At 37.2% G+C, this 144,179-nt stretch overlaps 1 protein-coding gene across 1 annotated transcript; it reads left to right on the top strand.

The window, feature by feature from the left end:
• The first annotated feature begins 43,944 nt into the window (after positions 1 to 43,944).
• LOC149772791 (sodium- and chloride-dependent neutral and basic amino acid transporter B(0+)-like) lies at positions 43,945 to 85,758 on the top strand. The gene is made up of 15 exons (XM_089947277.1): positions 43,945 to 44,098; positions 60,055 to 60,256; positions 61,334 to 61,465; positions 62,162 to 62,289; positions 63,919 to 64,103; positions 65,425 to 65,563; positions 65,882 to 66,016; positions 66,733 to 66,836; positions 66,960 to 67,084; positions 68,000 to 68,112; positions 69,280 to 69,408; positions 77,004 to 77,103; positions 83,390 to 83,496; positions 84,926 to 85,099; positions 85,597 to 85,758. Exons 1-15 carry the CDS (start codon positions 44,069 to 44,071, stop codon positions 85,750 to 85,752), a joined length of 1,959 nt encoding a protein of 652 aa, XP_089803403.1. The 5' UTR covers positions 43,945 to 44,068; the 3' UTR covers positions 85,753 to 85,758.
• Positions 85,759 to 144,179: the final 58,421 nt, after the last annotated feature.

Below are 144,179 nucleotides of genomic sequence, written 5' to 3'. Positions count from 1 at the left end.
TTCAAATTACTGTTAGCAAAATTTGTTTGCAGTTTGCATGGAAAAGTACTTTGCTACAAATTGTATTAATCTTGAATAGATGGCTATCAGATTCTGTTTTATCCATTTTATCCAGATGTTTACAGTGAAGAAAAAAACGATTTTTACTTTTCTGTTGTTATTTTGTATGGTAAATAAACATGCTGATAAGAAATAGGTACAGTGGTGTAAGCAGTGGAAGAGAAATTATCTTTTCAACCTGCAACTTTGCAATAAAATGGTAGATTTGTAATGAACTGAGAAAATTGATTTTTCATCAGGTATCAATAATTTTTTTTCTCAGATTGGCAAGATAAATTTATTGTAAAGAAAAGTTGCATCGAATGCTGCTTTCATTGTCATTATTATTATTTCATGTAAAACATAGTGTACTGTACAGATTCACTTATAAGTTGAGTCACAACACAAACTGCAGAGACCCAGATTCACAGTCATATAATGCACTAGCAGATCTGGGTCTGTGCAGTTTGTTAGGAGTTATCAGTAGAACAAACAACATAGACCATAATTGACCAGCACATTATACAATAGCAGATCAGGATCTATGTTGTTTGTGGTTGGACTTGACTTATAACTGAGTATATATGGTAACTGCTAGGAAAGTTTGGCCCTATGGCCTTTCATAGCAAATCTATGTACATGTATTTACCTAAGAAACAATCAGTAAATTGAGTATATTAACTATAAAATGCATTATAATGATGATAGAGAACAAGGAGCCCCAAGAAGTAAAATAAAATATAAAACTGGTATGAATTTGTCATATCTTTGTGTGACTTTGTACACATTTTTGATTTACTCTAACAAAGAGTTAGCATTCTTCATGAGAAATTAACTTTAGTTGTCAAGCGTGATACTTATCTAGTGAGAAGAAATATTATATGACAAACCTCTATATTGCTTTCTCATTGATGAATTACAAGACATGGTTGGGGAGTGTTAATGATGGTATATGATGAATGCACACACAATAGAACATAGACAATTCTTTATTTTCACATTGAAAGGAAGCAAGTGCAAGTGTTCACTGCTTGTTTGTAAAAAAAATTTATTTGGAAGGGTTACATCAGTCTTGCACAAACTACTAAGGTAGATTTTAAATGAAATGAATTGTGATAAATGAACTGTTTATTAACTAACTTACAACATATTTTCTTTAGCAGGATAAATTAATTTGCTTTGAAACATTCTGCTAAGTTATATAGTAGTCATATTAACTTTAAAAGATTTGCTTTCACTCTAATTAATTTGCTTTGAAATAAACTTTATGCACAGTGATCAGTCTTGTGTTATTGGTTTTTGTTTCAGAAAAAAATATGTGTATCAACAAAGCTGCCTCGTTTGACATAATTCTTCAAAAAATCCTTGAAAAGATCCCATGTAAATTAAAGTCTGTAACACAAGATGAATTTCATGCTCAGCAGAATTGAAACTTAACACTTCAGAATTTAAACTTCAAAACAATTGCTTAGGATAATCTAAAATTTATTTGATATGTATAAAATTTTAGATTGGACTGGATGATCCAGCGTTCTGCCAGACCTTGTAATACTTGTACTTATGGACAGTGTTTACTTCTTATTGACGATTATTATTATTATTATTATTATTATTATTATCATTATTATCATCATCATCATCATTATTATTATTATTATTATTATTATCATGCTCAGCCATTTAACAATGTCATGTCGGGGCCCCGAGTGGCCGAGTGGTCTAAAGCGCTCTCCGTCACGGATCACTGCCATCTCACCTCTGTCTGCGTAGGTTCGAGTCTTGGGCTCGGCCAATGTGGATATGTGAGAAAGCTTGCCGGTAGCTTCTCGTGGGTCGGTGGTTCTTTCCGGGGTTTTCCCGGGTTCTTCCTCCACCATTAATACTGGCCGCCATGTATAGCCTATCTTGTGCTGAAAAATGGCGTTAAACCCTATAACAACAACAACAACAACAACAACAATGTCATGTCAGCATCAGCAAGGTGCAGAGCCTGCAGTCCACCGGGCAACTTTGTCAGTGGACAATTGTCCACAATGTATGACATGGTCTAAAAAGCTCCACAGCAACAGAAAGAGTTAGTGAGTGGCCTGGCTCCATCAGACAAGGTTGACTGCACAACGACCCTTTCCTGTCTGAAAGCAGTTCAGTGTGGTCCACAGATGATGTGGAAGGTTGAAGCCAGGAAGGCAGACAGATGGCTCATCTACAAGGGAGCAGTTTGCAACATCTGTTGAAGACCACTTGATACTCCATGCCAAAATAACTGTCATATCCTCCAGCTACGGACCTAATCAGATTAGGTGTCTCGAAGCCAAGCTGACTGCTGGATGTGAGGTGATGTCCATGTACAGTGGAAGTGTCTCACTGGCATAGACCTTAGCCAACACTTTCATGGTTGCTTCATGGCAATGCAATTGTGGAGGAGGAATGTTGCTGAGTACCGGCAGCCATGGTAAAGGAATAGGATGTAGTCTTCCAGAGATTAACGGTATGTGCATTGTTGTGTTGAGCTGGACATCAGTTAACTTAGCATGGGATGATCGAGCCCAGACATGTCGTAGTTGGGATCCCTCCAACAGTGAGATGCATGTGACAGGGAATATGCATTCTTTCTTTAGGTGGTAATAAGAATGGAAATAAATATACTTACATTTATGCATTTTGAATTTCCTCAAGTTGTACTTTTTTAGTTGGTTCTTCAGATCTAACTGACATGTTCTGTAAAACCTGATACACACAGAAGCTGTACTGGAATTTCGAGTAGCCTACATTTCCAGCTGAAATCCATTCACTTTATTGCACTGAATTGACCCAATAATCCAGCTCTTCATAATCAGAAACACAAAATTGAGTTGGATAAACATAGAAACAAAATCCATGTGCATTCATTCACAACATGACTCCAAATTTTAATTTTAAGTAGAATAAAACGACAATTCGTCTTGAAGCTGATGTAGAGCGCGCGACTAAGGTAAAAGGTCAATGGTCGGAGCTATGTGCGCATGAATACTGTTTTTTTTTCTTCTTGTTGGAAAAAGACCCAGAATTCAATTTATAAAAAATAACACCCACAACACAGATATGGAAGGGTTGTGTACGTATGTTTTTGTGTGAGGACACATAAAAACCTCTAACTTTAGAAAGAGGAGGTGGGGGCTTATAGACCTGCTAGTTTATTATAGCTAGAGGTCTCGAGATGTCTACACAAGTAACAATGAGCACTAATAACTTTACTTCTCATCAAAAGTATTAAAATATCAGAAGTATTTGTTGTTTTATGTTATAACACGCCTATCCACAATTTTCTGAATTTCACTCTTTCAGCGCGCTTTTCTATGAACAACTTCAAGATTTAATCACCAGTTTTCCGAACACATCCCAAGAAATTTGCTGAACATTTAAGACAATTGAAAGACAAAAAGAAAAAATTTCCGAATGTTGTGACCAGACCACATTTCATTTTGTTCATAGGTAACACTGTTAAACATAAGGTGCATGTACTTGTTTACTCTTTTTAATATGTCTTTTAGTGCCTACTAGCCAAACTAGAAAGCAAGTTACATCAGACTAAAGCAAGTTAGATAAGTAATTATACAAAGGGCATATATCTAACTAAGTCATGCAACTGCGATAGAGTTTTCGTGAAAAAGGAAATGAGTTTTAAAATCTTATTCTGACCAGCCAATCCACTTTTTTTACCATGAAACTGAAGAAAGAAAACAAAAACACATTTTGTAAATAGACAATAAGGCAACTACGTGTTCAATATTGTTCTTTCCACTATCTTTTTACCACATTTTGCTAGTTGATCGTACTGCAGATTGTCTTGCAGCTATTAGTACCCTAAATGAAGCGTATGTATGGTATGTATGTTGTTGTTGTTGCTGTTGTAGCGTTTAACGCTATTTTTCAGCACAAGGTAGGCTATACATGGCGGCTAGTATAACTGGTGGAGGAAGAACCCTGGAAAACGCCGGGAAGAACCACCGAATCACGAGAAGCTACTGGTAGGCTTCCTCACATACCCATGTTTGCCGAGCATGAGACTCGAACCCATGCAGACAGGTGAGATGGCAGCGATCCGGAACGGTGAGCACTATAGCCCACTCGGCTATTCGGGGTCCCCATGTATGTATGTATGTATGTATGTATGTATGTATGTATGTATGTATGTATGTATGTATGTATGCATGTATATATGTATGTATGTATGTATGTGTGTGTGTGTATTTATGTTTGTATGTATGCATGTATGTATCTATGTATCTATGCATGTATGTAATTATGTATGTATGTATGCATGTATGTATTTATGTATGTATGTATGTATGTACGTATGTATGCATGTATGTATGTATGTATGTATGTACGTATGTATGCATGTATGTATCTATGTATGTATGTATGTGTGTATGTATGTATGTATGTATGTACGTATGTATGTATGTATGTATGCATGTATGTATCTGTTTTTATGTATGTATGCATGCATGCATGTATCCATGTATGCATGTATGTATGTACGTATATATGTATTTATGTATGTATGTATGTATTTATGCATATTTATGCATATGTAAGTATATATGTACGTACGTATGTATGTATTTATTTATGTATTTATGCATATGTATTTATATATATATATATATATATATATATATATATATGTATGTATGTATGTATGTATGTACGTACGTACGTATGTATATTTATTTTTTTATGTACGTATGCATTTATGCATGTCTATATGTCTATGTATGTATGCATTTATGCATGTGTATGTCTATGTATGTATGTATGTATGCATGTATGTATCTGTATTTATGTATGTATGTATTTATGTATGTATCTATGTATGTATGCATGTATCCATGTATGTATGATCTATGTATGTATATGTATGTATGTATATATGTATGTACGTACGTAAGTATGTATATTTATTTATGTATGTATGCATGCATGTGTGTGTATGTATGTATGTAAGTATTTATGTATGAATGAATGATTTTATGTCACTCTCTCTTTATATATATGTATGTATGTATATATATATATATATATATATATATATATATATATATATATATATATATATATATATATATATATACATACATATATATATATATATATATATATATATATATATATATATATATATATATATATATATATGCAACTTTCTATTACTCTTCTACATATGCACTAAGCGTGTATGTGCGCATTCTGTGCAGTCTTGTGCGAATGCCTTGCTCTTTCATAGCCTATCTTGCGCTGAGAAAGGCGTTGAATCCTAAGACGATATTAAATATTGCAATGCGTATCAAACGTTATCATAAATTTGTACTGGCTTGCCATTTTGCATGTACAATTTAACGTTGCTTGTAATTTTAGAGTGAAATATATTTGACTAAATTATATTTCTCTGCTTCGAATTTTTAAGGGAATTGTAAATACCTTTTTTGTGGGGGTGTTGGAGATGGAGGGGCATGAACGTTTATTATAGAAACAACAGCTAGTTACATAATTGCATTATTGTGTAGGTGTGGTTTTCTTCTTTCTTTCTTCGTATGTGCAGTGGAGTACGTATGCATTTCTATTGTTTGTTGTCCCTTCTGTAAGATGACTGCTGGAGCTCACTGTCTGTGGAATCTGCTTTTAATTCTAATACTGTACAGAACTGCCGTTATGGCATCTCTGTGTCTTTTTATTCTGGCGTTTGTCCCCAGGCCAAGAACAGTATTCCCTCCTCCAACTAATAACCGAGGTCCATGGCAAAATACCAACACTCCCCCTCCCCTACACACACACACAAGAAAACATGATCCAGGTCGGATACATTAGTCCACTTCCGACAATCGGAATATCTCTTTATTTTCCTTGGATTCTTTAAATTAATGAATGTGTTCCTTGAACACACTTCTTTTGTCAATTTAATCGTATTACTTTTTGCTATTTCTGCTGTCAATCGTATCGTCTTTGATATTGTATTTGTTTATTTGTTACATTGCTTTTTGTTTTTGTACACCCGCGTCTATTTTCTTTGATATTGAGTGTTTTAAGTTCGTCGATAGAGAAATGGTGCTTATTGTAATTCAGCCCTCTAACCGAAACCAGTTTACGGGTAAACATTTCCCACCGTTTCATTGTTCCTGTTCATAAACAATTTTACACATTTTTATTTCAGCCTGCATAATGTCTCAAAGTATTCGCAATTGTGAGCATAGAAATGATGCGTGGGCCACTTGCACCACCTGTCTCACGTCCAAGGCAATATGCATCTGTTGGTTATTAGCGGCCCGACGAGGTTTGGGACCTGGCAAAAAGTCGCCAGGCACATAGGGTCAGAAAGAAGGATCCCACTTCATCATCTTCTACTTAATTGAGGTTTACGCCACTTTCAAATGTTTGAAAGTCGTATGACTCAATGAAGGAGGTGTTCGATGTTAGGCAGGCACCATCTTTCACTTAAAGAAATCTCCGAATAAGGATCCTTGATCTTTTCTAGTGTAAAAAAAAATTCGTTAGCACCATTTAGCAAGCCCCGGCTTCACGATTCAAGAAGGAAACGCATTCGTCGTTTCACTTCATTAGACCTCGAATTGAAGCAAGACGTCGTTCGTCAGTGTCGAGATCCTTAAACAGGGACTCCCCTAATAAGGTATACATTATCTTGCCTGTCAACACCCAATGACATTTCACAAAGCACCCAAACCGGCTCAACGGACGTCTGGCACATAACACCGATCACAGCGCAGTGAGTCTTATTGACACACACACACACACACACACACACACACCGATCCACGATAAACTAATGGCAATCATTCTTACATATCCACACTTCTCTTGTTTTAAAATTCCTTTCAATGAATAAGTAACTTAATTGCAATCCAATTAACGTGGATAAAATGCAATAATTGTCCTATAAGCAACGATGATATGCAGAATTTCAATGCACAATGCCATTTAAATGGCTAGAGCATCGATACTCATGTATCGGGAAAATATTAGCTTAAGTTCTGCCGAGGTAAGCTGGTCATGGTTTATTTTGTCATATTAGTAATGCAAATATTGACCCCCAGCCAACCACATGAGCTTTTAGAATAATATTTACTTTAATTGCTCGTTCACCGCAGAGAGTTACCTTACCTTAGAAAGATAACCCCATTGACCCCCCTCGCCCCAATCAAACAACCCCACGGTGAAAATTTAGCTGTAAAGCCATTTTTGTGGTCTCTTTACTGTAATGCTGAAGGTGAAGACCTTTACCTAAAACGTAAGGTCTAAATGTCAGTGTTTTCTTGCAGAGACGGAGCACAGGCCCAACAACGGTACCAAGCAAAGCACGCTTAGTACCGGTATATCGATAACGTTACACTAAATCACATCTGAATCGCCTTAAATAGTCTTGTTTGTTATACATCATTTTTGACTGGATTTCATATGCGATAATAGATTTTAAAAGATAGGATCCAGTCAACTTACTCATGTGACAATGGACAAAGATGGTGTAAGGCCTTCGGGTAGCGATATATTCTGAAATATTAGGAGCTGTGTTAAGCATGTTAACATACAGGGTACGGACTTAAACGTGTGCTGCCTTCGACTCGCCACCAATTTTTACTCCGCACTACTTGCTATTCGTATTAGACAAATAAATAAAACTATCAAAATGGACAAATTTTCCGGCAGCTTAAATCTGCGGTCGCTTTATTTTGTATGATTCAGAAACCACACGGAATAAATATACGATACAGGAAAACAGAATATATATATTTTGAAAGTGTAATAATAGAGTTGACATTATACATCGTATCTCGATTTTGCATAATATTGGATAAAACCGAAAGGTTTCATGTATTGCGGTAATGAATATATTTGTTAATGTTTCTATCAGTGTAAGACAGACGCTTTGGCTATTATAATGATGAAGGCTATAAGTATTTCCCAGATATTTCTTTTTCTTTTGCATTAGGAGAATATGATATCGTATGCACATGTGCTAAATAACCTAGAAACTGCGAATAATGACTGTTGTTTGTGTGTCGTACATTGTAAGAATACTTGAATCTAAATTACTGGTTCATAATTGGAGTATTTGAATTTAAATTATTTAAGAAACGCGATCATTATTCTATGGTGGGTTTTAAAAAAATAGAATTCAAAATATTAGAAATGAGTGATCGTTAAATTACCTGATTTTGGTATCTGCACTTTTGAAATGGTTGAATGCATTATAATCAACCAGTCATGAAAATACGTCACTGACGGTATCTGAACTGAGATAAGTAAAGTTTAAACTGAAATATATAGATGTAATAATTGTTTGACATTTGTATGATAAAAACCATAATATGTGATAACAAATTAATCACTCTCTTTATTAGCGCTGCCTGGATAGCTCGTGTTTTATTTCTCAATGTTAATTTTCAGCTGCTATTTGTGGTGTAGTAATAAGTTCCTTTCTCAGCAGATCCATAATACTCTAGTCTGGCAAGACATAAAACAATGCAGTGATTTGAAAGAATAGGAGATTCAACAGTCTACCCACACACTGCATTTTAGTTACGCTGAACGAAACATGCTAGCAAAAAGCCGGTATGTTTAGAGCCAAATCCGCATCATATCTGGACCTTCTGTGAGATCAACTATTAATACTTTCTTTATACAATTTAAGAAGGATAATAACGGAGGCAAATACAGTTGACTTTTGAAATATATTTTCTCAAAAATGTACAATGGCTGTTAACGTAAAGTCTAAAAGAGTAGATGATATATACAATGCATTTAAAACTAGCTTTAAGAAACTTAAACAAGAAAATATACAGTTTGACCAGCAAAACAGACCCGCATTGTTCAGACGTTGCTGCAAAGAATGGAACATTGCCTATATTTATCTACGTACTCAGAGACGAAGACATTAGTTTTCATTATGTTTAACAAAATTCTAAAAGACTAAAATCCTAAACTTCTTTGCAGAAATCAGGATTGGTCAATGGGTAGATGCATTCAGCTGATTCCTGCATATAACACATATCAGTGATACATTGAAATTATCCCATTCGAAGCATACAAAGCAGAAACTAGATCTAAAGTATGGATTATTTATTTGGTTACCTACCAAACTAATTCCTTTGAAACACCTAAATATAAATAGAATTCTGTGCGTTTTGGATTTCAAAATATATAATATTCGTCTTCGTAAAAGTAAATCTATCTCATTTTACAGCGGGATTTGTCAAAATCAGTTAGGCGATGTTAGGTGACCCGGTTGTCAACGAATTGGAAGACATCAAGGAAGCAATACAGGGGATTTATTATCAGAGGAAGGACTGTAGCTGTATAACAAGCAAGGCTGGAAAGATTTTTTGGTCGAAAAGAAGGAGTGGTACAAACTATGTGTTAGTGAAAAGGAAAGGATATAATGACCCTCTAAAAGTTGGATGCAAGAAGGAAATCACCGTGTCTCTAAAAAAAAAATGGATGAGGTAGAATAGTTTACTCCAAGCTGAAAGAATCTTCCCAGATAACAATTAAATAAACCATGGCGAAGAGCATATATTGTGATATTTAGTATAATGAAATTATTCTCTTCAAAATAATATATTGTTGATGGCTGGTATTTTAACATAATTTTCAATGACAATAAAATTTCTATGATCACTAAAGAAAGGAAGATTAGAAACACGTTAGATCCACCAACGTAAGGAAGATGACCAGTATGTACAAGATATCTTTAAATATTATCAATTGCGCACGCGCGCGCGCTCGCGCGCGCGCGTGTGTGTGTGTGTGTGTGTGTGTGTGTGTGTGTGTGTGTGTGATTTGGATTTTTAACGTAGCTTTAAAAAATATTCAGTCATATCGCTACGATGTCTGCAGTGTGGCAGTTTATAGTGATGTCTAGCACTAGGGCATCATGCCGCAGACATGTAGCATCCAATCACATTATCCTGACACCAGGGCGACCAGTCCTAACATCAACCTCTTAATGCTTAGCGCCTAGCGAGGCAGCTGTTAGTACCATTTTTGTAAGTCTTTGGTATGACTGCCAGGGATCGAACAAAGGACCTCGCGCATTAGAGGCACACGCTCTAACCACTAGGCCACCGGAGCGGTTATTTTGAATTGCAACCTGTTCGAGACTTACATAGCTATGCATCAAGAAGATACTTTAATGTGAGATATTTTGGAAGAGTTTATGAATGCTTGCTTGATTTATTACACACTCAGCACATCCATTTTTACATTGCACCAGGACCAGTTGATGATGCTAATTGAAATTAAGCAAATCTGGATTAAAGTTGCTTAGATACTGTATATTCATGGTAATAGAATCGGGAATTAGAAAATGTATTATCATGAAACCAGATAGATAGTCCAAAAACTATATAATGATTACAAGATCAATGATGAAGATAATAATCCAATAGGTCAATATCATTCATTATGTACTTACGTTCTGACAGCCTTTATGGTTTTGTGAATGTCTCAGTACTTGACCCACCCATACAGACCTTGTGTTCGTAAATTAAATAAGAAGGTAATTAAATTAGCCAAACAAATTTTTGACGAATTACAGCGCTAAAGTTATACAAGAGGATGATGTGCAAATCTGACTGCAAAAATATATGAAAAAATATGTAGGGAAAGTCCAGCTTTCAAAAATCTCTTGTCACTATTTTAATCCTCACTAGCTTCTAAGCCATAATACCAGTTTTCAAAGTTAATGTCAATCAGGTAATAAATACAGGCTACGAAGTTGTTTCTTTACATGGGTAGGCTATACTGGCTATATTGAAACACCTTAGACCAATCGATTTCACTTTCGTTACTTGGAATACCAGTCCATTTCTTCAACATCTTTACCTTATAAGAATACTATGTGAACGTGAGTAACGGCTGCCAGGCACGGAGTATAAGTCAGGATTCTAAAGTTAGTATATGATGCAGCAGCAGGGAGGGCGAATCGGACAAGGTTTCCAGACAAAACAACCAGTTCCACCAATCAATTTACAACATTATCCCGCATTTACGGATACAAACCATTCCTCGTTCAGCATCGACAATAGAGATGTCTGCGCGTTAAAATAACGGGTTTAACCATGTAGTCAGCGCGGTTGACACGTTATTGCGCTGCGGTTGCCCATGAAAACCATTGTGGATTTGGTCCTCCCTGCTGCTCACAAATTGTTAACTAAGGAATTAAAAATTTAAGTTAACAATAATGGCCAACATCGGAGAATCACATTCTGCTAAACTAGCTCGAGAGCGACTAGAAGCAATAAAAAAATTTCTTCCTGTGCAAGATAGTGTCAGAGAAAAAGTACAGCAACGACAGCAAATTCAGGAAGGTTTTGCGACGACCAGAGCGGAACTATTTAAACCTGTCACTGCAGTCACTGGAAAAGTTTTAACTACAATCAAAGGGCGAACTGAAGAAGAGGCTGCAATTGAGGGCGGGGAACCAGAGCAGGGTTTGCTTCAAGTAATAAAACAACAAGTAGCAGCCGCAGCTGATCCAGGTGCAGTAGGTCCACTTGCAACCGTCAAGGAAACATTTATAAACAAATTTACCGAAGACGGCGTCAACGAAATAAAAAATATTCCATTGAGTAACGTAGATGATCTTCGGCAGTTTTCTGCTTGGATCGTCGACAATTATCATCGCAGAAATGAATTTTTAAAACCAGGAGCTGCCAAGGGTATGTCTCAATCCGAGTGGGCTGATTACGTGTACAAAATAAATCGAGATATTCCCCGTATATCAAAAGGTGATAACCTTTATACTTTTATGAAAACGGGTATAGCTGGGTATAATAAAGAGATAAAAGCTCAAGAGGAAAAAATAAAGGAAGAAAAAAAGATAGCGAAACTACAAGAGAAGGAGCAAAAGAAAGCTGCGGCTCAGGCATCTAAACCACCTAAACAGCGTGGAAAACCTAAAAAAGAGAGTCAAGCGCCGTCTTACTCTGATCCGAAGGAAGATGTTTTTGAAGAATTGGGGTTGCTGGAGCCTAAAACCGGGTCTGGTTTTATTGCTTGCCCTGATAATATCATCGGTGATGTATCTCGGTTAGAAGTACTCATCGGAGGAAAACGTGCCGGAAATAACTCGCCAGAAATAATTAATGAAGCCGCTGATATCTGTCAGCGACTATTTCGTAGTGGCGTCATGGACGCGCCCATCTATCGCGAACTTATTGATGAGTTAATCGACGATTAGAGAAATAGCAAATAAATAAAATGTTAGTACACGATTCCGAGCGCAGACCAGTCATGGTCCACGTAGTAAATTCACGACTGCCCGTATACAGGATGACTTACGGAGACGGTTTCGGTGATGTTGTCACGAAATTCTTTGCTGGAGTGGCACCTAAAGCAATTCCGCTCGTAAAACAATTGGGTATGAAAGCTTTTGATGCTGTTAAAGATAGTGCTCTTAGCGCTGTTGGTAGCGCCGCCGGTAAAGCATTCACGGCAGTCAAGGACAGACTAGCACGACTGATACGCAGAAAAAAACCTCCAAAGGTAGCATTACCAGCCACCGCAGATATGCCAGCGAGTGCCAGTAAAGTAATAAACGAGGCCGCAAATCAAAGGCTGGCCGCGCTAGTCAACGAAATCCCCGAGCAAATAAATACGAGTTTGGTCGCGGGAAGCGGCCTTCGTTTTAGACGATAACTTTTACAATAAAATGTACAAATATGAGTCTGACACCGCATTCGACGTAGATGCGCCAGTCTCCAAGAACGAGTCGGTACGTGATTATCAGTATTATTCGTATGACGCACGAGAACCAAATAGGCGGGGGCGAATTGAACTTCAGGTTCAGGATACCAGCAGATATTTTCTGCCTTCTGAAGCATTTATCGAGGTAGAAGGAAAAATTATAAAAGCCGCCGACGGCGCAGACTACGTAGACGGTTTTAAAGTCGGTTTTGTCAACAACGGAATTGTGGCGCTGTTTGATAGCGCTATTTACATGATTGATGGAAAAAACATCGAAGCGATTCAAAAGGATGTCGATGTTGCCACAACAATAATTGGTTTAGCAAGATATTCCGACGATTACACAAGATCATCTGGCCCATCAATGATGTTTGCCAAGGACACTTCTAATCATCCTGATCCAAATCAATTTCGTTATGTGCGGTTCCTTCATACTGATGTTGCGGCCGATGCAATAGCTACAACTATAGCAAAACCAACTGCGCCTTTTCCGGTGATACAAAGCCACAACCCTGAATATAACCTGGGGTTTATGACGCGTAAATTGTCGCTAACAGGTAATAGCAGAAATTTTTCGTGTGCAATCCCGCTGTCTCATATCTTTTGATTTTGCCGCGGGGTCAGAAAGGTAATTTTCGGGGCAAAGCATACAGTCGTGCTTGTTAGAAAAGGCGACGACAGTGATGCGCTATGGCGAGAAGCTGGTGCTGGCGTTGGTGATAATGGTAGCGTAGAAATAACAAAACTGTCACTGTGGATGCCAGTGTTGTCCCCTGCACTTGCCCAAGAACAGCGACTGCTTTCCTTTATGGATCAAGGTGGCAAAACGTTGATACAGTGGCTCACAACAACCACAGATAGTATTCAAAGTAACGTTAATGGTTTGTTCACGTGGAATATAGCAACACAGCAGGGGGTTTCAGCGCCGCGGCATATTTTCATTGCTTTTCAGGATGTTGCACGATTGAACTCACAAACACATTCGCATATGATATTTGATCAACTTGGTGTCACTGACGTTTCTCTGAGGATAAACGGTCATCAAGAACCAGCTGAAAATATACAGTTAAATTTCGCTAACAACCATGTTGCACGTGCATATCACCGATTGACAAAGTATCTAGCGCGTGATCTAAATATCGACACTGGTTTGCAAATATCACAATTGGATTTTATATCTCATTATCCAATCTATTACTTCTCGCTGGAGCATCTTGATTTAACCAGACAGTCTGTCGTTGATATTCACTTCAAGGCTACCGTGAATAGAGGAGCTATAGCTAATTACAGAGCCGTCGCGGTTATACTTTCCGATAAAGCAATGTTGCTCGAGGGTACTGGCGGCAGAATGAGAGTCCTTGATGCACCAGTGGAAAACCTGTAAATTTCAATTAAACCAACCCCTGTTAAATAAAATGTCATATCATCACGCCAACGTCGCGTTGACTCCTGGTCAGATCAGCAAACTAAAATCCAAGCAAGCATCAGCGTCTGGAACGTCAATAACACTTAAACACGCACAACTTAGTGGTGGTCAAAATAAGTTGTCGGTTACTCAAACACAGCTTAATCAAATCAATCGCGCAAGAGCATCAGGAACCGGAATCAGACTTGATTTTACTGCCACGGCTGTCCGTGACATGATTAAATCCGGTGGAATATTTCCACTTATTCCAATAATTGCCGCAGCAGCAGCACCAGCGTTAGCCGCCGCAGCAAAAGCCGCAGCGCTAGGAGCAGTTGGAACCGCAGCAGGAATCGGTCTCAAAAAGGCACTTGGACAGGGATATAACAAACGAGGTGGAAATATATCACGTATAGCACCATTGTTGGCAATGGGATCATTGCTTGCTTCTAGAGCGCTTCAACAATCTCTGCTTCAAACTAGAGCTGCTACTGCTGGTCCAGCTAAGGCAATAGCGCTACAAGCTCTGACGAGGGCAATGTCGCAAGGATCAGGTTATAAAAAAACAGGCCGCGGTCTCAGACTCCCAGGAACTCCCGCGTCATGGTACCCAAAGCGGTTTTAAAAACGCTTCCAGCGTCCAACTTTGATTTACTTGACGCTGTCAAGCAACTGCGCATAAAAAAATTCCGTGGCGTATTTATGCGAGATGAATTACCGGCACGACCAAAACGCGTCGAGACAGGAATTATCAACCTTGACAACCGCGAAGGTCCTGGGACTCATTGGGTTGCTTACGCGATCGATCCGCGTGGAATCATCTATTTCGATTCGTACGGGTTAGCACCGCCAGTTGAGTTCCTCAGGTACGTCCAATGTTTAAAATCCGGAGGATTTTTAATTCCAGTTTGGCAGTCAACGCTGCCAACCCAAACACTAACCGATCCACCTATCTGTGGGCAGCAGGTGCTAAACGTCCTTGATGCGATATCAAAAAACCCATCAATGCCTCCTCACAAAGTCGTGCACGAATACACCACATTTGAAAACGGCGGTAACAAATAATGGTTGACATTTACGGAAGATCAAGCAGAACCAAACAGCGCCACGGCGACGTCGATTTATCGAAGTATGCGACCAAAGATGACGTTGATAATCTTTTAAATCTGTCCCTGGTCGACCCAGATGAGGTTGCTATTTTCCAGGACAAACACGGCAAACTAAAAACTAGTAACGTTCCATTGGGCGACATAATTGTCAAAGTTTCTGGAGCTACCGCAGGCAACATCGTTGTATTCGCTGACGGCGGCAAAATCAGAGACTCTTTGATATCAATTGCGATGCTGCGAGATGATGCACGAAAAGTCGCCGGGGGACGTGTAGCAAAATCCGGTGATATAATGACAGGCGAACTCAGCATGAATAACAACAAAATAACTGTGTTAGCGGATCCAATAGGTCCCGAAGATGCCGCAAACAAACAATACGTCGACGCGCAGTACAGCGCCGTTATTCCGTTAGTCCGCGACAGCGTAACAAAATCCGGCGACGTATCGACCGGCGGACTTGACATGAGTGGCAACAAAATAACTTCGTTAGCGAATCCCGAATCAGACCAGGATGCGTCTAACAAACAATACGTAGACATTGTCAACGGTAAACTAAATACGCTGCGTGCAGAGTACGATCTTCATATAACCACGTTTAAAGGAGTACAGAGGAACGCTCGACGAACTAATGATACCGTGGATAAGTTCTTTGGGACTCCTCCAGTCGTCGATATAAAGCTTTCTGAAATCAAAACCAACATTGACACGATCAAGCAAACACAGCAGGATATCGTATCGGGAATTCCTGATATCGTTAACAAAACCAGTCTGATTAAGGTCCCCGTTACCGTTACTCCCGGGCACATCACCAACATCGTATTCACGGTATCATCCGGGTTTGCAACATGGTCCCGACAAAATAACACTATCAAATACACAGCAACAGCCACCGGTGTGTACAGGCTGTCTGTGTTTTCCGCTGCTAAGTTTGAAATCTTCACAACATATCCTTGGAGACACTCCACCGATAAGTATTCCGGGGTTTGCACTGTAATACTAAACAGCGGAACCGAGAAAACATTTATGCTTGAAGCCGAGGACGATAGTTTAACCGCAACATCTTACTGGTGGTGTTTGGAATTCGTCGCAACAACTCCTCAATTGGTTACCGCGTAATTGAATAATGTCAGCGATACCAGATGCTCAACAGTATCGATACAATCAGGTACGCGAATGGCAATCAACGTTGAAAGCTACCATGGACAGGTGCGCAACAAAAATAAAAAAATATCGACGCCGCATAACAGTGCTGGACATCGCAGTGTACTCGGTATCCGCGGTGGTTGCATCCGCGGGCGTGATACTATCTGCGTTGACTCCGGTAACCGCCGCCGTGGCAATACCGATCGCGATTTCAGCATCGACGACCGCGGCCGGAGTCGCTAATATCATCGCGAAAAAAATATCTTCGTGCGCAACGACAAAACTACACGAACACCAACAACTGTCCAACGCGGCTAACAGCGCTTACCAGAGGCTATCTTCGCTGATATCATCCAGCGTCGACGACAACAACATATCCGATTCCGAGTTCGCACTGATGTCTGCGTGCTACAGCGACTATTGTTTCCATTTAAAAACCAACTACAACAATAACGATGGAACGACAAGCGCTGCTCGACATAGCCGCGAATACAACTCCGGTAAAAACATCGATGATATCAGTGTCGTCGACGCAACCCGAATTCGGAATTAATTTTCCAACTGCAATTCCAGTTACTGAAATCGCGCTGGCACAGTTGCGAGTATATCACAGTTGGCCCAATATCAGGTCGACATCATTTCACGGACAATCGCCAAATAATTCGTTTGTTTTTTCGTATCAGAATAACGCTGATGGAACCCCGGATTGGAACACTATCACGTTACCAACTGGGAGTTATCAGATCGAAGAAATCAACAAGGAAATACAGCGTCAAATAAAACGTGTCACCGGCAGCGAAGCAAAGATTAGTGTGTCAGCACACGAGCCAACGCTGTCAACGATCATCGAAATCTCAACACCGGGTTACGCCGTAGACATTTACAACAGTTCAATCAAAGCCGTGCTAGGGTGGCCAGCGGACGCTTCTGATGTAAAACCGCGTCCACCAGAACCTGTAAAATCAGATTATCTTTCCGACAAAAAAATCATACCACGATGTGTCCCCGTCGCCCCCGTACCTTGAATTGTTATCTGATATGAGAAATCCAAATTCGAAGGCTCAGTATCTCGAGGGGGGGAATGTCTGGCCTGCTGCTGGTTCCAGGTGGAATTTTAGTACGGAGGAGGAACCCGATGTTGATTCGCCGACGACGACGTATTGGAGGAAACTTTTCCGCGCTATTAATATTCTTCAGTATGGAGATGGTATCCGCGAAATGAATCGATATTTTGAAACATATCTAAAGCACCTACAACAATTGTTTCAGGAACATATTTCCAACCCATCCGGTTCACGTAACGAAATCATCAAGTACATTGAAGCATTAAAGCATTAAATCAACTAGTCGACGATATGGAATATTTTAACCAGCGGATGATTCAGGCGGTAATTGATCCCCCCGTGAAAAATGAATTTTATTCGTTTTTTCCGGGATCAAGAAATAATTTACCAAATTACAAATTTCCCGGATATAAAGTACCCGAATTGAAAAAATCACTCTCTGATCTCATCGATCAATCCTTCGAAGATATTCTTGCCGCGTACAAGCGATCATTTCCGGAACCTAACATCTTGAAACACGACAACAGCACATCCGGCGATGGCAGGCATATCTCTCCGGGAATTGTGAACATCACCGACGTGGTCGCGGTCAATCTCGTATGTGACGTCATCGATGGCAGTTACAGCGTAGACGTTGGTGAATTAAATCAAGCCCGGCAGGGGTTTATACTTTATTCGTTTACCCCTACACAACCACCTGGGTTTTTGATCGTGCAGGAGCCAATCAATCCGGTGTTTCTTCGGTGCCATAACCCGACGCTGACAAGAATAAATTTTAAAGTCACTGACCAACAACGACTGTTGGACCTGCGCGGGGAAACGATCAGTATAAATCTGCTGGTAAAGTCCTAAGGACTTTCATCGTGAAACGATTTCCATCCTAGAGGATTTTCAATTAGCAATATCGCGTGCGTAACATATAATGTCTTCGTGCAGCGAAAGCGATTTCACCGACAGCGATTCAAATTCAGATTGGGAAACTATTTACGAATCCGGTTACGAATCTGAATCTGAAACACAAAGTGTTTCCACACAAAGTGACTCCAGCGACGAGTCGCTGAGTGATTCTGAATCACTTTGTGATTCCAGCGATTCCGATGATAGCCCGGTGGGAAAGGGAAACACTGGCGTTTCGGGGATAACAATCAAGGACAGTCACGTCGTGATCAACTATATTAAATAAACTACGTTATAATAACGATGACGTATCAGCATGTTCGCGTGACCATACTTGACCGACGAGAACTTGCCGACGCAATCAGAGCTGCGTTTGCACGAAACTATGATGAAACCGCGCGCCAGCTCGAAGACACTCAAATACGAATATCTGATGGCGGCACCGATAGCATGTTACTACGTCACGATGATATCGCGCGGCTGCGTGACCACGGCGACGTCGTCGTGTTCTTCAGCGATGATGAAATTTTGAACTACGCACACTCGTGCTTGTCGTTGGCGCAGTTGACGGACGTTCTCGCGGGGGAAAATATACCATGATATAGCATTTAAACAAATATGTTTGCCTAAATATAATATGAGATTTTCACACGTGTCACCGAAAGATGTGCGAGCCCCTGACAACATGAGCATCATCATGGTTGGTCGCAAATACGACTCAGTTTTTGATGCGCTATCGTGGCGCGATAAGCGCTTACCCGCGAGATCATCTCGGTGGAACCCTATGGCGTTGACCAGCGACATAGATAGCAAAATCATTATCGATTATAACGGGTTTTTGTTCAGCCCGGATTTGTATGCGAGAATTACCTGGAGTACATTCCGCGATGCCGGGCTTCAAGTAGATTATCAGGAATCTCGGCCCGTTTATGACATTAACGCGCTTAAGCTTCTCGAGCGAATCATGATGTTGTTGATGTCAGCGTCGGAAAACCTCGTCGATTTGACATAGTTGTTGCTTCCAATCGCCGTCGCGTTGTGTGGAACCGCGGGTGGAATCGCTTTGCGATTCTCCACTTTGTGTGGATTTTTTCTTCTTCTTCTTCGCTAGTCGTTCCTTTAGCCTTTTAACTCTCTCGACGAGTTCAGTATTATTTTTTTTTAGCTGCGTTACAGCCGCGTGGAATTCGTGACACTTTGTGTCATACAATGCTATCCGCGATGATAGCTTCGCTGATTCCGCGCGGGCCACCAACAAGTCATTCACGAGCTGGTTATTAGAGTCAGTTAACTGCGCTGTTTTCTCTTCAAGTTGCTTGTAGCGCTGTTCAGCGGAATCTCGCTGGCGTGTCAGCGACGCTATCTCGGTTTGGTTTGGTTTCGTCGTAACCTTTACCCGAATAGACTCTGGGTCTTGTTGGCGCCATATCTCGTAAATTCGGTTGTATCCGACGTGAAACTGCTTGGCGATGACGGCTATTGGCACAACGCCGCGTTGAAGCTGAATTTGTTTGACCTGCTCCGGATCTAAGGTGTTTTTCATCTATACAATAGCGAAAAAAATTACTCACGTAATAGTTATTACTTGATTTTCAACGGCGTAAAAAAAAATGTTGTGTAAATTTTTTTGTCAAAACGCAGCAAATTTACATAAAATAATTGTTATCGTAATTGTTATCGAAAATTATTTCGAGGAATCATTTCCGAGAATTGTTTTCAACAATTATTATTCGTCGATGAGTAATTTATCGAGTTTATCCGAGAGCGTCTTTGACAGTTTTTCCTGTTCAAATATTTTTCCGATGTCGTCAAGGATTTTTTTCAGCGCGCGAGCTATTGGTACGAAGACTTTGATCTGATCCCGATGCTAGCAGATAATGCTGTACCTGAGCTCGTTATCAAGCATCTTTGCTGTTCTGTACTCGCGCTTGTGAGTTTTGTAGCCTTGTGCGCGAGATTCCGAGATAGAATCGTACTGATCCTGCAACCAGTCAGCGTTAAAAATCTCGCTTGATGTGGTATATTTTTTCACTGCGTTGATTTCATCGATAAGTGCTGCAACCGTTGTCTCGTCCGTATACATATAGCTGATTTGTTTCTTTAATATAATGTTAAGGCTGATCGGGCTCATAGAATGATATGAGTTTATCGTATTTTTTACTGTAAACAAGTTTTGTTACCAGATTAATATTTCGATGGATTGATGCCGGAGCTATCTCAAAGTATTTAGCAGCGGAATACATCGATGGGAATTCTATCTCATCTGAGTCCATTACGGCAACGACCGGCCTTGGAGGAAGCTTTTGAGAAACTCTTGCTGTGTTGCGGAGGTTTTTGCTCTGGGTAACTGCTCTTAGATTTGTTATGCGATTATCTAGTTTATTTCTGTTTATGTGATCAACGACAAGTCCTTGCTTGATTGGTCCATGAAAACATTCAAAAACAAATCTGTGAAGACGATAAGTTTTTTCCTGGCCAGATTTATAGACTTTAACTTGTTTATAACCGTGTTTTTTGATATTCCCGAGTGGTTTTTTCAATCTGCAGTGTCTAACTGTTCCGTCTGTGGAGGATTCGTAGTTTTCGTAGATTGGATGTCTTCTGAATTCCATTTGCTTATACTAGACGGCATTTGTTTGTCTAAATAGTGTATCGGGTGATCATTGATGTACTCGCGTTCGGTGTACACGCGGTTGTATTTGCGCAGATAATATCTGGCGAGTTCACGAAATCGTTTACCGCCACATCCTAAACACAATTTTGTTTTGCCACGCACTGTAACGTCGCATACGGCACAGTTAACTCCGCCGTTGGATCCTCGCTTGAAATTTTGATTATGAGAGGAACAGTACTCACCTATGCACGCTCGCTGCACTGCTGTTTGGTTCCCATGATCTTCCACGCACAATAGTTTTTAGGCATATATATATGATGTTTTTTTAATTAAACATAATTTGCCCTATTGTTACATAATGAGTAAATTTGATAGGTTGTCATCGACGATGTCAACCAGGGAACGATTTGATCTTGACAAGTTAACCAGCCATCCGCAACGAAATACGCTGACCGAGCTAAACAGTATCATCCAACAGGCGAAAAAAGAATTTCGTGACGATGGCGCGGCTTATGTGTTTTCGACGTACAAAATTATCAACAATCTCTCCGTCGATGATATCTTTGAGGAATTATTCAGCGACGACGTCATCGACGGTACAATGACCGATGATCGCGCCAGTAGGATCATTAAGCATCTCGGCGATACCAATTACACGCTGTTGATAAAATTTATAACCGGAGTCGTCGACGAGGATGGCGATGATACGTGGATTACCCGTGATAAACGCGATCCTGTTCTTGCTAACGGTAAAACTGTTTTGTTGAGTCGTGCTAGCAGACCGGGTATGCTTGTTGGAATTGATAGTCCATATTATAACAGAGCGTACCCTGTAACTGCGGTCGTTTACGGATTATATCCGCTGGAAAAACCAGAAATTGGTAAACTCGCTCCGATGCGGATGTCAACGATGTTGAATTGTGTAGCAGAGCGAGTAATGGAACATTTCAGCAACGCCGTGCGAGGCAATGGTTTAACGCCGTCGAGAAAATCCAAGATAATGGATTGGGCCAGCAGCGTCGATGACAGCGGGGCAACAATAGCTGATGTTGCTGCGCTAGAAAGGTCGCTGTGATTTCCCATCACGGTAAAGTCGTTGACCGGAGAAGAACTGTATAAGTCAAAATACAATTGTCGCGGATCCCCGATTGAAATTATTGATCACAACAGTCACGCCTGGACAGAGTCGGTTAGGATATTTCCCCGAGATCGTGTTGTGAGGCGCTACGACGGTAACATATTTGATTACATCTATGAAACGAGTAAAACAGATCCCGTGTCGGTGTGGTTATTTAGCAGCGACGAAGAATCTGAATACGATCAATTTGTAAAACCCAACGGAGAAGTATACCGAACTGAGTCGTTGCAACACACAATGAGAACACACGCGGAAAAATACTCAGTTGATGATTCCTCGATAGATCAGCTGCTGACTCGCTGTTTCACTGTTCCCAGTGTTGTCGCGCACATAGCCAGAGACAGAAACTCGTGGAAACCAACCAGCGACAGATTCCTCGAGGATACCAAACTAAGCTGTGTCGAATACGGTCACGGCGGATTGTGGAATACCCGGTATGATTACCGCGACATGATCTCGGTAGACATGGCCGCGTGCTACCCGGGAAGCTTCCTTGGATACGGAGAGTGTAGCGAATACTTTAAGAGATTCGGTCATCCGACTGCGTTGATGACCAGAGTAGCCATCGATGGACCGTTGCCAGAGTTTGACCTGACTGGATTCGCGAAGGTGACCTCGTTTCGATTCGCTGCGGGGCTGCATCCGATCAATTATGTGTGGATTGGAAAACATCTCGCCGAGAAAGCGTGGGCGCCTATTGTGTTGCTGCGATTCATGATAGACAGCGGCATACTAACGTCGTTGACTGTTGGCGAAGCAATTATATGTTATCGGAAACAAACTCAGGTTTGGTTACCAACGCCGGTTGCTTTTGTCTCCGAGGAAACAATAAAACAGTGGTCACAAGAGCACGTTGACAGATACATGGCAATGAGGGAAAGCGAAGCGAAGGACCTTGGACGAAGACTTATAGGGAGGTTTACCCAGGGCGCAGCATTTGATCACAAAATACATCACAGCAGATTAATCCTTGATGAGGCCGAACTGAATTTTATAATAGCTGATGCTGCCGCCAAAGATGTGTTTTGCCACCGCGAAGATGCGTTATTGTCTAACGGAGAAAAACTGGGCACAATTGTTAGTTACCTTGACGGGGAATCGCGTCAATATACCCATTTGAGATCGTCAATGTTGGCTTATGTCACCGTGAATCTGCTGTCGATGGTAAACAGATTTTCCCGGACCGCGGTGAGAGTTGCCACGGATTCATTTTATATATCACGGGAACATCTGCCGCTGGTAAAGAGCGTCGTCGGAGAGTCGGCGGAATGGGGCCACTGGCGTGTGAAACAGGAACGGTTACACGAATATTGTGAATCAGCTGATGTCGAAATCAGTGACTGTTATGTTGAGTCAGCGATGACACCATCGATGGCGTCGACGTTACCATCAGTGCATGATCCTGTTGCCAGACACAGAACTGTATACCTGAACGGACCGGGCGGTTGTGGTAAGACAACCAGAGTAATTGAATTGTTTCGAAACTCTGATATGATCGTGCTAACTCCCACACACAGACTTGCCAGGGAAATGAAACAGCACGGCGTTAACGCGTGTACGTATCACAGTTTCTTCAAGTACAGCGGAGGCACGTGGACACCTGAGCGAATGGGCACAAAGTATATTCCTGAGAAGGTTTTGTGGGATGAAGTAGCCACGGTACCGCTGGATACGTTAAAGCGGTTTCTCGAGTGGTTGTTGACGAAGAATACCGCGGTGATAATGTGCGGCGATCACGGTCAGCCACCGCCGTTTACAGGCGAATCCCCGCATGAGTGGCTAAAAAATTTTGTTGACTATTACGAAGAGATCGACGACGACATCAGAGCGATTGATAACAAACTGAAGAAGTTTAAGAAGCTGATCCGGCTACAGAATAATAAAACCCAGTGCTACTGTATGCGTAAGATAATTCCCAGGACACCCGTGAAAGACTTCCTGGCGACGTGGAAGCCGGATGATATTGTGGTGGCGAGTAGAAAAGCAGTCAGGGATGCGCTTCAACAGCGATTATTTCAACTACACAAAGAAAAATATCCAACGCTGCCGGTGCCGCTGTGTTATAGACCAACTGATACACGATTGCAAAATATCGATGTTGTCATTCCTGGGAAATCTGAACGGCAACAGCTGGTGTTAAACGATATTGTGTTAGTTGATATTAATGTTGTCGACGCTGCACTTGCCGCTGATAAATCACCGTGGATGCTAGGATACGCTATGACAATTCACTCCGCGCAGGGATTAACCATCGAACACACAAAAGTTTGGATCGTTGATGATCGCATCGAGTGGTCCAATTTAGTTTACCTGGCAGTGTCGCGAGTACGAAAAATGTCTCAGCTAGGGAGAATTGTGCTAGATACGTCAACGACATCGGTCGTCGACGAGTCAGCGATGATTAACACGATAAAAAAAATTAACCGATTACAAACACAGCGACAAAAAAAAATAATCGGAAGTTTGATCTTGATGCTGAATACGTTATTGCGTTGAAACAACAGCAAAATAATCACTGCGCGAGCTGTAATTGTATAATGCTGTGGAAATACCCGAAAAATGACCCAAGACAATTCACGGTAGACAGAAAGAATAGCACCCTTGGCCACACACGAGAAAATATCATGTTAACCTGTCTTGAGTGTAATAGACGCAGAGGCGCAGCTACGATAACGGAATCACCTTAGTGATTTAGGCGGCAACTGTGTATCATCGGGAATCACCTGAAGCTGCTCACGGGTAAATCCGCGTTGAGGAACAGTTGAATCTAATCTGTAGATTGCTGGTCTGCCAGTGGATCTTGTCACGGTGGATATCTTGTGTGTGGTAACACTCCAAATGGGATCAGTCGCTCTTCGTTTGCCACCTTCAAGTTCGCCTGGTTCGTATAAATATCTAACTGTAACATTACCCAACACTGGCTGCGTTGAAATATTATTACGTTGTAACTGTATATATTTTTTTTTGTGATTGCGATGGCAGGTTTCATGTTGGTTGTTCGGGTGATCTCGTTATTTAGTGCAGTTGTCACACTTGGTAATCTTGCAACCCATTCGCGCGATCTCGCATCCTGAATAAATTCCTTCGCGTATTGATACCCAAATAATCTTTCGGCAAGTGTTCGATTAAATCTTTCAACGATTGCTTGATCACGATGAATTTCAGTGTGTCCACGTCGTATGGTAACGCTATGTTGCTTCATCAGCGATGACACTGCACCCTGAAACTCCCTGCCAGGATCAACCTGTAGCAAATGTGGCCATCGTAGAGGTCCTCGCTAATAAATTCGTTTAAACGCATCAGCCACTTCAGATGCTGTCTTTGTTGTCAACGGCGTTGCTTCCTTGTATCTGCTTGCAACATCAACTACTGTTAACGCGTATTTGTACGTTTTCCGTCGAACTGTATCATGAGGCAGAAACAGTATGTCGGCCTGATGAACTTCGTTGGGCACACTAACATCAAAATGTGCAAAGTTGATTTGGCTAGGCGTCGGTAAATAAATTTGCCACACTGCCTGTTTTGATAGCCAATTTTTGGCAGTAGCCGCCGTAACCCCTGCTGCGCTAGCGAGTTTACTGATTGCTGCGTTACCTCTCCAGTATCCGATCGGTGAATAATAAATCGCCTCCATTATTAATTACTAGCGCCTAATACTAGTTTAGATTTCATTGCGGATCTTATTAACCAATTAGCGAGTGATTCTTTGAGAGATTTATTTTTGATGGCGTTTAGCGCGTGAATTAATTTTACGTCTGCGATATGTCGCTGCTGCAAATCAGGATTTTTATAAGCTACGTCATGAACATAACAAGCTGCATCGATAGCATTCACGGGGTACTCACCAGGTTTAGGCTGATTGTCGCTGTCAAGTCTTATGTCAATTCTGGTTCCGGGGCCACAGTAGTTGTATCCGGGGAGATGTTTTTCTCCGGGATACTTTGCCCAGGGAGCGCCAGGGAACTTTCCAAGTTGGGCTGTGATGTCGCCTCCGCTAAACTTTTTTTTGGAATCTAAATTTTTTTGTGCCACATCGAGCACATCTTCCTGTGAGCGCTTGTCGATTATTTTTTGTTGTAATTGTTGCTAGATCGTTTGTGGGGGTTCGTGCCCGGCACTTCACACAATATAAATCCATAATATTATTTATTTGTATACAAATGGAAGTTACCGACTTTTCTGCGACAAAACGGAGAGAGCCGGTGAAACATAACAGTGTGCTACCCATCTCCGTACGGATGATTATCATCGGGCCGTCTGGGTCAGGCAAAACACAACTGTTGTTGAATATGATAATGAAGTGGATGAAGTGGGATAAACTGTATTTGATTGCCCCCTCAGTGGACGATCAGCGATGCTATCAGGTGTTAAAAGATTTCAACGATCGCGCAAAGGAAGCTGTGAACAGCGACGAAGACATAACTGAGTTCATAACTGATATCGGTGATGCACCCAGCATAGATGACATCGATGGATCAATTAACAATCTGGTTGTGTACGACGATGTTATGCTGGATAAGCAAACAAACCCGGCAAGAATATTTTCCCGCGGGCGTCATCGAAACACTGATGTGATTTATGTAACTCAACGATATACACAAATTCCAAAAGTGATCAGAGATAATTGTAATTTACTTGCGGTGTTCAACGGCGTTGACGTGCACACGCTAAGAAATATTCACCAAACCTGGTGCAGCGGAGACATGGATTTGGTTAAATTCAGAAACTTCTTTAGTCGTGCACAGCAGCGCCCGCACAGATTTGTAACGATAAATTTACACGACCCTGCAACGCGATATCGTGTCGGACTTGATACACTTTTTAGTTAACAATTTGTGAGCAGCAGGGAGGGCCAAATCCACAATGGTTTTCATGGGCAACCGCAGCGCAAAAACGTGTCAACCGCGCTGACTACACGGTTAAACCCGTTATTTTAACGCGCAGACATCTCTATTGTCGATGCTGAACGAGGAATGGTTTGTATCCGTAAATGCGGGATACTGTTGTAAATTGATTGGTGGAACTGGTTGTTTTGTCTGGAAACCTTGTCCGATTCGCCCTCCCTGCTGCTGATGCAATGTTTATTCTTGATACTAAGGACGTGTTTCATGTATGATTTAAAACTTAGAATACCACCCATCAGGTTTTTATTTACCCATGATCCATTTTAAAAGTTCAGGTTTTCTTATCTCCATGAAATATACAGTTCTGATTTCGTTGTATTTCTGTCACATTTTACAACGATAAGAATTATAGGTTGCATGGATTATTTTGTAGCATATCGGTCTTTCACTAGCCATCTGTTGTTACGAACTTTGGCTCTATGTACGTTTGGAACACATGTATATGTGCTGCGTTACAGTGAAAGAGGAACATACATTAAGTAATATACTTGATGTGATTTGGATTTTTAACGTAGCTTTAACGACTTTTTTTCAGTCATATCGCTACGATGTCTGCAATGTGGCAGTTTATGGTGATGTCTAGCACTTGGGGCATCATGCCGCAGACATGTAGCATGATGTCCCACCCAGTCACATTATCCTGACACCAGGCCGACCAGTCCTAACACTAACACCTCTTAATGCTGAACGCCCAGCGAGGCAGCTGTTAGTACCATTTTTGTAAGTCTTTGGTATGACTCGGCCGGGGATCGAACCAACGACCTCCCGCATCCGAGACGGACGCTCTAACCACTAGGCCACTGGAGCGGTACTTGATAGTTGTATTTTAGATCTATTTTATGCTTTTCGGAAAGTTTGGGCATGCATAAAATTTAGATTATCTAGAACCAGTTATTGTTTCTTCAAATGTGACATATGTAACGACTCTATGGCCACAAACTCAGGAAAAGAAAGAATCGAAACCAACTAATTTTGTAAAGCTTAACAAATAATTTAATTATCAAAGTTATAAATGAAAATGTGAGATGAACGTACAATATTATGAAGTGAATTCAAAATAACCCGGACAAAGTTCTATGAAAATCAAAATGAATGAAAGTTTCTTTATAAATTTCAATATCGGATATGTACTGGTCCGCCAAGAATCATAACGTTGTAGAAAAGGCGTCGCCCAGAACTACTTTAAATAATTCACATCAGTACCAGAATAATAGTATAGTCCAAATAATGAGCACTTTCTATTTCCACTGAACAGTCCAAACAAATATTTTGTCTCTCGAATACAATCTAGGTAAAACATAAAACAAGGACCTCAGACTTACACCAGGAACACAAGAAATGAGCATGACTCCAAAAATAAGAATGACTCCAAAAGTAAGAATGAATCTGATTGCTCAGTTTTTTCCTGATTGACACTTCTATTACGACTATATATTCACAACATACCCCACGTGATAGATCTTATAATTCAATTTATCTCAACCTTGCATATTCATATGACCTAACCCAACCTATTAGAATTTTTCTAGAACTGTCCAAACTAAGTCAGCCAATGAGAAATTAATCCAAAGTCGTTATTGTCTTATTATTAAGATTATTATTAGCAATCGTCAACACATATGTAAGCATTTACTTATAGATCCAATGTAATTGTACGTATTGTTCACTTTCTATTCGTTGGAAATAAATTATTTGTTGCAATTTACAAAACATGATGGCTTTCGCTCTTTTCAATTAATTAGTTTAAGGCTATAGAGTCATAATAAAAGTATTTTATCAGCTCTAATAACTTATCAGCTCTAATAACCTATTGCCTACCCATCTCTCTAACCTGGTCTATCATTTCGCTCATGCCGCAACAAAAGCATTGACCCACTTTTTTAGCATTCAAACTAACAGTTTCTCTAATATACGTCATCCTCTGAGTAAAGTCAATGCAAAATCAAAATAGGGTCCCATTATGCAACAACGTGTGACAAAAATAACTGGTCCAGTTACTTCAATACAGACGCTGTCTCACAGAAAAAGGGCAAAACAGTTCAGCACGAGATCACAACCGCTCAAAACTTCGTAAGCAAGATACAAAATTCGAACAAATAGATCCATTGTTGCACGAGCAATCCTCAGAGGCAAGCTCAGCAAACATCCCAATGTCATTTGGGTAATCCATAGAAAGCAATTGTAGGTGAGCAATAATAAGGTGATGTGTGAGCAAAATAGGCACGATATATAAACCACTCTGTATAGAACGATTTTAAGAAACCTATGAAACCATGTTGCGTTATCAATGTAAATATGAAGGAAATTTAGTATCACATGATGAATAAATGTAGTAACTGCGTATTTAATAAATAACACTGGACAACAAATTTTTACAAAAGTCATGTTACTGAAATAAAATTAGTCAATTCTTATCAATTTTTATGTGCTGAACACGAATATGACAGTCAAATTGCAAAATTGGCTCTAGTTTTTTTGTAATCTGCAAGAAATTAATGTTTACATAACGAAATGCATTCCAATAGTAAAAGGTCAACTGTAATAGCCTACCTATAAAAAATCAAGTCATTGACTACATCTTAGATTTCTTCGCCTGTCTCTTGTACAGCTGTTCGGGAGCATCTCTGAGGAGTGTCCAGCAGTAGTCAGCCAGCATTGTAGTGGACCATTTTCCCTGGTATCTTTGTTCCATTGTTGCGATATCTTGATGAAAACGTTCGCCGTGTTCATCACTAACAATACCACAGTTGCTAGGAAAGAAATCCAAATGGGAATGAAGGAAGTGAATCTTTAGAGACATATTGCAGCCAAGTTTCTTATACTTCATCAACATGTCTTCTACTAGTTCCTTATAGTTTTCTGCCCTAACATTTCCGAGGAAGTTTGTAGAAACTAGGCGAAAAGCATTCCATGCTTGTTTCGCGTCACCTTCCAGCAAGTTGTTGAACCGGTCATCTTTGAAAAGCTCTCGAATCTGAGGACCCACAAAAACTCCTTCTTTAATCTTTGCTTCGCTGAGACGAGGGAATTTTTCATGCAGGTATCGGAATGCTGGCAAAGTCCGGTCAATGGCTTTCACGAAGTTCTTCATCAAACCTAGTTTGATGTGAAGGGGTGGTAGCAAGATTTTCTGAGCCTCAACCAGAGCTGGGTGTTGGATATTCTTCTCTCCAATGGCTACATTCTGCCTGTGAGTCCATTCCTTCCTCATGTAGTGCATTTCCCTTGCTCGGCTATCCCACTCGCATAAGAAACACATGTATTTTGTATATCCTTGCTGCAGTCCCATTAAAAGGGCAACTACCTTCAAATCACCACAGAGGTGCCAGCTGTACTTGTTATACTCAATGGAATTCAGTAGCTGCCTTAAGTTATCGTATGTCTCTTTCATGTGGACAGCATACGCTACTGGAATAGATGGAAGAATGTTTCCATTGTGCAAAAGCACAGCCTTGAGACTCAGTTTCGAAGAGTCCACAAATAGTCTCCATTCTTGTGGGTCATGAGTGATTTTTAAAGCATTCATGAGGCCCTCAATATCGGAACAGAATATCAGATTACTTTCCTTTCTGAAGAAAGGCTCCAATTGCTGGTGGCGCTTTCGATATGCAGTAATTGTGACATCTTCTTCTAGAAGATTCCATTGTTGGAGTCTTGATCCTAGCAATTCTGCCTTGTTCTTTGATAAGTCCAAATCATGAATCAGGTCATTTAGTTCTTCCTGTGTTATTCTGTGTGGGGTTGATGATGCACCACAGTGAAAATCTGGATCACTGCATGCTGATGGACCAGGAGAAGAACAGGTCGACTCACCTTTGTCTTCGTCAGATGAATCAAGAGAATATTCTGCTGGAGGTTCTGGAATAGGAAGTCCCTCACCATGTGGAACTGGTCTCAATGCAGACGGAATGTTTGGGTAGACTATTCTCGACTTCTTTCGCTTCGTTATTCCGCCGGAAAGAGGAGGAACCAAGCAGAAGTAACAGTCATTTAGGTGGTTGCTTGGCTCTCTCCACACCATTGGGACTGCAAACGGCATTGATGACCTTTTGCAATTCAACCACTGTGAAAGCTGTGTTGTACATGTAGCACAGCATATATGCGGAGCCCAAGGCTTGTCTTGGTCACCAACCTTGCATCCGAAGTAAAGATGATATGCCTTCTTCACTTGAGAATTGATACTTTTCTTCTGGTTGGCAAATGTCACTTCCCCACAAATATAGCAAAAATTGTCCGCGGTATTAACACACTTTCGAGGCATTACTGTTCTTTATTGTACGTAAATGGATAAAATAATAAGTTTTATGTAACAGTAGCTTGAACTGTCTCGCACAACGTCTAAAATATTTTAAATGCTGAACCTATCTGATTGGGCTTTATATAGTACACTGCTTACGTCAGCTTCAGCAGCAGCCTGGCATTAGTATAATAGGCCTACACATGTATAGTACACTGCTGACGTCAACTTACTTCAGCAGCCGCATGGCATTAGTATTGCATTGCATCAGAAAATGATGCAATCAACTGTGGATGATGTGAGCATGATGGTATTATGCAATGTTACATCATTATTCCGGATGTTGCTGCAGTCCTACTGGAGAAATTTACACAGTGAAACATAGAAAATGAGGTATATGAATATCTTCAAAACGAGAGCCAAAACAAATTTTTCACGGTTATATTCGTGTTCGGCACACCAAAATACTACAGATTAGGGCCTTTTCAAGTCAGTAATGATTTCACTGTTGACCAGTGTAATTATCATATATCTGAATGCAACGGATCGAATGGGATGTATATTTTCATTGTAGGAGAAGATATTAGTTGATATAATTGCCAAAATATGCAATTGTTCTGGGAACATAAAGCAATGTCCATCAAGTGTAGTGTACAACGTCAATGAAAATTAGTAACAGAAGAGAGGCGTTGACGGGGATGGAGTTGAAACTGTCACTAACTGTTACGACTGTACACCTTCTATGAAGATGGACTAACAGATTGTCCGAAAAGGAGAGCAGCCACAATTAATAAGTAAGAAGTAAGCCTCTCTTAACCCCCTATAGAGACAATAAGTTTTGAAGTTGCATTAAGTTTGAACATCCCAGCACGTTCAAGGTATGTCCCGCAAAAGACTACCAATAGTGTTTCTAAATTTGCAAGATATCCTGGATTAAAAAATTCATAAATCGTTGAGGTTGGAGGTTGGAACCCTAGCTTCTGGCCCTGGCAAGCTACATAGGTACAGAAAATAAAATAAAAGTAAGTTAGTCAAATGTATGCAAGATATTTAGAACAAATCACTTGAAATTTATTAAATGTTCTGGTGTACTTACAAAACTCATGCCGGAAATTACAAAATTAGAGAAAGAAAAAAATGAAAAGTAAATTTGCCATGGCCCTGAGTAGAAGATGCCATAACTTAATGTTGCTTTGAAAGCGATATAGGGTCATGGAAAAAATAACTATATTCTTGCGATATATTTTGCTTTAAAGCTATAATAGAATGCTATCCAGGTAATCCTTTCCTGATATCGTAAATATTTGCTTTTTTGATCCAGGTAAAGTCTAGATGGGTTGACTGCTGCACATGTCAAGTAACAATAGGATTTCATTGACATGTGCACGCAGTACTGCCTTGGGTAAACATCCATTATGAAAACAAGGTTTAGTACGAGTGCTCGAAAGTTTGATCAGTAAATAGAACTATCAGGTGGAGTTTACGTATAAATATAGTGTTCTCCAGGAACTTGCATGACAGGGTACACGGTGCACGCCACGGAATAAATAAAGGGCTCTCCAATAGCTCCTGAAGGTTCACTAGCTGCGAAGCTGAAAAGAGAACGTATTTATTATCATAATAACACAATATATCCCCCATCATCCCCCCTCCAAACAAAACAATCAACCCCTCCCCCACCAAAAGCAAACCAACAACAACACAAACACATTGTTTATAAAAGGGCATTACTTACCGACGTATGTGGAGTATCCGAAACATATAAATTATTCCAACTGTCACATAATATACGTCAGGTGTAAATGTCATACTAGTAAAAGGTAAGAAGGAAGAATGTGTACATGTACCTAACATTAGAAACTGACTAATGACATTTGTTACAGTGACGTCTTTTACCGCGGGGTGTCTCCCCCATCTCTCTCTCTCCACATAACATGCTTTAGGGATAGATTAGCAGGACTGGTTCAGTCTGTATTATGACAAAGATGTGAAATGTTTTGATTTCCAGAACGATGGTCAATTGTTTGACGTTTTTTTATTATTGGGTTTGCAGTAAACCATATGAAGTAGCATATGGATTCCTTAATATATGCATTTTCCACTATTTTATTTTACCCTAAGTTTGCCTTACCCTTAATATTAATTAGTGGACCCTGTCCATAGAACACAATCAATATTATTGTGTGTTTTTTCATTAGTTTTCTCTCTCATATCAGTCAATGTTGTAATAAATTTAAAATAGCCCGTGATACTGAGCTGATTACTAGGAAAGCACGCGAATGCGTGTATTGCCTATAAGGCAGAGAAAAAATTATATTCTCGTAGGTCATAACGGTAATGTTTCTTAAAATAAATGTATTATCGTGGTGAAATTGCCACAAACAAGACATGGCTGGTAATATCTTTAGAGATCATAAGAATTTCATATTTTTACAAATATGTTTTGTACCTTTTTACAACAGCAGTCTATAGGTAGTGAATTCCTTTTTATTTACACTTTGGGGTACATGTATATGCATTCTAATAGAAAAAGAACCTAAATCAGGTAGTCGTCATAGTAGTAAGTATGTAGGTCAACATTATGCTTTAGGGAAAATATTTAGCCTACATACGATAAGACATCCACCAGGAACATTCATTTAGTTTTTACATGACATCTAATGTATCACCACAAGCTGAGTTGTTCATGTCACATTATTTTGCATCTACGACATGTCTTGACATAAGCACTCAGATGCTCTTCAAGGCCTTCTGCCATGATCTTGTGAAGTACTAATTTAATTCCAACACCCAACAGAATACCCCGCTTTATTCTTCAGGATACATGTGTGTGAGGCCATGTTCTTGAACGTTTTCCAAATGGCTTAGGTGAGGATACTGAGCACATCCTTCTCGCACCAAATGGGATCAAGGGCTGAAGAATTGTTTAGTAAAATGTTTGTATCAACGTCTGTACTAATATGGGTGGGATCACTTGTTCACTACAACTTGCAATACTGATTCATATTATTGTCGGGCATGAAGACATACACACACGTAGATATTGATTCTGCCAATGGAGTGCAGATGATATACAGGTGTTGCAAGACCTTGGAAACTGTAGAAAAGTTGTCACGATTAACCACCATGCAGATCAGCATAGAAGATGAAGAACATATTCTGATGCAGATAGATTGGTTCCAATTGCAGCTTTTAGGCCGCTATCATGAATCGGTGTCACGTTTGCTAAGTCCCAGTTATAAAGTAATGTATAAACAAAATTCTACTTCTCTTGGAAATACTACCGCGGCCTTGTGTTTGATCTCTACGAATTTCCGCGGGGTTAGTATTCAGCTCTTACGCAAGGTCACCATGAACAACCAGAGACCGGAAACTCGAATTGGCCAAGGCGACCGGTCGAGTCACTTAACAAGGGCTTGCCGTTATCACACCTATATGCTAAAGATTAATTCAAGGATCAAAAGGAAAGTCAACGGGGTGAACGGGGCGTATTCGTTCTCATCCGTCCCCGCGTTGACAGACAGCGATATGTACATTGCCCGCTAAGTTTGATTGGATCGGTGCACAGCGATATCCAACCAAAAACAGATAGAGGGCGTGATTACAATTCAGACCCAAATGATACCTTCTCAATCGCAGAGAGTAATTCAGTATTCGCCTGAAAGGACTGCTGATCAATAGAGTTTTTTCCTGACAAATGAAGCCACTCGTAATCTGGCGGCAGAACTTAGAGGTTTATCCTAAGGAAAGACAAAGCTTCGAAAAGGTCAATACGTTATTTGCTCGATTTTTGCAGAATATTGCAGCATCCTAATTATAATTATTTTTAGTATGTACACTTAATTACTAGGATCGTTTAGCACGTATAATTACCTTTGTAGTGTTTCATATACATGCGTATTTGAGAAATGGACTTGAGCCTTACGTAATGAATTGTGTAGATTGTTAGCTTGTGGTCAGAATTAATTTTGTAATTCGCTATTAGCTGACTTTGTAGTAAGCCAGTTTATTTATTAATGCGTAATGTTAGAATGTACACAGACTTGAGTTGTGAATTTGGAAACATGGATGAAGTATGTAAGATTAGTTACTATGGACGTAGGCATATTTAAAAGCATGGCTAGTTGAATATTTGCGTACTTTGTAGGAGTTGTAAGGTAAAGAAATGTGTCTGATTATCGTGATATTGTTTAGCATAACGGGATTAGGAATATGTACTGATATGACGGAATTAATTGATGTACGTATAAGAAGTAATTGATACCGTGCTGTATTACGATATTTGTATGTGTGTGCGTGTGTGTGATTTAGATTTTTAGCGTACCTTTAACAATTTTTCAGTCATGTCACTACGATGTCTGCAGTGATGTCTATCACTGGGACATCATGCCGCAGACATGTAACATGATGCCCCACCCAGTCACATTATGCTAACACCAGGCCGACCAGTCCTAACACTAACCTTTTAATACTGAGCGCCTAATGAGGCAGCTGTTAGTACAATGTTTGGAAAGGAAGATTAGAAACACGTTAGATCCACCAACGTAAGGAAGATGATCAGTATGTACAAGATATCTTTAAATATTATGAATTGCTCGCGTGTGTGTGTGTGTGTGTGTGTGATTTTGATTTTTAACGTAGTTTTAAAAAAACATGCAGTCATATCGCTACAGTGTCTGCATTGTGGCAGTTTATAGTGATGTCTAGCACTGGGGCATCATGCCGGAGACATGTAGCATCCACTCACATTATGCTGACACCAGGGCGATCAGTCCTAACATTAACCTCTTAATGCTTAGCGTATAGCGAGGCAGCTGTTAGTACCATCTTTGTAAGTCTTTTGTATGACTCGTCCTGGGCTCAAACCCGTGACCTCCCGTACCCGAGGCGGACGCTCTAACCACGTCGGCCACCGGAGCGGTGTTTTGACGTTTGTTTAACCATACAAGAACCTATGGGTATCTCGATGTGAACGAGTGCGTGACTAAAGAAATTTAATAGCTGTTATCTGATGATAGGCTGTGTGTCATGTGAGATGATGGCTAAGAAAAAAGACTACCGTCCTCGTGTTTTCACAGGAAAAGTTTCAGTGGACAGAGAACTTCTACTGAGTCCCAAGTCTTCGAGAGTTGGAGACGGATGTGAGACTGTAACCGAGACAGTGGAAGTCGACAGAAGTCTAGTCGTGGGGAGAAAGTGAAGGAGGAGTAGAAGGAGTCTAGAGAAAGTGGAGGAGGAGAAGAAGGAATTTGGAGAATGGTCGAGGAAGAAGAGAAGTAATGGGGAGAAATAGGAGAGAGAAAGAATATAACAACAGATGAGTAGAAATACAAGGACAGGTGGAAATCAATCTCACACTGCTAATCAATTGATGCAATAGTCTTATTAAAGGGTTGAGCGGCGTGTGTGTGTGTGTGTGTGTGTGTGTGTGTGTGTGATTTGGATTTTTAACGTAGCTTTAACAATTTTTCAGTCATATCTCCACGATGTCTGAAGCGTGGCAGTTTATAGTCCCGTCTAGCACTGGGGCATCATGCCGCAGACATGTAGCATCCAGTCCCATTATCCTGACACCAGGCCGACCAGTCCTAACACTAACCTCTTAATGCCGAGCGCCAAGCGAGGCAGCTGTTTGTATCCTTTTTGTAAGTCTATAGTATGACTCAGCCAGGGATCGACCCCACGACCTGCCGCATCGGAGGCGGACGCTTTAACCACTAGGCCACCGGAATGGTTGTGTCGAGCGGAATAAGTGTAATTGGAAATTTGAGTCATTTGATTTTTGAATTGTTTTTAAATTGTTATTCATTGAATTTCAACCTTTTTTGAATATTTAGCCATTTAACCGTCGGCATTGGTGAATGGGGGCTCGGAGCTTTACATCTTTCTTTCACTAAATTTAACTTCCAACTAAACATAGCCTGGGTGGGACTTCTACAATAGTTTAAACAAAATATTGGGAGCACCCCACCCCACCCCAACCATATACATCGTCACAATCGTAAACGGCTTAGGTCCAGAATTAGTCTACTCGTCGTCCATCATGAGCTCTAGAAGGGCTCATTTGGTCGGGCTCCACGCTTCTGTCGAAAAAAAAAAGCTCGATTGACTGGTTCTTATTTTTAAATCCTGGTATGAGTTTCACGCGATGATTGCAATTTTGATTCCGGAAAAATCTGGCATGCTTTCGCTCGGACTACCTTGTACTGGTCATTGTAAAAGTGCGAAGTTTGTACGATGTTCTTGGAACACGTAACAGAGTGAAAATAAGAGCTGTCAGGGAGACACATATTCATTTTATATTGATTTATATGATTGACACGGAATTAAATCCATGGCTGGGGGTAAGAATACCGTAAAATAATGATCTGGTGTGAACATAATTGATTTTTAATGACGTTCCGTTGATAACTATGCCAGGCCAATAAATTAAGACGATGTGTATTGGTTCAAATTATAGAAAAATGCCAAGTGGTGAGATGTTGCAGAAACATCGTTTGTGCTTGCTGAAATATTTGTCATAAGTTTAAATTCTACAGAGATTGGTTATTAAGGGAAGCGCGAAATATGTGAAATTTTTCAAACCTCGATTGGTGTTTATTAATTTTGGCTATTAAATAAACTTAAGATCCTGTATGGGGTGGGTGTGTTTCTCAGGCGAAAATTTTGTTTTATAATTGTCATTCTCTGTAGAAAGAGTCAGTCTAAGTTTTGGGTGAGGCGAAGGTCTTGGCTTCGGAGGCAAGGTGTACTTCTTTGTAATGATTGTCCAAGGAACGTGTAATTGGAAGTCTTCAAAGGCGATCTTTAAAACGGGAAAAGAGAGCAATGGAAATAGCTCTAACGGGAGAAATAGAAGTAATGCAATCCGTAGTGCAGTTAATGACCTTTAAGATAGGTTGAATGAGAGAGAGAGAGAGAGAGAGAGAGAGAGAGAGAGAGATGGATGATAGGTCAGTACATTTGTGTAATAGCACAATCGACCCCAACCTACTACCCGTGTTGAATCTGGAGTGACCCGCAACCAGACAATCGGGTTATGCAGGCATGCAGGACAATTTGAGATTGATTTTATGTTGCCTTTTGTCAAATTTGTGTTAACGGAACTGCTAATTGCATTTTTTAAATAACTGTTGGTCATCATTTTCTTACAGAAGTGCATCCGTCAAGTATCTTGTATAATTTCAAAAAGATTCTCTAATTGATTTGTTATATATTATATACGGGGGCTCGTGTTTTTTTAATCTATATCTCCGTTCAGATCTCCATTTATACTATCCATTCTTTTCAAAATTTTGTTTATCACTCACACAGGACAATAACACCGAGGTTAATCATCTCCTAGATAGTTACCTCCTACCCCCATAACGGTCTTTCATTGGCATTTTCCATTTCATGGCGTCCTTGGACTGTGCTTGTTCTTTTGTTCTTAAATATGCTATTGTTTGCCTCCAACCGTTCGGACTAGGTTATTCATCAATGATTCAACCATCAGTTATGTTTAAAATTGGCTCAAGAGATAATAGATGGTAGTGTCTGAAGAGTTGATAAAAATTTGTATATAAATATTATTCGATAGATGAATGGATATCACGGAATTGTGCGGATTAAAATGTGTATGCATTATATACGGAAAAAAAATGTAGTCCGTTTCGTTTTCGAGTACAGCGCTGCTCGAGGATGCTTTTTTAAATTTTGCCGTGATTATTTCAAATGTTGAGTTTGGTTACCCATTACTGCACACGCAAAGTATGAGACACACAATTACCCAAGCTCCCTGGTCTCGTAGATTTGACTACGGTCCAGGTTACTTATAGCCCCAAATTAACACCCTGTAATCACAATGCATACACGATTTGTCAAGGTGGTGTCCATTTGCTGAAGCAATCTTCAGATGTAGAGATGCTTTTGATGGCAAGTCGTAGAACTCCTTGCAGTGTCATGTGACCTCGATGTATGAGTCCATGAGGTTGCCTCGGAGGACGGTATTGGTTTACTCTCAGTGACAAAGGCGTCGGGACCAATGGGTCTACAGGGAATTAGGGGACTGGCGTGGGGCAGACTGGGAGGACTGACTGGGAGAAGCAGGCCATGTGTGGTTGCTCCTTGACCATTCCACGAGAACTGTGGAACCGGAAATACATGGTTTACTTCAACTGGATGCCGCGAGATACACATGTTTCTTTTATAATCAATATCGCTATATGAATAAAAATCAGTAATACATCCTACTTGTGGATGAAACATACATTATTTATATTTGTACACAATTCTATACAATAATTACACTTGGTGATAGACACGTACATTGTTCATATTGGTGTATAAACCCTATACTTTGATCATCCCTTGTGATAGAATCATACATTGTTCATTTTTATATGTAATGTGTATCCATGGTATGTCAGCCATATTTGTTTATTACTTTCATACGTTGATTCGTGTTTACTCGTTAATGTTGCATGTTCTGGTTAGTGCCGTTTAGGAACGATACCATATCCTTACATCAGTTGTTGAACTCGGTGCGCATCATTCTGTTAAATCCATTGTCGGACTTCATGCTCGAGAGTATGGTGTCAGATTCATTCATTGCTCAATTGCATTATAAATAAACATCGGATTTACGAAATTACTTTCGGAGGCTTCGATAAATCCTATCCCAACTCAGATTCATCCCTGTGATACAATCAACAAATCAGAATACATGAAAAGAAACGATGCTGCCTTTAGACCTGTATGTCATATAATTGAATATTATTTATTACCATGTCCTTTGTGATGAAATGTACCTGTGAATAATTATCAGGTATAAAAAAAAGACTGGCTGTCAGCGCCTACTGTATAACAAACCGCAAAGAAAACCGGTAAATAAGCAACAAACCGTAACCGTTTTCTCTTGCAAGATCACTGAATGACGCAATCGCTGAGAGTAGACTTGAAGAGATAATAGATTTGTCAGAATCTACTAAAAACTTAGGCAAGCCTGGAGGAGTATATATATCTTTAAACTAAAGGTGTACAAGGTGAGCATGACGTCATCTAGGTAAGGATAGGTAACATATTCTGTCACATAAATAATGAATTAACTTCAGACAACGCAACAGTGCAATAAATGTGATGAATACGATTTCGTTCTCATCGAATAAATGCGCTTCTCTGATTAGGTTGTTATTCTGAGTGTATGTATGTATGTATGTGTGTGTGTGTGTGCGTGCCTGTCTGCGTGCGTGCGTGCGTATGTATGTATGTATGTCTTCATGACTTTCCGCCTAAATATTGTCATAGTATGAAATCTCACTCTCTCTCTCTCAAGCACCCCCCCCCCCATGTCAAGTTACCTTATCAGTAAGAATGTGAAGAAAATAATAATTTATATTTATGTTTTTCATTTTGTTAAAGTCCTAAGGCGATCTAAATGTTTCGGTTTTGAAAAGTTTGTAAAATCATGTTTGTAAAATTATTATCTTTTATCTAGCAGCGGTAGTATCATCTATCTATCTATCTATCAACCAATCAATATATCGATCTCGATCGATCAATCAATCTATCTATCTATCTATCTATCTGTCTGTCTGTCTGTCTATCTATCTATCGTCCCGTCCCGTCCCGATGAATCTATATAGCTCCAAACAGAGTGAAACTGTTTTATAATTGCACTGTTGCCAATATATATATATATATATATATATATATATATATATATATATATATATATATATATATATATATATATATATATATATATATAATATTTCGTCCCAGATTTAATTTTAACCTGCAAATATCAATAAGTCAATATTAGCATTGGATAGGTGAGCTGTGGAAACAGGGACATTAAAACAAGCTTGACTATGGCTCCATAGAATCAAGTCAGTAAATTCTTTTTATATCAAATTATGTGAAATTCATTAGCCGTCTTTCAACATCTTTAAATTTTCTCTTGTATTTTATTGTTGAATGTTTTACCTTTATTTTTTATGGAACAAAACTTTAACATTGGCACTATTTAACCAAAATTGTGCTAACGTGGCATTAAATCAATGAGTGGATCATATAAATTTAATGTACCTTTATGCATCACTCTTCTAATTTTATATGTTGTCGATAAATATTTAAAAAAAATATGCTTGATAAAGTTTGATTAGTCTCCTTCAATATTCATCACTATCACCACTACTACGACAGCACCAGGGGCCCCGAGTGGCCGAGTGGTTTAAAGCGCTCTCCGTTACGGATCACTGCCATCTCACCTCTACCTGCGTCGGTTCGAGTCGAGTCTCGAATTCAGCCACCGTGAGTATGTGAGAAAGCTTGCCAGTAGCTTCTCGTGGGTCGGTGGTTCTTTCCGGGGTTTTTCCGGGTTCTTCCTCCACCATTAATACTGGCCGCCATGTATAGCCTATCGTGTGCTGAAAAATGGCGTTAAACCCCACAACAACAACAACGACAGCACCAAAACATTCGAACACCATCATCACTACTTTAACAACAACCACTACTTGAAGTATTCTTTAGACGATACCACTACTGTTGCAATTGCTGCTGCTACTATTACTACTGATACTACCGCTAGATACAACATCGATGTTATACAAACGTAATTTTATACAGTTTCAAAACCGAAGCATTTTGATCTTTTTTCTGTGTTGCCATAGAAACGAGAAAGAGTGATAAGGATACGTCTCTATTCCATGACGAACGAATACCCTCACGTGATCATTGGCTGACTATATAAATATGAGCTTGACTCTAATTGTTAAATCCCCAAACTAACGACGTTGGTTGATTTCGTGTTTAACGGCACAGCACATAAGTAGGTTAAATAGTGAAATCTGAATAATGTGTCTCGCCCACACACGCCACGGTAGTTGATCTGACTGATCAGAGAGTATAATACAAACCTGTACCATTTCGGTCACGAGTCTTGCACCCTAAACACTGAGGGTGCGCTCACCAGTTATTATGTACTTTTAGGAGAGTGGCGTATAAAAGATGAAGTTGTTTGCATTTAAAACATGCACAGTGGAGAGACTGTTGGCATACTTCTATGCTGCATTAATGTAAAGTGGACGATATTTCTTTGGATATTGTACTTTTGGACATTGTACATGATCTAAGCACACCGCTAACTAAAATGACTGCTCCCCTGTGCTGAAAAAATCAGCCTGAATTAGCATAAAGTACACTATCCATAGCCACTGTTAAAATAGGAAAATTAATTTTGCCAGACTATACAATGCCAGCTTCTGAAAGTGTAATGAATGAATTACCATATATTAAATGTAAAAAAGTTATCGGCTCTTTTTCATACAATTTGCCTCTGAAGTTCAGGAAGTAAAAATGATCCAAGTAGAGCTAGCACTTTTTTTGTAGTAAGGCCAAGCTGTATACTCTATAACCCATATTACACCCATCAATCATACACCAAAGTAAAGGGAATTAAAGGTTCTTTGAATTATATCTAAGATATGCAAGGCCTTTTTTTAAAAAGCCAGTATAACCAGTCAGGAAAGCCAGGGAAATTCTTTTTCTTTAAAATTCTGACCTATGCAAAATGCGAAACTGTAGAGAGCCACCTGAACAACAGTGACTTCTGCCTCCTTTAATCTCCTTTTGCGACACACACACACACACACACACACACACACACACACACATACATATCCTAGAATACCAGCCTATTCTGAGAGTTACATTTATTTTATGACTACTTATTCATGTTAATCTCATTTAATACATGGGTAGGTTGTTTAAACCTAATTCATTATTTGTATGAAAGATGACGTAATCATTTACCTTTCCATCCATTGATAACGCCACGCTCAACGTTCATGCATTTAGTCTGAATTTAACTTAACGTTGAAATACAGAATGTTCCATCCAGTCAAATTTAATTATGCCTAGCACATACAAGGTTTCTATAGAAAAATAAATTTAAAAAAATCAAATCAATATTATTCATTTTAAACAGTTGCTTAAAAAACAGAATTAGTTATTATCTTGCTTAAAAAAACAATTAGTTATTATCTCCAAAATTAAAGGCATATGTTTCTGATTGTTGTTGTTGTGGGGTTTAACGCCATTTTTCAGCACACGATAGGCTATGCATGGCGGCCAGTATTAATAGTGGAAGAAGAACCCGGGAAAACCCCAGGAAGAACCACCGACCCACGAGAAGCTACTGACAAGCTTTCTCACATACCCACATTAGCCGAATCCTAGACTCGAACCCACGCAGACAGAGGTGAGCTGGCAGTGATCCGTAACGGAGAGCGCTTTAGACCACTCGGCCACCTGGGGCCCCCCATATGTTTCTGATGATTGATATTTAAATTTCTTTAATTTCTGCGCACATATACATATAAGCATTAGGAAAAGTACTTGAAAGGTGACCATAAGTGACAGAAATTGAACAAAACATTCAAATATGTAAGAATTCGTTCTTCTTTCTCTTTCATTCTTTCTTTAATGCAAGATAGAAAGAAAGAATAAATGTAGTAAAAGAGAAACGAAAGAAAGTGAGAGAGAAAAGGAAGAAAGAAAGCTGATATGGTCATTCTCGCAATGTTTTCCTAAGTATTAGAATCATAAAAGACAGAATACTCTACCTATCCTTTCCTGGATGACGTCACGCTCACATCGCACACCTTTGGTTTAAAAGGATATGCTCGTCCTGGCGTAACTTAGACTTACAGCACATAGAAAGCTCATTATAACACAGGGACCTTACCTGATGTGGCGTGTGCAAGACCTGGTGTCGCTCGGTAAAATTTAGATATGCCTACAAAGTACAAGGTTTCCGAACAAGTAAGTACATTAAATTAAACTGTCGCGTTTTTCTTAAAACAGTTGCTTGCACAATAGTTATTATTTTATTATAACTGAAGGCCCTCGTTTTTCCGATGATTTATATTTACATCTGAGCATAACTGTAAATACCGAACTAACGTTAAGTACATATTCATCTCATTTCTCGATATCTCATTCATTATTCGAACATAAGAAAATATATTAAATTAGACCCATGATTTGAAAAGAGGCACTGCATATCGTAGAATGAAGAAGTTGTCCTTAGAAAAGGGTTTGTTAGAGTTCCAAGTAGGGAAATTAAGTTTTAGTTGAGTACATGAGTAAGTTAAAAAATTTCACGATAGCGAGGAGACACTGGTTATTACCGCGAGTGAGTCTAGTGATACATTTTTCGTTATCATTATTAGCTTTATTCCTACAGTAGATTACATGGCGTAGTGATTTAAGTATAACACATAACTTGATGACAATCATAATACTGCCGTAAACTTAAATGTTACTAAGGCCGATCCGGTGGCCTGGTGGTTAGAGCGTCCGCCTCAGATGCGAAATATCGTGGGTTCGATCCCCGGCCGAGCCATACCAAAGAGTTATAAAAATGGTACAAACAGATGCCTCGCCAAAACAAACGCTATCATATACAATTAATGCACACATATCGTTAGAGGAATAAACTTTGTGAACATGACGCGGTCTTTTGTGGATATCTTGTCAGTTCTGTCAGTTCTAAATTATGTACATGACACTGAATGTGGTGGTAAATTGTCATAATATTCCATGATATCGCATCATGTATCGGTACAACAGTCACTGTAAGTGTTGTATTTATTTCGCCACAGACGTCATCATGATGACCCGAATTGTAATCATATTTCTTGTTCTTCCCCTCTACCTCCTCCTTTACTGTGCAATCAGTACCTTTCTGCCTCAAGCCTCTCCTTCTAATAGAGGAATTAAGGAACACAAAAATTTTGTCATCTTACAACGACATCTGCTTGCATGATAAACAAATCCGGTTCATTTATAATGATTTAGTACATTACGTAGTTGGAGCATTCATTCATGACAGATCTAAATGACCTCATTGCGTTACTATATCAAGTTGCAAGATATGTGGACGAAGTCAAATGTAGTGACAAAAGCTCAGAATTTGTGAAAACTGGAGAAAATATCGTAAATCCTTCTTCAAAAGTGCGAAATATGAATGTTTTATTTCAGCTTATTCGAGAATTGGATAATAATACTAGTTTCGCTAAATATGGTTAAATATTTCACCTCTCTGCACTAAGATTCTGTATTTCTGTCACCCTAGATACCTGTAACCGATTGTGTTTCATGCTTAATTTGACATAGAAATGTAATTCAATCAAACTTAATGAAAAATTAGGCAACAATTAAATATATTGTCACACTTGTTTAATTCCCAACGTGATAACAGACATATACATTTCAAGCTCGCCTAATTCCTATCATGAACACACAGATACTCACATACTCACACACACATGCACACACGCACACACATTCACAGAGAGAGAGAGAGAGAGAGCAGACATACACATTTCAAGCTCGCATAATTTCTATCGTGAACACACACACACACACACATTATATATAACAGACATACGTTTCAAGCTTGCTTAATTTCCAGTGTGATAACATATATACATATTTCAGGTTCGTTGGCGAATTAAGTTTGGTCGCATTGCTACGTCTTTTGCAAAGGATCATTGCCTCATGCACGAATTGGTAAACGATATTGTTAACTGTTTACATTAAATCTTCATTTACGTATATTTTCATTTCTTAAATGAAATAAAGTTATGTAGTATTCCCTAGAGGACGGTAACATCGTTTACTATATATAACAGGACTATTAATATACGGATAAAAGCAGGTCGCCGACCGTAGGCACACATGCCCAATGTACAGTGGTAATGTAACCTCCGCTTCCAATTCACTTGAGGCCGGGCTAGTTCCAATTTAACTGAATCAACGATTTCTCTGCTTAGAGGATCATTTCGCTGATCTAACGGATTATTGTCCAATGACTTGATTCGTGGTGAGATATTATTATAAAATATTGCACCATTCTCATTCACTATATCCAGCAATACAAAAATTCATTGACGTTTAAAAAAATCAGATGAGTTTTACATGCTTACGATATCGCAGAGGCATGTTCTTACTGCTAAGTGCAACATAAATATCTAATACCAACTGCGTGAACTGTTTTAGATTCGTGTGCATAAAAATGTCAAATATTGAGAAAATCTTCAATTATGCAAATTGTATTGCTTTTCTTGGAACAAGATATGATAGTAATACATTTTGTCAAGTACCCCCAACGGTATTATTACTAACACCGGAGAAGGACGGACAATTAAAAGATTAAATAGCTCCGAGTCCCCAGTCAGCAAGGCCGACGGTCTAGATGTATAACATATACAAATAATAACGTGAAAAGTATAACAATTTAATAAACAATCTCATGGTATCCAATAATTAGAAGATATTTTTTTCCACACAATTTCTTTCATTTAGTACAAATATCTATTCAAATTGCCAGTTATTTCATCACGCGAAATTAAAGGTGAGAGTGTTTACTTTCCGTATTCCTTCTGTTACTCATCTGTAAATTATGGGCTTGTCGTTACTTCCGGTACCCTTGTTTCCGTTCTCCGGTCCAGCGCCTTCGCACAAATTGTCTATTCTCCTGGCCCTGCGCCTTCGCACAACTTCCTATTTCTACGTGCTCTCATACGTTTCTCTCTCTAATCTTCGGGTGACGCCCTATTCCACTCGGAATGTTTCCTCAGAAGCCTTTGTTCTAAATCTCGTCCGAATTTCCTATAACTCCTTTTCCCCTCTATTTAATTTTAATTGTTTTTAATTGACTTATTAGCCAGTTATTAGGCACATTTGTCATTCACACTGAACCATCTTCATGTGGTTGAAAGGATTAGTTTCGAAAAATTGCCTTCTGTTAAATTTATTAATATAACGATTTCTCAGGACAGTTTCACGCATACTTATTCAGTAGTTTGAGATAGGAATAATTATGTGCTTTATATATTTTGCATCTTGTTTTTTTAATACCAGTCTACGACTTAGCAATTTGTACTAATACATCATACGAACGTGAAGCAAGAAAAGCAAATGATTGTGAAATTGGAGTCTAGTGAATGTGTGGTCCTTTGCTTAATTAAAAAAAAAAAAACTAGCGTCAACCTCAAGCTAGTCTCACATAGTGATTGGTAGTGTTTGTTTCGCTCAGTTGTAATCCGTGTTTAGACCCATGGCGTGCTACAATACCAATAAGCAAGATTTTATCTTTTATCTGAGTCTATTTCCATTAACTTTTACGATCTATTGGACTGATACTAAATACGCGTATAGTACTGAAGAGATGGGTACAGCTATTTCTTACGCTTGGGGCAATGCCCTACGTCTTGGTTCATTGATTTTATCCTGAAACATTCTGAACAATGACAAACATGGCCTTGTACATATAATGAAGTCTCTCCTTTCATACATGAAAGCAGGTCAAACGACATCGTGTTTACATACTGGTCGTTTACATATCAAAGCAGTACAACTCCCCGTTTAATGTTGGCATAATTGGAGTGTAACTGTCAGTCAATACGTTTAAATGCTGAAGGTTTATGAAGAAGCGTAAATTCTTTATTTGAATGCACATAAGCATTTGTTACTTGATCAATATAATAACATGTTTTGGTCATTTAATTACCCCTTGCAAAGGTAAATACATATGTAACAATAACGTTGTTATGAGCTATACATATTGTACGATGTCATTTACCCACTAGGCATTGCGCCATCCGCTGTATTGCGTTTGGACAAACATAAGATAGAGCTTTCAGTAAACTGTATTGTTGTTTTTATCTATATCTAAGGGATAACTTTTGTGTGTTATTCATGAGGGACTTGTGAATAATGGTTGTGAAAATCTGTTGTTGTAGAGACTGTATTGAATGGAAATGAATAACAAGAATACAGTACATTGTAATAATAAAAATTGTTTAACTGTGTCCATTTTGATTATAGTAAAACAAAGTAACCCTTTTAAACTCTATCTTAAACACCCCACATGCTTTAACTGACAGTAAAAATGTTTCCCGTGTTAGAGCACAAGCAACTTCATCGTCTGATTGCAAATGTGTTACAGAAATGATACCAAGAATCAATGGCCTGGACTCGTGATGTTTCGTACGCAGCATTTCTACACATGCTATTGTAGCTGAATTTAGTTGAAAAGAATTACTTATATATATATATATATATATATATATATATATATATATATATATATATATATATATATATATATATATATACACACAATGTATTTTATTCTTAAAAATGAAAGAGAAATCTTATTTTGAAACTGCTGAAAATACAATATTACAGTAAACTCAGAAAAAATATTAACGAGTCTATGATTGATCTTAAAGTAACAGTTTGTGTATATAAGTAATCTAGTGCATTTATTCGCAAGAATTATTTTATAAATACATGTAGTATTTAAGATATGTAGGGATAGAACAAAACAGCCTTATGTATAGGTTGTTAGGCAGAAAGAGAAGTATTTACAAAGCAATCAGGTTAAGTATTGCTTCATTATATTGGCTAAAAGTTAATTTACTTTATTCATTTTCTCTAAGTACGGTATGTTATAATTCAAATAATGGTACTAGCCCGATATAATATTAGGTTTGCCCGAAGCCGGGGCTACATTCTATATTTAGATATGATGTAGTGAATCGTGACGTCACACGTAGTTCAATGCTAAGCAGTAAGCAACGCAGTCTCACATTGGTGTTAGTATTTTTTTCTCTCACTTGGTCGTGAAGTGCTTTTAGGCCCCTGTAAACCACTGTAGAATTAATTTACAATAAACAAACCAACAAACATTCATTACACGCAAAAATGCAAGCAATGCCAATGATTTCGTAGAAATGTACACTGGGGCAAAGTATTGTTGAGAGCTAGAAATCTAAAGAATTCTATCTGATATGCAGAGTATTAAGACAGGTGATGCTTGTTATTGAATCTGGAGATGTCAGAAACTCACTTTTCGTGCGAAACGACAGATTAATTTAAGGAAACACGGTACTAATTATACGGATGAACTGAACTAATAGAGTATTTACGGGTTTGGTGGTCCAAAATTGGTTAATAATGAAAATTTAAATTTTAGTAAAAATATCATTTGAGAACTTATCCTATATGTAATTTTAAAAAAATATAGACAAATTTCTACTGATGCAATTTTGGCATTTTTACAGGCTTGACTCAGGAGTACTCAATAATGAAAGTAGCACCTGATTCATTTGGTGCAGAATCAATAACATGTGTTTCATACACATGTATGTAAACAAAATGCCGCGGCTCATATGGTGTTCTCCACACATAAGCTTGCACCAAGGTTAGATGTGCATGGAGAATTATAGATCTCATCATCTGCACCCGGAAAGTTTAAGTTATTGAATTTTGAATATGATAGTGTTTCTATATGTTTACTATTGAAGTTGAATTAGTACCGTGAGTCCTTAAACACACACAATAATGTTTTAAAATCTGTGCATATATATATATATATATATATATATATATATATATATATATATATATATATATATATATATATATATATATATATATATATATATATATATATATAATAATAATAATAATAATAATAATAACATCTCTCTTTCACACTGACTTTCAAGTTTGTTGCAGACACACCCCCATTACTGGTGTTATTCTGCTAACATTATTGTGATGAAACCATGCCTGTTTATTTCAAAAGTAGCCTATATCAGGTGTCCATTTTAAAATTACACACGGTTACTGTTGTTGAAGTAATACACGAGACATACAACGCGTTTATCTGTACTCTAGAAGGTTTACATCCTTTAGAATTGTCAACAATTTGTCCGCATTAACACGAATACAAATATGCCGAAGACAATGCTACATTTGTTATCAGGCTGAGAATTGACACAGACCGGACAACATACAGAAGTAAATAATAATAAAGGTTTGACTGGGTGAGTAATATGACATATTAAAGAAGATAGAAGTAAACGCGCGAATGTTCTTTTTAGAAACAGGATTTAAATGACGCTCTTCTGGTTTGTTCTGTTTACTTGAGTTTGCAAAAGTATTGAAATTTTCACGATAATCCCATACATTACCTGTATTATTTTTTATGTTGAAAAGAGCGTGAAGATTATAGAATTTACGTAGGAGATACTTATTTGTGATTATTGAAGTGGAATAAGTAGACGGGTAATAAGAAGAGGAAGAGAAAGTGTTCCAACAATAGAAGTAAATAAAATACCAAATATTCAGTTTGCTACAATGGTCTTGGACCCGTGAAAAATTATTATCTACATTTATTTGAAACAATGACTTCCAATCTAATTAGATGAAGATTTCTATTTTCATTCTTTGTCAACACAAATTCTTCACAATTAATAATTACTGGACCGTGTTCTTCCACAGGGTCATTTACCTTTGAGGTTCAGATACGCCATCATTTTAGCTCTTTTGTACTCGTCGATATGCTATGCACCAGTGCCGATATGTTTTAATGCTTCCCCCTACACTTAAAACTGTCACACCTCTTGGTCTAAAATTAAGTGAGTGTATGTGTGTGTGTGAGTGTGTGTGTGATTAAGATTTTTACCGTAGCTTTACCAATTTTTTAGTCATATCGCTACGATGTCTGCAGTGTGGCAGTTTATAGTGATGTCTAGCACTGGGGCATCATGCTGCAGACATGTAGCAGGATGTCCCACCCAGTCACATTATTTTAACACCAGGTCGACCAGTCCTAACACTAACCTCCTAATGCTGAGCGCCATGCGACTTATCTGTTAGTACCATTTGTATAAGTCTTTAGTATGACTCGTCCGGGAATGGAACCCACGACCTCCCGCATCCGAGGCGGACGCTGTAATCACTGGGCATATATATATATATATATATATATATATATATATATATATATATATATATATAATTAAGTAACAAAAGGATGAAACCAACAATTTAATCAATTAAACAATCAATTTTTTTCTCTAAGTTACAAAGTGTACATTTCAGAGACACGGCATTGTGAAATAAATCCAAAAATAAAGAATGTTTCGAATGAATTCAAATAGTCTTGATTGTCCCGATGTACCACAATGATCTAATCCAATCTTTGAATGAGTTTACAATAATTGAAAATTAATGCGTTAGTCCAAAATTAATGAGCTTTTATTAATTCCAATGAATCATTTTAACAAATTAAACACCTCAGATCACAAATCAGTTGCAAAGGGCTCTAATAGACAGATTTTAAAACAGGAATAAATCATTTGTTTACCAGTCCCTTTTTAATACCCATCCCCACTTCATCAAAAAGCTGTGTCATCCTCTTATATACAGATTACAATCATGGATAAAAGTTAGCTATGTAAACAGGTTATTTACAAACAAGCATTATCTTCCAGTCTAATCTGCAATTATGGACACAATTTAGGCACACAATATATACTTAACACCTCCCATTATACACAAAGATTTATACAATACAGCTTTCATTTACATATTTATCAAAATGGATTTGTTACTCAGCTACTTTAAAATACACACGAGGATGTCTCGTGAATTATACTCAGCTTAATTACACAAACTATTCACTAAATAAATCAATAAAGTATTTCTATTCCCCTGAAAGTGCATCTTCTCTCATATTATATTTTCCTTTGGTGTTCATAATGGCAATGTTGTATTTGTGCAACATCTAATTCCACGTAAAAATCTTTTATATTTGTTTTACATTTTGTTTATGAAAATATGGGGAGTGTGTCACTGAATACAATAACAGGAGAAGGAGCATAACTAAGATAAACTTCAAATTATTGAAAAACCAATCTCAAAGCCAAACATTCCTTCTTGATTGCAGTATAATTTCCCTGCTGCTTGTTTATTTCTTTTTATAGAAAAATAGCACACCATTTTTATCTTCGTTAATCAATACTCCACAAACAAACACGTGACTTGCATCAACGGAATGTTTGTATAATTAAATGAAATTTGGAGCTGAAAGAACTGATACACTTTTAAGTATGGCCTTTACATTATCAAAAGTCCTGATTATAATATCCACCCAAGCCTAAAATCGCATCAGTTGCACTTTACTAATAGGCACTGGGAATTCAGATACAGCCTTGACCTTAACTCCTACAGGTTTAACTTGGCCATATCCCACAATATGTCCTAAAAATGCGATACGTGTAAACAACATTTACCTTAATCCGAAATAGCCGTCAGATTTGCATCGTTGAATCAACCAAAGAATTTCTTTCCGAATGGTTTACAAGTGATCGTTCTATGTAGACGTCGTCGATGCACGCGTCATATTTACCTAGAAAAGATGCTGCCATTAAGTGTTGGAATGTTGAAGTAGAGTTGTTCCTGTCTAATGTGATCACTTTCTACTGATAGAGTTCATCTGCGATTGCAAATGCTGAAATGCCTTTTTATCTTTCCTTGAGTAGAATTTGTCAGAATCCTTTCAAATGGTCTAACTTGGTGACATATTGTCGGGTTACATTCCATCGTTTTTCATCATTGCTCTGTGGAATAGGTACAAGTAAATTGATTGAATAATTAATTGTGATATCTGTATCAAAATAATCCTTTAAGATATTTATATGGCAAAGTTGTTTCTGTTTTCGCCTCCACGGAGTTTTAGTTATAAAATTTAAGTCATTTATTTTCTTTTCAATTGCATAAAGACCTTATAATTTAACCCAAAGAGGATTTTGTTGTATGGACAAGAGAGTCAGATCATTATCATCAGACTAAAATCTCCTTTCCTGTGTATTTCTCTCACAGTATTGTCAATAAGTATTGGTTTCCTTACTTAGCCTTAATTAAGGGATCGACACAGTCTTCAAATTTTCGGTTAAATGGTGCGTCAAATGCAGGAATAGGTTTCAGAGGAGCCTTAAACGCTTGTGATATGTTTTCCAACCAATTAACAGGTGTGGCATCATCTACATTATTAGAATCACCACCTTTAATCTTCAGCCAACAAAAGCATTTCAGCATTCTCCCTCTCCCTCCCTCCCTCTCTCCCTCCCTCTCTCTCTCTCTCTCTCTCTCTCTCTCTCTCTCTCTCTCTCTCTCTCTCTCCGAACTTGCATTTGCCTGCTTATTTCTCTCTTCCTGAATTTGCATTTCCATTATGAATTTCTGACGCTGAAGCATTTCTAATTGCAATTTCATCTGGTTTTGTAATTTCTTTAATTTCCTATCAAAGCAAGAGACATACTTACCAATCAAACCCAAAGCGCTAAGACCCAGAAGCTCCTTTCCCACAAAACTAATGAAGCAAAATCTTCTTTACTTTTGGGCAATGTGAATGATACTTTTGCTTCAGAAAGATCACATTGTCTGGCAAGATCAAGACGCTCAAACGTTTTTATTTGAGTCTAGCACATGCTGAGTAGGAGGTGAAACAAAATTCTTTTCAATTAGATGACATTGTAAATGGTTGCTTGTTTTACTTGGGATTTTTTCTAATTGTGGAATAAAAGTATTTACCAGGGTCAATGAAAAGTCTGACAAAAAATTGACTGAAAATTTAAATACAATTTTTAAGATCTCCGATGTGCTTTGAATAAAGTTAGATCCCAGACAAGCGCTTGATTTCTGTTACTACTCTATGTCCTAAATAAAAGACACAAGAAGGTAAAACGATCAATTTAAGTAAAATTTATCGCTCTAAGTTACAAAGTGTATATTTTAGAGACACTTATAGCATTGTGAATTAAATCCAAAATAATCCTAAATATTCTATCAATCAATCAATCAATCAATCAATCAATCCTCTCTGCGCCGTCTGGTGCTTGAGGCGACAGCAAGGGAGCACCATTTGGTATGTTGGCTGCTGTTATGGGGGCGGTCTGCAGGGTGAGGCCTCTGGTCTTGAGTTCTCGCTCCACGGTTCGGCGCCAGGTCTCTTTGGGTCTGCCACGGTTCCTTTTCCCCTGTGGAGTCCATCTCAGTGCCACCCTTGGTAGTGAGTCAGGGGGCATTCTGCAGACGTGGCCGAGCCATCTCCATCGACGAGTTGCAATGGTCTCAGCGATGGTGCTTGCACCCGCTCTGTACCGGAGTTCCTCGTTCGAGATCATGTTTGGCCAGAAGATCCTCATGATCCGTCGCAGGCACATGGTCTGGAAGACTTCGAGCTTGCGTTCTATGTTAGCAGTGGTCTTCCAACACTCTGACCCGTACAAAAGGACGCTCAGCACGTTGCTCTTGAAGATATGGATCTTAGTGTGGGTGCTGAGGTTTGTTGTCCTCCAGATGGGCTTCAGCATTGCGAAGGCCTGGTTGGCCTTGCTGATTCTTGTGGTGACTTCCCTTGTGCAATCTCCATCCGTGGCGACCTTGCTGCCCAGGTACGTGAATTCGTCTACTTCTTGCAGAGGCTGGTCGTTGATGGTGATTGGATCGCCCACTCTAGTGTTCTTCTCAAGACTTGTGTCTTCCCTATATTGACTCGAAGACCTATTGTGCTTGCCGTCTGTACCAGCTGTTGTGTCTTCTGTTGGATATCCTGGTGTCTGCTTGCCAGCAACCCGATGTCGTCGGCATAATCCAGGTCATCCAGCATTGAGGTCAGCGTCCACTGTATTCCTTGCCTCATGCCCTCTGTGGTGCGGCGCATGATCCAGTCAAATGGCCAGTGAGAAGAGGATCGGCGAGAGAATGCATCCTTGCTTCACTCCGGTTTCCACCTTGAAAGGTTCAGTGAGTAGGTTGTTGTGGATGACTCTGCACTCAAAGTTCTTGTACAGGGACCTGATGACGTTAGCAAGTTTCTGGGGGATGCCTTAGTGTCGTAGGATCTTCCACAGAGAGGCTCGGTGCAGGCTGTCGAAGGCCTTCTCAAAGTCCACAAAGACCACATAAAGGGATCCATTCCATTCATGGGATTGCTCAAGGATCTGTCTCAGAAGGAAGATGTGGTCGATGCAGGATTTGCCTTCCTAAAGCCTGCCTGTTCCTGGCGTAGGATACCGTCCACAGCTGTTGTGATGCGTTGGAGAATGATGCGACTGAAAATATTCTATCACAAGTCAAAAAATGTAGTGTTCTTATTGAATTCCAAAAGTCTTTAATGTACAGATATGCCACAATGATGAAACAAGAAACGTCTTTTAATGACTTTACAATAATTCTAAAGCATATATTAGTCCCAAGTTAATGATCACTTAGTAATTCCAGTGATTTGTTTCGATAAATAATTCTTCTCGAATAACAACGCAACTGTAAAGGATTCTAATAGACTGATTTTAAAACAAATTAATTATTTTATTCTACCAAATCCCTTTTCGTAAACATCCCCGCTAAGCATAGATATTAGTCTTTCTAAAGAAAAATTCCATCAAATTGTAAGCAAGTCTGTTTCAAGAATATTCGGAACTCAAATCAAATTGTAGACAAGTCTCTTTCTAGAATATTTTGTAGACACGTCTCTTTCTAGAATATTCGGAACTCAAATCAAATTGTAGACACGTTTCTTTCTAGAATATTCGGAATTCAGACTGATATGTCTTATTTACAACTTACAGTTATGGGCAAAAAATCGCCATGTAAACACTTTGTTAATCAATGACCATGAAATTATAGTCCAATCTGCAATCATGGAAGAAGCTTAAATAATAATAAAGGTATACATAGCAAAATAGCATAAAAGTAATTATTCTGTTAAACATTCTCAGACAATCCCATGTTTATGACTGGAATGACGCCCATCGACTTCTTGAGTTTGTAATAAAAACAATGAAGGAAAATTATCGATTCACTTAGCCTTTATCACGTGTCCCTGGCTTGGCCCAGCTGTTGCCGCTGCACTTGTGACGACATAGTTTATTAATGCAGTGTTGACAAGTACTGAAAACAATTTCACATTTATTACAAATTTTCAGACTCATTTATGAAATGTTTTAAAAGTTAAATTTTATCAACATGTTCGTCAGTTAAAGCATTTCCATTATCTGTTTTTTCTTGTCAGATAATATTACTTTCTTCTGAAACTGAGTATATACACAAATAAGTTATGAACTGTATACGTGCTATCTTGAATGTATTGTGATGATTACCGACGAAAGCATTATAAATATTAATTTGGCACATACATACAATGTATAACAGTAGTAAAAATACCATGTTTGGATATTATGTATAAGGTGCTACATGATTATTGCACATTAATAGAAATCACAGAATTATGTTTTTGTTTTCATGTGACCGAATCAAGTATGGGTTAAATATTTCATTATCCAGTCTTAAATCGAACCATTATGTTCTGCAATCAACATAAATACGCTGAGTTACATCTTGGAATGCGCTATTTTTATTTGCCAGTAAATTTTATTATATTAATGATCTCACTCAAATGGAAATGAAAATGGTTGTCTAAAATTATTTTATGTGCTGTTATACTGTCAGGTTAGTGTGAAAGGTTTTCAACAACCTTTTCGTTTTTCAGTGTAAGTTGAGCAATGTATCTAATAAGTAAGTGCACGATATTTGACAATATGTATAGATGAATAACGTTGTTCAGCAACGCATTATTTCAGTTATTACGAGTGCCCCAGAGGAAAGAGAAGGATACAAAGGCTTTTGGGATAGTACCCCACTCTTTTTCGAAAAGAATCCTTGGTTCTTTAATTTGCTCAGAAGATACATTTCGATACACAGGAACACCTGGTGTACGTACTCATTCGACAGACGAGTCTAAGGAAGAAGTTTCTTGTCGGCGGACACCACGAATAAAGGTCGTCACAATGTGCGACTAAGTTATTTGTGTCGAGACGAAAGGCGCTCTGCACGGTGTCCACCATGCTGTTCATGAATCCCTCGTATAGATGGTTAAAATTTGTTGTCATTTATTCAAGGATCTTTTTATCCTTGTGGCATCATGGGAACAAGTAAATTAAGTAAACCTTTTAATGAATCAAATAAAGAATATACAATGTTATGGCAAGAAACAAAGTTTATTCCAAAGCTGGTGTACTTGCCAATGATGGCGATATTCCGAAGCTGGTGTACTTGCCAATGATGGCGATATTCCAAAGCTGGTGTACTTGCCAATGATGGCGATATTCCAAAGCTGGTGTACTTGCCAATGATGGCGATATTCCAAAGCTGGTGTACTTGCCAATGATGGCGATATTCCAAAGCTGGTGTACTTGCCAATGATGGCGGTATTCCAAAGCTGGTGTACTTGCCAATGATGGCGGTTTTGGTCGCAAAAGGCTCATATTGCCATCGTTCTCTTCAACAGGATTTAAAATTGGAATTCCAGTCCAATGGCATCAAATTCGAAATATAACAGTAAGCTTTCCTCTTTCTTTCATAATTTCAAACAAGTTAAAATGTTTGCATGTTTTATAAATACACATACATTTATTCCCATTTCGCATTTGGAATAGCTAGCTAGCTAAATATTTACCTATAAAACATGGTTTTATCATTCATAATCATACATAATGTCATAAATATGGATGCAGTACTAATCTCATGGTCTCTTTGAGTGCAATCATCAAACGTTTTCTTTCTCCTCAGCAGCCCAGTCTGTGCAAACATATTGGTGTTGGGAACGTTTCTGTCGATTTACGTATTAAATTATATTTTCACCATGTTAATAATACAATTTCGATGAAGTTTCTTATATAACTTTGATCGACATCTTTTCTTCGATGACTAAGACCAACATGTTTCCAGTATTGTATTGCATAACGTGTAATATAAATTTATGACACAGTGGTAAGTGTTATTAAATGCTGTGACAAAATACTACCCGGAAAGATCTGCCGACCCACGGGAAACAACTGGTAATCTTCATCACATACACAAATTTTCGAACACTAGACTCGAACCCACGCGGACATAATTGTGATGCAGTGGTCGATTTGTGTCCATCGGCCACTTGGCGCACCATTTATGTTAGTGTGTGCATGCTGATATTTGGTAGCAGTCAGGGATTTTCGTTCTTATAAAACTTTACCCATCATACTTGTATTATATTATTGTAATATATTGATTTTCAAGCATAACTGCTGCCATTGTCTGATTTGTTCAATGTTTTAGGCAAAAATATTTCTTTCATGTTTAAACTTCACTAATGAGACCTAGATAAAATTGAATCAGCAGTTAAACGTTTGGGATTGGATGTTCTAATATTGCTCTTGATCGCATTATTAGAAATGATTTATGGGGAAAGGGAAATACCCCAATTTCATAGTCTTGATTCAACCATATTGAGTTGTTTCCATTCCAAATTACGTATCTGGTTTGAAGGACTCTCGGTACTTATCCGGCTTCCACAGTAAACGTATGGAAAACTTTTGTGCCTTGAATTTCATCAAAATGTACTTTCTTAGTTCTGCAGGTCCGAATTACATAAGCTACGATATGGGGTCTAAAACGTGATTAACACACCTCGAAATTGTACTGTAAATTCTACTACATTTCCAACTGCAATAAAATTTTCCATACGGCACTCAAAATGGAATGAACGTGATATTCCATAGCGTCTATGTAATAATGGGACCCACAGTTTGATGGACGCTGTGGGATTTTATGGATGGGATGGGCAATATGTGATCAATCTGGTTACCGTTCAGAAACATTTGGCCAATGAGGAAATTCTGCAGGAAACAATTTTATGGAATATTGCAAAAGTCAATATAGATTTACAAATGTGCATACATAAGTGTCCGCGGGAATTGCGGTCACATAGGATTGATGCTTCTTACGCAAAATATGATACAAAAAAATAAAATACAAAAAACACCCTAACCCATCTTTACAGATGTATGAAGAATTTCAAGAGAAGAAAGAATATAAAAATTATCAATTCTAACGTAGCATTATAAAGAAATGTTAGACAGAAACCATATCTGTAATAAATTACCTAGAATTACTGAAACCAGCATAATCATATATGATGCAAAGAGGTCTACAGTAACCGGATCTCTGTCCGCGAGACTTATAGTGCTCTTTATACCGGTGTATGAATTGCTTTTCTAGAACAAGATGATTATTAATTATAACGATTTTTTAATAACGTGTGTAAGTTGATTGATAGGTGACCAAAAGCAGCCACACAATGGTGACATTGTGTTAAAGAACTAATTTCCTCCGCATCTATGGGTCCAGGTACTGACCCAAATAGATACTGGTCCATTAGCAATGCAAATCAATGTCTGCCATATACAATTTCTTCATTTTTTAAAATAATTTTTTTTAAAAATTACAACTCTTGACAAAAGATGAGGAAAAAACTTAAGACATGTCCAAAACGCATAATGCATTTCGATAATAAGTTTTATATTGATTTTGTACATCCTGTAATTTTTTAATTTGAAACTTGTTTGTTTTAATATTCATTCATTTTCTTATATGCTCAATAGTTTATTTCCCGGCCTTCTTACTAGATGTATGAAATGAAATTGGAATCAATGACTGAATACAAAAAATAAATAATAATAAATTTATTTTAAAATAAATTAAAACAACTATACAATTACGGTCAATTCTGTATTGGAAAATATAGTCCAAATGAATATGGAAAATATAGTATAAATGAATATAGAAAATATAGTACAAATTAATATGTAAAATATAGTACAAATTAATAAAGAAAATAAAGTTCAAATTAATACCGTATATCAATATATTATAAACATTAAATTTGCTTCAAATCAGTTATGCATGACACAGTCTGATGATATAGTGATGCAAATACGGATTAATATTTTACAGGTAAATGATGATTCTTCAGATTTGTTCTTGACGATTGTGTCGATTTCTGTGTCATCGGTAATATTCATTTTCGCTTGTTACAGAATGGTGGTGTGACTCAAAATGGCAGCACATCAAATATAAGTAATGGTACAAGCTATGACGAGAAAACCTCCGACAAACCGGAAGTGGAGGAGAGAGGAGAATGGGCTAATAAATGGGAGTTTATTTTGTCCTGTATAGGATTGTCAGTAGGTCTAGGCAACATTTGGCGATTTCCTTACCTGGCTTATGCAAATGGAGGAGGTGAGTAACATATTATTTAAACTTATTTCTCCAGACAATTAGTGATTACTTTATATGAAGCATAAATATAGCCGTCATAAAATTCTTCTTCATTATGTTCTATTAAGAAAATGTTTAATTAGACATATCGATGAAGGACTCAATGGATTAAAAATGACTTTGGAGTTGTAATCGATTAAACAGTTTCTATTATACACAAACCAATAACCTTATAATGTACACAAAACTAGACTTTAAGGTGCAATGCTGTTGAAAGATTTCTTCATCTTTATAGAACAAATCAAATGTGTGTGTGTGTGTGTGTGGTTGTGTGTGTGTGTGTGTGTGTGTGTGTGTGTGGACAACTTAATGGAACATGCAACCTGTATTATGAACTTTAGAGTTTTCGTCTATATTTTTCTTACGGCCGTAATGTTTTAAATATTTCTGTTTGCACATTGCATGTGCATATCATGTTTATAGACATAAAATTTACCAGACAAGTAAAGCGAAATGTTGATTTCACCCTAATTTTGTAAAATATTCAAGTATTGATAAGGGTATTTTATTTTCATTTTGATGTTTCTTCGCATCCTTAGTTTGTTACTGTCACTTTTGAAATACGTTTTGCCCTATTGCGCAAAAATGTATGAAAGTCTCTGTTTGATAAGCATAGAAACTGAATGTTTCAAATTATTCGGATGCATTCAACATAAAAATGTAGATCCATTAAACAAAAGAACGACGACAGAATGACGAAAACGCACTTCAGTCTAACAAGTACGATAGTACAAATTATGATTAAAACGCAAAGGAGACATATAATCAAATGATTAGTTTTAAATGTTGCAGAAGGACATTCACGTGATAGAATTGTTTAACCTTCGCTGGTATTACAACGCAAAAAGAAAAAGAAATTGAAAAAGAAAACAAAACATAGACACAGAGGTTTCATCATTTATGACCACGTTCTGCAGAATGACGTATGTATAACAAATACATGTTAGCTGAAATGAATGTATACATTTTATTCTGAAGTCAGAAACCATGATAATAATTTGAGCAAATAATGGGAATACATTTGTTTGTTTCTTGCAGCGGCTTTCGTGGTTGCCTACATTATCCTGCAACTGCTGATAGGCAAACCTATGTACTTCTTGGAGTTAGTATTAGGACAGTATTCTGGTAAGGGGCCTACAACGGTATGGGCTCTGAATCCAAGTGGCAAGGGTATGTTTGAATGATGAGCACAATTCATTCTTATCTCAGTAAAATCACCATGCGACCGTACATATTAAATTACAAGTGCATGTCTGACTGACACTTTGTTATAAAGATTTTGATTAACTCATATATATATATATATATATATATATATATATATATATATATATATATATATATATATATATATATATATATATATATATATATATACTAAGTCAAGAAATATTACGAACATATGCCATATTGTGATATGACATATAAATGTCTTGCAATAACACAAGCTAATGTATATTCTTGGTGTGTCAGAAAGATACATTATGCTCAAACGATAGGATTTCTCAACTTTTTTATTATTCAAGTCTATTGTAATTTATGTAAACAGTGCATATTTCGTTTCACCTAGTTTTGAATTTTTTCTTTCATCAAAACAGCATTAAAATAAACGATAGTTTATGCCAGAGCACATTATTGTTCATTTCGATTTGCAGTTATGTTATGGTTAAGATTTATCTGGTTTCCGTATTATGAATGGGATTAAATGCCCTTGGTGCCACATTATAAAACCGTAGAAGCTTTTGGTTATATTTAAAATGGGTTGTTCTAATACTAGTAGTAAAGTAGAAGTAGTAGTAGCTTATGATATTATTATTATTATTATTATTATTATTATTATTATTATTATTATTATTGTTATTTCAGGTATTGGAATTTCCCAAGCTATTATATCCCTCATCGTAGCAATTTACTACAACGTGATAATGGCGTATTGTTTGTATTACATGTTTGGCTCCATGCAGGGCACTCTTCCGTGGACCGTCTGTAAAGAGGTTTGGATTCTTTCAGTTGTTATGATTTCTGTCAGATTAGCGAGTAAGCATGTAACTGAATACATTCTCACATAAAAAGAGTCAAATAGATCTTGTGAATTTAAACATTATTTTGTTCAACATAACAGTTTCCCTCGAATAGCAACACAGTAATATGCAGTTGCTGGTTGCCTTCTTTAAATAAAAAAAATGTGAAAATAATAAACAATACATTATTAATTCTTAACACTAGTAATGAATATACTAGTGAGTTCATGATTGCTTTTTGCTTGCTGTAATAATATTTGTGCTTTATTAAATGCTAATTGTTTTGTCAGTTAAATTTACATTGTCAGATTCGTGTAGTAGCATAGAAAAGCATATTGAGACCAAGGACTATCGCATATCTTTCAGGCACGTACCATTTCAGAAGTCAGTGAAAATACTAAATTCAAGAAAATAGGCAATTGTAAGAAACTATGAGTATCCTAGCCAGTACGCCAAGACGACAAAACAGTATTATTTCCGCTGGCTAAGTGAACTGTCACACAACAGCTGCTTTGCAATTTTCCTTGTTTAACTGTTTTGTTACAATGTTAGGCTAACCGCACAGGCCATATAGCTCAGAGCTGAGGTTCCACCAACAGCGAACATGCAAGTGAAATAGCATAAACATGTCATTTTTAGCTTGTAATAAGAATGGTAATAAATATACTTACATTTAGGCATGTTGAATTTCCTCAATATGTACTGTCTTAGAAAGTTCTGCAAATCTGAACGGCATGACCCACGTCATTGAAAACCTTATCCATGCCTTCATTGCACTGTAATTTCGACTACATTTCGAAATGAAATCACATTATTGTTACTGCATAGAACTGACCCAATAAATCTAGTCATTCATAAGCACAAAAGCAGAATTATTTGGATCAACAGGAAAACAAATTTCACCCTTCGAAACCAACTGGAAAAGTTCCATTCAATGCGCATTCATTCACAATATGACTCTAAATTTCCATTTTAAGTAGACCAAAACGAGAATTTTCTTTTATACTAACGTTGCGCGCGCTACTACGCTAGCGGGACCATGTGCGCATTATTATTGTTATTGTTTATTGATAAATGAACGGTTTTGTACTTTTTTGGAATACAGCATAAATTCAGTTATTTTGTTTCTTGCAGTATATTCCATTATTATGAAGCGTTATGTATGAAAGCGAAATGAGTATATAAGATAAGGGATACTGCATTTGTATGGAAAATATGAACTCCTTTTTGTTCGCACTAATACTGCAACCTCAAGGTCGTACAGTGTTACTCAGAACAAAGCTCATTCATATTTTCCCGGACAAATGCAGTAACTTATTTTTATGTAATGGGTTTTTATGCTTCAAGAGTTCATGAATCTTCTAAAATATGAAATTCAATTCTACACAAAGAATCCGACTGTAGACATGTTTGTCAACTATAAACATTTACAAACTTTTCTTCATGCATTTTTAATTTAGCTGAATCTTCAACTTTACTCATCAGCATTATCGCTGTATATATTACACACAACCCACCGGAAGAGGAAAGAAGGAGAAATAAGTTTTTGTGCTGTAAGCATATTTTTAGCTGGATTACTTCAATAATTGCTTCTTTCATCAGGAATGGAAGCAGTTTGGATGTGTAGAGAAGACAACCAAGGCGTTGAGATACTGTAATCCTGATAAAAACATTACTGAAGATTGTCGCTGTACTTTAAATGCAACGATTGATGTTTATCCTTTTGTCAACTGTACTAACGTTAGCTATACCGGAAATCCAACTGCAGTGGCTGAATTATACTTCTAGTGAGTATAAAAATAGATGATTTCATTTGAACACGAATACTCAATATATATGATTCACGTGATCGTAACAGTATTCAACTCTACTTTATATGCATCTTCATATATTCAGAGCTGATGAAAATTTTCCGCTTGATCCGACATTAAATGCTTGGATGTATCCATAATCGCTTCGACATCATTTAACAAAATCATGTGCCCAATTCATAACTAATGAATCAGATATTTTAAGAAAAGTGACGTCTTACATGTCATAAAACCAGATAGAAAAAAAGAAAAAAGATTACCAAATTAAGCTTATTTTCTTTTCCTAAATGATCCTACAATAATACCACCCCGCCATAGTTGTGTTTCTAGAGGTAACTCCATTTCTTTAATCATAATTAACAATATGTCCGAGTTTGCCACAAAAGATCAGTTTGCTTCTCGACTGTCTACAACATCTTATGAATATATGTGCCCACCTAGGCAATTTCGGCAGATGAACAACTGGGCAGAAGAAAACTGAAAAACTGAATTCCGGAATGAAAAATCGAGGATAACTGTTGTTTTCCTTCTTGACTGTAATGAAGTGTAATGTAAATCGTCTACGGTCCTGCGTCCAGCGTTCGTAAATCTTTTCTACTGTCAACTTTTCAAAGCACTTCTTGACCAATAGTCACCAATTCTTTATTCAAATTGAATCAGTCTTAATATACCCTTTAATAAATAGAGAAATGCGTTTACATGTCTCTGGTGTCAGTGGGTACTACAGAGTATGAGTGGATATATGATATCATGTGATTTAATATACAATTTAAATCTATGTTATCAAGTTACTGTGAACTTCAAACGACTGAGTAACAAATGCTCGGCATCTGACAAGAATTTGCGTACCCAAGATATTTTACATTTGTGCTGATCACGCCAATTTGTTGCGCTTGACCGTGTGTTCCATAACATCAAATACAGTAGGGTTTTAAGATGTTTATTGGAGAGCACTCGGAAGCATTTCATTGAATTCAAAATGTAAAAAAGAATCATTAATGCCTCTAAGCTACAACATACGACCAATTACTATGTGATAGACCACGTATGCTTTGCACGTGATTCCTGGTCCGATTTACACCTTGCTTGCACACCAGTGCCTTATCAATACACATAAAGAGTATTATATACCTATCGGTCACGTGACGAAAACTTTATAAATTAAGGAAGACATTAAAATAAAGTAAAATATTGGTGTTTTTATTTTGTCGACACATAAACACACATTGAAAAGTATTATCAAAATTATGGGGTATTTGCTTTGAAAAAGTTCTACATTTCCATGATATCTTTTCAGTAAAGAGGTCATCCAAAAGGCCCCAAACATGTACCCCAAAGATATGGGGGATCCATTATGGAAACTTGCTCTGTGCCTCTTGCTCTCCTGGATAGTTGTAATTGTCTGTATCATCAAGGGAATCAAGTCATCGGGAAAGGTAGGATTATGGCTTATTCTCGTCAAATAAATTAGGAGTTTTTGTTGCTGTGTTTTCCATCCAGTTTTTGTTTTCTCTAGATTCTATCGAAAATAACAACAGCTCTCAGAGGTTTGCACAACTGGTCCAAGAAGAGTGCAAGAGAGTTTATCGTTTGTTTCCACTCTGGTTGTCCTCTTTTAAGATAGATAACATTATTTCCATCCCTTTTGTTCTAGAAGGTGAATATACTTTATAGACTAATTTTCACTTGTCTTCAATTTTACTCCAGCTTTTAATGTTGTGTATTTTTATTCATTTGAATCTATCTTATCGCAGGTCGTGTATTTTTCTGCCACTTTTCCATACATCATTTTACTCATCCTGCTCGTCCGTGGTGCCACTCTTGATGGAGCCATAGATGGAGTGATATATTTTGCAGTACCGAAGTGGGAAAAGTTACTGGACCTCAAGGTGGGTCCTAAGCACAGTTGTCCTTGCCGGATTCTTTATAAATAATGTTCAGATGATGTAAAGTTTTGTAAATGTGTTTTATTTCAATACAGTATCATTGTATGCATATCAAGACTAGTTTAGCATCCAAAGAGTATATTAGTATGGATTGTTGCATCCAATTAAAACGACCAGAAGAAAGACATTGTTGCTTCAGTATTCCCAAAAGACTGAATGCATATTCTGGAGACCGGACCTTTGGTTTACATGTATTTCCTATGGGGCAGACTCGATAATAATTTGGATTTAGCTATTTATAGTTTTATTTCAAATGATTAATACAGAGAACTGAATGACTGTTGTATTGTAATAGACTAGGTAGAAAATCACAATAATCGTTAAAATAATTTTAACAGTTTCATGTCTAGATTTAATACTAGTGTTGGTTTTTAGGTGGTCAGATGCTTGGAAGCGTTGCCTGATGCTATATAAATACGCCCAGTGTTTACTGACAGTGGTCTAAATAGTTTTCTGGACCACTATGTTGGCTAAATGATTATTGAAAAAAATGTTTTACATTGGAGATCAGCGTGTGAATCATTTACGGTCATTCGATTTGGAAATATTCATTTTGATTTTTAATATATTCACCGATTGGCAGCAAAAACCAGTTCAAAACTAACAATTAGATCGACCATTTAAAACCTTTTGAGACCATCAATTGTTTATGTTTACAGGTGTGGGTAGCCGCCGCGGGTCAGATGTTTTTCTCCCTAGGTGTATCCTTTGGTGGTATAATTATGTTTGGGAGCTTTACCAAGTTTAGGAATAATGCATATCGGTAAGAAATCATATGTAGCTTAACAAACATTGACATCTCTGTTCATTACGTGTACATGATTCTGAATTAATGTTCTCAAAGCCGGATGAGAGAATACTAATACGTATCATTTGTTTTCCTTAGAGACGCTGTCCTAATTGCATCATGTGACTTGTTGACTAGCATAATCGCTGGTTTTGTTATATTCACAACGTTTGGTGGAATGGCCAAGGTCCTAGGTGTGGACGTACAGGATGTAGCAAAAGGAGGTAAGTCAGCGTGAAGTGTAAAACGCAATCACATTCTAATTTTGCAATTCATTTCTTATACCGTGAAACTGGTAGACATAGGAACTATTAGGAAATAAAAAAATAAGTTATATTCATATCTGCAGATTTTTTTTTATATAAAAGAAAATAAGTAGGGTGCGTATTAGTTTCAAGTAGTTGTTCTTTTCGTTAATCAAATCTTCTATTGAATTACTACTTTTATTTTCGCATGGTTTTTCATTTGAACAGAGTACTTACTTTGATATATCAATATAATCGTTTGTGTCTTATTAGACAGATATATGACATAATTGAGGCACAAATGATATCAGCCATCATACAATGCCAAGGCGTAATTTGCGAGACTGCAGAAGTTCTTTCATAGTCATTTCATGCCACTTTACTGTAGTTTGATTTTAAAAAAGTTGAAGTCCCAACAATAAGCATTCTTTCTTATGTGGTAAATAGAATCCGTGTTTGACAGATGCATGGACAGTTGAAATCAAAACAGTGCTTCTACTGTTAAGTTTTAACATTGGTAAAACTTCATCTGTGGATGTTTCACGTTAGAAAGATATGCTCAGTGCTCGCCCTTCTTCCAAGTTTGTAATGTTCTTCATGAATTTCCTATAATTTGCAGCACTTTTGTTTCATATTTAACTTCATGAATTCGTATGGTGAGGATTGAAAAAGAGCAGAAATTATGATATTTCATTTGTATATTCTGGAGGAAATTCGCCAAAACAAATCTATAGGGTATACTTTCCACATGTTTTCAAAAAAAAGTGATAAAACGAAAATAACAAAATAAGATATATACTGTATGGAAAATTAAGTTCGAAAAGTGAAACTTTCAACCGTTCAATGAAATGAAAATTATCTTTATTATTATTGTTTTTATTATTATTATTGCAGGATATGGTTTGGCTTTTGTTGCTTACCCCGAAGCCCTGTCGAACTTGCCACCTCCGCAATTCTGGTCTATTATTTTTTTCTTCATGCTTTTCACTCTCGGACTCGACAGCCAGGTAAGTGAAAAATCTTAATTTCGTTTCTATATTTGTCTATATTAGTAGCTAACAAAAGAAGCAAGTTTCATGCGTTTATTGCTATGTTCTATTTCCTGTGGACGTTTTTTTTAACAAATTATTTTGCAAAGACAAACTAGCACTTTTTTGACAACGATGCATTTGATCGCGGTTCCGATTCGCTATCATTTTAGCCTTGCTTTCGACCTTGTTAGATGTTATAAACCAGTGCCGATGAGCTTGCATCATTCTTCCCACGCACCAGAGACTCTTCTATATAATGAATATTATGTCACATTATTCCAAACCCTGTAATTCGAATGGCACCTTCGCGTATGGCATCTTGTGTCTGTAATTAAAATAATCCCAAAATAATTATCCACGTTATTAGCAGTTATCTTTGGTACATGTTTTGGCCAAAATACTCGAATGTAAGACTTTGATACCGCCTTAAAGTGTGACAGAACCAGGTGCTCAAGCCCCGGGGTATCGTGTCTGGGGTGTCAAATAGCACCACACCTACATGAATGATGTGCGTGGAAGGTAAATCACTGTAACTCGTCATATAGCTATTATCAAATTGATAGAGAACAAACAGAAGTTTGAAAACAAGTTTGTGAGGTCTTCTGACACTGTAAGGACTATTTTCCATTGATCACGATTTCTGACATTAGCAGTATAGAATGTTACAAGGTCAGACTAGGTTTGTCAGATTTTACCATTTCGCACATTTGTATGCATTTTGATGCATATGCGTATTTAACAACATCATGATTAACGCTAGTATTATTATTTATCTCACCTTGTTTTTGTCACTTATTTTATGCACCAAGCATATTTGTACCTTGTACAGGACCTAACTTGCATAATGGTTTATAATTTGTTGAATTTACCCGATACGATCACTACACCTATGGCTCCAGAAGCTGATTATTTTAGTGTTCTTCAGTTTTCCCCTCGGAGACAAGACTTTGGTGCTGGTGATATTTATTTCTCAATCTCACTGACAGAGATAACCATGTATGGTTTCCTTTGATTCACATTGGTGAGATTTCATCAACATTCCAGTGACTTTTCAATTTTGTGGCCATATAGTGGTTCTCGATTTTAGTGTCAATTTTCGTTTTGCTCTTATTAAAACAGACTAACGAGTAATTTTTGTTTCAGTTCGCTCTTTTAGAGACAACACTCACGTGCATTCATGACGAGTATCCAAGACTGAGGAAATACAAGAGCTACTTGTGTATCGGATTTGGTGTGGCTTGTTACTTGATTGCTCTGACATGTATTACACCCGTAAGTTAAAACGCCTATAATGAATTCCAAGTTTCTAACATTAGCTTTGGTACTACTACTACTACTACTACTACTACTACTACCTTTTATTTAATCTCATGAAGCGCAATAGTAATTCCAATACATGTTATACTTATTTGTGCATTAAATTAATTTTGGAATGTCTCTATTTTTCCTTTATTTCTGATTAAAATGGTTCGATTTCTCCACGTAAAACACGACTAATTTTATTATCTATTTTAATTTAAGTGAGTCTGTTACTATTTTAACGTTGTTTGCTATATCATTAACATCTCTCATCTGAATCATTTCATTCTGTTATATTATTCGTCAATACCTCCTTGTACCACAGTGTAGTATTAAACAGTTCTCAGTGTCTTATTTTACAATTCCAACAATTATATTTACGTTCTAAAAGCTGCAAAATCCTTATCGCTCGTATGTGTTACTGTGTCGATTAAACTAAGGATATGCTTGAACAAACATTGACATGAGAAGATTTTGTAAAGGTAGAAATTCTGGAATTCTATTTCTATTAATGCAGCACACATTAAACCAGTAATATTTAAGGATCGGAAGGTTATTCAAAATTTATTTATTCAAAGATTTATTCAAAATATATTTTTTTTTAAATATCTTATTTATGTGATGTAAATGTGAGCGCAACTAAGATAGCATTCTAAATTTGTTTTTATAAAGACTTTCTTTTATAAAGACTGATTTCCAGTCATGTGCTAGGCTGATCCCAGCATTAAAGCGTGTTCTGGGCTGATCACAGTTCAAATAGAATTGGTGCTAGACTGATCCAAATTCCAGTAAAATCAGTGCTAGGCTGATCCCAACATTCGAGTATATTCTTGTCTGATCCCATCTTCAAGTAAATCTATGCTAGGCTGATCCCAGCATTGTTGTGTATTCTGGGATGATCCCAGCTCAAGGAAAATTGGTGCTAGGCTGGTCTCAGGGTTAACGTGTAATCTGGGCTGATCCCAGCTTCCGTAGACTGTGCTAGGCTGATCCCAGCCCAGAATACATTAGCATGCTAGGATCGGCCTAGCACATAGTATACTTGAGCTGGGATCAGCCCGAAATACACTGTAATGCTGGGATCAGCCTAGCATTGATTGGGAATCAGTAATTTACATTCAGATTCTAGCCAATGAGTAGCCCCCACAGAGAGAGCCAAATATTTTTAAATATTTAAATTAAGCATTGATGTTTTTTTTTTTTTAAGTTATGCGTTTAATGTTGTAGAATATTGGTAATAATGAATAGTGACATGTTTGAGAAAAAGGGAGAGAGTGAGTGAGAGACGAATGCCTATACTCATGTATTTCTTACAATGCATGTATTAAATCGTTTCTTGTACAACTCAGTATGTTTTTTGTTGTACACAAAATGATAATTTATAAAATTATAGTTTAAGTACAACTTGATGATCTTGAGGTATTGTAGATACACATTGCCAGTGTTGCAATGGCAAACCCCAAGAGGTAAGGACGAGTGGTTCCAAACGCACTCCCGGTAGTTGTAAATACTGAGGCAGCGCATGGACAGGGTGACACTTAGGTAAAAGGAGTACCCTTGGAGTGTTTGTAATGTGTAAACTCGACAACTAAACCAACGTCTCTGATCTGAAGCCAAGAGAACTGAAGTTGGGTTGCCGCAACCAGGTTGTCGGTCATTTCCTCATACCGCTAGATTGCATTAAGTGTAAGGACAAACATGGACTTAAAAAGAGCCACACGGATGGTGTTGTGAATGAATCTAGGCAGGACTAGAAAGAGTTTTTGTAGAATACCTTTATCAATGGTAGTCTGGGGCAAATATTTATGAAGTGTTTGCAGAAGCTTTTGAATAAGAAAGGAATTGATTGGGTCAGGGATATTGTTCATTGTCTGTAAATAGCCAATAGCCGAGACATAGGTAGATATGGTAGATACCGCATAGTTTTTTTCAAAAAGATATGAAACGAAAATTATCAAACTGGTACTGTGGATTTTTAAAGTAGTTGAAAAATCCACACAGTGTCTATAACTGCGCCCGTAAGCTTCCATGTAACATAGAGAAAGAGCACGTTTTACCAACATGCACAATTTTATTACGCCCAGTCGGTAATGTGGGTAGTTCCGGGACCTGTACTTACTGCAGTTTCCTCTGCATAAGGTGAGAGCTCTAGGAATCTGTGCACCTTCTTGAATTTGTTGGAGAAGATTCTGATGTACTGTCTCCATGAATGGCAAGGACTCTGCCTCGGATATTGCTGCTGTCACTGAAGTGATGGAAGTTGTCTTCCCCTAGACCTGCATTGTTGTCCATGACAGGGACCACTGGCAGCAATGATTATGCATGCCCTAAGGAATAGCGTGTCGGATTGGTCCGTGCTTTCCTCATGCCACAATTCCTAGAGTCAATCAAGGAGCGAAACACTTTCAGATAACGTATCCAGAGTATTTTGCAAGGCCACCACCGTTCTCGACTGTCAAAATATTTGGATGTGTTGAAGGCACTTCCGGTTGCGCATGGGCGAAACTTTCTGTTGGGAGAACTGTTTGAATACCATAAACACTCTTGCTACTACATTCCCTGAACAAAGGAATTTACGAGATTTCGTTAATCCCGGGATAAAATGATTCCCTATAACAGAAAATTCTTGTCTTATAAGTGACCGTTGATGGAGAGCAAGAGGGTCGACTTGACTGTTACGGTCAGGAAGATCATCAAGATGAGTAGAAAGTCTGTTAGCACGATATGGAAATCGGATCCCAACACAAATCCATTAGACATGTTTGATGCGGAGACTCTAAATGTATTGTCTGTACCTTTGAAAAGCCAGAGAGGTGAAACTCTACATTCATTGACTGTACCTTTGAAAAACCAGAGAAGTGACTGATAGCATGATACTCTATATGATCATGCAATGTTATGTAAGATCATCTAATTTGGTTGGCCCTTTGAGTCTGCTGCCAGTGCCAACTAATAGGAATAGTTCTGCTCATGCCGCCCCCCCCCCCCCGGTGATCCTCCAACAAGCCACATGAAGACAGCAAGTAAGAGGCTAGTAACATGCTGTTGCATAATTCCCTGTCTTCCTATCAATTTCAAAGTACATGTACAGCACCCCTGTCCAAGTGTTAGCCACTGTGTAAGCCTTATAATTTGACATTACGTCATCTTACTACACCAACAATTCCTCCCGTAATGGTCATTATCAGACAAAACCCCATTGCAACACTGGCAATGTGTACTTAAAATAACTCAAGATCATCAAGTTGTACATAAAATAAAATTTAATATATTATCATTTAGTCTATATCCTTTCATGCATGTTGTAGTAGTTAATTTATAACACCTCATGTATACTTCATCTCTCTTTTATCAAATTATTATCATATGCGATGATGTTTTTATCAACCTGAAATTACTGCCGTTATTTGTTGGAGGCATAACTAAAATCAGTATTGGAAACATTGGTGAATTAGCATCGAAATGTATCTGTCTTCCTTAAGGTTAATAGAACTAATTATTTACTTAATTGTTCTGTCTGGTAATATTCCTTGTGCTATCAGATAATCAACTGCTGTATGAAAAAGTCAGAATAATTACTTTTATGCCCTCAAAATGATAATTCAACTAACTCCGTGAGTTGTATTTTGTATTGCATTTTTCAATAGTATACAGTTCTAATTTATTGGTTTCATTTACCATTATTAGTGACAAATTATGTTTTCTTCTTTGGCTTGCGCTTCCGCTCACAGCATTTCTGGAAATTGATTTGCCTGCTGCTTCAAGAATTTAAGAGATTATTTTCTTAGGTGACTCACCCGATATACGTATTAAAAACAAAAGCAGCTATTGGAATGCGTCAGTCTATCAACGTTTACCTAATTCAATTACACCACCTATCAATTAATACATTTTACTGTATCTATTTGTTTTTACCTGTCAATTTGCGAACGTAGTATTTCTCTTTCCTTGCTTCGCTTTAAGCCTTGATTCGCTTCTTTAATTTATCTGTTTCGAAATGCTAATATTCTAATGAACTTTTACTAAGTTCTTTTCCATGTTTGGCTGTATACGACATAGAGAAAGGTAGTAACTGACTTAAACTGATACCAGTATTGTAATGTTTGGGATTAATAAGATTTATTTGAAACGTAGAGACAAACTAATTAGAACTATTGTATAAATTAACAAAAATGTAACAGGGAATATGTGATTCTAATTATTTCATATAGCAAGAACTTGAGTTCAAAGGCATTGACACAAAATATAAATTCAGACTGGGTGTTGCAAATGATTAGTTTTCCATTAGTTGAAATCTGCAGAAAATGGACAAGCTTCACAAACCCAGTATAATCTGTATTTGCAATAGAGTCCGATAAAGTTCCTATTTCCTCATTTGATTTGTTTGATGTAAAGCAACAACGCCAAAACTTAAAATATTAAACAAATGATCTATACAATCAAGTGACAACTGGTTTAGAATTGGTATATTCAGCAAAAGCCAATTCTTGTTCATGTCGTTTTTCGCCCATCTGAATAATATAATTACAGAAGATAGCGGTGGTAAGATTGAAGAAAATTTTCATAATCCTGCTGACGACGAATGTTTATTTTCTGCAACAGGTGGAATATTTGATGAAATTTCTACTGATATTTTATTTAATAAATACTTTGAAACAGCTAAAAAAATCATCCGTACATATAGTTTCATGAATAAATTGAGTTCGTTAAATGTGACTTACCAATAGATGGAGATCAATATAAAGTAACAAAAGCTACTTTCGAAATTAAGAAAGAAAATATCAATGCAAAGTTTAAAATAGTACTACAGATAGAACTAGAGAAAGTGAATAATGACAGTGTGTAGCTTGTAAAGAGAAGAAATCATTTAAAAGCACAAATTAAAATAACTTTATGAGGAAATAGGAATGCCAATACTCAAAGGTAACACTGGACAACAAATTTTTACAAAAGTCATGTTACTGAAATAAAATTAGTCAATTCTTATCAATTTTTATGTGCTGAACACGAATATGACAGTCAAATTGCAAAATTGGCTCTAGTTTTTTTTGTAATCTGCAAGAAATTAATGTTTACATAACGAAATGCATTCCAATAGTAAAAGGTCAACTGTAATAGCCTACCTATAAAAAATCAAGTCATTGACTACATCTTAGATTTCTTCGCCTGTCTCTTGTACAGCTGTTCGGGAGCATCTCTGAGGAGTGTCCAGCAGTAGTCAGCCAGCATTGTAGTGGACCATTTTCCCTGGTATCTTTGTTCCATTGTTGCGATATCTTGATGAAAACGTTCGCCGTGTTCATCACTAACAATACCACAGTTGCTAGGAAAGAAATCCAAATGGGAATGAAGGAAGTGAATCTTTAGAGACATATTGCAGCCAAGTTTCTTATACTTCATCAACATGTCTTCTACTAGTTCCTTATAGTTTTCTGCCCTAACGTTTCCGAGGAAGTTTGTAGAAACTAGGCGAAAAGCATTCCATGCTTGTTTCGCGTCACCTTCCAGCAAGTTGTTGAACCGGTCATCTTTGAAAAGCTCTCGAATCTGAGGACCCACAAAAACTCCCTCTTTAATCTTTGCTTCGCTGAGTCGAGGGAATTTTTCATGCAGGTATCGGAATGCTGGCAAAGTCCGGTCAATGGCTTTCACGAAGTTCTTCATCAAACCTAGTTTGATGTGAAGGGGTGGTAGCAAGATTTTCTGAGCCTCAACCAGAGCTGGGTGTTGGATATTCTTCTCTCCAATGGCTACATTCTGCCTGTGAGTCCATTCCTTCCTCATGTAGTGCATTTCCCTTGCTCGGCTATCCCACTCGCATAAGAAACACATATATTTTGTATATCCTTGCTGCAGTCCCATTAAAAGGGCAACTACCTTCAAATCACCACAGAGGTGCCAGCTGTACTTGTTATACTCAATGGAATTCAGTAGCTGCCTTAAGTTATCGTATGTCTCTTTCATGTGGACAGCATACGCTACTGGAATAGATGGAAGAATGTTTCCATTGTGCAAAAGCACAGCCTTGAGACTCAGTTTCGAAGAGTCCACAAATAGTCTCCATTCTTGTGGGTCATGAGTGATTTTTAAAGCATTCATGAGGCCCTCAATATCGGAACAGAATATCAGATTACTTTCCTTTCTGAAGAAAGGCTCCAATTGCTGGTGGCGCTTTCGATATGCAGTAATTGTGACATCTTCTTCTAGAAGATTCCATTGTTGGAGTCTTGATCCTAGCAATTCTGCCTTGTTCTTTGATAAGTCCGAATCACGAAACAGGTCATTTAGTTCTTCCTGTGTTATTCTGTGTGGGGTTGATGATGCACCACAGTGAAAATCTGGATCACTGCATGCTGATGGACCAGGAGAAGAACAGGTCGACTCACCTTTGTCTTCGTCAGATGAATCAAGAGAATATTCTGCTGGAGGTTCTGGAATAGGAAGTCCCTCACCATGTGGAACTGGTCTCAATGCAGACGGAATGTTTGGGTAGACTATTCTCGACTTCTTTCGCTTCGTTATTCCGCCGGAAAGAGGAGGAACCAAGCAGAAGTAACAGTCATTTAGGTGGTTGCTTGGCTCTCTCCACACCATTGGGACTGCAAACGGCATTGATGACCTTTTGCAATTCAACCACGTGAAAGCTGTGTTGTACATGTAGCACAGCATATATGCGGAGCCCAAGGCTTGTCTTGGTCACCAACCTTGCATCCGAAGTAAAGATGATATGCCTTCTTCACTTGAGAATTGATACTTTTCTTCTGGTTGGCAAATGTCACTTCCCCACAAATATAGCAAAAATTGTCCGCGGTATTAACACACTTTCGAGGCATTACTGTTCTTTATTGTACGTAAATGGATAAAATAATAAGTTTTATGTAACAGTAGCTTGAATTGTCTCGCACAACGTCTAAAATGTTTTAAATGCTGAACCTATCTGATTGGGCTTTATATAGTACACTGCTTACGTCAGCTTCAGCAGCCGCCTGGCATTAGTATAATAGGCCTACACATGTATAGTACACTGCTGACGTCAACTTACTTCAGCAGCCGCATGGCATTAGTATTGCATTGCATCAGAAAATGATGCAATCAACTGTGGATGATGTGAGCATGATGGTATTATGCAATGTTACATCATTATTCCGGATGTTGCTGCAGTCCTACTGGAGAAATTTACACAGTGAAACATAGAAAATGAGGTATATGAATATCTTCAAAACGAGAGCCAATACAAATTTTTCACGGTTATATTCGTGTTCGGCACACCAAAATACTACAGATTAGGGCCTTTTCAAGTCAGTAATGATTTCACTGTTGACCAGTGTAATGATTGATAGCACATACAGTCAACAGTTGGAAACATTATATAAATCTATGATGGTACAGAGTTGGAAGAAATTCTAAATAATGTTACATGAGAATAAAAAATGTAACAAAATGAAAATATTGATTTTAAGAATGAAATTACAAATTTAGAAGATTTACCTTAGAAGGATGCTACATTGAAACAGTCCATTTGTAAGGGTATTACAACACCAGATTGTGCATTTATTTATTTTCCATAGGGCGGGGACTACGTCGTGGAACTTCTAGATGTCTACGGATCCGACTTTGCAGTGTTATTTGTAGCCTCATGCGAATGTGTAGCTGTCTTCTGGGTCTATGGTAAGTTTGCACGACTAGTTTCCATTTTAAATCTTTTACAGAAAAATCAATCAGTGTGTAGTTGAAAACTAAGCTATAAGCTCCAGGCGCTGACGTGGTAGAATTGTCTGTCTAATGACGTACATAGACCCAGACGATAATCTGTAAGAAACTATGAAGCCTCACTTTGGGATTCTGGCGTACACAAGAACTAGATGCATGTCCATATTTGGACGTGTCCTAAGAAACTGATATAAAATGCGTCAATCCACGAACATGTCAGTTCGTTCTTCAGAAACTCATAGAGACTCTGTCTTTACAGGTAATATTGTCGTCTATGTACAATATTTCATACAGTATAAGGATTTTTAGTGTTATTAGGAGTTTTAGTGTTAAGATGTTAATCTAGCATCAGTACTTTGCAACATTGGATTATTTTAATATTTCTGTACTATTCTTTAATATAATGTATTGGAAAGTTTATTTGTTTGAAGAACTTATATTTACTTGTAATTATATTATTGATTATAGTAAAAAGCAACGTTCGTTACCAACTTCATACTCAGTAATAGCTAATTTAGAAATAAAATACTCTTTAGCATTCTAGATTAAATTCAGTAAAATATATTTCAATTACGGTATTAGTCTGAAATATTGAATTTAGATACTTTAGCTATCGTGAATCGATTCGATATTTAATTATCTGTATTATATTCAAAAAGGCAGAAAAGTATAGAATGTATGATGTCGGTAAGTGAAAGAATATCGTAGTTTTATATGTATCTCTTATATCCGTAATTTAAGCTTATGTAGATTGATATTGGAATGTAATTTTATATGTTGAGTATTTCAATAAGCAGTTAGTTCGTCAGAAACTCAAAGAGACTTCTGTCTTTACAGTCGACCCCGTACCTCCGCTTGCCAAAATTCCCCAGATGTAGTCATATCTTCGTTGTCAAAGTGACACCTCTTTCAAGAGGATTGAACTTCGTCTCTCTCTCTCTCTCTCTCTCGGGTCATGGAAACAGCTTGCCTAAGAGTTTATGAGACAATCAGCCTCGTAAAAGCTGATGGATAAAACATTTTTTATAAAAACTGGTGGAGAAACAATTTTTTTTCATAAAAGCTGGTGGAGAATAAAACGAAGTGGAAAACATGAATAAAGGTGTCACTCCTCATAATGATGATTCACGAGAGAGACTCGCACCAAAACCTTTGCGACTAGCAGACTTCGTGTCGCCTATTAATGCAGCCGCCTCGCCTAGATTGAAAACTAAAGCCAGTATCTTAAGCAGACAATTACCGAATAAACTCCTACAGAACGCAAGGTCAGCAGTAGCAGCCCTCAGTGATCTCCGCCAGTTTTAAAGATTCCTAATAGATACATAACATATGTTTGTTTTTTTCTTCAACCAAACTGTACACTACAGACAACTGTTTTGGGCTGCCTTTCCTCCTGACTATTGCGATCTTTAATGATTTTATACTCTTTTTGTTTAGGGATCATACTATAATGATCGTACACGGTGCTCAGTATGAAAATGTTCGCCGCAGAAAGAGGAAAGTCGAACCATACTCTTCAGTCAAATGTTTGTACAGAGCAATCCGTGCATAATCGTTATTCTTAAGTGATCTGAAACCCTAACGCGCAATTTTCAACGATCCCCTTCTCCCCCCCCCCCCCGGAAAATACCCACCGAAACAACACCACCCACCTCCTTCACAAATCCAAACAAGCGAGAAATGAACAAAATACAAGTCCAGAATAGTTTTCTTCCCGCACTGTTGCTATAAGGAGAGGTGACATAACATAACATAATGGTTGTCTCTGGAGTCGAGGAAGACACGTTGTGCGATCTCATTCAACGGTGGACGCGCATGTGGCTCCTGAGTCCAAATTCGAATGCACACAGGCGGTTGCAGGTGAGGCATGGGACACCGGTGGCTGGTGGTATTTGTGATACAGTTCTGTGACGTCTCTCCCGAGTTGCAGCAAGACGCTGGCGGCGGTCATCCTCAAAGGTGGAACAGGCTTTTCGGGTCAGCGCTCGCCAATGGCTTCTGTCTAAGGCAGCGAGCTCGAGCTGGCGGGGTTGGAGGTCTGTCCATTTGATGTTCATCTTGAGGTTGTCTTTGTACCTCTTATGAGGGCGGCCTTGGTTTCGGTTTCCCTGGGCTAGCTCGCCATAGAACAACTGCTTTGGGATTCTGCTTTGATCCATGCGGATGACATGGCCAATCCAACGAAGCTGGGCCTGGATTAGTTTGGCTTCGATGCTTGTTGTGTTGGCTCCGTCAAGGACTTCCTGGTTGGTGATTCGGTCCTGCCACTTGATCCGCATAATGGATCTCAGGGAGCGCTGGTGGAATTGTTCCAACTGACTGATATGTCTTCGGTAGAGTGTCCACCTTTCACAGCCATACAAGAGAGACGTGAGGACAACTGCATTGTACACTTTCATCTTTGTTGACAGGCGTATGTCCTTGTGCTGCAAAACCTTGGTTCGAAGTCGTCCGAGTGCTTGACTGGCTTTTTGGATCCTCGCAGTGATTTCTTTGTCCAGGGAGCTGTCACTAGATATTGTGCTGCCAAGGTATTTAAAACTGTCCACATTCTTCAGCTGCGTGTCGCCAATGGTGATACAGGGTTGTGAGTGGACAGTGGTTGGGGCGGGCTGGAAGAGGACTTCTGTCTTTCCTAGGCTGATTGTGAGTCCACATAAGTTGGAGGCTTCAGAGAATCTGTCCATGATTGCCTGTAGGTGAGTCTCTTCATGGGCCATGAGGGCACAGTCATCTGTAAAGAGTGCTTCAATGATGAGTCTTTCTAGCGTCTTTGTTTTTGCAGTTAGGCGACGGAGATCAAACACTGATCCATCCAGGCAATACCTAATGTAGATGCCAATGTCAAGGTCACGGATGGCATAGAACAGTACCTGTGCGAAGAAGAGGTTGAAGAGTATCGGAACAAGTACACAGTCCTGTTTGCCACCATTAGATATTGGGAATTTCTCAGAGGGTTCACCGTCTGAGAGAATCTCTCCAGTCATGTCAACGTGGAGGAGCCGAATGAGGTTGGTAAACTTCTGAGGACAACCAAGTTTCTCGAGTAATACCCATAGTGCGTCTCTGTTGACTGTATCGAAAACCTTTGTCAGGTCCACGAAGACAGCATACAGATTCATGTTCTGCTCAAGGCACTTCTCTTGGACTTGTCTCACTGCGAAGATCATGTCAACGGTGCTGCGGTCTGGGCGAAAACCACACTGAGACTCGAGTAGGTTATCTTCTAACACTGCCGAAATAAGCCTGTTGAGGATGATGCGAGCAAGTATTTTGCCAGCTATGGGCAGCAGAAAGATGCCTCTGTAGTTACTGCAGTCCACACGTGTGCCTTTATTTTTATAGGCGGTCATGATTGATGCGTTCCTGAGGTCGTTTGGCATCTCTTCTTCCGTCCAGATGCTGATTAGCACATCGTGGAATGCCTCCAGAGTCTGTTCACTGAGAGCCTTGTACACCTCCGCTGGGATACCATCCTTTCCAGGTGCCCTGCCACAGTTAATTTGTTTAATGACCCTCCTCAACTCCTCCATCGTTGGTGGAATATCCAGTTGGTCGTGCGTTGGCTGCTGGGGTATTTGGTCAAGAACAGATTGGCTGACCGATGAGGGCATGTTTATGAGCTGACTAAAGTGTTCTTTCCATCTTTCCTTAATGCCATTCTTGTCCTTTATTAGTGTAATGCCATCTGCAGCGAGCAAGGGCGCAGAGCTGGACTTTACGTGGCTGAAGATTGACCTAATGGCGTTATAGAACTCTTTGGAGTTGTTAGTGTCAGCATAGCTTTGCACTTCATCAGCTTTCTTTTCCCACCAATGGTCATGCATCTTGCGGATTTCCCTCTGAGGCTCAACTTGATAGAATTTGAAGTGTCTTTTTTGTTGATGGAGTTTGTGTCATTCTGCCAGTCCATGAATGCTTTGTTCTTTCTGGCAAGCAGATCTTCAATGGCATCGTTGTTCTCGTCGAACCAGTCTTGATGGATTCGCTTCTTTGGGCCCAGGGTCGCCATAGCTGTTTCTCTCATCGTGTCCCTGAGCTTGTTCCATTTTTCGGAGGCATTTCCACATATAGGTCCGTTTGTTGACAGCTTGTCATCTAGTCTCTTCTGGAAATGAGCTTCGTGGAAGGCTGCTGAAGTTTGACAGTGTTGAAGGCTGTGCGCACAAGTTTACGACGTCTTAGGTGATGAGGGACAATGTGCAGCTGTAGGGTAGTTCGGACAAATCTGTGGTCTGTCCAGCATTCTGCTCCTCGCATGGCCTTGGTGATGAGGACATCCTTGGCATCACGCTGGCGGACTATTACATAGTCGATTAAGTGCCATTGGCGAAATCTGGGTGCATCCAGGTGTTCTTGTGTTTGTTCGCCATTCTGAACATTGAGTTTGTGATTAGGAGGTTAAATTCTACGCATTTGCTGAGTAGAAGCAGGCCGTTGTTGTTATTCTGCCGACACCGTGTTTGCCAAGAACACCTTTCCAGCGACCATAATCACAGCCAACACGGGCGTTGAAGTCCCCCAGTAGTATGATCTTGTCGTCATCTGGAACTGAGCTAAGTACAGAGCTGAGGTCGGTATAGAACTGCTCGTTGGCTTCTGCTGGACTCGATAGGGTAGGGGCGTAGGCACTGATGATTTTTGCATGTCGTTTGTGGCTGAGATGTATTCGCAATTTCATTAGCCTCTCACTGATACCAACAGGCATTTCCGGAAGCTGCTTCAGAAGACATGATTTAATAGCCAGGCCGACTCCATAGATCCTGTCCTCATTTTGGGCTTTTCCTTTCCAGAAGAATGTGTAGCCGCTTGCTAGCTCAGTAACAAAACCCTCCTCTGCGAACCTGATTTCACTCAAGACTGCAATGTCAATATTGTAGCATGAAAGCTCCTTAGCAACTAGAGCTGTTCTCCTGTGTGGTCTTGCTACGTTCTCTTTGTCCATGAGAGTACGGATGTTCCATGCTCCAATAATAAGTTTTTCTTTGATTATTTCGACCGCGGATATGGATGATCTTGCCAGCCGCGGCATGCTGGCCAGATATTTTAGGGCAAGCTTTTTTTAAACCACCTTTTCTAGGCCTCTCCCTATTCAGGGTGAGCAGAGCCGTCCTGAAAAGGTCTGCTCTGTCGCCCCTGGATGCTGCCGAACTGTTCTGCTGCCCTGGGTGCAGAGCAAAACGACCACTTGTCCAAGGGCCGCCTACGTGCAGGTCTCTGACTACAACTCCCTGTGGTCATCTCCACCTGTTGCGTCGCCAGTCGCCCATCACCGTAGGACTTTGGTAGGTGCAGGTAAGGAACAATGAGTGTGATGATGAGAATGAATGATAGGTGCACAACATAACTTGTGCGTGAAGGAGATTAAAGTGAAACAGCCTTTGCACAGAGACGGCCTCACTCTCTCGGCCTTGGTAGTTAGAACTCAGTGGTACGAAGATTCGTCACGGATGGGGACTACTTCGGCTGCATTGGATGGCTATGACGTATTCCGTGCCTTGTCATACCCTGTGCTCTCCACAAAACGTTTGCAGATTCGCCTTCGTGGCCTTTGGATCACTCAGTTGATCTCTTCCGCCCAGTCTTCCGAAGCTGGCTTTGCATGCAATTAAAGGCAAGCTCCTAAGTCACCGAAGGTTTTTGAGGCCCGTCGGCTACCCTCTACCTGGTTTAACCGGCCAGTCGAAGCCGAAACCCGTGGTGTGGCCGCTGCGCATGCTACAGCTACTTGGAACCACAGGTGAGGGCTGTGCGCCTGGTGAGGACCAAAGATGGACAAGCTACTCCCGAAGGAGCACGACGTGCCCATCCACCAGAGGTACTACCCCTCCCAGATCACCCCGAACACCACAGGAGAGGTGAATAAGGTATTAAATACCTGCTATGCAATGGATGGTAATAGGCATGGTAATAGGCATGCGCAACTTAATCTTTCGACCCTTGGTTGCATTCTGCCTTTTCCCAGTAATTACATGCTGCGTTCCTTATCACAGCAAAATTATAATACATATACATAATTGCCACACCCACTTTGCCGTGCAACAGGCATGGCATTGCTCCGGAGCTAGCAGAAGTAAAATAAAAAGGCTTACTCGTGTAGCACGCAAATGTTTCATTTTCATGTACAACTTAACTGCACAAAACGCAATCTTCAAATCATGATAAACCTGCCCAATCACGTAAGGATCGTCTCTATATATTTCAAGTACTATCTGTTTATTCCAAGATTCTTGAAACCTTTCAGGCATCAGGAAATTTTTTGATGACGTGAACTACATGCTTGGAAGACCACCAAGGCCTTCCTGGTATTGGATATTCTGCTGGGTCTTCTGTTCACCTGTCCTTATAGCGGTAAGAATAAAGAGAGAGAGAGAGAGAGAGAGAGAGAGAGAGAGAGAGAGAGAGAGGGATAGAGAACACTAAAATCAACTTTCTTCAAAGTGAAGTGCCTTATTTTTAAGTTTCTTTGTGAAATATGAAGATAACCAAAACTTGCATTAAGTCAGATCTATATAAATATGTCATTTAGGTGTGTACGATTAAAGGTTTGGTTTGATGCTTTATGGTATATCAACATAAGGTTTAAAATGTCGAGGCAATACGAGTAGAGTTTGTTGCCACGAACACTGTACAGTAGCCGACGTGAGGTGATATGATGCTAGGATTCAAACTCGTACCGTTTTGCACGCCAATCTAGTAAGTTAACAATTAAGCCACACAATTCCACGAATTTAATGTTTTCTGTCATTGTTGCATTCTCATTCTCTAAGGATAAAAGAACGGGTTCTTCGTAGGTTTTGGATTATGCGGAGGCATTCTGATTAAAATAATGGGAGATTCTGCATCGAAATACCCACCAAACTGTAATTCGGACCCCAACATGATGATCCTGAGTAACAAAGGGAGCCATATGGGCCGTGTAACGGAAAATTTATAAAAGGAATCTATCTTTATTGGACATTTTTTCAGATACACAGTTGTTTCAGTATAGTCGATACGGTCTAAATGTACACACACATACATACACACACACTCACAAATACGCACGCACGCAACCCCCCCCCCCACGCACAGCCGAAAATATATCTAACGAGTTGAGGAGTGTGAATGAATGTGTACATATTGTAAATAATTGTTTTGTTTCATTTGGTTTTTTAATCAAATCATTTAAATACCTTGATTGACTGTATAGTCTGGGTCTGCAACCACAGTGCCTTCGTACGCTATAATCTGCTTCATTGACTATGTAATATAAATAATTGTATTGAGGCTCACCCTTTTATTTTAGGGACAATATGTGTACTGGTTCTGTTGAAAGTGTATTATGTACTGGACAGACAGGAATCGTCCAGGATGTAAATTGCACACAATTAAAAGCAGTATCTGCTACGTTCAGTTCTAATTGATAGTAAAATATAGCATTATTTGTGATTTTACTCATTCCTTCCTGTGCATATAGTTGAAAGCAGATCCTCGGAAATAAAAAATTACATATCTAATACAGGGAGAGCAAATTCCTAATGCATGAGCTTATTTTGCTTCTATGAAGTCCATCAAATTAAAATCAATAGACCATAAATCAGACAGTTTGTAAACAAATCGATGTAATGAGAATATTATTTTGATCTAGTGAAAAGCCAAATTATTTTAACAGCATATTGGACGAAATTAACATGTGTATAATTTTGTCTTTTAATTGGAATAGCACGAAAATGTCAAGGAGTGGCATGTCAAAGAAGTCAGATCACGCATTTTTTATTCTTCTTTTTTCTTTTCGCAGCTACTGTTCGTATACCGCATGGTTAAATACAGTCCTCCAACTATTACTAAGGAATTGCCGTTCCCCGAGTTCGCCCAGAATATCGGCTGGGCTATCACTGCCTTTGTAATTTGTCCTATCCCACTCACGTTCCTCTTCCAGTTCCTGTTCCGGGCGAAGGGAAACCTACTGCAGGTAATAAGAGTGTCAAATCACCGGGACCGCGCACACATATAAAAACATACACAGACATAGTTTACATCTGTGCCTATTTTTGGAAAAAAAATATTGTAGCTAATATGTTTACAGTCATTGTGTCATCTTTTTATTATTGCTTTAATTATTAAGGCAGCTAAATCTAAAAGCATCTTTTTGGAAAAGGATTATGTTGCATCCTTTAATTATAAAACGATGCGGATATATGTGTGTGTGTGTGTGTGTGTGTGTGTGTGTGTGTGTGTGTGTGTGTGTGTGTGTGTTGTATGTGTGTCTGTTGTGTGTGTGATGGGGTTCCAGGCTCTCAAGTTGTCGACAGCTTTTGTACCCAACCCCATTATGGCAATACACGTTTGTTTTAATCTTCAGTTGATAAATAGATTTCACAATTTTTCCTTTTAGAATTTAGTTTTATGTGCTAATTAACACATGCATCTAATGATTCGACATATTACTAATATATACCATATTTACAGAGGCTGAAAATAATCACAACACCGACGTCAGAGTGGGGACCGAATGACAAATCGAAGAAACACGAGATTCCATTGGATTATATAACAAATGACATCAATCATGGCGTAGATAATCCAATAAAAGTTGTAGATGAAAACGAAACCAATAAATTCTAAATAATCCATGTTATTTCTTGGTGAGTGTGTATGAAGCTATTTCACGGCTGCTTGCACATCAAACATCTTTAAATCAACTTTTTACTCAAAGGAATTTTTGTAAATAATTTCTTTCATATGTATTGTGTTTTTGGTTGTTTTGTATGCATGCTCAGATGAATGGAGGCAAAGTCTCAACTGTTGACGTACCCCAAATTAATCTTGTTGAATTTTATGCAAGAAACATGAATGGTTTTTAATTACGGAAGCAAACATACAAGCAGAAAAATAAAACAACTCGTGAATGAGTCGAATCCTCGTCCTAGTACATTATCAGAGTCTTTGTTACAACCCGAAGAAGACGGGTTCACTTTCGATTTTCATGAAATATACATCATCTTACCGAGAAAAGAGAATGAAATAGTGTTCATCTCTGGCTATCAGATATTAGTGCAATGTTACTGAGTTCCACTTTAAAAAGTCCGAATCGTTGGAAGCCACAGGAAGCTTTGAAGAGGATGACAACCATCGATATCTGTGTTACTTTCATTTCAAATTAAACAATGTTGGTTTATATATATATATATATATATATATATATATATATATATATATATATATATATATTCTGCTGACGATAACATTTTCATACATGCAACTCCCCGAAAAGCTGAATTATGTTCGTTGAGCAATATTATTCTTTGTTAATTATCTGTCATTTGATCCCAGTCTCTAGAATTTGGTCATTTGCATAACACGTCATTGAAAAGGTCACATATGAATTTAGTATTTTTGCCTGTGACGGTATTCTAATTAAGTGCACGTCAGATGTTTTCCAGCAAGGGTATAACGTCCACTGGGGACATAAATGTTACTTTTTGTACGCATATTAAGAGGTATATCCGAGTATAATAATTGTTGATATTTCTTTTCTTTTTTTTCTTGATAAAGGGAGGACTTTGAATTCAACATAAATGCTTCTGAAATAACCAGCTGTAAACTCTCGCCTGGGAGCGTTTCCGTTCAATTGTTTGAACACAAAATTATGTTGCTTCAGGTGAAAAATATCTAAGTAACTCGTTATTTTGTTTTCCTATGACGAATTTTAAAATTTATTTTCCTTGTCGCAGTTTCCATAAGACAGTTCCTAGTCGTTCTTGGTATCTGGCAAACTCAATCACATTCTGTATATTTTCATCAGCTACTTTTGCCGATATTGTATCTTAGGAACATCTATTGGCCCTGAACAGTGTGTTGTTGTTGCTGCTGTGTTTTATCTGTAGAGTACACGAGAGATCCAAAATACATTATTGTATTTGGTTCTATTTGTTCCTCCGTCCTAACCTGCTTTCAGAAAAATGATCGTAATATTTTATCACTTGACTAATATACACGTGTTTATCATTGACTGAATTAGAATTATGTAATTTTGTATTGAATATTTTTTAATTAATTGGTATTTCAAATATATGATAATTAAATTTAAATTGTTCTTACTAGAAACTTCTTGTTGTATAAACTTTTGTCACGCCTTGTACTTTTATATTAAAAAAATTCATCAACTTCAGTATTATTAAAAGTTGTAATATTAACATGCTATTCAAATATATGTCAATCAAAAAGAATCTATATTATTATAGGCACAGATATCCCAATCAGTTCCCACACACATTAAGGTTCGTCATGCTTACTTCTTATGAATAGTATGTGCAGGAGTAAACACTATCCAGGAGAAAACTTTTAAAATAATGAATACAATACTCCGCTTTTGACCAACAAAAAAAAAAAGCATTTGCAGGTGCCCTCTGTAAAACGATAGCCCAGTGAGATCTCCACATGTACAACCAGCTAAGGTACTTTGTGAATATAATGGTTTTGATTACGTAAAATGTAATTTTGAAGTGCTTCACAAACCTATTGTAGTTGCAGAGGTAGCAATTGTCACGTACTTTTAAAAGTGCAATAAATATATCGTTGGTGTCTAATGCTCAATAAATATTTTTGTATGTATGTACCGTCATTGCATCTTGTTGATATATTAAATGCTACCGTATTTACTTTTTATATCACGTTTCCTACTGCAAGCTACACCGTCACAGATCTGACCTCAGATAAGCTGGGTCTGTGCAGTAATCATTAAAACACATGACATAGACCCACTGTTACGGCAGATAGGGATATTTTTCATTTGCAGTTATACTCGACTTGAAAGCGAGTATATCCTGCAGATTCAGGACATTTTACATAAAGTGTCCTTGGGTATTATTGCGTCTTTCTGTAAGAAAGGTGGTAGTGATTCTATCAATACAGTGGTCCCCCTCTTATACGGACACCTCTTCTGCACCGGGAAAATGGCCTTATAAAACGGGTGGCCTTTCCAGATTGGGGGGGGGGGGGTTATATTTGTGAGAAATGTAGGTATATGTGTATATAGCAGGAAAGCTACATACAACTTAAAGCAGTTAATATCTTCATTTAAAACTAGTATTAATTATTAAAACGTTAATCTTGTCTTAAAAATAGTTATTTCAAGGTAACAAATTAATAGTTATATATATATATATATATATATATATATATATATATATATATATATATATATATATATATATATATATATATATATATATATATAAAGCAATTTGCCACCACGGATTGGCTGCGTGAGTCTGTGTCATGTTATGTAATGAAATGATATGTTCAAATATAATGTGATAAAAAAGAAATAACACAAACAAATAGAATATAAAATGTCTAAAAATGCGACTGTAAGTATCGGTTTACAACTGATGTTCTTAAAGTAAGTTGACATATAGAATCTATGTTGGGGTTTGGACCGAGACAAGGAAATCCAAGTCAAGGGTTTATATTATTTGTCTCCCCACGAGGGCAAAACTCGTGGGGAGACTTTTAATATAAACCCGCGACTGGGATTTCCTTATCTCGATCCAAACTCCAACGTAGATTATTTTTCTCACACAATATTTTCCTTTAAGGTAAAAAGAATTCTTCACAAGTGTTCACGTCCAATGTTTTCATGTGGCGCATGAATATAAATATGTTAATGAGAGCTGTGGTGTGACTGTTGCTTCCGAAGTACACAGTTTATACGCGTGAGCAAAGAAAAATAACAACATAAAACGTCGCACGGTAATGATGTATTATCACATTTAATAGATGTATGTTATATGAAATTGACAATAGATAACTAATATTTATTACAAGAAACTGTTTTATTTTCATCAGTTCCAATTTTGAAAAGTTATATTGTAAAAAATAAAACGATATTAGCTACTCAGCTCTAATGTAGTTATACTTAGTACAAGATGTAACGAAGAGTAACATCTTTCTTTAGATTATTCATGGGTAATTAGAGATCTGTGTCTCTATCCTATATAACTGTTCTTTTCTTTGGAGAGGTGAAACTGTGTGTGACATATTTGTGTTGTCCTTAATATTGACTGTAAAATTACCTCCGTGTATAAAACCCTTCAAAAACGGACTCTAACGGATAACCATGTGCTTAACTTTCAAGTTCACGGATTCTTTGAACATTTATTTTCTCTCCTGGAAATATGGCAAGTGCTACAGTAAAATTTGCTTATGGATTAATGTGTTGCCGGATAAATTATTCCTTCTGGCTGGTAAATGCATGATTTGTCATTAAATAGTGTACGTATATTTTTGATTCAACCGGGGCACGATGGTGACGCTTTACAAAATTAAGCATGTTTTATATAACACTTTTATGGCTGTTACTAAGTTTTGCGTAGTTGTTAAGAGAGTTGGGAGGCTATGAAGTGTATCGGTGTATAGTCTATATGTATGGATCATTGTTTTCTGCTATAGTTCATTCACACAGCATTGAGAATTTTATCATATCTGTAGCACAGTAATTTTTTCAGGTCAGCGTCATTAAATGTAGTTACCAGTATATAATTTGTTTCACACAAAGTATTTAAACTACTCAGGTAGCTTTAGCTACATTTAATGACACTGACCTAAAAATGTACTGACCCAGGCCTGCATATAGTATAAAACTGACCATGCTGTGTGGAACGAAATAGCATAATACCAAAAAGAACGACATCGTGTGCGTTTGTGTCTTTGTCTCTCTCGAAATGTTTTTTTATGGTGTGTTCTCAAAGATGGATTTACCTTAAGTTACCATGTTTTTGTTATAGATTAGTTGCTGTTTTTGTTGTATGGATTTTATTACAACTACGTCAGGCAGAGCATAAGACAACATGGGTTTCTTTTTTTAGAAGTAGTTCTGAGCGCGTGGACACCTTGACTGAGACGACTGGTCTGAGATGGCTAGACTGAGATAATAAAAGTAAGGTTAGCAAAACAGCTAGATTTATCTGTCGCATGGGTGAGAAAGTAATATAACTGCTGGTTGAGATAACCAATGACAACTGCTAACCGAAAATGGCACTTGCGATGTCACGATAACAACGGTAACTACTCAATTTAACTAAAATTCCATTTAAACTACTATTTCTTGTCTGACCAGTCAGGTGGCCTAAGTGGATATAGCGTGCGCCTCGGATGAGGGAGGTCGAGGATTCCAACGACGGCGGAATCAAACCAAGGACTTGTAACAATGATACTAGCATATTGCATCGTTTTGCGCTCAGCATTAAGATGTTAGTGTTAGGACTAGTCGGCCTGATATCCGGATAATGTGACAGGGTTGGACATGATACCATAGCACTAGATATCACTATAAACTGCCACACTGCAGAAGTCGTAGCGATAGGACTCATTTTGTTAAAGCTATATTAATAATGCAACACACACACACACACACAAACACATTCATGTTGGATAAGTGTTAAATGTGACTTGTTTAATAACTTAACATATATTTAATGATTTTACCGTATATGCTAGTTAATAAGTCGAGTCCCACTACAAGCTGCACAGACCTAGATCATTCCGTACTATAATATACCATCTGATTAGGATATATGCAGCTTTTGTTATGATCAATCAGTAAAACCAGCAGTAGAGACCCCGATCTTCTAGTTCATTATGCGACAGCAGATTAATGGCAATGATTTTTTTTGCAGTTAGTTTTTATTTAAAGATGAGTATTAAGGATGCTGCGCAAGCTTTACTTCCTAAATGTTGAGAAATAAATTATTAGTTCTTATTACTTTAAAGACGGAGATGAAATTATTTGGATGTATATGGTATAACTTTTCAAAGTCATTAAAGCGCCAATATTCTTATGACATTTTATCAAAAGGTGTTGATCTATGTAGTATTTATAGCATATCAATCAATGCATAAAAATAACAATGCAACTGCATATAAATAAAACATTGTTATACAATTTTAGGGATATATTCGTGATTAGTTCTTTTAGAAATCCTCTCTGAATCAAGCTTCAAAATGTCGTATACCTGTATAATAAGAGCTATGCAATGATTTTTGTAAAATAAAAAAGTGAAGTAAAACTAAGGTTTTCTTTCAGTATGCGTTGGTAGTGTTCATAGGCAACGAAAATCAAAGGCATGGAGAGACTGTATATTACATACCGTATACTGATGCAGGAGAGCTGAAAACTTCGTTATAGATCGGAATGTTTTTAAAAATATTATTCATCATGGAAAAGCGTATTGCAAACAAATATGTTGTGCACCAAGAAATGTTTGTTAATGTGCATAGTTATGAAAGTTAAAGTTAAGGTGAATGACGTACTGCGAGTAAATATCTAAACTTAATGTGCTGATCTACCAGTAGTCTCGAATGTTTCGACGTGCTATTCTTGATGTATCACAATGATATTATCTAGATTCTTTTTGAATGAATTCACAATAATCCGTAAGTAATATATTAGTAGAAAAGTCAATGAGCACTTTGTAATTCTATTGACTAATTTAAATAAATAAGTAATATCAAATTATGAATAAGTACAAGTGAATGACTGATATTAAGAGAGGAATAGGAATAAATGATTCTTATTTCTTCGTTCGTAACTACATCCGCAATACATCTCTTATTGATTTATGTTGCAATACACACGCATCAGACATATGTTACAATGTAACTCAATCATCCCATTGGAAGATTACCTCAAACTGTAAACAAGTTCACTTTCTAGAACCTTATAAGTTAATATTCAAGGTTGGGCCTATAATTTAAACCCAAGTAAACAACCTTTTTGTATCTTACAAACGATCATTATCTTAAAATATAATCGACAATGATGGATAAAATTAGTGATATGATATGTTGTTTACAAATGATCACTACAATATATTCATGGACAGAAAGTTAAACAGATAATATAGACATTCATAACACATACCCTCATAAAGAAAAATAAATTTATACAATAAAGATTTGTTCTACATGTAAGCAAAACATACACATGTTATTGTCATTAAAAATTACAGAGATATATGATATGAGTGATACAAAATATTTACAAAATAAAGCAATATAGTAATAATCTTCACGTGATAATTGTATTTGCAATCAGATGTTCCTAATGTCAATGTTTTATTCCTGCACCATCAAGCTCCATATCCGCAATATCTGATACTTGTTATCCATTCTTTTCCATTTCTTTACTGAAAACAAGGGGTTGTGATCATAAATGCAATAATCGGAATAGGAGTTAAACAAATACACAATTCAAACGTTCCAAAGCCATTATCAAAGTCAGCTAAACATTCCTTCTTGGTCGTGGAATTTCTCTAGTGCTTGTTTAGCTTTTAAAGAAATAGCACACCGGATGATTCACAAAATTTTGTCTTCATGAATCAACATACATTTTAAATGATTGGTTGCAATTCGGAGCTGAAATACCCTGTGCACTCATTAGTATGGCCCTTCATTTATAAAAGGGCTCCTTCATTTGCCAGACCAATGAAAGTTTGTGTACATAATCAACAGGTTGACCAGGGTTCATCAATAATGGGAAAATTAAGCAGAATCTACGAAAATATCCAGTCATACCTCAAGATCGCTTAAGTTGCTTTTCACTGATAGGTACTGGGGTCTAAGAGATAACCGTGACCTTACCTTTTAAAAGTTCAATTTGACCGAGACCTTGAATATATACTGAAAATATAACACAAAAACGGCAAAACTCACTTTACCTACACTAATTGTCAAATTTACATCACTGTACTCAGGATCAAAGAATTTCCAAACTGTTTCCAATAGATTTTTCCAGGTTTCATTGTAGAGGATGAAGATATCGATGTAAGCGCCACAGTTATCAACGCAGATGTATCGTGCTCATCAAACGCTGGAAGATTGAATTTTTGATAACAACTGTCATCACTCTGTATTGAAAAAGTCCATCTGGAGTTATAAATGCCGAAATTCCATTTGCTCTTTTCCTGAATGGAATTTGTCAGAATCCTTTCGAAAGGTATCATGGTGGCATATGTCACATTTTCATTATCGTCAACGCCGTCATCAATTCCTAGCAATGGAAATGAATCTGTTGACATTTTTACAGTTAGTAAACATTAGGGAATGTATTATCTAGTTTCGGCACAAAAGTTCACCGAGAACTCCAGCTACATTTACTTAGTTCAATAAAACAATTCTTCATCAACTATTGAATTTTTTTAATGAAATATCCCGGATTGAGAACATTCTTCCCGTAAGGATGCCTTTTCACAGGTATAGAAACTACAATTTCAGCTTTTTATTATATTCTATTTGTTCGTGTTGGAACATCTGTAAACAATCTGTTTTTGTTCATTCTTTACTTGTGGGAACTGACGTGAATGTTTCTGGTCTGGATTGTTTAATATTTCTGAATTGCGAACATTGGTGCAACCAAAGTACCTACAGTCCGATTACATAAATGATGTTAAATCATCACTGTATGGAACAAGTACAGAAAAACTGACCGAATGACTAACAGAGATATCTGTATCAACATAGACGTATATTGCAAAGTTGTTTATGTTTTAACATCCAAGGGGGTGTTAATGATATAATGTAAGTCACTTGCTTTCTTTTCGATTGTATAATGACCATACTACTGGATTTTCTGGTAAGAGCAAGGAAGCCAGAACGCTTTCAAAAGGCTGAACACTTCTTTTTCTTGTTTGAAATCAGAAACATAGACAAGAAGATTAATCTCCGAATCACCGGTTGATATAAGTTTCTTTTCTTTAATAACTTCAATGATCTACAGACAGTATATCCAAAAGCTACTTCAAAAAGACTAAAATCTAATTATTATGGAACTGTTTTCAAAGCGGCAAGCAACATAAAACGAACGCTGTCATCCCAATATGTTATTGTATCAAAGCAATTTTAATGAATCATACTCGTTGACGTTTTGATGAAATATTTCCTAATCCCCATGATTTTCATGGTGATATACAGAGGATTTAAAATGTTGGATGCTTAACTCATGCACAATTTGTTAGCCGATTTCAGACATAAAATTTGACCATTCATCAGACAGGACAAATTTGGGAAGGTCAAAAAGTGTAAATCAAAAGTTTATCAACACTTTTATTATAGTTTTAGTTTCAATAATCCTTGTAAGAACTGCCTGTGGAAACCTTGTGGAGACACGGATTATGGTCAACATGTATTGCTTGCCTGACCTCGTCTTAGGTAAGAGACCGATATAATCTACCATCATTATTCTAAATGGTTCGTCAAAAGCAGGAATATTCTGATTGGACTTTACAACCATTTAACAAGCATGACAAAATCTAAAGTAGTTACAAACATAATTTTTAATTTTCGGCCATTAAAAATAATTCAAGATCGTGTGATGTCTAACTGACTCCAACGGAGTTTCACGTGCTAGACTAAACGTTTCTGTCTATACGACTTGGGAAAAGCTAACTGATAGCTCAAGGACCACTCATCATCAGCGGGTACCCCAGGTGGTCTCCATTTTCTCATAATGACTCCATTAGAAAGAACGTAGCTTTTCTTCTTGCAATAGGTGTACGTAGGAAGAGATACAAATTTCTGACCATTCTTATCAGAAACTTGATTCCTAAGGCTTGTGCCAGAAAAATATTATTGGCTGATCACCATCTATCAAATAATTGCTCGTTTTCTCTTGCAAATTTGACATAGGTCTGTCCAGTTTTCTTACAGCTTCTAAACCTTTCTCGATATACTTCAGGTATTTACTCAGAACCCTTCAAAATACATTCGTTACCAGATCATAATTAGCAATTTGTTGTGCTGACAGTGAAGTGCATACTTCACGAGCTTTGTAGTAATCGTGTTAAATGCTATCTTAACCTTTTCAAACTTACAGAATTTTTTTTCAAGAATGAGTAAACTATTTATCTGCTTCTTTTTCTTAAAAAAGAGGGCACTAATCTAATATTTTGGCAACATTGAGAACTGAAAATATGTGTAACGGGTCGGGGGTGGGGTGGGGTTAAGATTATTTTTCACTTGCCAGTTCTAATTCTTTATTCTAATTTGAAATTTCCTTTCTTCTTGTTCTCTGTCTCTCCATCTAGATGTTCCCATCTTTTGGTCCTTCTCTCGACATTTGTATTTCCCTCTATTCCTTTTTACACTGCATTTACATTAGGCTACCTTCTCTCTCTCTCTCCTTATGCTTTTATAATTGCATTTTCTCTCTATTTTCTTTTATTGCATTTGTAATTTTCTTATTTGATTTGAGTAGCTAGTTTTGTCTCTCTCTTTCTTCTTTCTACAACTGCAAGTCTCGTTATTCTTTCTGTAGAGGCATTCTTCTCTCTGCGTTCCCTTGTTGAGGATCGTATTGTCTGGTTAGATTGGGCAAATCATATTTTTTTCAAGGACTATAACCCTTCCTTGCTACGATTTTAAATAAAGTTCTTCACTTTAGATGACACTGAGAAAACCTTTTGGTTCAACTATCGATTTCTCAAATCTGTGAAATTCAATACATGGAACTGCAAAACTTCTTCAACAAAGTGAATTTAAATTTCCAAAAGAGTTTTCTTAAATATTGCAGAGAATTTCATATTTAGGACAGCTCCCAATTTTCAGTTATAATTCTATGGTCTTGAACTAGGTAACAGAAAAGAACGAAGACCAACAGGTTTTGAAAAAAAAAAAACAAATAATATATGACACTAGAATACAAAGTAAAATTTTAAAACGAACGTTCAGTATTGTTAATTAAATCTTCAATGGTCCTATAAGTTCTATCACAAGTCCAGGTGAAATATATTCCAGTATTAAACTTGTTGATCTGTTTAGAGTTTCGAGTTTGTTAATGTGATAGTGGTATGGATTGTGATGATGTGCTAACAGTATTTTGATGTATAACAAATATAATACCAACCGTCCTTGCCTGAATCCAGTATGATTCCAAATTAGTGTTTACGTCCAAGAATACTAATGAGCACCTTGTAATTGCACTGAATAACAACTTGAATAGGTAAGTCCATCCAAATGAAAAACTGAACACAATAATAAGACTGATAAGGCCAATAGATGTTAAAGCAAGAGTGAGCAATCCTTAGATAAAGATTATATACCCCTCTACTTGACCAAGGTTGCAATTACCATTTTCCTAAAATACTCTGTCAATTAAAGGAGACTTCCATTGTAAACGTTTCTAGGATGAGAATCAATGCTATAAACATGGTTAACATTAATAATGATTTGAATATTTAATAAACAATCATACAGAAATCTCTAGCTATATATTACGTTGTTCCCAAAATAAATTTAACTGGTCATGGACAGGGTCAAGTACAAAATCCATTTAACCATTAAGAAAAGCCAACAAATAATACAGATTCATTATGCAGAACAATCTGAGTCGGAAAGAAAGGTAAAGCTCTTATTTTCTTATAAGTATGATTATTAACGGATGTTTAATTTAAACATACACGATACCCATGGAAGGCATTTAAAAATACATGCTAAGGTACTCTGGTTATTCACGGAGTTAACACTAAAACGATATAATATTCTAAATTGCATATATGCTTGACTGATGCACATTAAAATTTCCTTTCTTTGGTTACTGAAACAGACAAACCTGCTTCAATCTATATTGCAGATATGAGATTTGTTTAAAATATGTTAAATATGCATCAGATATTTTAACAAATACCCGCACTTGTACCAATCAAATGAAATCCATCTCTATCGAAGAAAAGAAACATTTAAAATAAAAACATCGTGCTTCATTTATTTGTGCATTCTTCATTTTACATTAATGATCAATAGAATTCATAATATATCTATGCATTAGTCTGGGCTATATTGTTAAATCTTTCTAATATTTAATTTACAATGATATTGTGAACTACTATGATAATGTTATCCAAGAAAACCTTAAAAATGCTTGCTTATCAATTTTCTTAGAGAATGAGAGTGTTATCCATGTTCATTGGAGGAAGGGATATTGGAAATACCCTCTCTCTATCTGTTCAATTTAGCGGTAAACACGTTGATTATCGCTACTGGTTCTTTGCTTATCAGTGGGTTCTAAAGCCTCACGATAAGATATGATAGAAGATCGAGAATGCTACACTATGAGAACACTGAATCTCTTGTACTCATTCATCTTCTCTGACTCCTGAATGTAGTCTTGAGGGTGGCCGCCTGCAAAAGGATATAATTTCTTGCTCCCGGGCCTGGGGTTTGTGGGTGGGGTTAGGAATGCAGTATACACAAATTTCAATTACAACGAAATTTCAAGCAGTTTGTATCCTCAACAGTATTACTGTTGTTATAGAACTCACAGGTGGAAGGCCCATAACATACATACTGCTCCGTAGCGATACGACTGAAGTTTTTTTTAAAGCTACGTTAAAAATTTAAATTACACACACACACACACACACACACACAAACGCATGACAGATTTATCATTATGACCCTAGCTCACTGTCTGGTGGTTGGGTGAGTATAGTTGGATGGGTGCGTGGTGGAATACACAAAGATGCAGGAATTAGTAATTGCAAGCATGTGCATTTTCTCGACTTGCCTTTCTGGCAATGGTCTAATTATAGTTTCATACAGGCATGTAAGTATGTAATGATCGATCGGAGTGTCTGCGATTTTGATCTTTAACGTAGTTTGAAGAATTGATTGTCATATCGCTACGATGTCTGCAGTGTGGCAGTTTATAGTCATGTATATCACTGAGGCACCATACCGCGGATATTTAGCTGGATGCCCCACCCAGTTACATCATCCTGACCCCGGGCCAACCAGTCCTAACACTATCATCTTAATGCTGAGCGCCTAGCGATACAGCTGTTAGTATCATTTTTACTAGCCTTTGTTATGACTCAGCCGGGGTTGTAACCCGCGACATCCCGTACCAGAGGAAGAGCGGAATGATCGATCAGACCTACCGTAGATCAGCTAGCAGAGCATTTGACTCCCACTCCAAGGACTGTTCGCTGGATATCCACCCAGGCAAGCCATTATAGCCATTAAAGTTCAAACAACCAACCTTTCGCACTTATGGTGCAGCTGGTTGTACATACACCCAGTCATTGATCATGTTTACAATCTTCTATAAGATTTTCGTTTAAATAAAAAATAAAATAAAACAGTACAGTGGTACCTCGGGTTACGAACGCCTCAGGTCACGAACAATTCGGGTTACGAACAACAACTTCGAAAATTTTTTGTCTCGCGTAACGAACAGTGCCTCGGGTTACGAACGAAGGCGAGAGAGAGAGAGAGAGAGAGAGAGAGAGAGAGAGAGAGAGAGAGAGCAAGGTTTAACGTTGGAGACAAACGATCGCGTACAGTACAAACGAAGGCCACGCAGTACTAACTCCCAACACCACTCCTCTGCTTCAACCCATGGACCAGCAAGTGATCTCCAACTTCAAGAAACTGTACACAAAAGAGCTCTTCTCAAGGTGTTTTCAGGTCACTAATGACACCGAATTGACTCTGAGAGATTACTGGAAAGACCACTTCAACATCCTCCACTGCATCAACCTCATTGACAAGGCCTGGAATAATGTCTCCACCGTACCTTGAAGTCTGCCTGGAAGAAAGTTTGGCCATCGCGCAGTAAACCTGATGAATGATAACGCGATGACCCACTTCAGAAAGATTCTCCAGCAAAGGAAGCGACAAATTTCCCTTGATAGTTTCTTGGTGCAGAAAGATTCCCAGTTGGCTGCCAAGAAACAGCAACAAGAAACTCCTGAAACTAATGATTCAGAATAGCAAACAAAGTGACAAATTTCCCATGATCGTTTTCTTGGTAAGAAAGATGGACTAAATCTTTTTTTATTTTACATTTAATTTATTTGGTTGTTTTCTTTCTCTTTATTTAATACGTGAAGTACCCGTATTCTTTGCGTTTTGTCAGGTAAACGACCGGATGTTAATAAAAAAGAACGATTCTTTCATCTTGAAACGGATTCTCTATTTCATTGATTTCAATGTTTCGGGTTACGAACGTTTCGGGTTACGAACCGAGTTCTGGAACGAATTAAGTTCGTAACCCGAGATACCACTGTATTTGTACATAAAATCAGGAAATATTCATCTATAACTATGATGTAGGAAGTCATATTGCTACCAAGATCAACAATATACAAGTACTCCACCATAGTTTAAGGATCACTAGCCTATTGATTACGTTTTAGCTGAAACTATTTGCACTGACCTATACACTAAATCCAAGACAAATTTCGTGCAAAAAATGACATCGAAATAAATTTTAGTAAGACTAACTGGTGCATTTGGCGTTATTAAAAGATAACATTAAAAATGTAAAGTTAATCAAACAGAATGCAACAGGCTCGTAGATCTTTCACTCTTAACTGAATCGAACTAAAACTAATTTTCAAAGTGGAAATGCAATTGCAAATGATCGCTGTAAAAATAAATGGTGACATGTATTTTCCCTTCTATGAAGTGGCAACGAGATGCACAATGATGTACTTACTGCAAAACCATGTTGCTTTGACTGCACCATCTTGTCCAGAGAGTACGCACCATTACCCTTCTAATAATTTTGTCAAACAATATAATTTCAATTAAATGTAATAAAACATATCAAAGTTGAGTTGATATCAGCCAGGTTGGTTTTATTGCAGCATACACTTATGCTTAATCAAATGTATGCATGTGCTGATGTTTAGAAAAGGAAGAAATACCAACAGTAGTATGATGCAACTACTTCCAATCAACAGAGCAACCCTTGAAATTGATCTGTTTCAGCTAATAAGTTAACAGTTGTATGATATAAATTAATATATATATATATATATTAAAAATACAGTGATTCTTTCACACTATAAACATACGTCGCATTCAGGAAAACAAAAAAGATTCATATACTCAAATCTATCATGGTAAGATTCGTATAATCTCAAGTAATGATTATAAGATTCAAATAATCGTATGTAATCTCATGCAATGAAAGTGAGATTCAAATAATCTCATGTAATGAAAGTGAGATTCAAATAATCTCCTGTGATGAAAGTGAGATTCATATAATCGCATGTAATTTCATGCAATGAAAGTGAGATTCAAACAATCTCATGGAATGAAAATAAGATTAAAATAATCTCACGTAATGTCATGTAATGAAAGTGAGATTCAAATAATCTCATTTAATGAAAATAGGATTAAAATAATTTCATGTAATCAAAATGACAAATCGTACTCAATTGAAACAACACTCAATTGAAACGAATATATGACTCGGTCATTTGTACAGACGCATGATTCATAACTATTTGTAAAACCTTGCAAATGTATCCATTTACAAACCACAGTTCTCCCGAATTCTTGGATTGGACCACATTTGTATCGGCCGCACACACCCTTCATGGATCCACCATGCGCACACGTTTACAAACAGTTTCCTCTTTGTATTGCCTTGATGGTTACATCATCTTACATATGCATATAGACACACATACGGCCAGACAGACGGCCTGATATACTCGCACACACATACGCACCGACAGCACACAGTTCTTCTAAATCGGGTTGGCCGACTTGTATTGGCCACGCTCACCTTTCACGGATACACCATACGCACAGAAATACGCACAGATAGTTGCCGACAGCTACAAAAAACCAAACTGGGAATAATAACTGGTACGGAATTAAACTCTATAGATACATGCTACTAAATTAAACCCTTAATATCAATTTATTACAATTCAAAAGTTCACAACGTTTCAAATCAACGTAGTAGTAATGTCATCATTTCACGATACAAGATTAAAAACTGAATATGTTTCACATATCAAATACAATACAAGTGTAACACTTACACCTATGGCTGGAGCACAAAAATGGAGAATGTTCACTCCTTGACAAAATCCGAAGACCAGTGTGTCAGTTAGAAAAATAAACTTGCCTTAAATCTACAGTAGAGAGAGAGAGAGCGTATATGCACGGGTATAATACCCGTGCATACCGTGCTTTTAGTGTCTCTAACCGCAACTGATCTACCACGGGATACATGCTAGTTCAGTTGCTTACATAGAAAAACAATTATCCCCCTAGATAACGTTGTATGCAGGTACGACGAAAACGATCAAATCGTTCTAAGTCGAAACCAAGTTATTTCTCGTCTTATTCTGTGACGAATGTGATCAACACATGTCAATAGTCATACAAAAGTCTGTTTGAATATCGTAAGAAATGATTACCAGTGATTTAAAAGAAAATAATTAAGTTCTTTGCACGCAGATACACCAGAATCTTCTTGTTTGTGTTACAGATCTTAATGGAGTCTGGTTTAAATACGATAATGCCACATTATAGTGGACGCTTATAGCCGTGCGTTTGATATGCAAACATTTTTCAGATTGCAATGAATCAATATAGATTTAAGGCAGAGTGGATTATTTGTGCAGTAGGCCTTTGCGTGGACTAGTAATATTTCAACAAAAGTCGTGCATTAATGAAGAAAAGTACCAGAGAAAAAAATGGCGTGGAATACATAATTTCTGCAAATACGTGTTTTCATGTCAGAAACGAGAGAATGTTTTTTTTTTTTTTTTTTTTTTTTTTAAATCCAGCTTGACTGAGTTTTCATTAGCTATCGTATTTGTATATAAATACGATAAATACGTCTGGATCGCCAGATGGGAGCCGCTTTCACACATCACACATTGAAACACCAACTTAAGTGGTTGTAATAAAAGAAACAAAACTCTAAACTATTAATGTATCCTGTTTGGAAACATATTCCAAATTATTCCATATTCCAAACATATTCCATCCATGGAGACATACTTCTAAAATCTTTTCTCCAATCCTGGGTGATTATTATGTAATAATATATGTTATGTGCAAGATAGTAAAGAAAGGGCATTATTAACCTCACAAGCCACAAATACGAGATGTTTTGTATTGTATAAATTGTGAAGTAATGTAAAGTCATTGTAAACTTGTACCTTTCTCCTGTATTGCCTACTGGCATGTACCCACAGATGGGTAAACAATATACATACATATATAATATGATTGTCTGTACTGTATGATTTCAATGTTCGTATAAAATAAATCTACTGCATTTTACTTATCCTGACTTAGTTTTCTTTTGGTCAATTGTTAGTATGGAGCGAACCATTTGTTTATGAAAACGTTGACCTTATGTGACTAAAAATCGCAGACTGTATCCCTATAGAGCTCATTTATCTCGTGACAGTAGTTTTCAAATAAATTTAAGGTATTTGTACTATGATTCCTAAAGTTCTTTGGAAAATCGTAGTGTCAAGCATCTGTGGCTACAACTCAGGTAGGACAAGAAAAATATAAAATGCAGATTGTTGAAAGTACAGTCGATTCAACAGTCTACTTACACATAGCACAAATAGAGGAGAAATCGATTGCCATAGAAAATGGTTTATGTAAATGACATTGATTCTCAGTTGCTGTCAGATGTTGCTGGTGTACATTTATGGAAGAAAATGATTATTTCTCTAAAATTTAGAAACATAGAACAAGACAAACAATTAATGATTGATTGATTGATTTTGACCTTTTTCTAGTAGTATAATTTCTACATGGAAATAAAGAATTGAAAAGTTAAAACTAAAGAATATGAACAATTTATATAATACGTGTACATGCTAATAGATATTGTTGTATCAGAAATTACAATATATTTGATTGCATAAAACATTTAATACCAAATACAAGAGCAAATAATTACCAAACATATTACCATCTATAAAATATTCAATGCAAAATGCAAGAGAAAACGAACCTGCTGGCCATTCTTCTCCACGTCTGCCTAAAATCAATATGAAAATACAAAAAGATCATGTATGTGTAAATATGAAAGCAATAACTATACTGATATGTCCTAAATTCATGAGCGATTTAATTAGATGTTTTTCTACTGGGGCATCAATAACCTTCATTCGTCCACCAACACCTTTAAGTAACATTGTTTTGTCTGAGAGAATAACAGCAATCCTCTATAACCACCATCGGGCAGTCGATCTACACGAGCTCATACGTATATATCAAAGACATATTGCCTGAATAAATCTAAATACTTCAACGAAAAGTTTTGTTAGCATTACTTTACCTACATCAAATGCGTTGGGGCGCCAGATTGCATCATTGTCGGTGGCTTTTGCTTCAAATATAACTTTCCTAACATTTCTACAGAATTCAAATATGTGATAGTGGAATCACACATGAAAAAATTTCTTCTCCATTTAACATTGATCTATGTGAAGCAAATCCTATGTTGAAATCATCATTCATTGACAACACTGCATTACCAACCCCAGCTCCTTCATCATCTCTTACATCACCTATATTTACGTTTCTGCTTTCTGGATAATCAGTGGTATCCTTTGCAAACATCACTGACGGACAATCTGACCTCGAGTACTCATCAGAATATTTTGCCAGACCCAGTATTGTCGTGGCAACATCAACATTTTCCAGGCACGATTCACTATTTTTCCCGTCAATCATGTATATGGCGCTGTATAATCTGCTTTTAAATGTCTAACCTGGATCTCAATGAATTCCTCAGCGGGCAGGAAATATCTACATGTATCCTGAACCTGTTATTCGATTCTTCCAAGTGCGTTGGGTACACGTGTGTCATAAGAATAATATTGATAATGGCGCACAGATTCAGCTGTAAGAACTGGTGCATTCATGTCAAATGCTGTATCTGATATGCGTTTGAACATTTCATTATAATTGTTATCGTCTAACACGAAGACAACAACCTGCTATCAGACTACCAGTTATATTTTTTTGTTCTGACAGTGCTATACTAGCCAACTCTACTATTTTTTATTTGCATCTTGATTTATTATATTACTGACATTTAAAGGCATAACTTCGGTACTGGGTAATTTTACTGGCTGAGGTTTTCGTCGTATTAATCTGTCCTTGATTGCTGATAATGCTTTACTAGCATCAGCACCAACAGCTCCAATACCTTTATCACGAACAACGTCAATAGTTTTTATTATTAATTGTTTTGCAGTCGGTATTGCTTTTGGGGCTATCCTTCTAAATAGACCCTGAACAAGATCACTGAGTCCGTCGCCGTAGATAAGTAGGTAATCGTGCATTTATCATCCTGACCATTAATGGTCCACGCTGAGCATTATGCATGATCATCGTATTTTATTGTCTCTGTTCTAATTACCTACCCTCAATCACTGAGATAATCATCAACGATTTCATTGATGAGAGCCCAATAAACATTGCTGTCCTCTTATACCACTTATAAATAATGGTTGACTAATAGCAGATGCTTCATTGATGATTCGTGTGGGATTATTACCGGTTCGTCTTCCGCCAGTTAGAATTTATAATCGTTCAGCGTCGGCAAGGATATTATTGGGGCATGGGGTAAAAAAGACCACTTCCTTGAGTTGCAATGCCACTTCCAGTGGCGCTAGGGCTAGGATCTATACCTGTTTCTTTATCCGCTTTATTCTTACGTGTTGCTGAGCGTAATATCCGTTTTTGTTTAGTTTCTGGTAAATTGCATCTTCATTTCTTATTCTTTTTGTTTTCTTTTTTGCTTTACTTGTTCAATGTACTCATCAACTATCTGGTTAAAAATACTAAAATTAATAATATTATTCTTAGATCTGATCTGCGGAGCGTTAGTGACAACGCGATATACATCCTTTTAAAGTTTTAACATATTCGGGTTTTACATACTTATCTCTATCACGATATCCTTAAAGCGGCGATATTAACTGAGCCGTGTCAAAGACTGATGTACTACCTTCCGGCGTAAATTTATCCATAATGTTAGTTTTAACTTTTGGAGGAGGTTGAACTTCAGGTTGTGGTTGAGGAGGTTGATGGGGTGGTGGTTGGGCTGCTTGATACGGCCAGCAATATCAATAGGCAATGCCTCAAGAGCGTTTTGAACCGTCTCAGTTGCTGTAACAATTTTCTTTCTTGGTTCGACAATTGGTTTCAATACCTGTTCTGTACCTTCTGCAAATTCCACCTAACGACTCCCGATTAGCTTGGAACTTTTCTTTGACGGGAAGATATTTCTTAATTGCCTCTAATCGCTCTCGGGCTAATCTAGCTGTATAAGATTCCATTATCTATATAATAATGATTTAATTACTCACCCACTACAGAAACAGGGAGTGTGACGACCAACAGTGAGTGTCCGGATGGGCAAACAAACACAGATAAAAGTTTGAAATCACTAGCGACAAAGATGAAGTAACAAAACGAGCTAACCCAATTAGAGAAAATTTTGGTCGGTTAGAGGCTTTGGTTTGACGTTATTGACCTTGTATTTTCATATTGTTTGCTTGAAGTTTTATTTTCAAGGAAGACTTTCTCCAAAAGTGGTCTGTTCACCCTCCCTGCTGCTTGTACTATGAGTAACAGTATTAAGACAGCTTGAAATAGTTATTCTACGTATTGGATATTGTTAGAGACTTGTCTGCATCACAGTTATGTTACAAGCGTGCGTCATTATCCAGCTGCAACACGTTAAAGCTACAAAGCAAAAAATATTTCCAACAGATGAATTGTGCAACAATTTCGAGGTGAGGATATATTCTCATCATTAATTTGATCCAAGAGGAGAAATTCAAGCCATTACTTAAATTTATAATTAATGTGTTAATTAAGTACTATAACTTGTATTAACATTCATTCAACTTTAGCAACATATAAAAGAGTACGTTTTATAGGCAAACACAATTCGGAGATGACAAATTCTGTTACCTATCCACGCCTACCGCTCCGATGGCTTAGTTGGTAGATCGTCCGCCTCGGATGCGGCAGGTCCTTGGCGTATTTAAACAGAAAGGAAAGATACAGTGAAATATAAAGATAGGTCAGAAAGCTGAAATGGTAATTCTCCCAGCGTTTCTGAAAGGATTAGATTCACAAAAGGCAGATTACGTTACATGTCCCTCCCTGGATGACGTCACACTCACATTGCACACCATTGGACCACTGCTTCGCTCATCCAGGCGAAACATGGTCTTGTAAAACAGAGAAATGGCTTTATAACGCTGGGACATTCACTGATGTGGCGTGTGCAAGATCTGACGTTGGTTTCATTCAGTAAATTCTAGATATGCCTACTAAGTACAAGGTTTCCGAAAAAGTAAGTGAATTAAATCAAACTGTCTCTTTTACTTACAACAATAGCTTGCACAATACAGTTATTATTTATTTTTAATAAAATGACCCCACTTTTCCGATGATATATATTTACTTCAAGACATGCCATCTAATACCAAACTAACGTTGGGTACACATTTATTTCAATTGTCGGTAACGTATTATTGTTGTTGTTGTTGTTGTTGCTGTGGGGTTTAACGCCATTTTTCAGCACACGATAGGCTATTCATGGCGACCAGTATTTAATGGTGGAGGAAGAACCTGGGAAAACCCCAGAAAGAACCACCGACCCACGAGAAGCTACTGGCATGCTTTCTCACATGCCCACATTGGCTGAATCCGAGACTCGAACCGGCGCAGACAGAGGTGAGATGGCAGTGATCCGTAACGGAGAGCGTTTTAGACCACTAAATGAATTGAAAAGAGGTAGTCGCTTCATATCGTAGAATGAAGAATTTGTCCTTAGAAACGTTATTTTTAGAATTACAAGAAGGGATACTAACGTTTAGTTGAGTAAATGAGTAAATTAAGAAATTTAGCGACAGCGAGGCGAGACCTGTTAATACAGCGAGCGAGTCAAGCAATACATTGTTGGTTACATCGCTAGCTTCTTAAAAAAATTATCTAATGTAGTAATTTAAGTGTAACAAATAACTTGATTGCAATCACAATACTGTCTTAATGGCAACACCAAAACAAAATCGCATACAAATACTATTATTTAAGAAATGAGTTGAGACGATTATGATAGTATTTTTTTGTGAATATCTGACTTGTTAATTCTAAACTATGCATATGATATGGAATGGAACAAAATCGAAGCCACTACAGATGTTAAAATGTGATACTTGACTGACAACACACAGAGACACACAGACAGACACACACAGATATATATATATATATATATATATATATATATATATATATATATATATATATATATATATATATATATATATATATATATATATATGTGTGTGTGTGTGTGTGTGTGTGTGTGTGTGTGTGTGATATTCATTTCGTTACTCTCACATTGCACCAACATGTCATGAACATATGCCAGGCTGCATATCTTAAGCTGAGACGCATCAGCTCAATTCGCAAATATTTTTCAGTTGATGCCACTAAAACACTTGTGTGTTTATTAGTACTTTCAAGACTGAACTATTGTAACTCACTTCTGTCTGATTCATCTCAATATCTACTCCAGAAACTTCAAAAAGTTCAAAACACAGCTGCTCGGATCATACTTAGAGTACCACAATCAGAGCACACCTCCCCGCTGCTCAGTACCCTACACTGGCTATCCATTCGATCTAGAATCAAACACAAAATTTGTTCTCTGTGCTAAATTTCACTGTCGGACTCTAGTCCAACATACCTATCTGACCTCCCCATGTGTACACATCAGCAAGATACTTACGCTCCTCTTCTGACAATCGTATACTCATTATTCCCACTGTGAAAACAAAGTCATATGGACAGCGTTCTTGTGCATACCAGGTCCCAGCAACGTGGAATGAATTGCCCACTGAACTTAGACACAAAGACACAGTGATCACATTCAAGAGGGCTCTCAAAACTCACTTATTTCGACTGCAAGAACAAACTTAAAGACCTAATAATGTTTCCTATCTGAAATATTCTCAGCATGTTTTTTATTTTTTTAAATGTGTTTTTCTAATTTCATTTTGTTTGTTTTTGTAATAATATTATTATGTTTCTTATCTTATAGGTGTTGTCTAATGTTGTAAAGCGCTTAGAGCTTCTAAAGATTAGGCGCTATACAAAGTCCTCATTATTATTATTGTTATTATTATTATTATTATTATTATAATACATATACACATCCATTACGTGATAAGATACATATCTATTTCAAGCATGATTAATTCCCAACATCATAACATACGTATAAATTTTTAGCTTGCTCTATTCGCAACGTGATAACGTACATGTACATTTCAAGCTTGGTTAATTCCCAAAAGTGATGACATATATGTACAATTCAGGCTTCTGCAACGAAGTTATCTTTGCCGCACTGCTACTGTTTTTGTGAAAGATCATTGTCTAATGTGCTTCTTCGTAACCTATATATGTTAAATGTTTACGTTAAATCTTGATTTTGTAAAAGAGTTAAAGTAGTTAGCATTTCTACGCGAACGGTAACATCGCTTAACATATGTAACAAGAATGTTTATTTTCCTCGAGGGCCCGATTAGGATTTTTTGAAGCCACGCTCTGTGATGTTACCGCTCTGGTGGCCTAGTGGTTAGAGCATCTGCCTCGGATGCGGGAGGTCGTGGGTTCGATCCCTGACCGAGTCATACCAAAGACTTACAAAAATGGTACTAACAGCCGCCTCGCTTGGCGCTCAGCTTTAAGATGTCAGTGTTAGGACTGGTCGGCCTGGTGTCAGGATAATGTGACTGGGTGGGACATCATGCTAAATGTCTGCGGCATGATGCCCCGGTGCTAGACATCACACACACACACACACACACACTATGATGTTAATAAACGCATCAAGGCAGTTCACAGACCAGAGGTTGCACATGCCCAGTATATAGTGATAATGTGTCCTCGGATACCAATTCATTAGAAGTCACCCTGGTTGAAATGTAACTGACTCTACACTTTCTGTACTTAGAGCATCACATCGGTGAGCTAAGTCACTATTGACCATTGACTTTAATCAAGGTGAGGTATTATGTAAAATATTGCCCTTTAATTTAATTTTTCTCGACACTTTATTTAGCAAGTAAAACAAAAATTCTTTGACGTTTAAAGCAGTTGAGTTTTACATGATTGCGATATTGGAGAGGCATAAACTTATTTTGAAGTGCAGCATCACTTAGTGACGTTATGGAGAAATCTTCAGTAATGAAAATTTGGTTGATTTTCGTGGAACAGGATACGTAAAGCATACATTCACAACACTGGTGCAATTAGTCTCAACGAATTTCCAATATTAAGCACTAAAATAGTGGCAAATTATATGGTTATGATATACCGACTGCATTACCTCCCTTGACATAGCCTCGGTTTGGTTATTTGTGCGACGTCATTTCGAAGGCGGTAGAAGTGTGTTCATGGAACGTTCATTTCGAGTTAAAATAACGTAGTTTATGATAAAAGCGACCGAAAATGGTCAAATGTTTGTCTTTTTGTTCTTTTTTGTTAATTTTACGATGAACAACACGGAGAATACAATTATCGAGGGGTTTGTAAACTATGTCTAATCGAGTATCATTAACTTGGCGAATACTGATCGTTCTAAATGCGATCCCACTTTTTCCAAATTTTATTTTTCCGGATTAACTAAAGAAAAAATTGAGCAAATATCCGCAAAAACACGCTGACATATGTTAGGAGACATTTGAAAGGAGATTTTCCTTGTTTAACATCAAGGGTGACCACTAAGTATTCTAAAATAGTTACTGACAACGGTTTTCACCAAAAGTAAGTAATTAGTTTCCTTATCTTTTTCAATGTGACTTGCATAATATAGAGCTTAGAAAATGTAGGTACATCCTTACGAAACATATAATGTGCTTATGCAATAGAATGAACTGTATGTTTGCGGTTCTTCCCTACATTTACATTAGTTAAATACAGTTTTGTCTGCTTATCTTTTTTTTGGCAGGTTTTTTTTTGTGGTGTGAAAGGGGTTGGAGTTGGCCACTGCTATATCTATTGACTGTAGGTGTTAAACGTTTGAATTCTTAAATATGTACAGTAACACTGTTTATTACTTAGCCGATCGCGAGTGACACACACTACACAAGCATGTTGGATGTTCCCATGAGAGATCATTCCCATGTACTGGTCAGGGGGAGGTAATGCTTGTTCCAAATTTAACGTTTTAGAAATAAAAAAATAAAAAAATAAATAAATAATAATAATAATAATAATAATAATAATTCATCGAATAGAATTCTAATGCGTGTAACGAATTTTGGGGAGAGCAGCATAAAATACTAAAGATAAACGTAAACATAAGACTGTAAGATTTTTACTATTTCTTTTTATAAAATTATGGTCAAAAGAGACGATTCAATATGTCACACATAGCACATATCAAAAGCTTCATTGCTTCACTTTTCTAAAGGAGCCATATTTGACTACCTTTCCCAGAAATATATGCATGTTGTTGTTGAACCGTCAATACCGCGATATTTTTTATTCCGAAAAAAAAATGATTGCATATTTAATTATAAAGAGAAAATTACTTAATGCTAGTATTCTTAGACGGTACGTGTAAGGGCAGATAGCATTATTACACTGTACTGTATGGATGGGGATGTGCTCTAGGGGATATAAAAATAGGGGTATTTCCGGACCTACAGATCATAAAAAGGACAAGCCATCAGGCATTGCTCATGCTTCGAAAATAAAAGGTCATAGAGTTTTAATTTCCCAATTGGATTTCGTATTTTCCGGTGCATGGATTCGTAGGCAGTCGGTATGTGTCCTACCAGATAAAAACGTATTACTCTGTAAAAAGCAATTTATTTGGAGCTGTATGCACCCAAACTAGACTCGCATGTTTTCTGAATCTGAACAATCGCTGATTTCTACACAAAGCTGGTTTGCACATTGAATGCATTCATGTCATGTTATGAGTTCAGAATATGTGACCGTCAAGAGGTGCATTGTAATTGAATTCACATTCAATTTTCTGAACTAAAATGAAACACATAATGAATGGTGAAGTTTAAGGAGTTAACGTAATTCAGGTTATACAGTAAGCAGAGGATCTCAAATGGGTAATAATTTAATACTGAATTTATAAAACGAGCCTTGTCGGGCAAAAGCAGGACATTACTTAACAAGTTTCATAAATTTATTATTAAATCATCTACCATTTGAGATTCCTTTTGTCACACAGCTTTTATTTCAGTAGAAATTATTTAGATAGAAAGAAGGAGGAATAAATTCGTTCATTCTGTCAGCTGTTGTACATTTCATTTGTTGTGCATAATAATAGTCCCAAGCAACGTTGAAAGAGTAAATGTATATTAAACAGTTTTGCCAACTGTAAATCAAGGAATAAGCGTCCATCCAAATAAACAGAACATTTTACAAAAGACAAAATAATTTTTTCCAACACAAATTGTCCAATGCGTGTGATGTCAAATTGTTTGATACAGTACACAGTACTCAGTACACATGTGAGTTGGCAACACATTGCTAGTCTTAATCTTGAAATTCGACTTCACAACTAAGCATTACATTGTTGCGATATTTTTCTGAAAAGAAGATTGCTGGATGCATAAATACACATATTTCCTGTAATGTATTTGTGACCAGATATTTGCAGTATTTAATTCGGAACATTAGGCTGTGTAAAGTGTCGAATTTTGAATAAATATTGAACCTTAAAGTTCAATGCATTGAGCATTACAATATTATCAAATTTTAGCCTGAACAGCCTTTATGAAGGGTCACTTCGACCTTTCTTTTCCCCCATGTCAGTGATAAACTTGAAAGGCTAGCATCTACGACTCTTTGAGATTTGACCAGGGCATCACAATGCTATCCTAAGAACGTAAACATTTGAGCTACCAGCCATAATCGATTGATAGGAACCCATGTCAAAGTATCAGTTTCAAAGGGAAGTTGAAATACAACGTAGTCTAGAGATTCTAGGCTGTCCAAAATCTGACGATAGAAATAATTATCTTGGGAAAATTTAAAACCGCTGTGTACAACTGGTCAGAGTAAATTCAGGCGTACACTTTGGAAGTGATGTAAATTTAAAGTGACGACCTTGGTCGAAATTCTTTAGTCAGAAAATTCCTGAGAGAGGAGACGTTTGACATCGAGGAAGCCTAAAATGATACCGCTTTTATCGTTAAACAAGAAATGTGGACAAGGTGGCTTTCTTGTAAAAAAAAAGAAGAAAGTTTTTGGTGCTATGACGCACATTTTCTGAAAGATAACAACATTAAGGTACGCAACTTTAATTTTTCACGTAATTTTCTATTTTTGATTGTTTGTTTATGCAAATGTGTTTGATTGGACAAGGATCCATAATATGTATCTTTTATTCAGTTTCATGGAAATCTGTTGATGCTAGAGTTGTTATGCAATTTATCTCTTTAATCTTACAGTTACTAGTTCATTGATAGATTTGACAGATTGCACGCAATCCAAATTTTCATATTTGTAGGACTTCATAGGGTTATATGAAATAATTTCTTTTGTCTGTTAGAACGATACTGATTATAATTGAGTTAACGATAATCGAATATTTATATATGCTTTTGTAATGTTTAAATAATCTTGTAGGTTAGGGATTGCTATGAGCTAGACTTTCGTTAATTTTATGCAATAGTAATCGAGCATGTGATAGCGTAGGTAAAGAGATACGATACTATTAGATACACCGCTTACATGTTAATTTATGGTCGGTCGCTGTGAAGCGATAGTGATGATCTATCGAATTAGGTCAGAATTTATGTAGTCTTCGGATAGCTAGTTATGCTTCTGAGTAACGTAAGTGAGGGAATTTTATAAACTTATAGAAAGTGATTCGTATAGAGATTTAGGGGTAATTTTGTCATTTCAGAAAACAGCTTTATGGGAGAGACAGTACAGTTCAAAGACGAAAGTCAGGAAAAAGATGCAAATCCATGTGGGGGTAAATTGGCCACATTAAAACAGACGAACCTATTTTCCCCCATTTCTCTTTCGCGAGTAGAATTTAAAAAATGGCAGCCAGAAATATTCATTGAACACAAAGGCATTTCAGAAGGCGGGGTTAAAAAAGTTTTCACACGATCGCAGCCAGTCAGTAAAGAGCACAATAATTTCATGGTCTTACTTGGATCACATAAAGTGATATTTTAACGTGTGGTAATATCAAAAATAAGAAACTGCACATACTATAGGAACAATATACCGAATATGTGAGAAAGTAAATAAAATTGAGACCCCAAACAATAGCTGGCTAACAGGTCAGGTTAAAGAGTCAACCTAGTCCGTTTATGCAGAGTTCTGTTGGCTACAAAAAGTATATAGATGGATAGGTTGGCTTAAAACATTTACATTTTGTTACTCGTTCGGTACACTCTTTGCACTGGAGACAAGTCTAATGTACTCATATTGGAGATTGTGTAAAGGGTCTGTTCAATAACTAGGCGTATAGAAGTGTGAATCAGAACCTATCTGCGGTATTTATATTCGCTTGAGGAATTGTCCTAAACCGTTTAAAACCTGTACTACCGGTTTTGGGTTCATGTCACTTAAGACCAACCAAGACCCTTCTTCAAAACAAAATGGGACGTTGTACCTAGCGCCAGAAATAGCTGCCATAATTTCTAATGTCTGCATAACTTTAATGGTATCTCACATAAATAAATAAAGTTCGACGATGCGTCATTATACATTTCAATACACTGCACTAAGTCTTCGTGCAATTATATTCGCGGGTCAAACTCCGAAGTATACTTTTTTCAAACCTTCTGCTTGAGATATTTATTTTGTTTCTTTCTTTTAGATATCAACATTGTGCATTGAATAGTTTTTAAAAACTTGCATAACATACATGACACGATTTGAAAGAATGACTGTGGCCGAACTAATGACGCAAATGTTTTATGCTAAAAGACAACTGAACAGCTATTTTCTACCCTCTTTCCTCCCCCCCCCCAACAAAACAATCTAGATTTCTTAATTCGGATGCAACATCAAGTGTTCCTACAAACACCACGATCGCCAGTCAATTACACAACATGCACCATTCAAACACGAAACTTTAGCAACATATGTTTAAACTAAGCCATTAGCAGGTGATTTGGCACAGGTATCAGTTACACTGAACCATATTCCCAAGACGTTGTTCTAGAATGAATTGGTTTCTTGGGATGACCCTTGTCAAAATTATTGCTTTATGAAATTATCTGGCTTGTCTCACACGTATAATGTTTCAATAATGTGAGATATGAATAATACTGAGCTACACATCTTTGGGACATTTCGGTTTTGTACGTTGCATAAAATACCAATCTACGGCTTAAAAAGTCGTACTAAGAAATCCTATGAATGTGAAGTAATAAAAACCAAGCCAGTTTTAGATCATTGAGAATGTATGGTCTATAATTTCATTGTAAGAAACTTAGTTATGCTATCCCCCACCCTCCTCCGGATTTCACCTCTAAATATGTTTTGGTCTACATGTGTAAAACTTAATAGCTGACCACTACATGATTCCTCCTCCCCACACCCCTTCGTAAATATTTTTGCGTGCGTCATTGAGTGGGTTTATAAATCCTCCAATTAAGAAAGAATGTTGTAATGACGTTCTTGGGAATAACAGATGCATCGAACTCAAGTCAGTGTCACATAGTTGATCGGTATTGTTGCTTTAAATCAGACGTGATGTGCTTTTCCGTGCAAGCCGGATTTTCCAGCCTACTTATTATTCATCCACGTGTTTATTTGCTCAAAGGTTAGTACTACCGAGTTCTCAAGTATATATATATATATATATATATATATATATATATATATATATATATATATATATATATATATATATACACACACACACACACACAAAACGTCAACAAAGATGTTATCCGTGCCGAAGACATTTACTTCTTTATTTTATTTGACTTAGTCTGTTTCAATTATCTTTTAAAATCCATTAGACTGGTGATATAATGTAACCGAAAGCTTGCAGATACTGAAGCGCTCAACACAACTATTTCTGACGCTTGGTACAACGTACCACGGTTTGATTCGCTGTAGTTATCCTGAAATATTGACAAACGTGACTTTATAGATAAAATGACGTCACGCATTTCATACTTGCCAGCACATCAAATGACACCTGTTTAAGTACCTTTTCATTTGATATAATTTAAGATTACAACTCCCTGTTTATTACCGGCATAATTGGAGAGTCTATACCTGTTTGAAAGTGTAGCATTTGAAGTTCTCCGTGAGGAAAGATAAAGTTTATGTCTGAATTCCCATTTGTTACAGGTGAGCGGTATAACCGGTACACCTGTTTATCGTGGTATCTTTTTCCGCTGGGACGTACCTCGGTACTTTTTAACTGTGCCGGTACTTTGGTAGCTTCCGACAGTAAGAGACCGCTCCGGTGGCCTAGTGGTTGGAGCGTCCGCCTTCGAACCCCGACCGAGTCATACCGAAGACTTACAAAAAATGGTACTGTACTAACAGCTGCCTCGCTCGGCGTTCAGCATTAAGAGGTTAGCGTTAGGACTGGTCGGCCTGGTGTCAGGATAATGTGACTGGGTGGGACATCATGATAAATGTCTGCCGCATGATGCCCCAGTGATAGACATTACTATAAACTGTCACTCTTCAGACATTGTAGCGATATGACTGAAAAATTGTTAAAGCAACCTTAAAAATCTAAATCACACACACATCGACAGTAAAAAATACACGAAAATTCCCGAGTAATCTTTAACGAATTTAGTGATATTAACTGCATGCTTTCATATTACGTCACAGAACAATTAGTAAAATGTATTATTACTTTTTCCAAACAGTTGTATTTTGCTACAACATAATTTTGATTATTACAAATTTAATTATAGTTAAGATTTTTGAATCGCATGTTTGACACGTGTCGAGCATACCATTATGGTAGCGAAATGGGATTTTGTGAAAAATATTCGGGCCATATCCAAATGTTTGGAAACTTGTTAGGAAAAATGCCCTTTTTTCAATAAATATTTACTCTCGTATTTCAACGAGTTTAGCTGGTGTAAGACTGCGAATTATCCTTAGATTTTCATGAGAGCGCTTGTTTTTTTTTTAAGTGTTTTGTAATATTTAAAATCCGCTAAATATTTTCTAGTTTGAGTCTGCGTGTTTTATATTTACTGAGACTCTACCTACGGTATCAATAATAAAGCTAGTAAATTGTAGGTCTCAGTGCCAACACTTCTTAGTTTTTAACAGTGTGTCCGATACAGAGTAAACTTAATTATTCCATTTTAGTTAATTTTTAGGTGGCAACTTATACAACAATTAACATAGACACAGAACAGTCATCGACCAAAAGGTACCGACTATTTAATATTTGGAGGTGGAAATGTGTAGTTGAATAACGTCGTTTTCGTGACTGTGTCTTGTGATTGTCCTTATGAGCAAATCTAAATGAGTGTTGGTGGACATTCTGTAAAATATATCCATAAATAGCAACAACTGTAGACTGTAGCCAGTTTAAAAGACCCCGAACAAACAATCACTTATTATATATAACACGCATGTAGCAAAAAACAATTCAGTTCATAATTTATTTGCAACGAAAAATTTCGCAGCTCATTGGAAAGTCAATACACTTTGAAATCTGAAAATGTAAGAAACGTTTTAAAAGAATTATTACGCAAAGGCGCAAAAAATCTTTTAAAATTAGAAATCTTAAGAACGTGATCATTGTTTATTGTGTAGAATATGCCGATATGTCATGCCTATCGATAGATCAATTTACGTGTACATTAATAATCCAATACTAAACAAAATCCAATGATCGTCATCTTGAATATCAGCAAGGACGAGAAATTGCTAGCAGACCATACCTTTAGAAGGGAGGGATGAGCTAAAAAGTTCAGTATAATTACAATTTCTAAAGAGGTGTTTACACTATACGGAAACAAAAAATTAATTTCAGCATGACGGACGTGAAAACCAAAACAATTTATTTCACCTCTTTTGTAGTACAAGTTTTGCACTGCATATCGAGGTAACCATTTATGCAGAGGAAACCTACAACCGGTTTAAATGTTGGCTTTGGGCATAGTTCCATTACAAGTATATTAACACTACGCTATCCATATATATGGATTGTCTTTCGGCGCATACTAAAACTTTAAGAGTTTACTAGTGCTTTGTCAAACAATAGTGCTATATGTCAATTTATTTATTTGCATGTCTCTTTCATGCACATAACTTTTAGTGATGAATTTAGTATCATCTGGTTTGCATTTGCCATCTTTTATCTTCTCTGCTTCGCATTATGTCACATTATGAATACGCATTATCCCACATTATGAATACGCATTATCCCACAGTATGAATACGCATTATCCCACATTATGAATACGCATTATCCCACATTATGAATACGCATTATCCCACAGTATGAATACTCTAACGTCTCCATATAATATTTCCAAGAAATGTTAAAGCCGTTTGTTTCCTTGGCTATTCAAATGAAAATTTGACTTATAGATATGGATGTGTTTGGAGGTTACGGTCCAGCAACTCGAGTGCGTTTTCTTGTTTTGCTACCGGAGTAATTGAATTAAAGTACCGTACCCAATGGCATGCCATAGCAGCGGACTTGGACCCATAAAGTAACATTCGGATCCGTACCATTTCGGCATCAAATATAGCATTCTAAACACTGAGCCTCCTCTATCCACATGGAGAATGGTACAGCGGGTTTAATTTATATACATTCTCTTTCCCGTTGAGTGTAACACGTCAATAAAAGTCTGAATATAGTCTGTCATTAAAAAACTGTTCAACATGTCAGAAGTACACGTAAGACGAATATATATATATATATATATATATATATATATATATATATATATATATATATATATATATATATATATATATATATATATATATATATGTGTGTGTGTGTGTGTGTGTGTGTGTTGAAAATGTATTAAAATAAGATATGTAATGACTGAATAAATATCATGAGGTTGTTCAGGTTAGATGTGGAAGAATAAATCGAAAGCTCAATGAATCAAAGGAGTCAAAATTAATGAAAGTGTAATATTACCACATTTTTCAAACTCTATATACGTCTCATTATTGACTTTTGTTTCACTTTTTAATATGTGCGTTCTCTCTCTCTCTCTCTCTCTCTCTCTCTCACACACACACACACACACACACACACTATTTTCCTTAATATATGTTAACCAATTTATTTCTGGATATTCCCTAATTCATGGTCTACTCATTAATACATTTTGATGATTAATACTGTATCATAAGATTAATTACGATAATATGCCGTGTATCTTCAAGCTATCATTTTTATAAATGCCTTTGAAAGGTATGTGTTGTTCATTGCTCCATACAGGCCTATATCATAAGAACCATGTAATAATGCTAGTACTTATAGAAAGCGCCAGTGAGGGATCCATACGATTTTCTAAGAATGTAATATACAAAATTCCCAAACTGCTTGAAAGGTGCAAAACTGTTATTATTTCTGTTCTTTTCAAAAAGGTTTTATCTCATGTATGGTCTTCATTGACATTGTGTGTGTGTGTGTGTTGGATTTTTAACGTAGCTTTAACATTTTAGTCATAACGCAACTATGTCTGCAACGTAATAGTTTATATTGATGTCTAAGCACAGTAGCAGACACGTAACATGATGTCCCAACCAGTCACCTTATTCTGACACCAGGCCGACCAGTCGTAAAACTAACCACTTAATGCTAAGGGTCAAGCGAGGCGTCTGTTCGTACCATTTTTATAAGTTTTTGGTATGACTCTGGCGGGGTTCGAACCCACGACCTCCCATATCCTAGGCGGAAGCTGTAACCACTAGACCACTGGAGTGGTCCACTATTGTGTTTAGCTGGTGCATTTAAATTACACGTATGTTGGAATAATATTACTTATTTGTTTTAGTGTGCTTTTCCGTTTTCATTTATTGTATGTTTACAGCTGTATTTCACATTGACTGTAACACGTTTGGTCGCAGACACGCACTTATTATTTGGTGAAATACTGTTTATCAGTCCGATATGGTTATCGAACCATATATGCATAATTTCAAAGGGTGCCTATCTTTCATCTCGATTAGGAAATTACACACAATAATGATAGATACAGCGCAGTTCTATTTTTGTTAAAAGGTTTAAATCTGGTAGAATAGTAGACACTTTTCATGCATGAACACGAATTCAAATATGCTGACGGTATTCCAAACTTTGTTCCCAGGCCGGGATGTAGTACAACAAGGATGAAATAATGAGATAAACAATGACCACTTGGCTGGGTCTGTAACATAAGCGTTTTACAGTTGATAATAATAACACGCACCTCTATATTAGAAATACAACTTAACTGATGCTTTCCTATTCTGTGTTGAGTACGTACCGGCATTTACAGAAGTGTTCAAATTTGAACATACAAACCCCTTTATTACCAGCTTATTTTCACGTGAGAATGGCATCCGAATTACGATCACGTTACTGATAGATAGTTATTTTGATTATTGAAGAAGAATAAATATACAGATATGCGAAGAGTAAGAGACAGCGTTCTATCAAATGAAGTAAACAGAAAACTCTCGAATTTCAGTATAATTCACAAATCTTGGAAGCATGAAAATGTATTCCACACATTTATGTTAAACAAATAATTAATTGTAACCTAATAAGCTGAAGATATCGGTGTTCATTCTTTTTCAGTAATATTCGCAGAAATTCATTTCAATTAGCAGAGCACAAGACAGTGGTCTTCCCTGTGCCATTTATCGTACCGTGCCCGATACGCTATAATTTTAGCTCTCATCGTTTTTGAGCTCACTGATAAGCTAATATATCAGTGCCGATAAGCTTCTCTGCCCCCACCCCCCTTTAAAAGGGGAAAAATCTATTTTCTCAAATAAGCATTCTTACTTAGGTTTAGGCGCTATGAATCGAATGACTCCTATCGACTTCTTGGGTTTATTACACAGATGATTCAGGATAACTACCGGCTCGATTGGCCGTTATCATTTCTAGACCCAACTGCCTTTAAGCGACCTCGAATGTGATGCTGGTTCATGACGAGCGTAATCCGGGTTAGGGTGGGATGGCGGTGGTCGTGATCACGGTTACGAATATGTAATAAATATTGAAATTTTAAAGCAAACTTTCAGACTCATTTTGTAAATATTCTATAAGTTAAATTATTATTCTTGACAAATTATAGTAATTAACTATGATGATTTTACCAGTTGTGCTTTAACATCTAGCACTTTAAGTTGTATTATGTTGTGACCAGTTTGGGCTCAATTTTATTGTCTTCAAATTTTTGAATTCATTGATTAATTTCGCTGGAAATACAAAAGTGCTGTGATAAAATTCTTGGATAAAGACATTCCTTGGAATTAATACTGAATTTAAACCTGGAATAACATTTATGTGATTCAACAAGAGACTGTTGACACATCAGTACTTCGTCATCGCCTTTAATTTTGGATCTCTTCGGGACTTGAACTGAGTTTTATTCAGGATGTTTCATTACTAGGACTTGTGTCTTTAATTCTTACACTTAATTGTCTCATTTTTCACTTTTGTGTTCTAGGCAAATAAATTATTTGTTAAATTGTACAAAGCCTGTTGTGTTCCCTCTTTTCTGTTACTTATTTTAAAAGCATAGACTCGTAACAAAAAATACATATAGGGTGTCGTGCGTCTTCATGCATTCGTTTTGATAAACACTTAAATGTTTTGTAATCATTGTTTCATCAGGACCAAGGACTAATTTTAGTACTTAATGAGTGTCAGTGGGGGATACATCATATTTTCTGTGAATTAGTATACAAAGTGCACTTACAATTTTAAAGGTGTAAAATTATTATTATTTCTGTTTTATCCTAAAAGGTGTTTATTATTCTCACATATGGGCATTCCTTTATGTATAGCTTGTCCTTTTAATTCACACGTCTGTTGGAAGAATATGACGTATTTTGTGTTTTTGTTGTTGTTGTTGTTGCTAGATTATGCCATTCAAATTGATTTTATTCTAATAACTACATACAACATACATTAATCTTGAAGATACTAATATGTTATATGCTACATCACGGCATGTTGATAATTCAGCTATACATAGAAGATTAAAAGTTCCACTAAATTAAATGCACAAAATGACATATAAATCTTACGACATCTGGTTAGGAATGTGAGACAGATTCGGGCGAAGATATTGTTCCAAATCTCGTCCGAAGTTCCTAGAACTCTCTTCCCGCCCTTTTAACGAGCGCACACCTTCGGCACTCGGAGCACAGTCTAGTTTCTATAACTTCCCTATGATCTGCTCTCGGCACTGTCTAGACATGCACTGATCCGTTCACGATGAATGTAACAGAATAATATATGGCTGCATCTTAATGTCTTAGTTCTGACTGGGTACTAATGGTCTCTTTGAAAACTGTTTGGGGTGGTATCACTGGTGTGTTATAATGTCGGGTTTCCGGGCTCTAAGCCTAAGACATCACTGCTGATTAGAAAACAGAGTTTCTCACCCCGCGGCAATGTTCTTCAAAGGAAGTAACCGCAATTATGACAATAATGCAATGTCTAAATTAAAGAAAGGCAATTTCTTTGTTTTACATTCGGTCTAAAGTCGTAATAATATGTAACACGTATTGACATTAAACAAAGCACTCTTAATTACGAATTCTATCAGAAGACAGTTTTAAACATGAGGCAGAAATTGTTAGCTAAATTTGCTCAAACAACGTGACAATGTTTGCAATTATTATGGCATCATATGCTTATTTCGCTAATATGTAATGTAAAGCTTTATTATATAAAGCTTTTTATTTCTTTATGATGGTATGTGTCACACACACACACACAAGAACACACACACACACACACACACACACACACACACACACACACACACACGCCGTATCCATATTAATAACCAGGGAACGATGTACATAGAACATATCCAATATCATTGTATACTTCAAAATATTTATATTTTCGTAATGGTGAAGTTTCGTAAAATAAATATATTATCGCGGTGAAATTGCCATAAACAGGACATGGCTACTAATAGCTTTAGAGATCATAATAATTACATGTTGCTACAAAAATATTTGAGCTTACTAGCTCTGTTCTGTTACATCAGCTTTCTTTAGATAGGGAATCCCTTTTATTTACAGTTCGGGGTACATGTAGATGCATTATAAAATAAAAAGGAACATGTTTCAAGTAGCCATCCTGGTAGTATGTCTGTTGGTTGACATTATGCTTTAGGAAAACATTTAGACTACATAGATGATCAATGGGCTAGAACTTTTAGAATTACATGTTATAGACCACTGACAATCTATCACGAGTCTAGAAATGCTTATGAATCATTTGATTGGTTTCCATGCTCTTGTCGCCATAGATATCGCGTCACTAATTATGTTTTTCCAAAGTTTGAATGAACTTCTGACTAGAATCTGGTATGATTTCGCTGGTTCTGTCTTGTCTTGGCCCTTTATGAACATTATCGACTTTATGTCGCCTTGAGTCTGGGCACGGTCTCCGTTTAATTACACCGCTATGTAGATGAGAGTACCTCGGTAAGGATCCGTGGCGAAATAACAGGTGCAGTATAGAGGTTTCTTTTTCAAACGTTCTCAGTGAGCACATTTATTATTCTAGGTTTTCTTTTTGTACATATATCCATTGATGCAAGGTTTTCTGCCATTCTCATTGGAAGTGACCACATCCATGAAAACACTCTGATTAATTGAATCCCAGATTTCCATATAATTCGAAATTACTCCAGTGTCCAAATGATATGAAGAAGCCATAACAGGGCTATTTGTGTTTAAATGTGAGGAAACCAGTATTCATTAGTTTTTAATGGGAGCAAGCCGCATTTAATTCGCAAATAATTCGATGAAGTCACATTCCATTGGATGCTAGTTCAAGTCAGTAACAACCCAGGTTAAAGTCTCGCTGTTAGTTTTTGTATACCTTTTTTCAGACACTCCATTGGTGTTAGGGAAACGAACGAGACCAAAAAAGAACGAAACGTAGCCACATCATTTGCTGTTTTATTAGATCGTTGCTTTCACGTTCTAATAACTCAGTCATTGTTAACGATACAACTACTACGAACACTATTGGGATTTGGTCCCTATCTATCTATCTATCTATCTCTCTATCTATCTATCTATCTATCTCTCTATCTATCTATCTATCTATCTATCTCTCTATCTATCTATCTCTCTATCTATCTATCTATCTATCTCTCTATCTATCTGTCTATCTATCTATCTATCTATCTATCTATCTATCTATCTATACATCTATCTATCTATCTATACATCTATCTATCTATCTATACATCTATCTATCTATCTATACATCTATCTATCTATCTATCTATACATCTATCTATCTATCTATACATCTATCTATCTATCTATCTATACATCTATCTATCTATCTCTCTATCTATCTATCTATCTATCTATACATCTATCTATCTATCTATCTATCTATCTATCTATACATCTATCTATCTATCTATACATCTATCTATCTATACATCTATCTATCTATCTATCTATCTATCTATCTATCTATCTATCTATCTATCTATCAGCTACTGGAATTATGTTCCCACATATATTGTTCCCCTGGTAATTTTCCCTTTTGGATTACCTCGAACATTGGACATATTCATTATTCATTTTAGCGATACAAAGGCCATAACATAACCTTATTCAGTTGACATGTACCTTAAGTTTAATGTTCGCATTTTCGTATGTTAGCAACAACTGAAAACAACCCCCCCCCCAATAAAAAAAGAAAAAGAAGACTACGATGTTTTGATACTAATGGAAAACGAACAAGTTACATGATATATGGTTTATTTTTTCGCTGCATAATTTTCATCTGTTGTCGGAACAACTAGCCTGGAGAGTTGCAAATAATGGAAAATCCTCTACTTAGCAAGATGAGCGCAATGTATCTTCCTTCATCTCGTTAAAACAGGCTTCGTTTCCCCCCACCCATACTATAATTGAACTTCGGGGTCTTCGCTTGCTCGTGTCAGTCTTTTAATTATTCTGTCTGTCTTGGTTTACCTCGTAAGCACGATTGATCAGCCGATAATGTAATAACTTACCAATCATGATAGTACTCACTTAGATTATAATAACAATTAACCTTATAATATAATATTGTCTGATAATAAAAATATAATTAAACCTTGACTTAAGAAAAACCCAAACAGATCCATATGCCCAAAAATGTGATAAATTTATTTATTAAATTATCGGTATAATTTTAGCTAATATTTTAATAATTGTATATTTTGGTCAAGCAGTTATTCTATTTTCAAAATATATTGCTAACAGCATTAGAAGACCAATTCAAATATAGAAAGCAATGTTTGGGATGCTGATTTAATGAACACCTCCGGTAAAATAGATCGGCGCGGAAGACATTGAATCAGAGTACATATTCTTAAATCTGAGTAAAGTCGTTCTCAAGTATCCATTAACTGGATTTAGCAAACATTTGCTTCATTACCCAAATTCTAACCATTAGAAAATTAATTTATTAACTACTGGTTCGAACCGTTCAGCTACGAGTCATATTTAAAAACCTTCTCAAAACCAAAATCTGCTGCCTAACTCAATCATTTAGTGTCAGTAGGATACACTATTGTATCCAAGTTATTACATGGTTAAGATCATAATAGAAAAGTCAATAGGAGAGTTATTTCATTCTCGGTTACAGTTTTATTACATTTTTGGTTCAAACGTTTTACATAACCGTTTAGTATTACATTACGTTCTCGGCTGGTAATATATTACCATTTATTATAGTCAACGTCGTGGGTGAGTATCACGTTACAGGATAGTACTGCATATATTTTCGGTTAGTATTATACTCTTGGTCTCTCGCTTGGCGCTCAGCATTAAGAGGTTAGTGTTATGACTAGTTGGCCTGGTGTCAGGATAAGTGACTGGGTGTTACATCATACTGCATGTCTGCGTGGCTGTGGCATGATGCCCCATTGCTAGACATCACTATAAACTGCAACACTGCAGACATGGTAACGATATGACAAGAACATTTTAGAAGATACGTTAGAAATCAAACTACCCCCCCCCCCCCACACACACACCCTTTCGTCGCCTGCATAGCATTAGTTCTCGTTTAAATTTTTCATGTTCGGTAAAATTTTATTGCTTTATCAGTTGGTGTTTCATATTGATAATTTTGGCATTGTCAATTGTAACAAACAGTTACGCAGAATCTACTTAAGATACCGAACTCAAACGTAAACATGTTGCTATGCATATTTCGAAAGACTTGAAAGTCATGATTATTACAGGTGAGCTTTTTGCATGTTCTGAATTTCGACATTCATTTTGCTAAAAAATTAATTTGCATGCTTTTGCTGAAACTGCTTGATATCGATGAATGAAAATTGTTTTGTGTGTGTGTGTGTGTGTGTGTGTGTGTGTGTGCGCGTGTGTTCCACTTTTCTCATATCTGTTACATTTCTCCCTCCAACGGTTTGCTTTTGGCTTACTCATCAACCACTAAACTATCATTGTGACAAAACAAGAACTGTTAAGTAAAACCAGTTAATAAACAACAAAGTACGACTGTATGTATGTATGTATGTATGTATGTATGTATGTATGTATGCATGCATGCATGCATGTATGACTGACTGACTGACTGACTGACTGACTGACTTTATTTCCTCTTTAAAAAGAGATTACATCAGAATAAACAAATTCATGATAATACAAGATCATAAAATAAAACAGAAAATTGACAAAAATACAATAGTAATACTGTGTCAGCTATCGTATTGACAAAACGAAATATCTCAATGCCTGCAATTATGCAAATCTGCAGTCATTTGGCGGAGCAAGGCACTAATCTTTTAACAGTTGCTTGATGATGATAATATTTCGAAAAGTTAATACGTCTGTAAGTTCGAGATAGTAACGAAAATGAAATGAAAAACTTATAACAGTGTAATTCTATATGTAGTTTTTTTTCTTCATATGACGCATGTATTTATGCATATATATACTTGTTTGCGCGTATGCGTGCGTGCATGCATTTATCTATGACTGACTGTCTAAATGACTTAGCAACCTCTACAACAAAGAGTATATCAGGTTGCTAAGATACATATTATACATATCATAGAATTATGAGACACATCATAGACGAGAACGCAAGCATGACATATACATCGTCAACTAATGCGTTTACAAAATGAGATATATAAATACAGAAAACCATATAGAAATCTCTTGGAAATAAACATAAACAAATACATAAACACACACACACAAACAGCTGTCATACAACAAAATTTGCGGATTTGACAAGAAGACTTTGGCCTTTAATTGTTTATATTTAATGTTAATTTACTACTTACTTTTAATATCATGTTAGGGCATGTTAGTTGATAGTAGGGCACACATTTTATTGTAGAATGAAGCTATGCTTTTTGCAGTCACCAACATGAGCCTATCTGATACGTCATCGTCAATAAACGACATGCAGACAACCCTGCTTCCAAGAAGTGTCTCCAACAATATATCGTCTTCTTGATTGAATAAGTTAACCCCGTCTCTCACTTCTAAAGAGTCAATCACTCTCTCAAACAAAACGTTTCGTTCCTCAAGCAGCATTTCGCAGCCTAAAATAAGATGTTCCGCTCTGTCGTCAGTCTCTTTTCCACAGAGTTTGCATACCATAACTTTACCAACAGGCATGATATATAGTTTCATTACTTCAGAGAGAGGCCATAACATGGATGGAAATTTACGCCCAAGAAACCATATATTACTTGGTTTTAAGTCCAAATGAATGTTTCTGAAGTGAATTAAATCATCCCTTAGTTCCATATTTGCTCTCCAGGTAGTTTCTTCATGGTTTTGGATAATATCAATAATATGTCGATTCCAGATGAGTTTTTCTTCAGTTTGTACTCTTTCTGCATAGTCTAAAAGAACACTTCCCATACCATTTTTCCTAGTTATTCTGTCAATATCAGGTATAAATCCCGTCTGTTTTAGCAGGTTGTTCAGATATTGACATAGGCGCATAATGAAAATCTTTTTCCAGATAAAAGTCCAATCGCCCTTACACAATCGGTTGAAAAAGAGCAATTTCATCCTATCTATGTATGCTTCCATTGACCAGAGTCCTAAGGTACTACTCGTTGCCTCCGTAGGCGAATATTTATCGAAAGCTTGCATACGTAGCGCTGCATATCTCTGGCATAACTCAAGTTCTTCTATATTTGAGTTTGTGATACCTGACCATAGTTCACATCCATACAGGACCGAGGGTAGAATAATTCTTTTCCAAATCTTCAGACTTGTTAGAGGGTTCATTCCTCCATCTCTGATACCAATAAAATATAAAGAGTTTAACAAGTGTTTGCCTTTATCACATGCTTCTTTTATCGCGTCGTTTGGTTTTAAGTTGTATTTTAGAGGTATGCCGGCATACTTCTTACTTTTGACTGCCGGAATTGGAGATTTGTCGAGCATAAAAGAAGGTATACAAGTCGTTTTTTTGTTAGTAAACAAGATGGTGCAACTTTTATCTGCATTATATCTTAATCTCCACCTTTTCGCATAGTCGGAAATTGTATCAAGCAGCTGTTGCATTGAATGATGCGAGTTAGACATTACAGTTGTGTCATCTGCTAATAAGACACAAGGCAAAACCAGTTAATAAACAACAAAGTACGACTGTATGTATGTATGTATGTATGTATGTATGTATGTATGTATGTATGTATGCATGCATGCATGCATGCATGCATGCATGTATGTATGTATGTATGTATGTATGTATGTATGTATCTATGTATCTATGTATGTATATATGATTTAAGTAAAACCAGTTAATAAACAACAAAGTACGACTGTATGTATGTATGTATGTATATATGATGTAAGTAAAACCAGTTAATAAACAACAAAGTACGACTGTATGTATGTATGTATGTATGTATGTATGTATGATGTAAGTAAAACCAGTTAAGAAACAACAAAGTACGACTATATGTATGTATGCTTCATATCGATGAAGGAAAATTGTTTTGTGTGTGTTTGTGTGTGTGTATGTGTGTGTGTGTGTGTTCCGCTTTTCTCATATCTGTTACAGTTCTCCCTCCAACGGTTTGCTTTTGGCTTACTCATCAACCACTAAACTATCATTGTGACAAAACAAGAACTGTTACGTAAAACCAGTTAATAAACAACAAAGTACGACTGTATGTATGTATGTATGTATGTATGTATGTATGATGTAAGTAAAACCAGTTAATAAACAACAAAGTACGACTGTATGTATGTATGTATGTATGTATGTATGTAAGTAAAACCAGTTAATAAACAATAAAGTACGACTGTATGTATGTATGTATGTATGATGTAAGTAAAACCAGTTAATAAACAACAAAGTACGACTGTATGTATGTATGTATGTATGTATGTATGTATGATGTAAGTAAAACCAGTTAATAAACAACAAAGTACGACTGTTTTTCTCGTTAAGATTAATTATTGACTCCTGCAGCTTGGAATAGACGAGGTATGAGCTTTTTTTAGTATCTTGAAACAACTTAAATACGCCTGTTCGAGTATACATTTAAGTTAAAGGCGTGCAAGGTGAGAAAAACAGGTAACCGATTATATCGCACAAATAACGACTTCACTTAACAACGCAAATATACATTACATGTAAAGAAATCAATATGTATTCATCGAATAAATATTACTTGGATGACACAGGTATTCTTTTAAAATACATCTATGTATGTATGTATGTATGTATGTATGTATGCATGCGTGTGTGTGTGTGTGTGTGTGTGTGTGCGCGTGCATGCGTGCCTGCCTGCCTGCCTACCTGCCTGCCTGTATGTGTGTGTGTGTGTGTGTGTGTGTGTGAAAGAATCGCATAATTTAGAAGTTAGGATTTCGGACCGAAATTGTAATCTATCTTTTGACATGCAAGATATTGCCCAACAAATACGTTGGCGACCGCTGATTTCAGAAAATAACTGAATAACTACAACTTCCACATCCTGATCACAATCAAAGCAAAGCTCGGCAATCACTATTACTCAACTGTGCTTTAAGTACATTCCCTTGAGACGCAATCCCATTATCTATTATGTCTCCTCTGGGGTGGACACACACACACACACACACACACACACACACACACGTGCGCAAGGATCAACACTGGATACTGCAACTGAAAACTCATCAAGACCTTGCGTAAATAACAAAAATTAATTTAACCTTTATAATGAAATTTATTTATTTCTCGTCAGCCATCAGTTCATTATTCGTGCGCAATTCATGCGATTATATTTACCGAAGTAAATATTCAGTAATGCCTGAGTTAAGTATTATTACTATTTTCGTTCGAACATATTGTAGTTGGCGTTGATTATAACCACGCATTGATTCTGTCTGTTGTTGCCATCATGAAAGTAGGTCATAAAACCTTTTGTTATCTGTGAGATAGCACTGTCGTTAACCTTTACTGTATAACTTGGTTGGTCTAACGGCAGCGCAGAATAAATATGTAGTTTTAGAGTTTAGGGGCTGTGTCAAATATTTCTTTCTTTTCCTTCATTTCCTTGACTTCTGTTGGTAGATACCCCATGTTTTTCAAACATGTATTTGTTCAGGTTTCTATGCTTAGTGTTTGTTTAGTTTCTTGTAAGTTGTGTTTTCTCCTCACAAACAGCCGTGTGTATATAACGTGAATGTGTTTATCTTTCACCCAGGATTTCATTTCTACCTGCTTGTATAAACAGATACATAATAATAACCTTGAATATGCCTCTTATACAAACAAGGCTGTGATTTCGACTTGGGCCACAATTACATCCAGTTCAGTACCCACGAATGTAGTCCCAATCCATTGTTATATGGAGAACTATCAATAGTGGTAGTTACCCAAAAGGGTCTATTGCCCCGGCTACCTCACGATAAGTAGATCCTTGAAATTCTTTTTTTCCATAAAATCTTTTGTTTTGAAAATTAATATCTTTAATCATTTCTCAGTGGAAACTTAGGGCGAAAGGACAGGGACCTCCTGTGGGGAAAGTACGAGACGATGAAGCCATGGGGCTAAGTCACATGGCGCTACGCGAAGTGAACAGGCCTATGGAAGAGTCCGGAAAAACAACCGCATGGAGGACATGGGGACTTACAAACCAAAACAAAACATAACCTTTGTCTTGCAAACATATCTAACACCCGTATAGTCACTCTACTGTACAGGATAACCCAAACGGGAGATAAAGTATTTGGCAATTGTTTGGAAATAAAACATCAAATGAAAGGTAGCCAAGTTCGAGGGAGTGAAGTATGGAAAAACTAAAGAGAATACGGAGCTCTCTAGAACACAGCTGACCCTGGCTTAATACTATAAAGCGAAGTGCGACACACTATTATAGCATACACCAAAAACAATAGGTTTTTTTCTTTATCTCTAAAATTAGCGCATCGTCACTTCGCAAAAATTCAAAATTGAAATAAATCAGTCAAATAAATTAAAAGAAAACTCATAAGATCCAGGTTATAAGGATCGTAAAACAACTGGGTACAGACTTGATATAGAAGGCTATCTCTACACGAATACAATTATAGCACGAACAACATATAGCATACTCACCAATAACACATACGGGATATAGGGACCCCCAGCCAAGGTAAAAAAAAAAAAAAAAAAAAAAAAAAAAAAAAAAAAAAAATAGGAGAGGAACTCCGAGTAAGGTGATAGAAACCTATTCGGAAGAACAAACCTATAGAAAACACTAGGAATGTAGTTGTTGTTGTTGTTGTTGTAGGGTTTAACGCCATTTTTCAGCACAAGATAGGCTATACATGGCGGCCAGTATTAATGGCGGAGGAAGAACCCAGGAAATCCCCGGAAAGGACCACCGACCCTCGAGAAGCTACTGGCAAGCTTTCTCACATACCCACATTGGACGAATCCGAGACTCGAACCTACGCAGACAGAGGTGAGATGGCAGTGATCCGTAACGGAGAGCGCGTTAGACCACTCGGCCACTCGGGGCCCTTACTAGGAATGTAAATACCCCGTCAAAATTTTGTAAACTTTTGTACCAAATTCTTTATTAAACGTAGAAAACAAGCAACATATCGGGGGGCTTCAGAAACACATAAAACACGTTTATCTTTGGTTAGGTGGGGGGGGGATCATCTGTCTGGTGCCCCCCCACCAAAAAAAAAATCCATTGTCATAGCATTTTTTTTCTCTCTCATTTTGGTGGGAATACAAGTGTTAGATCTAGGCTTTCACGGTTTTGATTTAAAAGTACTTGTTTATTCTTTAAGATACGAGCACGTTTGTCGGTGTGCACTTTGGCGACAGTGCACAGCGAGCAATGAGGCATTGATGCTTGTTGCTTTATTTACAGTCCAGTCTCTCAAAAATAACAAGCCATATAAACTATTAAATTAATTTTATCATGAGTTTATCTTTGAAGGTATGTCAGATTAACCAATGATTTACTGGGATTTGGACACAGTGGAAAGTTCAGTTCTACGAAAGAAATACAGAGACTATACAGAAGACGCTGTGATTCGAGTCCATGTGTTTTATATCAACCCCACATCAAGCACTTGGTTATGTTTGCCCTCTTGTAACATCTTTATGTGTTGTATTTTATTAGTAAATAAAGGCTTATAACATAGCCTTTAAAGACCTTTACACCTTTAAATAAAAGAAAAATTGTGACTAGAGCTTTTTATATACAAAAATACATTTTTTAAACAAATTTAGCTGTTCATACTTTAAAAATCTGCAGCCCAATAATAGTTCTGCCCTAGGCACTTTCATTGTCTGCCTAATGGGCAATATATATATATATATATATATATATATATATATATATATATATATATATATATATATATATATATATATATATATATATATATATATATATATATATATATATATATATATATATATATATATATATATATGTGTGTGTGTGTGTGTGTGTGTGTGTGTGTGTGTGTGTGTGTGTGTGTGTGTATTTCCTTCAATTTACCCGAAGGAGTAGTGTTATTATATCGGTTTTATATTTGTCTTACATTGCTAGGTCACGGTCTCAATCCTCCATCACTTTTGCCTGTCGAAAGTCACACACTACGTTATTATGTCGGTTTTATATTGGTCTTATTTTGCACGGATCACAAACTCAATCCTTCGTGACGTTTGCCTATTAAAAGTTACACACTACGTTATTATGACGGTTTTTTATTTTTCATACTTTACACGGGTCACAGCATCAATCCTCCATGACTTTTGTCTATTAAAAGTCACACACTAGTGTAACCCATAAATTAATAATCCACGAAAGAGACGTAACCAAACAAATGGTCAAACAAGTGATAAAACAGGTGGCCAAAGTCGTACAAGATAGCGTCCGTTACCTAGTAAAAGTACTTGTTTATTCCTAGAATTAAAATCGCTCTTGAAGACACCCCTCATTCAGATCTTGCCTTAGATCTTTTTGCTCAATAAACTGTGGAACACCTTTAGACTTTTTTTTTAAATGTTCCTGGATCAGGAACTTTCAGTCCCAGCGGTGGAGCTGGAGGTTCTTATCTCAGTCGAGTATATTTTAGGTCGAAGTCCCTCATATTCATCGATTGGTTTATCCGAGAATTCGACTTTGAATTTACCAACAACTTGTTTTGTTGTTGTTGGTTTTACTATTCAACGGATGTTCTTTTAGATAATCGCTTTTGTTCAGTTCGTTGGCGAGTGTGCTTAATTAGATGTTCGAATAAACATTATCGGTGGTTATATGTATCAGCAGCGAGTAAGTGTCGATATAATGCATTTTGACGCGGACGTATTTAAATGGCTTAATCTTGTCATATTAAAACTCATACATTGGAAGCTTCGAAGCTTCAGCTATTAACGAGCCAATATAAACCGGTTTTGTCAGCATCAGCTTTGGTTTTCTACTATGAACAGCAATATGTCCACCATAAAAGATCTCCAGGAATTCAAACGTCGAGTCCGCGAAGCTTATCTTGTTCGCTGTCACTAACAAAGTTAGTTCGAATTTCTTTCCGAAGATTTTTAATTATTTTGCCAAATAATGAGCCTGCACGCATTCCAATCGCAAATACAGCTGCAGATTTCTTACTTGTAATAAATAATTGTGTTTTGTCCCGAGATTTTTAACAAAATTATTACATTCTGTAAATTTACGTCCTGATTCATTCACGATTGCACACTGATCAGATGACAACCACCCACCTAGCACTAATAACGCCACTGGTGCTAATGAAGAATCATTATCAGTTTGGTGAAGTTGTTCAGGGTCTTCTAGATCAATTTCAAAGGTCAATGTTGCTTTTATGTACGTGCTTTTATATGTCAACGTGTGTGGGATCCATCCACTAGACACCATCGACATGAAACGGTTGCATCATTGCCCAACCCTAAAGGTTATTCAGAATTTGATACGTCATGCAACTATTAGGGGAAGAAGGATGGCACCATCTATTCTTGAGTTGTTTGCATGCAGATATCGATGACATACCATTGATATTCCGTACAGATATAAGCGCTCAATAAACAGATGCTGGTCAATATCGGAGAGCAATTCCAACTCGAATTTGGTTTTTAACAGCAGTACATCCCAGGCCATTCCCATCAATGAGAAGTAATGAGAGGGTCGGGTTTCATCTATCCACAGTAGTGTCACGAACCTTTCCAAATGCGTCAATGAGTAATAGCACATCAGTGTGTAAATACAAATCACGATTATCACCAACGGTTTTAGAGTCACATTCGATCAATGTTTGTTTGTGTGTTCAAAATATTTCTCTTAAATACGTTCATGCGACAGCGAACAATAAAACGCTTCAATTGGTGGCGGCTGAGTTTCGGCAAATTTGTTCCAATCGTTCACGTACTCGTAAGGATACACACTTTTTCTAGTTAACATGTCAGTGTTAGTGGTACAATATCAGTATGTGTTTTTGAAGTTTTCTGCAACTAGATTGCTGACTAATTTGTCCAATGTCGACTTCATAACGAGTAACCCATCGATGGTCTTTAGTTTTCTAAGTTTAAACGTCATGTCTGTCTTCCATTTTGCTCGGAATAACTTACTGGTGCCTTTGATGTTGGGGCTACTGAGTGCATTATTAAATGACGAGGTCAGGCTATGAAGCACAAGACAAATGTTTGTTTTATTGGGGGGTAAATTTGTAATTGTAAATTAAATGCGTTGTATGCGGCTCCTTTATAAGCAGCAGTGATGTGACAGTGGTCACTTACTTTGGAACTATTAGTAGGAGGGATTTATTCTTTGTCATTTAAAGGACCATCACAGATCCAGTAATACGTATCCTCAGAATATTCACGAGCATTGTGACTAGTCATAATCATTTCAGCGTTCGAATAGAGCTGTTGCGGAATCCATTGTGCTGTAACTTCAATCAATTTAAGAAAACCACGTTCTGGCCACGATATAACAGTATTGACTCAGTTTGCCCGTTATATCTAACTACTATATAAAAAACTTGTATATGACTTGTTTAGCAGCTTGGACAGTGGATAGGCTATCAATTAACACGATACCATTCCAACCCCATTAGAGTTCCTAGCATGCCAAACAATATACCCGAAGGCCCTGGTCAACGATGTTATACGCAACCAACACAGACCGCTCTTCAACTATTAAAGAAAAATATTACTTTCCACAAGTTGGACTCGAGCCAGAAATGTTATATTTGATAGCACGATGGTTTAGCTTCACGGCCATTGTCCGTGTTAAGTCAGTAAATGAAAAATACATATTAAAAGTTAAGAAACTTACGGGAAATATACGCGTACAACCTTTCCGTAAAAAGCTAAAATAAAAATATACGACATTTTCAGTTTATGTTGTTGTGGGGTTTAACGCCATTTTTTTAACACGATAGGCTATGCTTGGCGGCCAGTATTAATGGTGGAGGAAGAACCCGGGAAAACCCCGGGAAGAACCACCGACCCACGAGAAGCTACTGGCAAGCTTTCTCACATATCCACATTGGCCGAATCCTAGACTCGAACCCACGCAGACAGAGTTGAGATGGCAGTGATCCGTAACGGAGAGCGCTTTAGACCACTCGGCTACTCGGGGCCCCCATTTTCAATTTATATGGTATGACATAATCATACATGTTAATACATAGCCTCGTGTAATGGTTCTCATACGTAGTCATAAAATGATAATTTTAGGTCTGTCAAATACCTGTAAGCTTGACAACAAATTTAAAAAAAAAGAAGAAAAAAAAGGCATTTTCGATCTCATCTAATTCCAAGATGAAGACAAGCGTGTATTAGTTTAACGCTTATGGTTTAAGCAAGCCAAACTTAAGACACAAGCAAAAATGAGCTGCTTACTATATGAACTGACTCTTTGGCTTACAGCAAATGACTCGTTTAAACATCGATCGGGCAGCCACTGTGCTAAACCCGTACACAGTCTCAAAGACGTATTTATCGCAGTGCTGGACAATCATCAAGGCCACTGTACCTATCATGTACACATTTGGTCCCTTTGATTAGTTATTTGACCACTTCTTTGGTCACTTCACTTTCGGGGATTAAAAATTTAAGGGAAACGTACGAAAAGCCGTATATGATTCTCCTCAAAGTACCACCCTTACTTATGTAAATCTTCTGCATACGTTATGTTGTGAAAGGGTACCTGGACTTCATTACATGGTAGATTTGACCATTTGACCTATTTAGTAAAATCTAGATACATGGCAGATTTGACCTATTTAGTAAAATCTAGATATTGTCGACAACTACCAGGTTTCTAATAGAGGGAAGAAATAAACGCATCAAACCAATCTCTTTTATAACTTGCTGCTCGAACAGTACAATTATTTTATGTACTGAAGAGCGTCGTTTCCGATAATTAATGTGAAATATTTATTTAATTTTTACAGACTTACACTATAACATTTTGATATGTAAGACTTTCAAATCTGTACGAGTTCGATTTTTCTTCTCTTAATGTTCTCATGCGAAAGAAAAGGAGAAAGAACCAACATAATTAAAAAGAAGTAAGAAATAGACAGTAGAACAGAAAAAAACTAGCGAAAGCTGAAAAACCGTTTATTTAGGCACCATTTCGAAAATATTGTACTGTTACGTGTTTAGCTCGAATAAACAATAATACAGAAAGAGTGAAAACAACAAGCTTTTTTAAAATCTATAATGGGACATTCTTTACTGATATAGACGTCTCCGGTGCCCTAGCAAACGCTTCAGGTACTGGGGGTCGCTGGTTCGAACCCGTTTTCCCATCTTTCATCAAATAGAAAAATAAAGATGTTTAAGTTTTTGTTCCAGCTCATCGGAGAATTGGAACATATTAGTAGTTGTGCTAAATTTTACAAACGTATCCCCTATCCAAAAGAAGTAAATGAATTCTTGCCACCAGCACATTGTTCCGAATGACTATTTATGTTGCAGTACTCCATAATGAAAGACCAAATCCTCAATATAGATTCTCATTCGATGTATATCTAGTTATAACTGATTGTGCTCAGTATCAGATACGTAATGAAAATGTACTATATTGAAATTTATCTGCACCATCTGAAAATTAAACTAAGAGTTACAAATATTGTTATGCTTGCTTAATTACCAGCGTAATGACAGACATAAATAACTTTTGCTTCGTCGACAAAGCAAGCGTGGCCGCACAGCATTGTCTTTTGCAAAAGATCATTGTCGAGTTCGCCAATATTGTCAAGGGTTCGTATGAAATCTTCATTATGTCTGCCTTCGTGTTTCAAAGAATTCAACTTGTCAATGTTTCCTAGAGGACGGGGATATTACTTACGACAATTTACTTGCCTTTTCAATTGTGACATGCAGGGCATATAGTTTAGAAAATATTTTACATGCAAATGAAAACGAGAATGCTTTTATGCAACGGAATTAACGGTAGTTTTGCAACACTTCCGTACAGTTGTATCATCAAAAATGTAGTGTTCCTGCTTTGTTTTAACTTCTTTGTTTGTTTGTTTCTTTTCTTTTTAGGACAGTGTTGACTTTTTATATCTCTAAAATGAGGTAAACGCTCAACTCCTTCAGTTTCCACAGGATCGCAGTTTATTCCATAAACTATCGCGAGTGAAACAGACTATACTATCCACTCAATCAAATGGTGTGTCCCCGTGGTACATCATTTATATGCACCTGTCAGGGGGATATAACGCGTACTCCAATTTTAGTGAGAGTAACATTTGTAAATGTAACAGTTAGAAGTTAAGCGTTATAAATCAATACGTGCAACATATTTGGGAGTCATCAGGTTTGCAATATTCAAATTGGATGTAAACAGGTGCTTGTATAAAATCTACCATCTCTTGTAAAACCATGTTGCGCAAACGCATGCATAACATAGGACACAAAATAGTATAAGCTTTACTGCCATTTCCTGTCAAATGGGCGAATTTTTTTTCTTTCCTAGCAATCTATACATGTTATATGATAATACTACCCTCAACTACCGAAGACAAACAAGTTAAATTGGGTTGTAGGTAGGAAATTTAGATTATACCTTAAAGTAATTACGCAATACATGAAATGTATAACAAGCGGGTCAAACTATTGCGATGATGAATGATTATATACTATATTTGACAGCTAATCTTTAAATGTAAGTCTCGTTTTACAAGAATCATTCTCAAATAAATTGCATTCAAAAAGATATTGTAATAGATTTGGAGTATGCGCCATTTGTATATATACCTCCATTTGTAAAAATTTATTACATTTTCGCGATTTCATTTTTTAGTTTGGGAAGAAGGTGTTCGGGAAATATTCTTCAGCCCTAATAAATACTTAATTACTAGGGCCAAACGACACAGAGAGCAGTGTTGATGAGATTTGATGATGGCATGGTTTAGGTTTTTAGTGAGTTCAGGACAGAGCCGCATAAGTGTAAATTCAGTTAAATATTTCCTACTAAAATCTAATTACGTAGATTGACTGTTTGACCCCATTTACAGTATTTGTGATGGGGACTGGTAAATTGTACAAAAGAATCATTGAGAAGGGGCTGTTTCTTCATCTGGAGGCGCATTTTATTGTTGATGTGATGGTAATTACGTTGTAGAGTTACAGGCGAAATGTAGCTTAAAATAATGATTTGCCTTTCCTAAGGTAGCGTAGGGAAAATAGTTCCTTGTATTTGGTGTTTGAGTTATATATTTTCATGGAATGAAGTTCTGGGACTACGTTAGGGAAATGCAATAAGGAGACACCATGCAGTTGTGAGGTTGGTATGCAATTGATAAGTTGTGTTCTAAATTTGTGATATATGTAGTGATTAGAGAAAGATATTTATAGTCTGAGCGCATTGGAGTTTCCAGTTTACAGCAGTAGTTCTAGAAACGTCCATGGAACGGAGGGGAAAACAAGTGACCTCTAGCGCGATTCACACTGGGGTTGAATTCGTTCGGTAACGAAACCCCTTTTGGCTTATTACAATATGAAGTGTTGGGCGAATTCATGACTACAAGTTTGTTTGAAGGAGTTGTGATATAATGTATCTTCAGTGGTCTACTTCGATCTAGATTTTCATTTTGCACGTAAAATAAAAAGCACAAGGCACGTGTTTTCCTATTCATATAATCAACAGCGGTTGAACCTTATGTCATATTCACTTTGACAATCCACACTAAAAAATCGTATGGAGCTGTAAATTAAAAAACCCAAACCGGACTCGCTTGTCGTACGGTTCACGGATCCGAAGGCATTCAGTGTGAGCCGTGCCAGACAGAGCGGTTCAGGTTGAAAATGTGTAGAGTGTTGAAAAAAGCATGGTCGTCTGGGACTGGCAGCATTTTCCATTGTAGCACCCCCTCTTCTCCTACTCATTATGTCATTAGTCTAGTTTTAGTGATATTGATGGTGATTATGATAATTATGCTGAGACCTCCAAGAACAGCAACAATAGCACGACTACTATTACTAGGAATACTAATACCGCATTTTGGTCTCGTCATCCATTGCTGATTGCACAGTTCGCATAACTAGGTAAAGCTCTGTTGATGGGTTTATGAAAAGAAGTTACTAAAACGATCTTCTGTATTGGTAATGGTGGCCACAGATGATAAAGAATAGAGATGTGAGAATCCTTTCTGTCAAATGCGATCAGATTTGTTGTTAGTTTCTGAGCAGAAGACATTCTCTTGATAGTAATGGAGGCAATATGTGAAGGCCATATATCATTAACATGCGTTTAAAATGCTATTTATTGCAGAACGCTTTTTCTCAAATTTTGTCACATTATGCTTAGCATTGTTTGAGAGGAAGCAATTTAGCTTTTTTTATCCATTTACTAACGACAAGCAGCATCAATTGTATAAACTTAACAGGTATGTATGCCTTATTTTTTTCCTGTCAAATATGGGCAAATTCTCGAGCCTGATGTTCGAACCCACGTGGACAGAGGTGACATGACAGTGGTCGTTACAGACGAGCGCTTTAGCGTACTCAATCACTTGAGGCACCAGCATTTTGTATTTTACAGCTTTTGAGTCTTTGTTGGCCAAAAAAGGAATTAAAGCAAACATAACCAATATTTATTTTACAGCGATCGTTAAAGGCGCTTTAGTCTACTCAGTTACTCCAGGCACCAGCATTTTGTATTTGACAGCTTTTGAGTCTTTGTTGGCCAAAACAGGCAAAGTGGAATTAAAGCAAACATAACAAAAAATTAGCGCGGTGAAGGTTTTGATTATATGAAAATAGTTAAATCGAGCAGTATTTTTGAAGTAGTATATATTTCACCGTGGTCAACAATAACTGACCTTGTAATGCACAAAACCATTTGAAATCCTCTGATGTATTCGTGTCACTCATCATTTAATTTTGCAATATTGTGGATATGCCAAATCTTCAAACGTTTAAATTCAGTTAGATCACTAACATGACTGTTTTTCTGAACTTCATTTCACTTTTTCCGTATTTTTGAAGTAAATTTAACTCATGGATAAAAATGGTTGATTTATTTTCCATTTCAAAATATTTTATTTAATGTCTGTTTTTAAAAATAAGCTGTTTAGGATTTGCTACTTTTAGTAATGGTGTTCATATTTGATAATGAGTCAAAATTTGTTGTAACACATGAAAGCGTTATTAGCCAGAATGATTCTGTCAAATTTAGTCAAGTACGGATGGGATTTGTCATTAAAGAAAATATTTACGTTTTTTCATTCCTGAAACAGAGCAAAAGTAACGTTTATTAACTACAGCTAAATTTGAAAGACTATTGGCACCTTTTGATGAACTCTGGAGACTTTCATGCCAGCATGGTGCCTTAATTTCATTCCAGGATGGTCTCTTCCAAGTTTAGATAAAATTTGCTGTTTTATTTAGTACAGTAGTTAGACGCAAACGCGTCGTTCCGTCAGCTCGCCATGACGGCCATGTTGGGACGCAAACTTTAAATTAAAAACAAAATATGAAGTACAAATGTGTTTGCTGTTGGTAGTTGTATACATGTCATGTAATGTATCGTCATTTAGTTTTCATTTAGACTTGCAGGGTGGATCTGCACATAACACTAGCGATGACTGCCTCATCATTGTTAGATCCCGGATGTTGATAGACCAATAGTTGTTCTTTACAGCTTTAGCGCCCTCTCGCTCTCTCTACGCATCTTGCGTGGGAATCCAGGATTGGTGAATGTTTAGAATGGCGTGTGTGTAATGGGTATATCTGAATACTACGTACATACAAGTGTAAATTGGTATAAATATGCGGTGGTGGGCGCGCGCGCGTGTGTATGTTGTTGATTTGGATTTGTAACGTAGCATAAAAATAATTTATCATATCGCTACGATGTCTGCAGTGTGACAGTTTATAGTGATGTCTAGCACTGGAGCATCATGCCGCAGACACGTAGCATGATATCCCACCCAGTCACATTATCCTGACACAAGGCCGACAAGTCCTAATACTAACCTCGTAATGCTGAGCGCCAAGCGAGGCAGTTGTTAGTAACATTTTCGTAAGTCTTTGGTATGACTCGGTCTGAGATCGAACCTACTACCTCCCGCATCCGAGGCGGACGCTCTAACCACTAGGCCACCGGAGGAGTCAGACTGATTTACTTAGTCGGGGGCAAATGCAGTGTAACTTCCAAGATCAAATGTTTACAATCCATGATTTCTGCACAGCGTAAGTGTCGCACCTTTAATTCTTTCGTACCATGTTACGCCTTCAGAATATGTGCCAGTTAATTGTAATTAAATTCATAGTGTATAGTATCTATTTATGTGTAGGGAATAATAAAGGATAGTGTGCAACTATGAAATGGAATTCAGGGTATACAGTAAAGTAAATTAGAAGGTGACAAACACGATAGCGAGATCACAGGTTCGATTAAAGAGTCATCTTTTCTCTTTAACCTGCCTTCTGAAGACTGCATAATGTATACAGGCGTCACACAATGGCATGTCGGATCGTGTTCGATTTACTCCTTGCGACAGAGCTCAATGTTGAGGTGCTCCAAATTGAAGATTATGTAGAGGGTATACTTAGTAGCAGGACCGGCGCTACCATATAGGCAAACTAGGCAGCCGCCTAGGGCGCTGATTTCAGAGAGAGCATTTAAAAAAAAAATTATTGTTTATAATTTTGAAATTGATATTTTCCGGGGGGGTGGGGTGGTGCGCTCTAGAATCTAATCTTGCCTAGGGCGCCAGATAGTCTGGCCGGGTCTGGCGCCGGCCCTGCTTAGTAGCTAGGTGTATGTAGGTGTCAATCAGTACACATTTCAGGTATTGGGGTTTTACCAGGAAAAGTCTCTGTATCGGTTACAACCAGTGCAATGAGAGTGGTTTTATCTCAACGAAGCGTTACTTCCTTCTTTAAATTACATATTGCATGGTGACATACTTGTGTGTAATGTATCTACTTTTGATGTGTTGACAGTCAAAAAGTAAATACACATTGAAATAGTGTGCACTGAAGTCAAATACACAGCGAATGGTACACACTCAAAGGACATACACTCAAAGTTTGAATGCGATTCAAGAGAAAAAGTTTAATGTAAAAGTAGATAAAACTGATAATGCATGTATAAAGTTAGACGTTATCTCCAGCGTAAAGTAGTCCATGTTTGGGTTAGCAAAAAGCCTTATCGCTATTGAAATCCTGTTATTCTTCATTGATTGGTTTGTATTTTATTTTAAATATCTTTAAAGATCTATTAGCCTGGTGTTAGAACGTAATTAAATGCATGAGATACTAAGAAAATCTGCAAAACTATTCATGACGTTATGCGTAATGTCCCTTTTTCTAAATAATTTAATTTGTCATGCGCAATGTCCCAATTTCTGATTCATTTAATTTGTCATGCGCAATGTCCCAATATCTGATTCATTTAATTTGTCATGACGCATTGACAAAACAACGACCTTGGACATATATTAACATCACGTGTTTAATACATGATTGCATACCAAACAACACCGGGTTTATCTACCTTTACCCTAGACGTTTTAACAGTACAACTCCCACCTTATCGCTGATATATTTGGATGTTTATACCTGTTTAACCAAAGCATTTTAAGCCTTTCTCGGGGTCAACATAACAGTCTCTCACTAAATCCCCATTGGCTATTTGACCCAGGTCATTAATTATACATTTGGTGCATTGCACAACCCTTCAATTGGAGATGCTTCACTGGCAGTTTGTTCTTGTTGGATGATACTCCAAATGCCATTTCTCCCCCCCCCCCCATTGTTCTTTGTTGTTGCTGGTTTAAAGTACTACATATCTGCATTTATATTTTTGTATCGCATATGTTATTTTTAAAACTGGTCTGGGTAGACGGGGCCATGATTGTATTTATGTGTGAATGCTTGCATAAACCTGTTACTGTTGAAAAAGAATTGCAATTGCAAACACAAACAAGTCGAAAAATTTAAACTATTCTGAACTCTTAGGAAAGTGAAATCCACATTGAATATTATAAATGTAGGAAACCTTTAAAGAAATAGCTACACTCCAGCGCAGATAATTATTTTTTAAAAAAACCCTGTAAATCTTAAAAATGTGTATACATGATCTATTATTCAGAGATGTTCGCTGTTGACACAGGGGTATGAGAAGCTCACTGTTATGCCTTTCAATATATGAACTTACAAACACGCACCTGATCATTAATAATCGACATGTAAACAAAAATTACATGATCGCCATTTTGTTATATTTTGTAGGTCAGTTAGGGACGAGGAAATTTTTAAGGTCATTTTTTAAAGGAAGAATTCAGGCGAAATTAAAGAGACTGTTGCTTTGTGCGGACAAATTGAAACGTTTACTTTTCCGCATGACTTGAAATTCAGTTTATATTTATATTACTTCGTTTGTAAAGCACGTTTCACGTCGTATTTCATGGTAATCATTGATGAGGGGGAAACCCGCAACGGTTACACATATTGACTCTTGGATCGAACGCAGGGCAACATAATTTCAAAGCAAACATGTTAACATTACATTTTCCACATCTATGGTTTCTCCTCCCGCGCATACTTACGGTTGATGAACTTGCTTATGATTTTGTCAAAATAATAGTGACAGATACCAAGCAACTATTGTATTGTTTTGTTATATGTTGTATATTATCTGCGTTGCGCTTGACGGTTCGTTTCTTATCTGCATCGCATTATCCTACTTTACGAATATTTTCAAGTAAACGTCTTCAAATAATATTTCCAAGAAATGATCCAGCCATTTGTATCTTTCGCTATTTAAATGAAAATATCGCACATAAGTAAAGACGTCTTAGAGAAATGCAACATAAGTTGAGTAGGTCTTTACTGCCAGGACTTTATTTACTCTGTGAGTGATTAGGTAAAATTTACACATCGATAAATGCCTAACCATGATCATTTAATCATATATTATGTTCTTTCCCGAGGAGTGTGCTTCTCTGACATACATACATACATACATACGCGCACACACACACACACACACACACACACACATATATATATATATATATATATATATATATATATATATATATATATATAT

Source organism: Sinohyriopsis cumingii, unplaced genomic scaffold (assembly GCF_028554795.1).
Source record: "Sinohyriopsis cumingii isolate HCF-2022 unplaced genomic scaffold, ASM2855479v2 utg001176l, whole genome shotgun sequence".
Taxonomy (NCBI): Eukaryota; Metazoa; Mollusca; class Bivalvia; order Unionida; family Unionidae; genus Sinohyriopsis; species Sinohyriopsis cumingii.
This window is presented reverse-complemented; position numbering and strand designations above follow the sequence as displayed.

Coding starts and splice junctions, on each gene's coding strand:
- LOC149772791 (XM_089947277.1), top strand. CDS start 44,069: ATGCCTACAAAGTACAAGGTTTCCGAACAA. Junction 62,290..63,918: donor CGTGGACCGTCTGTAAAGAG/GTTTGGATTCTT, acceptor TTCTTTCATCAG/GAATGGAAGCAGTTTGGATG. Junction 68,113..69,279: donor CTCTCGGACTCGACAGCCAG/GTAAGTGAAAAA, acceptor TTTTTGTTTCAG/TTCGCTCTTTTAGAGACAAC.